Raw genomic sequence first — 142189 nt, forward strand, 5'->3', positions numbered from 1 at the left:
CCCCTCATCCAGGGCCAACAGGGTTCACCAGTGCTTAAACAAACCCAGGGTAAGGAGGACTGACGGGATGGGGACGTGTGGAGGGGGTGGGTGGGTGGGCACTGAACCACAGCCACTGCAGCGCCATCTTGGATGGCCTTCCTCCTCCACACCACCCTGGGCTCCGAGGTGGTAAAGGCACATTTGAAAGATGGCCTGCTGTTTTTGATGATGGAGGGGAATTTGTTTTTTGTTGGATTGCTGTATGTGCCTTAGCCCTGGCTGGCTGGCTGAGGGGCCCTTTCTGCTCTCTGTGACAGATCTTAGGGAGAGATTGAGATGGCGAGGCAGAGGGGGTCAGAGCAGGCCCTTGAAGCATTTAGTAATCAGGATAATTGTCACGTTGTGGCCGGGTGCTGCTTCTGGTTTCAGCCACCCAACCTGTGTCTCTATGCATTGAGAAACAGTAGCGTGTGTCTGTGGAGATGTTATGATGCACACTGGTCGCTCGCGTCAAAGCTCTTCTGCCTATCAATTAAGGTCTCTGGCCAGGATTCCAACAAACTAGACCAATATCATATTGTTTTTTTTACTGGTAAATTCAATTGGTCAATACTGCAGATGTCGGCTCAAGCGTAAATTACCTTCATAAGTCAAGTGCAGTGTGATGTCGTCACAGTGCAGTTTGCTTGAATCCTGGCCTAGGTCTCTATCTTATTGAAGGACAGTCTTCAGTGAGCGGTATTGAAAGGTTTCCACTTGTATGAAGCACAAAGGGTATGTTCATGTTTATCACTTGCCATTTGTTCCTGGAGGGGCAGAGGTTAGTGGATATATATAACAATCTCCCACTCCTTCACTACACAGAGAATGACCTCCATGTCTTTTGTGCTATCTTCCTGTGGCCAATGGCTGTATAGAGAAAAGTTATCCTCACAGAATGTCTATTAACGTATTCCTCCAGCTCTCAGGTATCTCAAGGGCACCATGACTCTGGGAAAGGGAAGATACTATGAGGCCAAGGGGAGAGAGGTGAAGAGGGATCGACTGTGATAGACTGGCTGTTAAGATATCTCAGTAAACAAAAAAAGGGCAGATACTCTCTCTGTAGAGCCTTGGCGCTGCCTCTATATACTGTACCTTGCACACACAGATGACACGGGTTGGGGGTGGTTCTCCCCCCTACTAGACACTGCTTTGCCCAGACCCAGAAGGCTGGCTGAGACATGTCCTCTGACTTCCCCTATCCCCTGAACCTCTCCTGTCCTTTTTCCACTGCCGACTGGAACATCATATCATCAACACAGTCCTCTCCATTTCGCTCTTCTACCTGTTAAAAGCAAAGCATTGTTTCTGTTGAGGATTCTGTTCTTCCTGAGGAGGCGTGTACAGGTGACCTAAGAATCTTATGGATGTTGCACATTATCTATACTGGGGATCGAATTGCCCACAGATTTGGAGCAGAGTGCTTACAATGACTCCTCGTTGGCACAGGTGACACAGTTGACAGACGGACGTGTGAATACCATTGTGTTTGAATGTAAAAGTACTGGTGATGTACTGTGGCGTCTTTATCTTTAAAAAAATAATAATACAACATCAATAAAATAATCTAAACAGTTAATTTATAGCACAGATTAAAGATCAAAGAAGTGTAATCAGTGGGATGCCCCTGTCCCTGAGGAAAAGCTTAGAATCCCTTCTCTGTCAACAAAGTCCAGCTGGGTACAATTTCAGGTGCCTGTGATGTTGCATTTTCCTCATTGTTATAACTGTATGTAAGGGAGACTGGTGGCAATTTGCACCCCTTGAATGGATCAAAACAAACACAAGCTAGAGTGATGAACCACCCACAGTGCATGCCCATTTAGGTTAACTTCCTGCTTGAAACGTTACAGCCAAATATCGCACTATTTGTTTTTTTATGGGTGAAAGTAGTTTCCACCAGCTATATTTTTCCTAAACTTCCCTGGGCATTAATATCCAGCAATTCAAACGAGCAACATTTTCATCACAATATGTTGGCTAAACATTGACATGAATGACGTGTCACTATTGTTATCTCTTGCTGGGCACATGAGGTTTTGTCATGGCTGCTGGGTTGGGGGCAATTGTAACAACCGTGTTAAAATGACCCTGAGCCAAGCAGTCAAATGAGGAAAACAAGTGGTTTTAACTTTAATATTATATCTGTAACTAGCCTTGGGGTCCTGTAGAGTGCCAAAAGAAGTTGTGAACAGATATGATCTGGGCACCTCCATCACTATTGGGCTCCTGAGTGGCGCCAGTGGTCTAAGGCACTGCATCTCAGTGCTAGAAGCATCACTACAGACCCTGGTTCGATTCCAGGCTGTATCACAACTGGCCGTGATTGGAAGTCCCATAGGGCGGAGCACAATTGGCCCAGCGTCGTCTGGTTTAGGGTTTGGCCGTCATTGTAAATAAGAATTTGTTCTTATTAACTGATCAGACTATTCAGATGTTTTGAGAGGAAGCGAATGCCCATGCAAAAACATGAGTGTTACTGTAATTATTGATTATGTACATATAAATGTTTCATTCAGAATCATTACATTTGTCTATGATAACATGATCATTCATAAACATGAATGTTTTTAGGTGATACATTTGACCCCAGCCACTTTTACAATAGCAGGGGAGAAGTACAATGTCCTGACTTTTCGGATTAACATCAATATTGTGATCCGACCGTCTTATGTGCCGACATAAATTATATGAGTGATTAGGAGACATATGCAAGTTAATTATATATAAAAAATGACTGGCCTAGTTCAATACAATACAAAAACTGTTACAATTGCCCCCCCCCCCCCGTCTCCCTCTTACAACACTAATTCTAGAAGGACCCCCAAATCTCTCATCTATTTCATGGGGTGTCAATATGGCTGTATCCAATCTAAAAGTCTGGGGATTTTTTTGGTTTGTTTTAGTTACTATTCATCGTTTGTTTGGCACACAGAATGTTCCTGTAGACAAACAGGACTGATTCTACAATGATCTCCAATGCGCCAATGCTGCCAAACGTATGAGGGTGCCGCAACCTTGAGAAAATAATATATATGGAAATAGGAAATCTATAAAGCATCTCTCTTATTGTTCTCCCTGCAGTGTTTGTATTTATGATTTTGCCTCCTCAGGATGAAAAATGTGTAAAGAATACCTTTTTGTTTTTTTTGTTCATTTTTTGGAAACAGTAATAATATTTATTGATCTTGGATTTCAAACGGATGGTTCGGAATTCAAAAAAGTGAAAAAGCTGTAAAATTCTTTAGCCTTGGGATTATCAACGTTGGAGTGTGCCTACAGCCAAGCATACCTGTGATTGCTTACCCCCCTATATCCCAGCCCACCTCTACAATCTCCCCATAATCGCCCCGACGTCCCCCCTCACCTCCCCTTCCCACCCCACCTCTACCACATCCAATCTTTTGTGACTGCCGCTGTATGCCCTCTCCCTCACCCCTAATTCCAACCCCCTCCAGCCTCCTTCCTCCAGCCCAGGTACCATAGTGGATCATCTAATGTAACTGCTTTTTTGGGGGGTCAATCTCAGGACTGAAATGTCTTTATTATGATGTAGATGGTTAATTTATTCTCTCTGTTCTGTAATATTGTTTGACATGAAGTAAATAAAGTGGATGATGACTTCTATGTCCATGACTGGTCGTTTTTCCCCTTTGTTATGATATAATAATCTGATTTCGCTGCAATCAACTAATTTGAATGAGTTGCAATCTCTCCTTATCTGTCCTCTCGCTCTCTTTTTTTCTCTCTCTCTCTCTCTCTCTCTCTCTCTCTCACTCTCCTTGCTTAACCTATTGTGTAAAGGACTTTCCCATCAGGTCCTAACTGATTACGGTAACCAAGGTAAGTTCATTAGTGGGAGGCCGAAGCTCTGTGAACGACACTATGAGCACATACTGTAGTACCATATGCTGCCCTCTGCAATCCGCTTTGGTCTTTTCATCTGTTAGTGTGCAACTACATCTGAGGGACAGAATGTTGCTCTGTTTACAGGCAGGCAGCCTTTGAGTGACTTTGGTACTCGCTACTGCTTCTCTTTCTGTTATGTCCATGGTTGACCTTTACTGTTGCATAATTAACCTTGGCGCCCCACATGAGGAGAAAAGCCTTGCAGTGCTTTAAGATGAAAAGGGGGAAGCGAGAAAGTAGTAGTATTATATAATAGTACTGCAGCGATGGAAAAAGGTACCCAATTGTCATACTTGCGTAAAAGTAAAGATACCATAATAGAAAATATTTAAAACCAAGTAAAAGTGAAAGTCGCCCAGTAGAATCCTACTTGAGTGAAAGTCAAAGTATTTGGTTTTAAATATACTTAAGTATCAAAAGTAAATGTAATTGCTAAAATATACTTAAGTGTCAAAAGTAGAAGTAAAAGTATAAATCATTTCAAATTCCTTGTATTAAGCAAACCATATGGCACCATTTTATTATTTTTTAAAGAAGAAAATGCCATGCTAATGCAGTCTTTTGGTCTCTAGAGAACTCCATGGCCAGGACATGGGTTTGGTTACAGTGGGTTTCAATTATACATCTATCCTAATATGATTTGGATTTAAAGGATAAGTCCCTAGACTGGTACAAGAAATATGGCGGAGGGAATCTCTCTTGTACTGACTCACCCAATGATGGGCAGCTCAGTGGCTGGTGATGGCCGATGCGCTGATTGTGCTCGTGCCAAAAGCCGACATCTATCTCTCTTGTTTTACTTTGTAAAACAATATACACTCAATAGGCCTATTTGGATGTTGAGCAAGTATTTTGGTCATCTACAGCAGAGAGATTAGTTGTCTCTTCTCAGCAGGAGCCATTTGCTTTGCAACCTGCATTTTCCCGATTGTATTTGCAACACTCCCTGATTAAATATTTTTTATATTTTTTTATATCCCTCTATATGCTACACACAATCCACAGCTAGACAATTTTTAAAAGAAGCTATTGATCCTTTGTGGCTAAAGTGTAGGCCTACTCATGGAGTAGTAAGTAGGCTATTCTGAATTATTAAATTTCTTCTGAACAAACAGCAGTAATTCTATAACTTCTGGGAAATATATTTCAGTTCATCAGGGATGCTGCAGCACCTCTGGCACGATGATTCTACAAGGAAATACATGACTAAGTGCTGCTGCACATATGCTATCGGCCAACCAGACCGAATATTGATGATGATGTAAATCAAGTGTTATCAAGTGTTAATCAAATGTTATTCTGATGTGGTCGTACTGTCAATATTTAAACGAGGTAGCTTGTTACACACACTCGACAGTAACCAATACAGGGCGGGTGCAATCTCTGTACAGGGCAGACTAGGAAAAGGCACAACCGGGCACATGTGAGCTATGTAGGCTACAGGGCAGACCAACAAATGGGGTAGGGGTAACGTAGCAGGGGTAAAAGAAACACATGAAACTAGATCCCCCCCACACCCCCTACATCCTGATCTTGATTTATTTTGATGTATTTTTTAATTGGGGGAGGTTCTCTTCTGCGCTGTTCAACCAATCCAATAAACGCAGCAAGTGGGATAGGGCAAAGAGGTAGCTGCTTGAGCACAGGTAGACCCTTATCTGTGCACGAGCAGGAGAGCAGCGCATTACACTTGACTTTATAGATGATGTACGCTTGAGCTGACGTGCAATGCTTACCGTGAAATACGATATCTGCAAATGTGGAGGAAAACGCCTTTAAAAGGCACATTGCGTTGTCAGCTGTCCAGTGCGCTGCTCTATAACACACCTTGGATTGAATCGCGGCCTCAAACTACAAGCACTCCGTTTAAATGTTTAATGACACTGTCACCTTTAACCCTAGAAAGTTGAGCTGTGGTTGTTTTGTTTTTTCCATTCCGTCCTCCCCACCACCACTACACTCCACTCCACCCACCTAAACCCTCTGATAAGCTCCCCAGGCTGATGAGGCAGCCGCCTTCACCAGAGCCTGTGGATATGGGAGACTCACTGCACACTGATTTCATGCACAATGATTTCATGCACGCTCACTCACACAGTAAAGAGGGGATCTGTAAAGCAGAAATGCTTCTCTTATTAGCTAAACTCATCCGCCAGCACGCCACATTGAGTCCCTGGCAATTTCACAAGAAATCAGGAGGACAGGTGCCCATAGAATGGGCCTCCAGTGGGTTGCTGTAGCTCTGCTGTCACCATAACATCAACCTGCTATTTAGGCTGGGTTTACACAGGCAACCCAATTCTGATAGTTTTTCACTAATTGGTCTTTTGAACAATCAGATCAGCTCTGAAAAATATCTGATGTGATTGCACAAAAGGCCAATTAATGGAAAAAATATCAGAATTGGGCTGGCTGTGTAAACGCAGCCATAGACACTCAATTCTAGTTCAGGGCCCGGTTTCTCAAAAGCATCTTTAAGGCTAAGTTCATTGTTAAAATAGTGGAGCAGGTTCAGAGCTTCAAGTTCCTTGGTGTCCACATCACTAATTCCTTATATTAAGCTAATCACACAGCACCATTTTCTAGTTTTTTAAATTTATTTACAGATAGCCAGGGGAACACCCCAACACTCACGGGGACAGATGCCCTTCGCATGGGCCTTCAGTGGATTGCTCAACTATTTTAACAACTTAGCCTTAAGATACTTTCGAGAAACCGGGCCCTGAACTAGAATTGAGTGTCTATGCCTGCGTTTACACAGGCAGACATAATTGACAAACTAAGCATTTGTGTTTAGTGAGTCCGCGAGATCAGAGGAAGTGGGGATGACAAAGGATGTGTGTGAATTGGACCATTTTCCTATCCTGCTAAGCATTCAAAATGTAACTAGTCCTTTTGGGTGTCAGGGAAAATGTATGAAGTAAAAAGTACATTACTTTATTTTGGAATGTAGTCAAGTAAAAGATTTCCAAAATATAAATAGTACAGATACCCCAAAAAACTACATATGTAGTACTTTAAAGTATTTTTACTTTAAGTACTTTACACCACTGGTAGTGAGCTGTTAGTAGCCCATAGCCCATGTGCTGTTAGTAGCCCATATGCCTTTTAGTAGCCCATAGCCCATGTGCTGTTAGTAGCCCAGGTCCCTTTTAGTAGCCCATAGCCCATGTGCTGTTAGTAGCCCATAGACCATGTGCTGTTAGTAGCCCAGGTCCCTTTTAGTAGCCCATAGCCCATGTGCTGTTAGTAGCCCAGGTCCCTTTTAGTAGCCCATAGCCCATGTGCTGTTAGTAGCCCAGGTCCCTTTTAGTAGCCCATAGCCCATGTGCTGTTAGTAGCCCAGGTCCCTTTTTGTAGCCCATAGCCCATGTGCTGTTAGTAGCCCAGGTCCCTTTTAGTAGCCCATAGCCCATGTGCTGTTAGTAGCCCATAGCCCATGTGCTGTTAGTAGCCCAGGTCCCTTTTAGTAGCCCATAGCCCATGTGCTGTTAGTAGCCCATGTGCTGTTAGTAGCCCAGGTCCCTTTTAGTAGCCCATAGCCCATGTGCTGTTAGTAGCCCAGGTCCCTTTTAGTAGCCCATAGCCCATGTGCTGTTAGTAGCCCAGGTCCCTTTTAGTAGCCCATGTGCTGTTAGCCCATGTGCTGTTAGTAGCCCCATAGCCCATGTGCTGTTAGTAGCCCAGGTCCCTTTTAGTAGCCCATAGCCCATGTGCTGTTAGTAGCCCATGTGCTGTTAGTAGCCCAGGTCCCTTTTAGTAGCCCATAGCCCATGTGCTGTTAGTAGCCCAGTTCCCTTTTTATAGCCCATGCCCATGTGCTGTTAGTAGCCCAGGTCCCTTTTTAGTAGCCCATAGCCCATGTGCTGTTAGTAGCCCAGTTCCCTTTTAGTAGCCCATAGCCCATGTGCTGTTAGTAGCCCATAGCCCATGTGCTGTTAGTAGCCCAGGTCCCTTTTAGTAGCCCATAGCCCATGTGCTGTTAGTAGCCCATAGCCCATGTGCTGTTAGTAGCCCAGGTCCTTTTAGTAGCCCATAGCCCATGTGCTGTTATGCCCAGGGTCCCTTTTAGTAGCCCATAGCCCATGTGCTGTTAGTAGCCCATATGCCTTTTAGTAGCCCATAGCCCATGTGCTGTTAGTAGCCCATATCCTTTTAGTAGCCCATAGCCCATGTGCTGTTAGTAGCCCAGGTCCTTTTAGCCCATAGCCCATGTGCTTTAGTAGCCCATAGCCCATGTGCTGTTAGTAGCCCAGGTCCCTTTAGTAGCCCATAGCCCATGTGCTGTTAGTAGCCCAGGTCCCTTTTAGTAGCCCATAGCCCATGTGCTGTTAGTAGCCCAGGTCCCTTTTAGTAGCCCATAGCCCATGTGCTGTTAGTAGCCCATGTGCTGTTAGTAGCCCATGTGCTGTTAGTAGCCCAGGTCCCTTTTAGTAGCCCATAGCCCATGTGCTGTTAGTAGCCCAGGTCCTTTTAGTAGCCCATAGCCCATGTGCTGTTAGTAGCCCAGGTCCTTTTTGTAGCCCATAGCCCATGTGCTGTTAGTAGCCCAGGTCCCTTTTTGTAGCCCATAGCCCATGTGCTGTTAGTAGCCCAGGTCCTTTTAGTAGCCCATAGCCCATGTGCTGTTAGTAGCCCAGCCCATGTGCCCCATGTGCTTTAGTAGCCCAGGTCCCATTGCTGTAGCCCATAGCCCATGTGCTGTTAGTAGCCCATGTGCTGTTAGTAGCCCATGGCCTGTTAGTAGCCCATAGCCCATGTGCTGTTAGTAGCCCAGGTCCCTTTTAGTAGCCCATAGCCCATGTGCTGTTAGTAGCCCAGGTCCTTTTAGTAGCCCATAGCCCATGTGCTGTTAGTAGCCCAGGTCCCTTTTAGTAGCCCATAGCCCATGTGCTGTTAGTAGCCCAGGTCCATGTGCTGTTAGTAGCCCATAGCCCATGTGCTGTTAGTAGCCCAGGTCCTTTTAGTAGCCCATAGCCCATGTGCTGTTAGTAGCCCATATGCCCATTTTAGTAGCCCATAGCCCATTAGTAGCCCATAGCCCATGTGCTGTTAGTAGCCCAGGTCCCTTTTAGTAGCCCATAGCCCATGTGCTGTTAGTAGCCCAGGTCCTTTTAGTAGCCCATAGCCCATGTGCTGTTAGTAGCCCAGGTCCCTTTAGCCCATAGCCCATGTGCTGTTAGTAGCCCAGGTCCCTTTTAGTAGCCCATAGCCCATGTGCTGTTAGTAGCCCAGGTCCTTTTTAGCCCAGCCCATGTGCTGTTAGTAGCCCAGGTCCTTTTAGTAGCCCATAGCCCATGTGCTGTTAGTAGCCCAGGTCCTTTTAGTAGCCCATAGCCCATGTGCTGTTAGTAGCCCAGGTCCCTTTTAGTAGCCCATAGCCCATGTGCTGTTAGTAGCCCAGGTCCTTTTAGTAGCCCATAGCCCATGTGCTGTTAGTAGCCCATAGCCCATGTGCTGTTAGTAGCCCAGGTCCTTTTAGTAGCCCATAGCCCATGTGCTGTTAGTAGCCCAGGTCCTTTTTAGCCCATAGCCCATGTGCTGTTAGTAGCCCAGGTCCCTTTTAGTAGCCCATAGCCCATGTGCTGTTAGTAGCCCAGGTCCATGTTTTAGTAGCCCATTTTGTAGCCCATGTGCTGTTAGTAGCCCAGGTCCCATAGCCCATAGCCCATGTGCTGTTAGTAGCCCAGGTCCCTTTTTAGTAGCCCATAGTAGCCCCCATGTGCTGTTAGTAGCCCAGGTCCCTTTTAGTAGCCCATAGCCCATGTGCTGTTAGTAGCCCAGGTCCTGTTAGTAGCCCAGGTCCCTTTAGTAGCCCATAGCCCATGTGCTGTTAGTAGCCCAGGTCCCTTTTAGTAGCCCATAGCCCATGTGCTGTTAGTAGCCCAGGTCCCTTTTAGTAGCCCATAGCCCATGTGCTGTTAGTAGCCCAGGTCCCTTTTAGTAGCCCATAGCCCATGTGCTGTTAGTAGCCCAGGTCCTTTTAGTGTGTGCTGTTAGTAGCCCAGGTCCCTTTTGTGCTGTAGCCCATAGCCCATGTGCTGTTAGTAGCCCAGGTCCCTTTTAGTAGCCCATAGCCCATGTGCTGTTAGTAGCCCAGGTCCCTTTTAGTAGCCCATAGCCCATGTGCTGTTAGTAGCCCAGGTCCCTTTTAGTAGCCCATAGCCCATGTGCTGTTAGTAGCCCAGGTCCCATTTTTAGTAGCCCAGTGCTGTTAGTAGCCCATAGCCCATGTGCTGTTAGTAGCCCAGCCCATGTGCTGTTAGTAGCCCAGGTCCCTTTTAGCCCATGTGCTGTTAGTAGCCCAGGTCCTTTTAGTAGCCCATAGCCCATGTGCTGTTAGTAGCCCAGGTCCCAGTAGCCCATCCCTGTTAGTAGCCCATAGCCCATGTGTGCTGTTAGTAGCCCAGGTCCTTTTAGTAGCCCATAGCCCATGTGCTGTTAGTAGCCCAGGTCCTTTTAGTAGCCCATAGCCCATGTGCTGTTAGTAGCCCAGGTCCCTTTTAGTAGCCCATAGCCCATGTGCTGTTAGTAGCCCAGGTCCCATTTTAGTAGCCCATAGCCCATGTGCTGTTAGTAGCCCAGGTCCATTTGTAGTAGCCCATAGCCCATGTGCTGTTAGTAGCCCAGGTCCCTTTTAGTAGCCCATAGCCCATGTGCTGTTAGTAGCCCAGGTCCTTTTAGCCCATAGCCCATGTGCTGTTAGTAGCCCAGGTCCTTTTAGTAGCCCATAGCCCATGTGCTGTTAGTAGCCCAGGTCCCTTTTTAGTAGCCCATAGCCCATGTGCTGTTAGTAGCCCATGTCCTTTTAGTAGCCCAGGTCCATGTGCTTTAGTAGCCCATAGCCCATGTGCTGTTAGTAGCCCAGGTCCCTTTTAGTAGCCCATAGCCCATGTGCTGTTAGTAGCCCAGGTCCCTTTTAGTAGCCCATAGCCCATGTGCTGTTAGTAGCCCAGGTCCTTTTAGCCCATAGCCCATGTGCTGTTAGTAGCCCAGGCCCATGTGCTGTTAGTAGCCCAGGTCCTTTTAGTAGCCCATAGCCCATGTGCTGTTAGTAGCCCAGGTCCATTTTAGTAGCCCATAGCCCATGTGCTGTTAGTAGCCCAGGTCCCTTTTAGTAGCCCATAGCCCATGTGCTGTTAGTAGCCCAGGTCCCTTTTAGTAGCCCATAGCCCATGTGCTGTTAGTAGCCCAGGTCCTTTTTGTAGCCCATAGCCCATGTGCTGTTAGTAGCCCAGGTCCCTTTTAGTAGCCCATAGCCCATGTGCTGTTAGTAGCCCAGGTCCATGTTGTTAGTAGCCCAGGTCCATTTTAGTTAGTAGCCCATGTGCTGTTAGTAGCCCAGGTCCTTTTAGTAGCCCATAGCCCATGTGCTGTTAGTAGCCCAGGTCCCTTTTAGTAGCCCATAGCCCATGTGCTGTTAGTAGCCCAGGTCCCTTTTTAGTAGCCCATAGCCCATGTGCTGTTAGTAGCCCAGGTCCTTTTAGTAGCCCATAGCCCATGTGCTGTTAGTAGCCCATAGCCCATGTGCTTTAGTAGCCCAGGTCCCATTTGTTAGTAGCCCATAGCCCATGTGCTGTTAGTAGCCCATAGCCCATGTGCTGTTAGTAGCCCAGGTCCTTTTAGTAGCCCATAGCCCATGTGCTGTTAGTAGCCCAGGTCCCTTTTAGTAGCCCATAGCCCATGTGCTGTTAGTAGCCCAGGTCCCTTTTAGTAGCCCATAGCCCATGTGCTGTTAGTAGCCCATAGCCCATGTGCTGTTAGTAGCCCAGGTCCCTTTTTAGTAGCCCATAGCCCATGTGCTGTTAGTGCCCAGGTCCTTTTAGTAGCCCATAGCCCATGTGCTGTTAGTAGCCCAGGTCCTTTTAGTAGCCCATAGCCCATGTGCTGTTAGTAGCCCAGGTCCCTTTTTAGTAGCCCATAGCCCATGTGCTGTTAGTAGCCCAGGTCCCTTTTAGTAGCCCATAGCCCATGTGCTGTTAGTAGCCCAGGTCCCATGTGCTGTTAGTAGCCCATGTGCTTTTAGTAGCCCATAGCCCATGTGCTGTTAGTAGCCCAGGTCCCTTTTAGTAGCCCATAGCCCATGTGCTGTTAGTAGCCCAGGTCCCTTTTAGTAGCCCATAGCCCATGTGCTGTTAGTAGCCCAGGTCCCTTTTTGTAGCCCATAGCCCATGTGCTGTTAGTAGCCCAGGTCCCTTTTAGTAGCCCATAGCCCATGTGCTGTTAGTAGCCCAGGTCCCTTTTAGTAGCCCATAGCCCATGTGCTGTTAGTAGCCCATAGCCCATGTGCTGTTAGTAGCCCAGGTCCCTTTTAGTAGCCCATAGCCCATGTGCTGTTAGTAGCCCAGGTCCCTTTTTAGTAGCCCATAGCCCATGTGCTGTTAGTAGCCCAGGTCCTTTTAGTAGCCCATAGCCCATGTGCTGTTAGTAGCCCATAGCATAGCTGTGCTGTTAGTAGCCCAGGTCCTTTTAGTAGCCCATAGCCCATGTGCTGTTAGTAGCCCAGGTCCCTTTTAGTAGCCCATAGCCCATGTGCTGTTAGTAGCCCAGCCCATGTGCTGTTAGTAGCCCATGTGCTTTTAGTAGCCCATAGCCCATGTGCTGTTAGTAGCCCAGGTCCCTTTTAGTAGCCCATAGCCCATGTGCTGTTAGTAGCCCAGGTCCCTTTTAGTAGCCCATAGCCCATGTGCTGTTAGTAGCCCAGGTCCTTTTAGTAGCCCATAGCCCATGTGCTGTTAGTAGCCCAGGTCCCTTTTAGTAGCCCATAGCCCATGTGCTGTTAGTAGCCCAGGTCCCTTTTAGTAGCCCATAGCCCATGTGCTGTTAGTAGCCCAGGTCCATGTGCTGTTAGCCCATAGCCCATGTGCTGTTAGTAGCCCAGGTAGCCCATGTGCTGTTAGTAGCCCCTTTTAGTAGCCCATGTGCTGTTAGTAGCCCAGGCCCATGTGCTGTTAGTAGCCCAGGTCCCTTTTAGTAGCCCATGCCCATGCTGTTAGTAGCCCATAGCCCATGTGCTGTTAGTAGCCCAGGTCCCTTTTAGTAGCCCATAGCCCATGTGCTGTTAGTAGCCCAGGTCCCTTTTAGTAGCCCATAGCCCATGTGCTGTTAGTAGCCCAGGTCCTTTTAGTAGCCCATAGCCCATGTGCTGTTAGTAGCCCATAGCCCATGTGCTGTTAGTAGCCCAGGTCCCTTTTAGTAGCCCATAGCCCATGTGCTGTTAGTAGCCCAGGTCCTTTTAGTAGCCCATAGCCCATGTGCTGTTAGTAGCCCAGGTCCCTTTTAGTAGCCCATAGCCCATGTGCTGTTAGTAGCCCAGGTCCCTTTTAGTAGCCCATAGCCCATGTGCTGTTAGTAGCCCAGGTCCCCTTTGCTGTAGCCCATAGCCCATGTGCTGTTAGTAGCCCATAGCCCATGTGCTGTTAGTAGCCCAGGTCCCTTTTAGTAGCCCATAGCCCATGTGCTGTTTAGTAGCCCATGTGCTGTTAGTAGCCCAGGTCCTTTTAGTAGCCCATAGCCCATGTGCTGTTAGTAGCCCAGGTCCCTTTTAGTAGCCCATAGCCCATGTGCTGTTAGTAGCCCAGGTCCTTTAGTAGCCCATAGCCCATGTGCTGTTAGTAGCCCAGGTCCCTTTTAGTAGCCCATAGCCCATGTGCTGTTAGTAGCCCAGGTCCTTTTAGTAGCCCATAGCCCATGTGCTGTTAGTAGCCCATAGCCCATGTGCTGTTAGTAGCCCAGGTCCCTTTTAGTAGCCCATAGCCCATGTGCTGTTAGTAGCCCAGGTCCCTTTTAGTAGCCCATAGCCCATGTGCTGTTAGTAGCCCAGGTCCCCTTTTAGTAGCCCATAGCCCATGTGCTGTTAGTAGCCCATAGCCCATGTGCTGTTAGTAGCCCAGGTCCCATTTTAGTAGCCCATAGCCCATGTGCTGTTAGTAGCCCAGGTCCCTTTTAGTAGCCCATAGCCCATGTGCTGTTAGTAGCCCATGTGCTGTTAGTAGCCCAGCCCATGTGCTGTTAGTAGCCCAGGTTTTTAGTAGCCCATAGCCCATGTGCTGTTAGTAGCCCAGGTCCTTTTAGTAGCCCATAGCCCATGTGCTGTTAGTAGCCCAGGTCCCTTTTAGTAGCCCATAGCCCATGTGCTGTTAGTAGCCCATAGCCCATGCTGTTAGTAGCCCAGGTCCTTTTAGTAGCCCATAGCCCATGTGCTGTTAGTAGCCCAGGTCCCTTTTAGTAGCCCATAGCCCATGTGCTGTTAGTAGCCCATCCCTTTAGTAGCCCATGTGCTGTTAGTAGCCCAGGTCCCTTTTAGTAGCCCATAGCCCATGTGCTGTCCCTTTTAGTAGCCCATAGCCCATGTGCTGTTAGTAGCCCAGGTCCCATAGCCCATGTGCTGTTAGTAGCCCAGGTCCCTTTTAGTAGCCCATAGCCCATGTGCTGTTAGTAGCCCAGGTCCTTTTAGTAGCCCATAGCCCATGTGCTGTTAGTAGCCCAGGTCCTTTTAGTAGCCCATAGCCCATGTGCTGTTAGTAGCCCAGGTCCCTTTTAGTAGCCCATAGCCCATGTGCTGTTAGTAGCCCAGGTCCTTTTAGTAGCCCATAGCCCATGTGCTGTTAGTAGCCCATAGCCCATGTGCTGTTAGTAGCCCAGGTCCCTTTTAGTAGCCCATAGCCCATGTGCTGTTAGTAGCCCATAGCCCATGTGCTGTTAGTAGCCCAGGTCCCTTTTAGTAGCCCATAGCCCATGTGCTGTTAGTAGCCCAGGTCCCTTTTAGTAGCCCATAGCCCATGTGCTGTTAGTAGCCCAGGTCCATTTTAGTAGCCCATAGCCCATGTGCTGTTAGTAGCCCAGGTCCTTTTAGTAGCCCATAGCCCATGTGCTGTTAGTAGCCCATAGCCCATGTGCTGTTAGTAGCCCAGGTCCCTTTTAGTAGCCCATAGCCCATGTGCTGTTAGTAGCCCAGGTCCCTTTTAGTAGCCCATAGCCCATGTGCTGTTAGTAGCCCAGGTCCCTTTTAGTAGCCCATAGCCCATGTGCTGTTAGTAGCCCAGGTCCCTTTTTGTAGCCCATAGCCCATGTGCTGTTAGTAGCCCATAGCCCATGTGCTGTTAGTAGCCCAGGTCCCTTTTAGTAGCCCATAGCCCATGTGCTGTTAGTAGCCCAGGTCCTTTTAGTAGCCCATAGCCCATGTGCTGTTAGTAGCCCAGGTCCCTTTTAGTAGCCCATAGCCCATGTGCTGTTAGTAGCCCAGGCCCATTTGTTAGTAGCCCAGGTCCCTTTTAGTAGCCCATAGCCCATGTGCTGTTAGTAGCCCAGGTCCCTTTTAGTAGCCCATAGCCCATGTGCTGTTAGTAGCCCAGGTCCCTTTTAGTAGCCCATAGCCCATGTGCTGTTAGTAGCCCATAGCCCATGTGCTGTTAGTAGCCCAGGTCCCATTTTTAGTAGCCCATAGCCCATGTGCTGTTAGTAGCCCAGGTCCCTTTTAGTAGCCCATAGCCCATGTGCTGTTAGTAGCCCAGGTCCCTTTTTAGTAGCCCATAGCCCATGTGCTGTTAGTAGCCCAGGTCCCTTTTAGTAGCCCATAGCCCATGTGCTGTTAGTAGCCCAGGTCCCTTTTAGTAGCCCATAGCCCATGTGCTGTTAGTAGCCCAGGTCCCTTTTAGTAGCCCATAGCCCATGTGCTGTTAGTAGCCCATAGCCCATGTGCTGTTAGTAGCCCAGGTCCCTTTTTAGTAGCCCATAGCCCATAGCCCATGTGCTGTTAGTAGCCCAGGTCCTTTTAGTAGCCCATAGCCCATGTGCTGTTAGTAGCCCAGGTCCCTTTTAGTAGCCCATAGCCCATGTGCTGTTAGTAGCCCAGGTCCTTTTAGTAGCCCATAGCCCATGTGCTGTTAGTAGCCCATAGCCCATGTGCTGTTAGTAGCCCAGGTCCTTTTAGTAGCCCATAGCCCATATGCTGTTAGTAGCCCAGGTCCATAGCCCATGTGCTGTTAGTAGCCCAGGTCCCTTTAGTAGCCCATAGCCCATGTGCTGTTAGTAGCCCAGGTCCCTTTTAGTAGCCCATAGCCCATGTGCTGTTAGTAGCCCAGGTCCCTTTTAGTAGCCCATAGCCCATGTGCTGTTAGTAGCCCAGGTCCCTTTTTGTAGCCCATAGCCCATGTGCTGTTAGTAGCCCATAGCCCATGTGCTGTTAGTAGCCCAGGTCCCTTTTAGTAGCCCATAGCCCATGTGCTGTTAGTAGCCCATGTGCTGTTAGTAGCCCAGGTCCCTTTTAGTAGCCCATAGCCCATGTGCTGTTAGTAGCCCAGGTCCCTTTTAGTAGCCCATAGCCCATGTGCTGTTAGTAGCCCAGGTCCCTTTTAGTAGCCCATGTGCTGTTAGTAGCCCATAGCCCATGTGCTGTTAGTAGCCCAGGTCCCTTTTAGTAGCCCATAGCCCATGTGCTGTTAGTAGCCCAGGTCCCTTTTAGTAGCCCATAGCCCATGTGCTGTTAGTAGCCCAGGTCCCTTTTAGTAGCCCATAGCCCATGTGCTGTTAGTAGCCCAGGTCCCTTTTAGTAGCCCATAGCCCATGTGCTGTTAGTAGCCCAGGTCCCTTTTTGTATAGCCCATGTGCTGTTAGTAGCCCAGGTCCCTTTTAGTAGCCCATAGCCCATGTGCTGTTAGTAGCCCATAGCCCATGTGCTGTTAGTAGCCCAGGTCCCTTTTAGTAGCCCATAGCCCATGTGCTGTTAGTAGCCCAGGTCCCTTTTAGTAGCCCATAGCCCATGTGCTGTTAGTAGCCCATAGCCCATGTGCTGTTAGTAGCCCAGGTCCCTTTTAGTAGCCCATAGCCCATGTGCTGTTAGTAGCCCAGGTCCTGTTTAGTAGCCCATAGCCCATGTGCTGTTAGTAGCCCAGGTCCCTTTTAGTAGCCCCTTTTAGTAGCCCATAGCCCATGTGCTGTTAGTAGCCCAGGTCCCATATTTTAGTAGCCCATAGCCCATGTGCTGTTAGTAGCCCAGGTCCCTTTTAGTAGCCCATAGCCCATGTGCTGTTAGTAGCCCAGGTCCCTTTTAGTAGCCCATAGCCCATGTGCTGTTAGTAGCCCAGTAGCCCATGTGCTGTTAGTAGCCCAGGTCCTTTTAGTAGCCCATAGCCCATGTGCTGTTAGTAGCCCAGGTCCCTTTTAGTAGCCCATAGCCCATGTGCTGTTAGTAGCCCAGGTCCCTTTTAGTAGCCCATAGCCCATGTGCTGTTAGTAGCCCAGGTCCCTTTTAGTAGCCCATAGCCCATGTGCTGTTAGTAGCCCAGGTCCCTTTTAGTAGCCCATAGCCCATGTGCTGTTAGTAGCCCATAGACCATGTGCTGTTAGTAGCCCAGGTCCCTTTTAGTAGCCCATAGCCCATGTGCTGTTAGTAGCCCAGGTCCCTTTTAGTAGCCCATAGCCCATGTGCTGTTAGTAGCCCAGGTCCCTTTTAGTAGCCCATAGCCCATGTGCTGTTAGTAGCCCAGGTCCCTTTTTTGTAGCCCATAGCCCATGTGCTGTTAGTAGCCCAGTTTTAGCCCATAGCCCATGTGCTGTTAGTAGCCCATGTGCTGTTAGTAGCCCAGGTCCCTTTTAGTAGCCCATAGCCCATATGTGCTTTTAGTAGCCCCATGTGCTGTTAGTAGCCCAGGTCCCTTTTAGTAGCCCATAGCCCATGTGCTGTTAGTAGCCCAGGTCCCTTTTTAGTAGCCCCCATAGCCCATGTGCTGTTAGTAGCCCATAGTCCCATTTTAGTAGCCCATAGCCCATGTGCTGTTAGTAGCCCAGGTCCCTTTTAGTAGCCCATAGCCCATGTGCTGTTAGTAGCCCAGGTGCCCTTTTAGTAGCCCATAGCCCATGTGCTGTTAGTAGCCCAGGTCCCTTTTAGTAGCCCATAGCCCATGTGCTGTTAGTAGCCCAGGTCCGTTTTAGTAGCCCATAGCCCATGTGCTGTTAGTAGCCCAGGTCCCTTTTAGTAGCCCATAGCCCATGTGCTGTTAGTAGCCCAGGTCCCTTTTTGTAGCCCATAGCCCATGTGCTTTTAGTAGCCCATAGCCCATGTGCTGTTAGTAGCCCATAGACCATGTGCTGTTAGTAGCCCAGGTCCCTTTTAGTAGCCCATAGCACATGTGCTGTTAGTAGCCCAGGTCCCTTTTAGTAGCCCATAGCCCATGTGCTGTTAGTAGCCCAGGTCCCTTTTAGTAGCCCATAGCCCATGTGCTGTTAGTAGCCCATAGCCCATGTGCTGTTAGTAGCCCAGGTCCCTTTTAGTAGCCCATAGCCCATGTGCTGTTAGTAGCCCAGGTCCCTTTTAGTAGCCCATAGCCCATGTGCTGTTAGTAGCCCAGGTCCCTTTTAGTAGCCCATAGCCCATGTGCTGTTAGTAGCCCATAGCCCATGTGCTGTTAGTAGCCCATAGCCCATGTGCTGTTAGTAGCCCAGGTCCCTTTTAGTAGCCCATAGCCCATGTGCTGTTAGTAGCCCAGGTCCATTTTAGTAGCCCATAGCCCATGTGCTGTTAGTAGCCCAGGTCCCTTTTAGTAGCCCATAGCCCATGTGCTGTTAGTAGCCCAGGTCCCTTTTAGTAGCCCATAGCCCATGTGCTGTTAGTAGCCCAGGTCCCTTTTTGTAGCCCATAGCCCATGTGCTGTTAGTAGCCCAGGTCCTTTTAGTAGCCCATAGCCCATGTGCTGTTAGTAGCCCATAGCCCATGTGCTGTTAGTAGCCCAGGTCCTTTTAGTAGCCCATAGCCCATGTGCTGTTAGTAGCCCATGTGCTGTTAGTAGCCCATAGGTCCCTTTAGTAGCCCATAGCCCATGTGCTGTTAGTAGCCCATAGCCCATGTGCTGTTAGTAGCCCAGGTCCAGCCCATAGCCCATGTGCTGTTAGTAGCCCAGGTCCCTTTTAGTAGCCCATAGCCCATGTGCTGTTAGTAGCCCAGGTCCCTTTTAGTAGCCCATAGCCCATGTGCTGTTAGTAGCCCAGGTCCCTTTTAGTAGCCCATAGCCCATGTGCTGTTAGTAGCCCAGGTCCCTTTTAGTAGCCCATAGCCCATGTGCTGTTAGTAGCCCATAGCCCATGTGCTGTTAGTAGCCCATGTCCTTTTAGTAGCCCAGGTCCCATGTTTTAGTAGCCCATAGCCCATGTGCTGTTAGTAGCCCAGGTCCTTTTAGTAGCCCATAGCCCATGTGCTGTTAGTAGCCCAGGTCCCTTTTAGTAGCCCATAGCCCATGTGCTGTTAGTAGCCCAGGTCCCTTTTAGTAGCCCATAGCCCATGTGCTGTTAGTAGCCCAGGTCCCTTTTTAGTAGCCCATAGCCCATGTGCTGTTAGTAGCCCAGGTCCCTTTTAGTAGCCCATAGCCCATGTGCTGTTAGTAGCCCAGGTCCCTTTAGTAGCCCATAGCCCATGTGCTGTTAGTAGCCCAGGTCCCTTTAGCCCATAGCCCATGTGCTGTTAGTAGCCCATGTGCTGTTAGTAGCCCAGGTCCCTTTTAGTAGCCCATAGCCCATGTGCTGTTAGTAGCCCAGGTCCCTTTTAGTAGCCCATAGCCCATGTGCTGTTAGTAGCCCATAGCCCATGTGCTGTTAGTAGCCCAGGTCCCTTTTAGTAGCCCATAGCCCATGTGCTGTTAGTTGCCCAGGTCCTGTTTAGTAGCCCATAGCCCATGTGCTGTTAGTAGCCCAGGTCCCTTTTAGTAGCCCATAGCCCATGTGCTGTTAGTAGCCCAGGTCCCTTTTAGTAGCCCATAGCCCATGTGCTGTTAGTAGCCCAGGTCCCTTTTAGTAGCCCATAGCCCATGTGCTGTTAGTAGCCCAGGTCCCTTTTAGTAGCCCATAGCCCATGTGCTGTTAGTAGCCCATAGACCATGTGCTGTTAGTAGCCCAGGTCCCTTTTAGTAGCCCATAGCACATGTGCTGTTAGTAGCCCAGGTCCCTTTTAGTAGCCCATAGCCCATGTGCTGTTAGTAGCCCAGGTCCCTTTTAGTAGCCCATGTGCTGTTAGTAGCCCATAGCCCATGTGCTGTTAGTAGCCCAGGTCCCTTTTAGTAGCCCATAGCCCATGTGCTGTTAGTAGCCCAGGTCCCTTTTAGTAGCCCATAGCCCATGTGCTGTTAGTAGCCCAGGTCCCTTTTAGTAGCCCATAGCCCATGTGCTGTTAGTAGCCCAGGCCCATGTTTTAGTAGCCCATAGCCCATGTGCTGTTAGTAGCCCAGGTCCCTTTTAGTAGCCCATAGCCCATGTGCTGTTAGTAGCCCATGTGCTGTTAGTAGCCCATGTGCTTTTAGTAGCCCATAGCCCATGTGCTGTTAGTAGCCCAGGTCCTTTTAGTAGCCCATAGCCCATGTGCTGTTAGTAGCCCAGGTCCTTTTAGTAGCCCATAGCCCATGTGCTGTTAGTAGCCCAGGTCCCTTTTAGTAGCCCATAGCCCATGTGCTGTTAGTAGCCCATAGCCCATGTGCTGTTAGTAGCCCAGGTCCCTTTTAGTAGCCCATAGCCCATGTGCTGTTAGTAGCCCATGTGCTGTTAGTAGCCCAGGTCCCTTTTAGTAGCCCATAGCCCATGTGCTGTTAGTAGCCCATAGCCCATGTGCTGTTAGTAGCCCAGGTCCATTTTAGTAGCCCATAGCCCATGTGCTGTTAGTAGCCCAGGTCCCTTTTAGTAGCCCATAGCCCATGTGCTGTTAGTAGCCCAGGTCCCTTTTAGTAGCCCATAGCCCATGTGCTGTTAGTAGCCCAGGTCCCTTTTTGTAGCCCATAGCCCATGTGCTGTTAGTAGCCCAGGTCCCTTTTAGTAGCCCATAGCCCATGTGCTGTTAGTAGCCCATAGCCCATGTGCTGTTAGTAGCCCAGGTCCCTTTTAGTAGCCCATAGCCCATGTGCTGTTAGTAGCCCATGTGCTGTTAGTAGCCCAGGTCCCTTTTAGTAGCCCATAGCCCATGTGCTGTTAGTAGCCCAGGTCCCTTTTAGTAGCCCATAGCCCATGTGCTGTTAGTAGCCCAGGTCCCTTTTAGTAGCCCATAGCCCATGTGCTGTTAGTAGCCCATAGCCCATGTGCTGTTAGTAGCCCAGGTCCCTTTTAGTAGCCCATAGCCCATATGCCTTTTAGTAGCCCATAGCCCATGTGCTGTTAGTAGCCCAGGTCCCTTTTAGTAGCCCATAGCCCATGTGCTGTTAGTAGCCCAGGTCCATTTTAGCCCATGTGCTGTTAGTAGCCCAGGTCCTTTTAGTAGCAAATAGCCCATGTGCTGTTAGTAGCCCAGTTCCCTTTTAGTAGCCCATAGCCCATGTGCTGTTAGTAGCCCATAGCCCATGTGCTGTTAGTAGCCCAGGTCCCTTTTAGTAGCCCATAGCCCATGTGCTGTTAGTTGCCCAGGTCCCGTTTAGTAGCCCATAGCCCATGTGCTGTTAGTAGCCCAGGTCCCTTTTAGTAGCCCATAGCCCATGTGCTGTTAGTAGCCCAGGTCCCTTTTAGCCCAGCCCATAGCCCATGTGCTGTTAGTAGCCCAGGTCCCTTTTAGTAGCCCATAGCCCATGTGCTGTTAGTAGCCCAGGTCCCTTTTAGTAGCCCATAGCCCATGTGCTGTTAGTAGCCCATAGCCCATGTGCTGTTAGTAGCCCAGGTCCCTTTTAGTAGCCCATAGCCCATGTGCTGTTAGTAGCCCAGGTCCTTTTAGTAGCCCATAGCCCATGTGCTGTTAGTAGCCCAGGTCCCCCATGTGCTGTTAGTAGCCCATAGCCCATGTGCTGTTAGTAGCCCAGGTCCCTTTTAGTAGCCCATAGCCCATGTGCTGTTAGTAGCCCAGGTCCCTTTTAGTAGCCCATAGCCCATGTGCTGTTAGTAGCCCAGGTCCCTTTTAGTAGCCCATAGCCCATGTGCTGTTAGTAGCCCATAGCCCATGTGCTGTTAGTAGCCCATAGCCCATGTGCTGTTAGTAGCCCAGGTCCCTTTTAGTAGCCCATAGCCCATGTGCTGTTAGTAGCCCAGGTCCCTTTTAGTAGCCCATAGCCCATGTGCTGTTAGTAGCCCAGGTCCTTTTAGTAGCCCATAGCCCATGTGCTGTTAGTAGCCCAGGTCCCTTTTAGTAGCCCATAGCCCATGTGCTGTTAGTAGCCCAGGTCCTTTTAGTAGCCCATAGCCCATGTGCTGTTAGTAGCCCAGGTCCCTTTTAGTAGCCCATAGCCCATGTGCTGTTAGTAGCCCATAGCCCATGTGCTGTTAGTAGCCCAGGTCCCTTTTAGTAGCCCATAGCCCATGTGCTGTTAGTAGCCCAGGTCCCTTTTAGTAGCCCATAGCCCATGTGCTGTTAGTAGCCCAGGTCCTTTTAGTAGCCCATAGCCCATGTGCTGTTAGTAGCCCAGGTCCTTTTAGTAGCCCATAGCCCATGTGCTGTTAGTAGCCCAGGTCCCTTTTAGTAGCCCATAGCCCATGTGCTGTTAGTAGCCCAGGTCCCTTTTAGTAGCCCATAGCCCATGTGCTGTTAGTAGCCCAGGTCCCTTTTAGTAGCCCATAGCCCATGTGCTGTTAGTAGCCCATAGCCCATGTGTGCTGTTAGTAGCCCAGGTCCTTTAGTAGCCCAGGTCCCTTTAGCCCATGTGCTGTTAGTAGCCCATAGCCCATGTGCTGTTAGTAGCCCAGGTCCCTTTTAGTAGCCCATAGCCCATGTGCTGTTAGTAGCCCAGGTCCTTTTAGTAGCCCATAGCCCATGTGCTGTTAGTAGCCCAGGTCCCTTTTAGTAGCCCATAGCCCATGTGCTGTTAGTAGCCCAGGTCCCTTTTTAGTAGCCCATGTGCTGTTAGTAGCCCAGGTCCCTTTTAGTAGCCCATAGCCCATGTGCTGTTAGTAGCCCAGGTCCTTTTAGCCCATGCCCATGCTGTTAGTAGCCCAGGTCCTTTTAGTAGCCCATAGCCCATGTGCTGTTAGTAGCCCAGGTCCTTTTAGTAGCCCATAGCCCATGTGCTGTTAGTAGCCCAGGTCCCTTTTAGTAGCCCATAGCCCATGTGCTGTTAGTAGCCCAGGTCCTTTTAGTAGCCCATAGCCCATGTGCTGTTAGCCCATAGCCCATGTGCTGTTAGTAGCCCATAGCTGTTTAGTAGCCCATGTGCCATGTTAGTAGCCCATAGCCCATGTGCTGTTAGTAGCCCAGGTCCCTTTTAGTAGCCCATAGCCCATGTGCTGTTAGTAGCCCAGGTCCCCCATTAGTAGCCCATAGCCCATGTGCTGTTAGTAGCCCAGGTCCTTTTAGTAGCCCATAGCCCATGTGCTTTTAGTAGCCCATAGCCCATGTGCTGTTAGTAGCCCATAGCCCCCATGTGCTGTTAGTAGCCCAGGTCCCTTTTAGTAGCCCATAGCCCATGTGCTGTTAGTAGCCCAGGTCCCTTTTAGTAGCCCATAGCCCATGTGCTGTTAGTAGCCCAGGTCCTTTTAGTAGCCCATAGCCCATGTGCTGTTAGTAGCCCAGGTCCTTTTAGTAGCCCATAGCCCATGTGCTGTTAGTAGCCCAGGTCCCTGCTTTAGTAGCCCATAGCCCAGTGCCCATAGCCCATGTGCTGTTAGTAGCCCAGGTCCTTTTAGTAGCCCATAGCCCATGTGCTGTTAGTAGCCCAGGTCCCTTTTTAGTAGCCCATAGCCCATGTGCTGTTAGTAGCCCAGGTCCTTTTAGTAGCCCATAGCCCATGTGCTGTTAGTAGCCCATAGCCCATGTGCTGTTAGTAGCCCAGGTCCCTTTTAGTAGCCCATAGCCCATGTGCTGTTAGTAGCCCAGGTCCATTTTAGTAGCCCATAGCCCATGTGCTGTTAGTAGCCCAGGTCCCTTTTAGTAGCCCATAGCCCATGTGCTGTTAGTAGCCCAGGTCCCTTTTAGTAGCCCATAGCCCATGTGCTGTTAGTAGCCCAGGTCCCTTTTAGTAGCCCATAGCCCATGTGCTGTTAGTAGCCCAGGTCCCTTTTAGTAGCCCATAGCCCATGTGCTGTTAGTAGCCCATAGCCCATGTGCTGTTAGTAGCCCAGGTCCCTAGCCCATTTGTGCTGTTGTAGCCCATAGCCCATGTGCTGTTAGTAGCCCAGTGCTTTTAGTAGCCCATAGCCCAGGTCCTGTTTGTAGCCCAGGTCCTTTTAGTAGCCCATAGCCCATGTGCTGTTAGTAGCCCAGGTCCCTTTTAGTAGCCCATAGCCCATGTGCTGTTAGTAGCCCAGGTCCTTTTTTGTAGCCCATAGCCCATGTGCTGTTAGTAGCCCATAGCCCATGTGCTGTTAGTAGCCCATCCCATGTGCTGTTAGTAGCCCAGTAGCCCATGTGCTGTTAGTAGCCCAGGTCCCTTTTAGTAGCCCATAGCCCATGTGCTGTTAGTAGCCCAGGTCCTTTTAGTAGCCCATAGCCCATGTGCTGTTAGTAGCCCAGGTCCCTTTTAGTAGCCCATAGCCCATGTGCTGTTAGTAGCCCAGGTCCTTTTAGTAGCCCATAGCCCATGTGCTGTTAGTAGCCCAGGTCCCTTTTAGTAGCCCATAGCCCATGTGCTGTTAGTAGCCCAGGTCCTTTTAGTAGCCCATAGCCCATGTGCTGTTAGTAGCCCAGGTCCCATGTGCTGTTAGTAGCCCATAGTCCCATGTGCTGTTAGTAGCCCAGGTCCCTTTTAGTAGCCCATAGCCCATGTGCTGTTAGTAGCCCAGGTCCTTTTAGTAGCCCATAGCCCATGTGCTGTTAGTAGCCCAGGTCCCTTTTAGTAGCCCATAGCCCATGTGCTGTTAGTAGCCCAGGTCCCTTTTAGTAGCCCCCATAGCCCATGTGCTGTTAGTAGCCCATAGCCCATGTGCTGTTAGTAGCCCAGGTCCTTTTAGTAGCCCATAGCCCATGTGCTGTTAGTAGCCCATGCCCATGTGCTGTTAGTAGCCCCAGGTCCCTTTTAGTAGCCCATAGCCCATGTGCTGTTAGTAGCCCAGGTCCCTTTTTAGTAGCCCATAGCCCATGTGCTGTTAGTAGCCCAGGTCCCTTTTAGTAGCCCATAGCCCATGTGCTGTTAGTAGCCCAGGTCCTTTTAGTAGCCCATAGCCCATGTGCTGTTAGTAGCCCATAGCCCATTGCTGTTAGTGCCCATGTGTTAGTAGCCCATGTGCTTTTAGTAGCCCATAGGTCCTTTTAGTAGCCATGTGCTGTTAGTAGCCCAGGTCCCTTTTAGTAGCCCATAGCCCATGTGCTGTTAGTAGCCCAGGTCCTTTTAGTAGCCCATAGCCCATGTGCTGTTAGTAGCCCAGGTCCCCATTTAGTGCCCATAGCCCATGTGCTGTTAGTAGCCCAGGTCCCTTTTTAGTAGCCCATAGCCCATGTGCTGTTAGTAGCCCAGGTCCCTTTTCCTTTTAGTAGCCTGTTAGTAGCCCATGTGCTGTTAGTAGCCCAGGTCCCTTTTAGTAGCCCATAGCCCATGTGCTGTTAGTAGCCCCTTTTAGTTAGTCCCTCCTTTTAGTAGCCCATAGCCCATGTGCTGTTAGTAGCCCAGGTCCCTTTTAGTAGCCCATAGCCCATGTGCTGTTAGTAGCCCATAGCCCATGTGCTGTTAGTAGCCCATAGCCCATGTGCTGTTAGTAGCCCAGGTCCCTTTTAGTAGCCCATAGCCCATGTGCTGTTAGTAGCCCAGGTCCCTTTTAGTAGCCCATAGCCCATGTGCTGTTAGTAGCCCAGGTCCCTTTTAGTAGCCCATAGCCCATGTGCTGTTAGTAGCCCAGGTCCTTTTAGTAGCCCATAGCCCATGTGCTGTTAGTAGCCCATAGCCCATGTGCTGTTAGTAGCCCAGGTCCCATTTTTAGTAGCCCATAGCCCATGTGCTGTTAGTAGCCCATGTCCTTTTAGTAGCCCATAGCCCATGTGCTGTTAGCCCATAGCCCATGTGCTGTTAGTAGCCCAGGTCCCATTTTTAGTAGCCCATAGCCCATGTGCTGTTAGTAGCCCAGGTCCTTTTAGTAGCCCATAGCCCATGTGCTGTTAGTAGCCCAGGTCCCTTTTAGTAGCCCATAGCCCATGTGCTGTTAGTAGCCCAGGTCCATTTTAGTAGCCCATAGCCCATGTGCTGTTAGTAGCCCAGGTCCTTTTAGTAGCCCATAGCCCATGTGCTGTTAGTAGCCCAGGTCCTTTTAGTAGCCCATAGCCCATGTGCTGTTAGTAGCCCAGGTCCTTTTTGTAGCCCATAGCCCATGTGCTGTTAGTAGCCCAGGTCCCATTAGTAGCCCATAGCCCATGTGCTGTTAGTAGCCCATAGCCCATGTGCTGTTAGTAGCCCAGGTCCCTTTTAGTAGCCCATAGCCCATGTGCTGTTAGTAGCCCATGTGCTGTTAGTAGCCCAGGTCCCTTTTAGTAGCCCATAGCCCATGTGCTGTTAGTAGCCCAGGTCCCTTTTAGTAGCCCATAGCCCATGTGCTGTTAGTAGCCCAGGTCCCTTTTTAGTAGCCCATAGCCCATGTGCTGTTAGTAGCCCAGGTCCCCCATGTGCTGTTAGTAGCCCAGTAGCCCATGTGCTGTTAGTAGCCCAGGTCCCATTTTAGTAGCCCATAGCCCATGTGCTGTTAGTAGCCCAGGTCCCTTTTAGTAGCCCATAGCCCATGTGCTGTTAGTAGCCCAGGTCCCTTTTAGTAGCCCATAGCCCATGTGCTGTTAGTAGCCCAGGTCCCTTTTAGTAGCCCATAGCCCATGTGCTGTTAGTAGCCCATAGCCCATGTGCTGTTAGTAGCCCAGGTCCCTTTTAGTAGCCCATAGCCCATGTGCTGTTAGTAGCCCATGTGCTGTTAGTAGCCCAGGTCCCTTTAGTAGCCCATAGCCCATGTGCTGTTAGTAGCCCAGGTCCCTTTTAGTAGCCCATAGCCCATGTGCTGTTAGTAGCCCAGGTCCCATTTGTAGTAGCCCATGTGCTGTTAGTAGCCCATAGCCCATGTGCTGTTAGTAGCCCAGGTCCCTTTATGTAGCCCATAGCCCATGTGCTGTTAGTAGCCCAGGTCCCTTTTAGTAGCCCATAGCCCATGTGCTGTTAGTAGCCCATAGCCCATGTGCTGTTAGTAGCCCATGTGCTGTTAGTAGCCCAGGTCCCTTTTAGTAGCCCATAGCCCATGTGCTGTTAGTAGCCCAGGTCCCTTTTAGTAGCCCATAGCCCATGTGCTGTTAGTAGCCCAGGTCCCTTTTAGTAGCCCATAGCCCATGTGCTGTTAGTAGCCCAGGTCCCTTTTAGTAGCCCATAGCCCATGTGCTGTTAGTAGCCCAGGTCCCTTTTAGTAGCCCATAGCCCATGTGCTGTTAGTAGCCCAGGTCCCTTTTAGTAGCCCATAGCCCATGTGCTGTTAGTAGCCCATAGCCCATGTGCTGTTAGTAGCCCAGGTCCCTTTTAGTAGCCCATAGCCCATATGCCTTTTAGTAGCCAATAGCCCATGTGCTGTTAGTAGCCCAGGTCCCTTTTAGTAGCCCATAGCCCATGTGCTGTTAGTAGCCCATAGCCCATGTGCTGTTAGTAGCCCAGGTCCCTTTTAGTAGCCCATAGCCCATGTGCTGTTAGTAGCCCAGGTCCCTTTTAGTAGCCCATAGCCCATGTGCTGTTAGTAGCCCAGGTCCCTTTTAGCCCCATGTGCTGTTAGTAGCCCAGGTCCTTTTAGTAGCCCAGGCCCATGTGCTGTTAGTAGCCCATAGCCCATGTGCTGTTAGTAGCCCAGGTCCCTTTTAGTAGCCCATAGCCCATGTGCTGTTAGTAGCCCAGGTCCCTTTTAGTAGCCCATAGCCCATGTGCTGTTAGTAGCCCAGGTCCCTTTTAGTAGCCCATAGCCCATGTGCTGTTAGTAGCCCAGGTCCCTTTTTGTAGCCCATAGCCCATGTGCTGTTAGTAGCCCAGGTCCCTTTAGTAGCCCATAGCCCATGTGCTGTTAGTAGCCCATGTGCTGTTAGTAGCCCAGGTCCCTTTTTAGTAGCCCATAGCCCATGTGCTGTTAGTAGCCCAGGTCCCTTTTAGTAGCCCATAGCCCATGTGCTGTTAGTAGCCCAGGTCCCTTTTAGTAGCCCATAGCCCATGTGCTGTTAGTAGCCCATAGCCCATGTGCTGTTAGTAGCCCATAGCCCATGTGCTGTTAGTAGCCCAGGTCCCTTTTAGTAGCCCATAGCCCATGTGCTGTTAGTAGCCCAGGTCCCTTTTAGTAGCCCATAGCCCATGTGCTGTTAGTAGCCCAGGTCCCTTTTAGTAGCCCATAGCCCATGTGCTGTTAGTAGCCCAGGTCCCTTTTAGTAGCCCATAGCCCATGTGCTGTTAGTAGCCCAGGTCCCTTTTAGTAGCCCATAGCCCATGTGCTGTTAGTAGCCCAGGTCCCTTTTAGTAGCCCATAGCCCATGTGCTGTTAGTAGCCCATAGCCCATGTGCTGTTAGTAGCCCAGGTCCCTTTTAGTAGCCCATAGCCCATGTGCTGTTAGTAGCCCATGTGCTGTTAGTAGCCCAGGTCCCTTTTAGTAGCCCATAGCCCATGTGCTGTTAGTAGCCCAGGTCCCTTTTAGTAGCCCATAGCCCATGTGCTGTTAGTAGCCCAGGTCCTTTTAGTAGCCCATAGCCCATGTGCTGTTAGTAGCCCATAGCCCATGTGCTGTTAGTAGCCCAGGTCCCTTTTAGTAGCCCATAGCCCATGTGCTGTTAGTAGCCCAGGTCCCTTTTAGTAGCCCATAGCCCATGTGCTGTTAGTAGCCCAGGTCCCATGTGCTGTTAGTAGCCCAGTAGCCCATAGCCCATTAGTAGCCCAGGTCCCTTTTAGTAGCCCATAGCCCATGTGCTGTTAGTAGCCCAGGTCCCTTTTAGTAGCCCATAGCCCATGTGCTGTTAGTAGCCCAGGTCCCTTTTTAGTAGCCCAGGTCCCATGTTAGTAGCCCAGCCCATGTGCTGTTAGTAGCCCATGTGCTGTTAGTAGCCCAGGTCCCTTTTAGTAGCCCATAGCCCATGTGCTGTTAGTAGCCCAGGTCCCTTTTTAGTAGCCCATAGCCCATGTGCTGTTAGTAGCCCAGGTCCCTTTTAGTAGCCCATAGCCCATGTGCTGTTAGTAGCCCAGGTCCCTTTAGTAGCATAGCCCATGTGCTGTTAGTAGCCCAGCCCTTTTAGTAGCCCATAGCCCATGTGCTGTTAGTAGCCCAGGTCCCATTTTAGTAGCCCATAGCCCATGTGCTGTTAGTAGCCCATGTGCTGTTAGTAGCCCAGGTCCTTTTAGTAGCCCATAGCCCATGTGCTGTTAGTAGCCCAGGTCCTTTTATAGCCCATGTGCTGTTAGTAGCCCAGGTCCCTTTAGTAGCCCATAGCCCATGTGCTGTTAGTAGCCCAGGTCCTTTTAGTAGCCCATAGCCCATGTGCTGTTAGTAGCCCAGGTCCCATAGCCCATGTGCTGTTAGTAGCCCATAGCCCATGTGCTGTTAGTAGCCCAGGTCCTTTTAGTAGCCCATAGCCCATGTGCTGTTAGTAGCCCAGGTCCCTGTTTAGTAGCCCATAGCCCATGTGCTGTTAGTAGCCCAGGTCCCTTTTAGTAGCCCATAGCCCATGTGCTGTTAGTAGCCCAGGTCCCATTTTTAGTAGCCCATAGCCCATGTGCTTTAGTAGCCCATAGCCCATGTGCTGTTAGTAGCCCAGGTCCCTTTAGTAGCCCATAGCCCATGTGCTGTTAGTAGCCAATAGCCCATGTGCTGTTAGTAGCCCAGGTCCCTTTTAGTAGCCCATAGCCCATGTGCTGTTAGTAGCCCAGGTCCTTTTAGTAGCCCATAGCCCATGTGCTGTTAGTAGCCCATAGCCCATCCCTTTTAGTAGCCCATGCCCATGTGCTGTTAGTAGCCCAGGTCCCTTTTAGTAGCCCATAGCCCATGTGCTGTTAGTAGCCCAGGTCCCTTTTAGTAGCCCATAGCCCATGTGCTGTTAGTAGCCCAGGTCCCTTTTAGTAGCCCATAGCCCATGTGCTGTTAGTAGCCCATAGCCCATGCCCATGCTGTTAGTAGCCCAGGTCCCTTTTAGTAGCCCATAGCCCATGTGCTGTTAGTAGCCCAGGTCCCTTTTAGTAGCCCATAGCCCATGTGCTGTTAGTAGCCCAGGTCCCTTTAGTAGCCCATAGCCCATGTGCTGTTAGTAGCCCAGGTCCTTTTAGTAGCCCATAGCCCATGTGCTGTTAGTAGCCCAGGTCCCTGTTAGTAGCCCATAGTCCCATGTGCTGTTAGTAGCCCATAGCCCATGTGCTGTTAGTAGCCCAGGTCCCTTTTTAGTAGCCCATAGCCCATGTGCTGTTAGTAGCCCATAGCCCATGTGCTGTTAGTAGCCCAGGTCCCTTTTAGTAGCCCATAGCCCATGTGCTGTTAGTAGCCCAGGTCCCCCATAGCCCATGTGCTGTTAGTAGCCCATAGCCCATGTGCTGTTAGTAGCCCATAGCCCATGTGCTGTTAGTAGCCCAGGTCCCTTTTAGTAGCCCATAGCCCATGTGCTGTTAGTAGCCCAGGTCCATTTTAGTAGCCCATAGCCCATGTGCTGTTAGTAGCCCAGGTCCCTTTTAGTAGCCCATAGCCCATGTGCTGTTAGTAGCCCAGGTCCCTTTTAGTAGCCCATAGCCCATGTGCTGTTAGTAGCCCAGGTCCCTTTTTGTAGCCCATAGCCCATGTGCTGTTAGTAGCCCAGGTCCCTTTTAGTAGCCCATAGCCCATGTGCTGTTAGTAGCCCATAGCCCATGTGCTGTTAGTAGCCCAGGTCCCTTTTAGTAGCCCATTTAGTAGCCCATAGCCCATGTGCTGTCCCTTTTAGTAGCCCATAGCCCATGTGCTGTTAGTAGCCCAGGTCCCTTTTAGTAGCCCATAGCCCATGTGCTGTTAGTAGCCCAGGTCCCTTTTAGTAGCCCATAGCCCATGTGCTGTTAGTAGCCCAGGTCCCTTTTAGTAGCCCATAGCCCATGTGCTGTTAGTAGCCCATAGCCCATGTGCTGTTAGTAGCCCAGGTCCCTTTTAGTAGCCCATAGCCCATGTGCTGTTAGTAGCCCATGTGCTGTTAGTAGCCCAGGTCCCTTTTAGTAGCCCATAGCCCATGTGCTGTTAGTAGCCCATAGCCCATGTGCTGTTAGTAGCCCAGGTCCCTTTTAGTAGCCCATAGCCCATGTGCTGTTAGTAGCCCAGGTCCCTTTTAGTAGCCCATAGCCCATGTGCTGTTAGTAGCCCATAGCCCATGCCCATGCTGTTAGTAGCCCAGGTCCCTTTTAGTAGCCCATAGCCCATGTGCTGTTAGTAGCCCAGGTCCCTTTTAGTAGCCCATAGCCCATGTGCTGTTAGTAGCCCAGGTCCCTTTTAGTAGCCCATAGCCCATGTGCTGTTAGTAGCCCAGGTTTAGTAGCCCATTGTGCTGTTAGTAGCCCAGGTCCCCATTTTAGTAGCCCATAGCCCATGTGCTGTTAGTAGCCCAGGTCCTTTTAGTAGCCCAGCCCATGTGCTGTTAGTAGCCCAGGTCCCTTTTAGTAGCCCATAGCCCATGTGCTGTTAGTAGCCCAGGTCCCTTTTAGTAGCCCATAGCCCATGTGCTGTTAGTAGCCCATAGCCCATGTGCTGTTAGTAGCCCAGGCCCATTTTAGTAGCCCAGCCCATATGCCTTTTAGTAGCCCATAGCCCATGTGCTGTTAGTAGCCCAGGTCCTTTTAGTAGCCCATAGCCCATGTGCTGTTAGTAGCCCATATGCCTTTTAGTAGCCCATAGCCCATGTGCTGTTAGTAGCCCATAGCCCAGGTCCCTTTTAGTAGCCCATAGCCCATGTGCTGTTAGTAGCCCAGGTCCGTTTTAGTAGCCCATAGCCCATGTGCTGTTAGTAGCCCAGGTCCCTTTTAGTAGCCCATAGCCCATGTGCTGTTAGTAGCCCAGGTCCCTTTTAGTAGCCCATAGCCCATGTGCTGTTAGTAGCCCATAGCCCATGTGCTGTTAGTAGCCCAGGTCCCTTTTAGTAGCCCATAGCCCATGTGCTGTTAGTAGCCCAGGTCCCTTTTTGTAGCCCATAGCCCATGTGCTGTTAGTAGCCCAGGTCCCTTTTAGTAGCCCATAGCCCATGTGCTGTTAGTAGCCCAGGTCCTTTTTGTAGCCCATAGCCCATGTGCTGTTAGTAGCCCAGGTCCCATTTTAGTAGCCCATAGCCCATGTGCTGTTAGTAGCCCATAGCCCATGTGCTGTTAGTAGCCCAGGTCCCTTTTAGTAGCCCATAGCCCATGTGCTGTTAGTAGCCCATGTGCTGTTAGTAGCCCAGGTCCCTTTTAGTAGCCCATAGCCCATGTGCTGTTAGTAGCCCAGGTCCCTTTTAGTAGCCCATAGCCCATGTGCTGTTAGTAGCCCATAGCCCATGTGCTGTTAGTAGCCCATAGCCCATGTGCTGTTAGTAGCCCAGGTCCCTTTTAGTAGCCCATAGCCCATGTGCTGTTAGTAGCCCAGGTCCATTTTAGTAGCCCATAGCCCATGTGCTGTTAGTAGCCCAGGTCCCTTTTAGTAGCCCATAGCCCATGTGCTGTTAGTAGCCCAGGTCCCTTTTAGTAGCCCATAGCCCATGTGCTGTTAGTAGCCCAGGTCCCTTTTTGTAGCCCATAGCCCATGTGCTGTTAGTAGCCCAGGTCCCTTTTAGTAGCCCATAGCCCATGTGCTGTTAGTAGCCCATAGCCCATGTGCTGTTAGTAGCCCAGGTCCCTTTTAGTAGCCCATAGCCCATGTGCTGTTAGTAGCCCATGTGCTGTTAGTAGCCCAGGTCCCTTTTAGTAGCCCATAGCCCATGTGCTGTTAGTAGCCCATCCTTTTAGCCCATAGCCCATGCTGTTAGTAGCCCAGGTCCCTTTTAGTAGCCCATAGCCCATGTGCTGTTAGTAGCCCAGGTCCCTTTTAGTAGCCCATAGCCCATGTGCTGTTAGTAGCCCATGTGCTGTTAGTAGCCCAGGTCCCTTTTAGTAGCCCATAGCCCATGTGCTGTTAGTAGCCCATAGCCCATGTGCTGTTAGTAGCCCAGGTCCCTTTTAGTAGCAAATAGCCCATGTGCTGTTAGTAGCCCAGTTCCCTTTTAGTAGCCCATAGCCCATGTGCTGTTAGTAGCCCATAGCCCATGTGCTGTTAGTAGCCCAGGTCCCTTTTAGTAGCCCATAGCCCATGTGCTGTTAGTAGCCCAGGTCCTGTTTAGTAGCCCATAGCCCATGTGCTGTTAGTAGCCCAGGTCCCTTTTAGTAGCCCATAGCCCATGTGCTGTTAGTAGCCCAGGTCCCTTTTAGTAGCCCATAGCCCATGTGCTGTTAGTAGCCCATAGCCCATGTGCTGTTAGTAGCCCAGGTCCCTTTTAGTAGCCCATAGCCCATGTGCTGTTAGTAGCCCAGGTCCTGTTTAGTAGCCCATAGCCCATGTGCTGTTAGTAGCCCAGGTCCCTTTTAGTAGCCCATAGCCCATGTGCTGTTAGTAGCCCAGGTCCCTTTTAGTAGCCCATAGCCCATGTGCTGTTAGTAGCCCAGGTCCCTTTTAGTAGCCCATAGCCCATGTGCTGTTAGTAGCCCAGGTCCTTTTAGTAGCCCATAGCCCATGTGCTGTTAGTAGCCCATAGCCCATGTGCTGTTAGTAGCCCAGGTCCCTTTTAGTAGCCCATAGCCCATGTGCTGTTAGTAGCCCAGGTCCCTTTTAGTAGCCCATAGCCCATGTGCTGTTAGTAGCCCAGGTCCTTTTAGTAGCCCATAGCCCATGTGCTGTTAGTAGCCCAGGTCCCTTTTTGTAGCCCATAGCCCATGTGCTGTTAGTAGCCCAGGTCCCCCATTTGTTAGTAGCCCATAGCCCATGTGCTGTTAGTAGCCCAGGTCCCTTTTAGTAGCCCATAGCCCATGTGCTGTTAGTAGCCCATAGCCCATGTGCTGTTAGTAGCCCAGGTCCCTTTTAGTAGCCCATAGCCCATGTGCTGTTAGTAGCCCATGTGCTGTTAGTAGCCCAGGTCCCTTTTAGTAGCCCATAGCCCATGTGCTGTTAGTAGCCCAGGTCCCTTTTAGTAGCCCATAGCCCATGTGCTGTTAGTAGCCCATAGCCCATGTGCTGTTAGTAGCCCAGGTCCCTTTTAGTAGCCCATAGCCCATGTGCTGTTAGTAGCCCAGGTCCCTTTTAGTAGCCCATAGCCCATGTGCTGTTAGTAGCCCAGGTCCCTTTTAGTAGCCCATGTGCTGTTAGTAGCCCATAGCCCATGTGCTGTTAGTAGCCCAGGTCCCTTTTAGTAGCCCATAGCCCATGTGCTGTTAGTAGCCCAGGTCCCTTTTAGTAGCCCATAGCCCATGTGCTGTTAGTAGCCCAGGTCCCTTTTTGTAGCCCATAGCCCATGTGCTGTTAGTAGCCCAGGTCCCTTTTAGTAGCCCATAGCCCATGTGCTGTTAGTAGCCCATAGCCCATGTGCTGTTAGTAGCCCAGGTCCTTTTAGTAGCCCATAGCCCATGTGCTGTTAGTAGCCCAGGTCCTTTTAGTAGCCCATAGCCCATGTGCTGTTAGTAGCCCAGGTCCTTTTAGTAGCCCATAGCCCATGTGCTGTTAGTAGCCCATAGCCCATGTGCTGTTAGTAGCCCAGGTCCCTTTAGTAGCCCATAGCCCATGTGCTGTTAGTAGCCCAGGTTTTTAGTAGCCCATAGCCCATGTGCTGTTAGTAGCCCAGGTCCCTTTTAGTAGCCCATAGCCCATGTGCTGTTAGTAGCCCAGGTCCTTTTAGTAGCCCATAGCCCATGTGCTGTTAGTAGCCCAGGTCCATGTGCTGTTAGTAGCCCAGGTCCCTTTTAGTAGCCCATAGCCCATGTGCTGTTAGTAGCCCAGGTCCCTTTTAGTAGCCCATAGCCCATGTGCTGTTAGTAGCCCAGGTCCTTTTAGTAGCCCATTGCTGTTAGTAGCCCATAGCCCATGTGCTGTTAGTAGCCCAGGTCCCTTTAGTAGCCCATAGCCCATGTGCTGTTAGTAGCCCAGGTCCCTTTTAGTAGCCCATAGCCCATGTGCTGTTAGTAGCCCAGGTCCCTTTTAGTAGCCCATAGCCCATGTGCTGTTAGTAGCCCATAGCCCATGTGCTGTTAGTAGCCCAGGTCCCTTTTAGTAGCCCATAGCCCATGTGCTGTTAGTAGCCCAGGTCCATTTTAGTAGCCCATAGCCCATGTGCTGTTAGTAGCCCAGGTCCCTTTAGTAGCCCATAGCCCATGTGCTGTTAGTAGCCCAGGTCCCTTTTAGCCCATAGCCCATAGCCCATGTGCTGTTAGTAGCCCAGGTCCTTTTAGTAGCCCATAGCCCATGTGCTGTTAGTAGCCCATGTGCTGTTAGTAGCCCAGGTCCCCTTTTAGTAGCCCATAGCCCATGTGCTGTTAGTAGCCCAGGTCCCTTTTAGTAGCCCATAGCCCATGTGCTGTTAGTAGCCCATGTGCTGTTAGTAGCCCAGGTCCCTTTTAGTAGCCCATAGCCCATGTGCTGTTAGTAGCCCAGGTCCCTTTTAGTAGCAAATAGCCCATGTGCTGTTAGTAGCCCAGTTCCCTTTTAGTAGCCCATAGCCCATGTGCTGTTAGTAGCCCATAGCCCATGTGCTGTTAGTAGCCCAGGTCCCTTTTAGTAGCCCATAGCCCATGTGCTGTTAGTAGCCCAGGTCCCTTTTAGTAGCCCATAGCCCATGTGCTGTTAGTAGCCCAGGTCCCTTTTAGTAGCCCATAGCCCATGTGCTGTTAGTAGCCCAGGTCCCTTTTAGTAGCCCATAGCCCATGTGCTGTTAGTAGCCCATAGCCCATGTGCTGTTAGTAGCCCAGGTCCCTTTTAGTAGCCCATAGCCCATATGCCTTTTAGTAGCCAATAGCCCATGTGCTGTTAGTAGCCCATATGCCTTTTAGTAGCCCATAGCCCATGTGCTGTTAGTAGCCCATATGCCTTTTAGTAGCCCATAGCCCATGTGTTGTTAGTAGCCCATAGCCCAGGTCCCTTTTAGTAGCCCATAGCCCATGTGCTGTTAGTAGCCCAGGTCCCTTTTAGTAGCCCATAGCCCATGTGCTGTTAGTAGCCCAGGTCCCTTTTAGTAGCCCATAGCCCATGTGCTGTTAGTAGCCCAGGTCCCTTTTTGTAGCCCATAGCCCATGTGCTGTTAGTAGCCCAGGTCCCTTTTAGTAGCCCATAGCCCATGTGCTGTTAGTAGCCCATAGCCCATGTGCTGTTAGTAGCCCAGGTCCCTTTTAGTAGCCCATGTGCTGTTAGCCCATGTGCTGTTAGTAGCCCAGGTCCTTTTAGTAGCCCATAGCCCATGTGCAGTTAGTAGCCCATAGCCCATGTGCTGTTAGTAGCCCAGGTCCCTTTTAGTAGCCCAGGTCCATTTAGTAGCCCATAGCCCATGTGCTGTTAGTAGCCCAGGTCCTTTTAGTAGCCCATAGCCCATGTGCTGTTAGTAGCCCAGGTCCCTTTTAGTAGCCCATAGCCCATGTGCTATTAGTAGCCCAGGTCCATTTTAGTAGCCCATAGCCCATATGCTGTTAGTAGCCCATAGCCCATGTGCTGTTAGTAGCCCAGGTCCCTTTTAGTAGCCCATAGCCCATGTGCTGTTAGTAGCCCAGGTCCCTTTTAGTAGCCCATAGCCCATGCGCAGTTAGTAGCCCATAGCCCATGTGCTGTTAGTAGCCCAGGTCCCTTTTAGTAGCCCAGGTCCCTTTTAGTAGCCCATAGCCCATATGCTGTTAGTAGCTCAGGTTCCTTTTCGTAGCCCATAGCCCATGTGCTGTTAGTAGCCCAGGTCCCTTTTAGTAGCCCATAGCCCATGTGCTATTAGTAGCCCAGGTCCATTTTAGTAGCCCATAGCCCATATGCTGTTAGTAGCCCATAGCCCATGTGCTGTTAGTAGCCCAGGTCCCTTTTAGTAGCCCATAGCCCATATGGCTTTTAGTAGCCAATAGCCCATGTGCTGTTAGTAGCCCATATGCCTTTTAGTAGCCCATAGCCCATGTGCTGTTAGTAGCCCAGTTCCCTTTTAGTAGCCCATAGCCCATGTGCTGTTAGTAGCCCATAGCCCATGTGCTGTTAGTAGCCCAGGTCCCTTTTAGTAGCCCATAGCCCATGTGCTGTTAGTAGCCCAGGTCCTGTTAGTAGCCCATAGCCCATGTGCTGTTAGTAGCCCAGGTCCTTTTTAGTAGCCCATAGCCCATGTGCTGTTAGTAGCCCAGGTCCTTTTAGTAGCCCATAGCCCATGTGCTGTTAGTAGCCCATAGCCCATGTGCTGTTAGTAGCCCAGGTCCTTTTAGTAGCCCATAGCCCATGTGCTGTTAGTAGCCCAGGTCCTTTTAGTAGCCCATAGCCTATGTGCTGTTAGTAGCCCAGGTCCTTTTAGTAGCCCATAGCCCATGTGCTGTTAGTAGCCCAGGTCCCGTTTAGTAGCCCATAGCCTATGTGCTGTTAGTAGCCCAGGTCCTTTTAGTAGCCCATAGCCCATGTGCTGTTAGTAGCCCAGGTCCCTTTTTGTAGCCCATAGCCCATGTGCTGTTAGTAGCCCAGGTCCCTTTTAGTAGCCCATAGCCCATGTGCTGTTAGTAGCCCAGGTCCCGTTTAGTAGCCCATAGCCTATGTGCTGTTAGTAGCCCAGGTCCCTTTTAGTAGCCCATAGCCCATGTGCTGTTAGTAGCCCAGGTCCCTTTTTGTAGCCCATAGCCCATGTGCTGTTAGTAGCCCAGGTCCCTTTTAGTAGCCCATAGCCCATGTGCTGTTAGTAGCCCATAGCCCATGTGCTGTTAGTAGCCCAGGTCCCTTTTAGTAGCCCATAGCCCATGTGCTGTTAGTAGCCCAGCTCCCTTTTAGTAGCCCATAGCCCATGTGCTGTTAGTAGCCCAGGTCCCTTTTAGTAGCCCATAGCCCATGCGCAGTTAGTAGCCCATAGCCCATGTGCTGTTAGTAGCCCATAGCCCAGGTCCCTTTTAGTAGCCCATAGCCCATGTGCTGTTAGTAGCCCAGGTCCCTTTTAGTAGCCCATAGCCCATGTGCTGTTAGTAGCCCAGGTCCCTTTTAGTAGCCCATAGCCCATGTGCTGTTAGTAGCCCATAGCCCATGTGCTGTTAGTAGCCCAGGTCCCTTTTAGTAGCCCATAGCCCATGTGCTGTTAGTAGCCCAGGTCCCGTTTAGTAGCCCATAGCCTATGTGCTGTTAGTAGCCCAGGTCCCTTTTAGTAGCCCATAGCCCATGTGCTGTTAGTAGCCCAGGTCCCTTTTTGTAGCCCATAGCCCATGTGCTGTTAGTAGCCCAGGTCCCTTTTAGTAGCCCATAGCCCATGTGCTGTTAGTAGCCCATAGCCCATGTGCTGTTAGTAGCCCAGGTCCCTTTTAGTAGCCCATAGCCCATGTGCTGTTAGTAGCCCAGGTCCCTTTTAGTAGCCCATAGCCCCTGCGCAGTTAGTAGCCCATAGCCCATGTGCTGTTAGTAGCCCAGGTCCCTTTTAGTAGCCCAGGTCCCTTTTAGTAGCCCATAGCCCATATGCTGTTAGTAGCCCAGGTTCCTTTTCGTAGCCCATAGCCCATGTGCTGTTAGTAGCCCAGGTCCCTTTTAGTAGCCCATAGCCCATGTGCTGTTAGTAGCCCAGGTCCCTTTTAGTAGCCCATAGCCCATATGCTGTTAGTAGCCCATAGCCCATGTGCTGTTAGTAGCCCAGGTCCCTTTTAGTAGCCCATAGCCCATATGGCTTTTAGTAGCCAATAGCCCATGTGCTGTTAGTAGCCCATATGCCTTTTAGTAGCCCATAGCCCATGTGCTGTTAGTAGCCCATATGCCTTTTAGTAGCCCATAGCCCATGTGCTGTTAGTAGCCCATGTCCCTTTTAGTAGCCCATAGCCCATGTGCTGTTAGTAGCCATGTGCTGTTAGTAGCCCAGGTCCCTTTTAGTAGCCCATAGCCCATGTGCTGTTAGTAGCCCATAGACCATGTGCTGTTAGTAGCCCAGGTCCCTTTTAGTAGCCCATAGCCCATGTGCTGTTAGTAGCCCAGGTCCCTTTTAGTAGCCCATAGCCCATGTGCTGTTAGTAGCCCAGGTCCCTTTTAGTAGCCCATAGCCCATGTGCTGTTAGTAGCCCAGGTCCCTTTTTGTAGCCCATAGCCCATGTGCTGTTAGTAGCCGAGGTCCCTTTTAGTAGCCCATAGCCCATGTGCTATTAGTAGCCCATATCCCATGTGCTGTTAGTAGCCCAGGTCCCTTTTAGTAGCCCAGGTCCCTTTTAGTAGCCCATAGCCCATATGCTGTTAGTAGCCCAGGTTCCTTTTCGTAGCCCATAGCCCATGTGCTGTTAGTAGCCCAGGTCCCTTTTAGTAGCCCATAGCCCATGTGCTATTAGTAGCCCAGGTCCATTTTAGTAGCCCATAGCCCATATGCTGTTAGTAGCCCATAGCCCATGTGCTGTTAGTAGCCCAGGTCCCTTTTAGTAGCCCATAGCCCATATGGCTTTTAGTAGCCAATAGCCCATGTGCTGTTAGTAGCCCATATGCCTTTTAGTAGCCCATAGCCCATGTGCTGTTAGTAGCCCATATGCCTTTTAGTAGCCCATAGCCCATGTGCTGTTAGTAGCCCATGTCCCTTTTAGTAGCCCATAGCCCATGTGCTGTTAGTAGCCCAGGTCCCTTTTAGTAGCCCATAGCCCATGTGCTGTTAGTAGCCCATAGACCATGTGCTGTTAGTAGCCCAGGTCCCTTTTAGTAGCCCATAGCCCATGTGCTGTTAGTAGCCCAGGTCCCTTTTAGTAGCCCATAGCCCATGTGCTGTTAGTAGCCCAGGTCCCTTTTAGTAGCCCATAGCCCATGTGCTGTTAGTAGCCCAGGTCCCTTTTTGTAGCCCATAGCCCATGTGCTGTTAGTAGCCGAGGTCCCTTTTAGTAGCCCATAGCCCATGTGCTATTAGTAGCCCATATCCCATGTGCTGTTAGTAGCCCAGGTCCCTTTTAGTAGCCCATAGCCCATGTGCTGTTAGTAGCCCAGGTCCCTTTTAGTAGCCCATAGCCCATGTGCTGTTAGTAGCCCAGGTCCCTTTTAGTAGCCCATAGCCCATGCGCTGTTAGTAGCCCATAGCCCATGTGCTGTTAGTAGCCCAGGTCCCTTTTAGTAGCCCAGGTCCCTTTTAGTAGCCCATAGCCCATGTGCTGTTAGTAGCCCAGGTCCCTTTTAGTAGCCCATAGCCCATAAGCTGTTAGTAGCCCAGGTTCCTTTTCGTAGCCCATAGCCCATGTGCTGTTAGTAGCCCAGGTCCCTTTTAGTAGCCCATAGCCCATGTGCTGTTAGTAGCCCATGTCCCTTTTAGTAGCCCATAGCCCATGTGCTATTAGTAGCCCATAGCCCATGTGCTGTTAGTAGCCCAGGTCCCTTTTAGTAGCCCATAGCCCATGTGCTGTTAGTAGCCCAGGTCCCGTTTAGTAGCCCATAGCCTATGTGCTGTTAGTAGCCCAGGTCCCTTTTAGTAGCCCATAGCCCATGTGCTGTTAGTAGCCCATGTCCCTTTTAGTAGCCCATAGCCCATGTGCTGTTAGTAGCCCATAGCCCATGTGCTGTTAGTAGCCCAGGTCCCTTTTAGTAGCCGATAGCCCATGTGCTGTTAGTAGCCCAGGTCCCGTTTAGTAGCCCATAGCCCATGTGCTGTTAGTAGCCCATATGCCTTTTAGTAGCCCATAGCCCATGTGCTGTTAGTAGCCCAGGTCCCTTTTAGTAGCCCATAGCCCATGTGCTGTTAGTAGCCCATAGCCCATGTGCTGTTAGTAGCCCATGTGCTGTTAGTAGCCCAGGTCCCTTTTAGTAGCCCATAGCCCATGTGCTGTTAGTAGCCCAGGTCCCTTTTAGTAGCCCATAGCCCATGTGCTGTTAGTAGCCCAGGTCCCTTTTAGTAGCCCATAGCCCATGTGCTGTTAGTAGCCCAGTTCCTTTTTAGTAGCCCATAGCCCATGTGCTGTTAGTAGCCCATAGCCCATGTGCTGTTAGTAGCCCAGGTCCCTTTTAGTAGCCCATAGCCCATGTGCTGTTAGTAGCCCAGGTCCCTTTTAGTAGCCCATAGCCCATGTGCTGTTAGTAGCCCAGGTCCCTTTTAGTAGCCCATAGCCCATGTGCTGTTAGTAGCCCATATGCCTTTTAGTAGCCCATAGCCCATGTGCTGTTAGTAGCCCATATGCCTTTTAGTAGCCCATAGCCCATGTGCTGTTAGTAGCCCAGGTCCCTTTTAGTAGCCCATAGCCCATGTGCTGTTAGTACCCCATAGCCCATGTGCTGTTAGTGCTGCCCATGGTAGCCCATAGCCCATGTTGTTAGTAGCCCAGGTCCCTTTTAGTAGCCCATAGCCCATGTGCTGTTAGTAGCCCTGTTAGGTCCCTTTTAGTAGCCCATAGCCCATGTGCTGTTAGTAGCCCATAGCCCATGTGCTGTTAGTAGCCCAGGTCCCTTTTAGTAGCCCATAGCCCATGTGCTGTTAGTAGCCCAGGTCCCTTTTAGTAGCCCATAGCCCATGTGCTGTTAGTAGCCCAGTTCCCTTTTAGTAGCCCATAGCCCATGTGCTGTTAGTAGCCCATAGCCCATGTGCTGTTAGTAGCCCAGGTCCCTTTTAGTAGCCCATAGCCCATGTGCTGTTAGTAGCCCAGGTCCTGTTTAGTAGCCCATAGCCCATGTGCTGTTAGTAGCCCAGGTCCCTTTTAGTAGCCCATAGCCCATGTGCTGTTAGTAGCCCAGGTCCCTTTTAGTAGCCCATAGCCCATGTGCTGTTAGTAGCCCATAGCCCATGTGCTGTTAGTAGCCCAGGTCCCTTTTAGTAGCCCATAGCCCATGTGCTGTTAGTAGCCCAGGTCCCGTTTAGTAGCCCATAGCCTATGTGCTGTTAGTAGCCCAGGTCCCTTTTAGTAGCCCATAGCCCATATGCCTTTTAGTAGCCAATAGCCCATGTGCTGTTAGTAGCCCATATGCCTTTTAGTAGCCCATAGCCCATGTGCTGTTAGTAGCCCATATGCCTTTTAGTAGCCCATAGCCCATGTGCTGTTAGTAGCCCATAGCCCAGGTCCCTTTTAGTAGCCCATAGCCCATGTGCTGTTAGTAGCCCAGGTCCGTTTTAGTAGCCCATAGCCCATGTGCTGTTAGTAGCCCAGGTCCCTTTTAGTAGCCCATAGCCCATGTGCTGTTAGTAGCCCAGGTCCCTTTTAGTAGCCCATAGCCCATGTGCTGTTAGTAGCCCATAGCCCATGTGCTGTTAGTAGCCCAGGTCCCTTTTAGTAGCCCATAGCCCATGTGCTGTTGTGCTGAACAAATAGTTATACTGACTATGTCCGTCTTAGCTCGCTCATTAATGTCTCAATTGAAATTACGGATTGCCTCTTATCCGCTCATCGTTCCCTTATGCCATAGTTTGTACATCTCAATTGTCAGTAGAAACCATATTTGTTTAAGCAAGTCAGCCATATCAGCTATGTTTTTTAAAAAGGCGGCAAATGAGGCTGAATTAACTATTTCGAGGACCAGACAAGGCTCTGCTGATAGCCAGGTTTAGCGGTGGTAAGGATTCACTCCATGGCGCTGAAAAGAAATCTCTGCTGTTGGGACAGCTTTATGTAGGTCCTAACAGTTTGCGGGCACCATTTGTCGTAGTTATAGTGCAATTAATTTATTGTTTAGTATTGTGTAGTGGCTTTGCTGGCATGCATTTAAAACGTTGTTATTTTTTTTCCCCCACCAAGATTTCTATGCTGAAATCGCCACTGTTATTGGGTAAGCACAATAAGCCTCCTCAATAGCCTATTTGCAGCCATAGGTTGTAACATGTCTCTTGGAGCTCATCCGTTGTCAGTATTGCAGGATATGTATAATGTTAAAGTAAGATTTGAATGGAGAAAGCTAATCCGAGAGCAGCGCTGATTTTCTTCCGATCCTATGAGCATCGACACACGGTCTAATGACGGAAGGTCAACCTTCACCCCAGTCTGAGGTCCTGAGCACTCTGGAGCAGGTTTTCATCAAGGATCACTCTGTACTTTGTTTCGTTCAGTTGTTTCGTAGGGATTGTGCCAGATTTCCTCCAAACGTGATATTTGGCATTCAGGCCAAAATGTTCAAACTTGGTTTCATCAGACCAGAGAATCTTGTTGCTCATGGTCTGAGAGTCTTTAGGTGCCTTTTGGCAAACTCCAAGCGGGCTGTCATGTGCCTTTTGCTGAGGAGTGGCTTCCATCTGGCCACTCTACCATAAAGGCCTGATTGGTGGAGTGCTGCAGAAATGGTTGTCCTTCTGGATCTCCACAGAGGAACTCTGGAGCTCTGTCAGAGTGACCATCGGGTTCTTGGTCACCTCCCTGACCAAGGCCCTTCTCCCCCGATTGCTCAGTTTGGCCAAGCGGCCAGCTCTAGTAAGAATCTTGGTTGTTCCAAACTTCCATTTAAGAATGATGGAGGCCACTGTGTTCTTGGGGACGTTCAATGCTGCAGAAATGTTTTTGGTACCCTTCTGGGGTACCCTTCCCCAGATCTTGTCTCTGAGCTCTACAGACAATTCCTCCAACCTCATGACTTGGTTTTTGCTCTGACATGCACTGTCAACTGTGGGACCTTATATAGACAGGTGTATGACTTTCCAAATCATGTCCAATCAATTGAATTTACCACAGGTGGACTCCAATCAAGTTGTCGAAACATCTCAAGGATGGTCAATGGAAATAGGATTCACCTGAGCTCAATTTCTAGTCTCATAGGGGTGGCAGGGTAGCCTAGTGGTTAGAGTGTTGGACTTGTAACCCGAGAGGTTGCAAGTTCAAATACCTGAGCTGACAAGGTACAAATCTGTCGTTCTGCCCCTGAGCAGGCAGTTAAACCACTATGCTGTTATTGAAAATAAGAATTTGTTCTTAACTGACTTGCCTAGATAAATAAAATAGGAAAGGGTCTGAATGTAAATAAGATATTTCTATTTTTAAATTTGCAAAAATGGCCAAAAAACTGTTTTCGCTATGTCCTCATTGGGTATTGTGTGTAGATTTCAAAAACAAAAGTTATTGAATCCATTTTAGAATAAGTCTAACATAACAAAATGTGGAAAAAGTTACAAGTTAGTGTAATAATGTGCACACTAATTAACCAGGTCACTGTTTGCCTGTCCTCATTTTTTTCCTATGACAACCGAGAAATGCAGGGCAGCAGCAACTAGGGAATCATTTGTAATATGAGCACCGAACATCCTGGGATTGAGGATGGACGGAATGAAAGATTTGGGACAAGGAAATCGGGAAATGTGAGCACGTCCAAGTAGTTAAGATTTTACAAGTCATGTAGTGTACGCCCAGCACTAAAAAGTTGTCACATAGATAACAATGCATCTTATATGATCATCGTAATGCTTAAATTACATTTCAACTGAAAAACGAGGCCCTGGTCCCTATTCCCAACTCCCCCAATGGCTATATTCATTCAGAAATGTCCCACCCGGGTGAGGTATTTCACAGGTGCATATGAAAAGCTTTTTAGGGAATTACTTCAAAGGAAAGCCTAATTACGTTTGGCAGAATAAAATGTCTGAGGGGCAATGAGTGATTCTGAGATAAACATGTGTCAGCATGGCTCTTATTCTCCTTTCTGTACTCTATAATCTATCTTCCCACTTCCCACTTCAAAGTTGTTTCCACTAAAATCAAAGTGCAAAACTGATTGGATTTGCAAAACGTCTTAAAGAAAATGTTTTTTTTTCCCACCAAACTTTTAACCTAAATCCTATGACAAAGTGGAAATGTTGGTTGATTTCACACTGAATTCACTTTATTTGACAACTCAACCAAACGTAAATCAAAACTAGACATTTAACTGACGTCTGTGCCCAGTGGGCTTCAATGATTTCTGGACTCTACCGTCTATCATCTTTTAATGGTTATGAGGAATGTGGTATATACGTTAGTTGTGGTTCCTTCCATTGATGAAAGACTTAGAGTTCCCGTCACCGCCACATTCTGATCCATTATGATCAGTATCTGTGGATATGTTGTTTTAAAGCTGAGAAGGTTCATGCGTTTAAAGTACAGCCAGAATGTCGATATCTTTCATTTACCATTGAGTGTCTTTTTAAAAGACAAAACAAAAGTGAATGTGTGGAAATATCTGACTGATATTCAATATTGTAAAAGTAATCAACAACCTTAGCGATCGGCTGGGCCAACCTGGTCTCAGAGGGGTTCGTATTATTCTGTACGTAAATCCGCACACTCCATTTTGTATAATAAGTTACATTTTGTATGGTATGTATTAATTAATAATGATATGTTACGAATTATAATTCTCTGGGATCCTGAGTTCCGCAGCGGTCTAAAGCACTGCATCTCAGTGCTAGAGGTGCCACTACAGACCTGGGTTTGATCCTGGGCTGTGTCACAACCGGCCGTGATTGGGAGTCCCATAGGGCGATATGGCCCAACGTCATCTGGATTAGGGTTTGGCTGGGGACGTCGGTCATTGTAAATAAGAATTTATTCTTAACTGACTTGCCTAGTTAAATAATATTTAATTTTATGAATTTGCAAAACATACAATATGTTACAAATTTTCTAAATGTATGATATGTCACGAATTCTGTCTAGGCTAGGGGTTAAGGTTAGGGTTAAAGTTAGGGTTAAGTTTAGGAGTTAGGTTAAAGGGTTCGGGTTAGGTTTAGGGGAAGGGTTAGCTAAAAGGATTACGGTTAGGCTTAGAGGAAGGGTTAGCTAACATGCTAAGTAGTTGCAAAGTAGCTCAAAAGTAGTAAGTAGTTGAAAAGTTGCTATTTAGCTAAAATGCTAATGTTGCCCGTGAAGAGAATCAAACTTGCTAGATGTTCACGTTATATGTTCACCCATCCACCCCAACCAACCACCCTACTTTCGTTTTTTTGCCTTTAGTAACCATCTGTCTTACGTAACCATACCAAACAAAACATATTGTACTAATTTGAGTGTCCCGGATTTTACAGAATAATACGAGATACTTGAGGCAGGACACTTGATCCAAGTTGGATGCTGCCTATATCATAATGTAGACACACTGCAATTAAAGAAAAGCAGCAGTGAGTGAGAAAAGTTAGCATGAATGGATTGAGCAAGACTGAAGTCCAAATACCATCAGACTCATCCGGCTCTACATCTAATGGCCTAATTGGCTGGGTGACAATATTTGGACAAGGTGTGCTGCCAAAGCTGCAGCTCACGCTACCCATTTCTGATATATTTTCCCGCCACTAATTGGTCTTTTGACCAATCACATCAGGTCTTTTCACATCAGATCTTAATTCAGATTGGTCATAAAGACTAATGTGTGGGAAAAAAAGTGGGGGAAAAATATTGAAATTGGGCTGCATGTGTAAACACAGCCTAAGAGGCTGCAGAGAGGAGGGCGGACCAAGTTGTCGGGTGCTCACACTACTTCGATAAACCTGAAGGATTAGTGGCATCGTTAAAGTTAGGGCAGAGAAGATTAGCCTTTCCTCTGTGATGTGGCAAGAGATTCCCGGTGTGCTTCAGTAAGGCTGGGAATGTAGGGAGGGAGGGGAGGAAGGTGGGGGAAGTGATGGGAAGGTGAGAGGTGAAGCTCTGGGCCGTATTCACAAAGTGCTATAGGGTCAGATTTCCCTTTTAGACCATAATGAATACAATTATATATCAGCACTCTGAAACTCTTTGTGAATACAGGCCCGGGCATCATGGTTGGAGGGTCGTGCAGCACTTAATGCCTACAACGTATCTGAAACACATGACTGCTGGGGAAGACAAAGGAGCAGGTTTGCTGGATGAAGGGGAAAATCTTGGAGGTGCTTTTGGAGGTAGTGGGGCTTTGCCTGATGTATGAGAATGTGTTTAGATTTTTTTAAAGTAATTGGTCAGGGTCGTATTCATTCGGGAAACACCGTAGTAAAACATTTCCAATGGAAAAAGAGGATTTCTTATTGGACAAGTTCAGGTCAGGTGGATCTTTTTTCTTCCTTTTGGTGCCTAATGAATACAACATTGGTGCTTTTGCGACGTGAGGGCACTGACTATATCATTGAGGAATTTAGACCTCTGCTTCCATCTGCTGGCCAACATAGGGATTGCAGTAGATTGCAGCTTCAGAACAGAAATAAATCATTGACCGTAGCCCAGAGTTCACCAATTTGCGGCCCCGCAGGCTAAATTGGTTACATTTAATAAAAATTCGCATTTTATTTTTTATTGTTGGACATAAAAGACTGTAAAAACACCAGGAAATCAGCTTCAAGTGATTTTAATTTTGGAAAACTGTTCCCAAGTATTCCCACGGACAATAGATCTTATACAAATGTAAGCAAGGCTTGAAATGATTATTTTAGTCAAATAATATATCTGTTTGGGTAGTCTACAAATGATTTGTAATTATGTTCCCGCTCAATAAAATAATCATCCCGCGGCTGAATCTATTTGATGATCCCTGCTGTAGCCTATACAATATAATAGTATATAATGTGATTTTTCTTCTTCAGAAAAGGCAAAAAGACCCGGAGTTAACGTTGTCGCAAAATTTATTAGGAATTGTATCAAATAAAATAAAAACATTTTGAAACACATAGGAAGCTAATGTCCATTATGAATCAAAAGGCCTCAACAAAACATGATGGAAAAACAGCTTACATCTTCAAAACCATTCTCTGGGTGATGTTGGATCAGTAGCAAATGTTTCGGTTTTAATTGAAGGCCTATTTTCATGTTGGTATAACACCCAAAGCTTAAAAAATCCACATAAATACTGTTAGGGAGAATATATCTTCCTCTCAACAAATCAATTCAGTGTTTGTTTGTTATGATCAAAGAAATCCTATCCAAGCATGAATAATAAAATTAGGACCCTGTGTGTCGGACAATCAACAGGACTAAACTGATGGAAATGAAAAACGGTGGGCCATATAAAGCTAGCTTTAGTTTTTTGTCATTTAGTGTATAGCTACATACATACAGTACATATTGTGCTTGAACATCCCATCCCAAAATGGTTTGTTTGAACTTGAATCAGTTCCTCTCAGTTCTTTTTCCAGATGCTAAAAACAACAAGGATACGCGTATGAATATAATAAATATTTTGGCCTCCTTGAACTCCCTGAGCAAGTTTTCCTAAATACAGGAGGTACAATATGCGTTCATCAGCAGTCTCCCAATAGATCACCTCGACATACGTCTCATCTATGATCGACTCTTGAAAACACACATTTGGATATGTTGAAAGTTGAAGCCGGGGCATTCTGTCAGGTAACAGCTTCCCGAGGGTCCTTCCTCCCGGGTTAAAACCGCCAAGGTAGAGGATACTTATAAATCAGGAGGTATGACCACCATTCACAACTAGTTGAATAAAAAAAGCATTTGATAAACAAATGGATGGTTTCCTTTGACCAAACACTACATTCCTATATTTTCTAAATCCTTTCTATCGTCTGTTAATACTTTGTACAGATCTTTGGTTCTAATCTCATGCCGACAGAGTTTTGTGCAAAGTGGCAAACTTTATGGCCCAACTCTTCTTTGTCAGTCTGAGTACCTCCGATCTGCAGGGTGTTCTTAAGGACCCGGGCTCCTGGAGGCCCCCAGAGCTGGGCTCTAGCCCTCTGCACAGGGTCAGTGTCTGGGGGTCAGTGGCTCCATCTCCAGTACTAGGTCTCGTGGTCGTGGCCCTTTATTCTGCTCCACAACCCGTGGCACCACCGTGGACCAGCGATCTACATGGGTTGGGGAAAGAAAGTAAAATGTTGGCTGATGTGATTTGGTTTGCCCTTATACGCGTGTATTTGCCTTGGTGAACCGTACGTATGCATCAGCGCATTTTGTTTAGAGAACGCAGTCAAAGAGTCTCACCTCTCCTCAGGCCACGGACGGTTTGATGCACTGTACCAGGGCATTGCTGGGTCTCTGTTATGTTCTTGCCCGGGTCTTCGTTGATTATGGCCAGGTTCTGATTCCAGTGGCACCAGTTGACCTCGTCCACCCTGAAATGACCACAGAAGATGTTTGCCTTTGCCTTACCAATCAGACACGTTTCTCTGACGCAGAGAGGGGTGAGAGTTCAGTGAAATTAGCATGTGTACCTGAAGCACCAGCGGCGGTCAGGGGTACCGTCCCAGTTCTTCCCCACTGTCACCATCTCCCCGGACCGGAAGGACTTCCGCAGACACACAGGGAAGGAGCGCTCGATGTCCAGGATTGTCGTAGCCCACTGTTGTTGAAGCATAACGTCAACCAACATGCAGTAATGTTTTTCATAACATACTAATGTGACCGTGAACTAGAGGATGCACTGTGCATAAGGCCATCACCAGGGGTTCCCAGGGTCATATTTACTAGGTACCAAACGTAAGGAAAATGACTGAAAGAGGAGGAACTTCCAATAATAAATGCATATTTTTGTTTTCCGTGACATTTGCTGCGTTGTGCTTTAATGAGTAGTGTTTACTGCATAGGGAACCTAGCTGTCCATCAGCTGTTCTCCTCACTCACCTGCAGCTTCCAGATCTTCTTGCTCTCCTTGGACACCTGGCTCACTGTCTCTCCCATCAGAGCGATCAACATGTTGAGCAGCAGCACGAAGGTGAGGATGATGTAGGTGACCAGCAGGATGAGGAAGACAGCTGGGTACTGGGCGCTGCTGACCATGTCCAGATCACCCATTCCGATGGTCAGCTTGAACAGGTCCAGCAGGAAGTTGCTGAAGGTGTCCGTGTCCCGGCACTGGGGGTAGGTGGGGCAGCCGCCTTCCTCCGGACACACCTCGTCAGGCCCGGGGCACACCGCCAGGAGGGACACCAGAGCTGGGGGGTGACATGGGAAACAGGAGGAGATGATAAGGTAGCTTTCTCCTCTGTTTCAACTGGCCGACAGACTGCTGAGAAGAAGTGTGCAGTAGGGGACACTGTACCTGACGAGTATCCAATCATGAAGAGCACGTAGACGAGCAGAAACCGGAACAGGTCTTTGAAGAGAATCTGAGAGCCAAGGAAGAAGGATAAATTGTGATCAGGTGTCTAGTGTCCAATTAGTCCATTTGGATTTCAAATTCAACGTGATGGATGAGAGAGTGAATGAGTCGATACCTTCTGTATCATGATGCTGTAGGTGCCGGTGAGCTTCAGGCCTCTAGTGAAGTATAAAGTGTTCATCCAGCCCAGGACCAGCGCAAACACCATCACAGACACATAGGCCTCGATACCCGACAGGTAGAGGGCCGCAGTCACTATCACCAGCAAAGAGTAGATGAAGCTAGAGATACAGGAGACTTGTCCAGTAAGAAACCCGTTTTCATTTTCCGATTCAAAATGTTTGGCAACAGTGTACCCTAATGGCCCTTGTGTTCAGATTCCAGGAAACAGCAATAATCCTCATCCTTTCCTACGTGTTAGACACAGAGAACCTTCCCAGTACACAGGAATGCCATTTGGGATTTACCGGACACCATGTTGGCTCTCGCAGATGCAGCACTAATGATGCAAATAAAACACCCTTCGGAGCGGCGCTCAGCATTCTCCGCTCTTTGTTGGGATCGTGAGTTTAATGAAAGAAGATGTAAACTAGAAAACGTGCCAGGGAAAGGGGGGCTTTAATGTGGAATTAAACCGAAGACTCAATTAAGAGAGGATGATAAATTAGCCTTCGGGTACAAGTCAGAGGGTGTTACAAAGGAGCTGAAGGTTAAGGAGGGGGAGCTGGAGTCTTACTAGAGCAGTTGAAAGGAGCCGTCGACAAATAGGGAGTTCACCCCGGGGCATTTCTTCAGGAAGAGGTCCTTAATCTACAAAGAGGGGACAGGGAGAGATAGATTTTGAGAGAGAGAGAGAGATTTTGAGAGATATACATTTTGAGAGAGAGAGAGAGAGATAGAGAGAGAGATTTTGAGAGAGAGAGAGAGAGAGAGAGAGAGAGAGAGAGAGAGAGAGAGAGAGAGAGATTTTGAGAGAGAGAGAGAGAGAGATTGAGAGAGATTGAGAGAGAGATTGAGAGAGAGAGAGAGTGAGAGAGAGAGGGAGATTTTGAGAGAGAGATTTTGAGAGAGAGAGAGAGAGAGAGAGAGAGAGAGAGAGAGAGAGAGAGAGAGAGATTTTGAGAGAGAGAGAGAGGGAGAGAGAGAGAGAGCGAGAGAGCGCGCGAGAGAGAGAGAGAGAGAGAGATCAATTTACAGGGGAGGTCGAAGATCTCTTATAGTGAAAGTGTGTGTTTGTGTACACATCTTGAGGCCTCTTCAAAAATAAGTTGTTAATTGTAGAGTCAACATTCAAAGCTGTAACTCTGATTGGATGGTTCAACCGGAGAGAAGGTGTAGTGGCTGCAGGCTGCAGACTTACGTTGGTGAGAAAGAAGAAGACTCCGGAGCCCAAGGTGATAACCTCCCCTCCCAGACGCAGATAGTCTGTGGAGTTGGTGTAAGGGTACGGAGGCTGGGCAGGGACAAACAGAGTTAAAGCTTTGCTGATCATGGCACCCATACTGTTTGCACAATACACATAATAATAATAATAATAATAATAATAATGCCCTTTGGCAAACACTTTCATCCAAACCGACATTGAATAAGTGCATATATTTGTTGCATTTGTATTTGAGTTGTTGGTCATGTACGTACCGTTCCCTGGGATGGGCGGTAGTAGGCCACCAGGGTGAAGATGATCATGGTCACCAGGTAGGAGACAACGCTGATGTAAAAGGTGACGGCAGCAAACTTCTGCCACTTGGCCCTCAACAGCTCGTTGATGGGCTCCACAGCCAGCATCTCATGGCGATTCTGCGGACAGTGCAGGAAAGCTCACAATAATGATAGGAAGGAGCGTATGGTGTTAAAGAGAAATCATACTCCATCTTTCCTACCTGCTGGCTCTCCCTTTATCTCAGGTAAACCAATCTATTACAGACAAAAAGGCAAAAATCCACACTTGGCCTCTGTCTGCCCCGTCCCACCTCACAATCTCAGCCACACAACAAAAGACACTGTAGACTTGCGTTCGCTCCCAGAGCTTTATCGAAGCAGGCTTTATCGAAGCAGGCTTTCACGCACCTCGATGCGGCTGTTGTAGACCAGGATCTCCAGCACGGACACCTCCTCTCCACAGGTGTCCAGCGAGGAGAGGTCGTACAGGGAGGAGTACACGGGGCCGTACGCCCAGTCCTTGAACTTCCGTGAGAGGTGACGCGCTTCCTCGTCCTTGATCTCCCTGCGAATGATGTGCTGGAAAACCTGGGAGAAATAATAACAACAAAAGCTGACCTTTAGTGTCCGTTTTACAATGCATGCGATTGTGTCTTCTGTCAATGATACGATACAGAATCCAACAAGGCACCACACGATAGCATTTCCATGGGTTTATACAAACTATCCCGTTAAGAGTATGACTCCTCATACACGTGACATACGAGTTCGTTCTCACCCCAATTTTTCCCAGCTTCGCTGCCATCATAAGGGGCGACATGCCATCGTTGTTGAGAATGTCCTCCAGGCTGCATTCTGGGTAGAGTTTGGCACACTTGGTCAGCAGCAGGTCGTACATCTTGGTGAGGAAACGGGTGTTGTCCCGGGTGTTGTCGGCGATGTGCACCAGGCCGTGTAGCACTGTGTTGCCGCGCGAGTCCTGCCGTCGAAGGTCAGCCTTCTTATGGGCGTTCTCGGTCAAGTAGTGCACCATGTTCGGCTGGTTGGTGCACGCTGCCAGCGACAGAGGCAGCTCGCCTGGCCAAAGAGATACAGTCAGATACACACAGCAAAAAGCACATCAATCAAGGGGATGCCCTTTTTTACAACGGAAGCAATAGAAAAAGACCCAAAAGTGCAAACCAACTGGCATTCAGGCAGTCTCTTTCCACTCTGGGAAGTGATGTAAATTCATATGGAACAGCACACCACTTTCAACATGTCTTTGAAGGCTCTTTGCCTGGCTACCCAGACTCCTTACTCAGGCCAAACGCTACACCGGGCCCTATGGACGTGGCAGACAAAAATATGTAGCGAACAACAGAGCGGGCGGAAGAATTTAGTGTGAGTCATCAGGCTAAGCCTACCTAGAAGTGGATCAAAAATTGGATTTAGAAACCTTGCAACGAAAAGGGCACAATTAGTACGACTTGTCTGAGGGAGGGGCCTGTGCATTGAAACCAGTGTGCCAAAAGCAGCTACTGAAAATGAGCCGTTGCCACGGGTAACAGATTACCCTGTCACCTCACATGGGAAATGCTCTTCTTCATGGATTTGCACGGGTGCTTGCGGAGTGTTGGAGTAAGCGCTAAATCACATTAGCCGTCGCCTCTCTGCCAGGTTTCCTGGTTCCCTTCGTGCAAAGCTCCATAGTGAATGACTTGCACTGTGCCACAGACACGCCAGGAGTTAGGAATGATTTGGGAATGATAGTCGCACTTAGTGCCACTGGATATAATCCCTCGTGTGATGGAACGTAACGCATTAATACAATAACAATGGCAGTAGTGAGTTTCTTGGGGGAAATAATTGCCTACTCAAATCTCCTGTCTTTTGCATGTATCTCCTTTATATGCCTTTCACATTCCTGAGCAGAGCTGTAGGTTTCTGCACTGGCCTGGTAAAGCATTCACCATAGTTGCAAACACAGTGCCAGAAAAGACCATGTCAAAATGAAATATCAGTCAGCACAGTCTAGTTCGGGTCAACAGGAAAGTGTGGAAAGGGTATTAGTTTGTTGAACTTGAGGCTGGAAGGGCTGTTGAGGTGAATGGGATGTAGGCTCGTCTACTCCGTAGGATCTTCATTTGTGCCAGTTTGCTACAACAGGAAAATAATCCTGCAACAACAGAAAATGTGGATTGTTATGTGGATTATAATTAATGGCAATTTTTGTACGGGTTGATACATTTTTCGTAAAGGGAAAATCAAGTCTGACATTTCAAAGTGGACATTTTTAAACCTCAAATACACTACAAGTTTGACATTTCCTGCATTGCAGGAAAGTTCTCCTGCAACAGGGTGATCAATTAAGATCCTACACCTGTAGTGGGATGTTGGGTTCAGGGATGAGAGTTGCAGGGATACTCTCCAATTAGCAGAGGGCAATATGGAGTGGCACGTTTCATTTGGAGGCTGTAAGTCAATGGACCAGCACCTCGGTGAGGTCAGCAAAACAGAGGCAGCCCACCCATTTGAATGGAGTATGTTGGGCTTTTTTCTGTAGCAAGACACAGACACCTTTCATTAAACTGTTTGGAAATACTTGTTGAACTTGTGACATAATTGTTTTCCTTTTCTTTTTTGGAGAAGCCTACTACTAATAATGACATTTCTGATGATGTGACATCAGACTAGTTTTGGGTGGTTATATGAGTTTATCATAAGCCTGGCGACTGTGTTTTCCCAGCCCAAACCTGCCATGTAAAAAGGGAAGGGTGAGCTCTAATGTCACTTAATTTTACCATCAGTGGTGTAAGGTACTTAAGTAAAAAATACTATAAAGTACTACTTAAGTCTTTTTTGGGGGCATCTGTACTTTACTATTTGTTTTATACATTTGCATGTACTTTTACTTTTGATACTTAAGTATATTTAGAACCAAATACTTTTAGACTTTTACTCAAGTAGTATTTTAATGGGTGACTAACTTTTACTTGAGTAACTTTCAATTAAAAAGGTATCTATACTTTTATTCAAGTATCACAATTGGGTCATTTTCCCACCGCTGTTTACCATGGCAACTGAGAGCATTTTCCAAAAGATGCTTTAACACTACCTTAGTAGTGTAATAGTACTCCAAGTTATCCAACTGCGCAGCGATGCAGTCTCTGTAGCCCAAACCTCTGGGCATGTCAAATAAAAGGCACACTGAGGTAGCTAGAAAACCACTTTTCAAGTGCACTGCTTTTAGACACACTGACATGACCTCACAGTTTCGGGAAACCAGACGCCTGTCATGGAAAACTACAGACGTGTCATTAAAAAACCAAGAGGAATAGAATATGACTTTAACAGTATCAAAATACTGCCAAAGTTCAATAATACAATGCTAGGGCATGAATGTTACCATAAATCGAACATGTATGAAGTCTCATCATGTGCTTAACTCTTAAATGTAACTACATGTAATCTAAAATGTAAACTACGTGATCCCCGAAAGTAATTATTTATCATGAGAGGACCATAAACAATAACTAGCAACGCTGCATACTCCAAGAAAGGCTAAAACCTCACCTTTCTGGTAATAAAAAGGTAGAAATTGCTGAGGTGTTGTCACTTTTAAGGACACAAGCTCAAGTAAAGAGTGCAAATATGATACAAATATGAAAACATGAAATATTTCATATGACGTATTTCCTATTCAACAAAACTGTTTGAATAAGGCTTGAAATGATTTTATGCTTTCTAAATATAGTATCATCAAATTATAAAATCACTAACTATAAGATTTCACCTTATAACTGTAAAATACACTACCGGTCAAAAGTTTTAGAACACCTACTCATTCAAGGGTTTTCTTCATTTTTACTATTTTCTCAATTGTAGAATAATAGTGATGACATTAAAAACTATGAAATAACATATATCGAATCATGTATTAACCAAAAAAGTGTTAAACAAATCGAAATATATTTTATATATGAGATTCTGCAAATAGCCACCCTTTACAACCATTTTGACCATGACAGTTTACAATCGAAGGTAACAGCAAGTAATATAGTCTCTTCAACTTGTCAACAGCCACACCAATCATTACAGGATTCAGCTGAGGTCTAGAGCTTAGGGAATTATTTGTAACAAATACAATGCTCTTAGTTTTAGAGAGGTTCAGGACCAGTTTATTACAAGCCATCCATTCCAAAACTGACGACAACTCCTTGTTAAGGGTTTCAGTGACTTCATTAGCTGTGGATGCTAACACGTATGTGGTTGAATCATCAGCATACATGGACACACTGGATTGTTTAATGCCAGTGGCATGTCATTGGTAAAAAAATAGAAAAAGTAGAGGGCCTAGAGAGCTTCCCGGTGGTGCACCACACCCTACATGTTTGACATTAGACAAGATCCCATTAAAGAAACTCTCTGAGTTATCTTAGACAGATTGCTCTGAATCCACGATATGGCAGAGGTTGAAAAGCAATGAAATATTCACTACCGTTCAAAAGGTTGGGGTCATTTACAAATGTCCTTGTTTTTGAAAGAAAAGCACATTTTGTCCATTAAAATATCATCAAATTGATCAGAAATACAGTGTAGACATTGTTAATGTTGTAAATGACTACTGTAGCTGGAAACAGCTGATTTTAGGGAATATCTAGGCGTACCCATTATCAGCAACCATCACTCCTGTGTTCCAATGGCACGTTGTATTAGCTAATCTAAGTTTAGCATTTTAAAAGGCTAATTGATCATTAGAAAACCCTTTTGCGATTATGTTAGCACAGCTGAAAACTGTTGTACTGATTAAAGAAGCAATAAAAAACTGGCCTTCTTTAGACTAGTTGAGTATCTGAGCATCAGCATTTGTGGGTTCAATTACATGCTCAAAATGGCCAGAAACAAAGACCTTTCTTCTGAAACTCGTCAGGCTATTCTTGTTCTGAGTAATGAAGGCTATTCCAGGCGAGAAATTGCCAAGAAACTGAAGATCTCATACAAAGCTGTGTACTACTCCCTTCACAGAACAGCGCAAACTGGCCCTAACCAGAACAGAAATGGGAGTGGGAGGCCCCGGTACACAACTAAGCTAGAGGACAAGTACATTAGAGTGTCTAGTTTGAGAAACAGACGACTCACAAGTCCTCAACTGGCAGCTTCATTAAATAATACCCGCAAAACACCAGTCTCAACGTTAACAGTGAAGAGGCGACTCCGGGATAGAAGGCCAGCATCCCGTAGTCGCCTCTTCACTGTTGACATTGAGACTGGTGTTTTGCGGGTACTATTTAATGAAGGTGCCAGTCAGTTTGAAGCTGCCAGTCAGTTAACAGGTGCATGTTTATCATCAATTAGAAAAAGACATTTCATAAATTCCTCAAGTGCAGCGTCTGGATGCTCCTTGTTAATCAAATCCGACCAACAAATATTTTTTACATCATCCACATTAGTCACAGCAAAAGAAATTGCAAGATCTCTTATACACTATTCTTGGCCCTTCTTTTGGAACCTTGGTTCTCCTAGATATAGCCACTATATTGTGATCACTGCATCCAATGGGTACAGATACAGCTTTAGTTCAGAGTTGTACAGTATTAGTAAAAATGTGATCAAAACCTGAATGATCTTGTTCCTGTAGTGTTAGTAAACACACTGGTAGGTTGATTAATAACCGGAACCAGATTACAGGCATTGTTAACAGTGAGAAACTTCCTCGAGCGGAGAGCTTGATGAAAACCAGTCAATATTCAGGTCCCCAAGAAAGTAGACCTCTCTGTTAACATCATAAACCCTATCTAGAATTTCATACATATTATTTAGATACTGACTGTTAGCACTTGTTGGCCAATAGCAACAACCCAAAATAATAGGCTTTAGATGACTGTAAAATATATATACGTTCCCCTCAAGTTCTTGCCTTTTTCCAGAACCGCTACCTTGTCCTTGAACCTCAGGATGTCACACCCTGATCTGTTTCACCTGTCTTGTGCTCGTCTCCACCCCTCTCCAGGTGTCTCCCATTTTTACCATTATCCCCTGTGCTTTTATACCTGCGTTTCTGATTGTCTGTTGCCAGTTCGTCTTGTCCCGTCATGTCCCACCAGCATGTTGCTGTGTTTCCTGTGCTCTAGTTTTTGTTTTTCCTACTCTTCCCCTGACCTTTCTGCCTGTCCTGACCCTGATCCTGCCTGCCGTCCTGTACCTGCTTGACTCTGATTTGGAATATGACTCTTTGCCTGTGTCGTGATGTTGGTACCATTAATGCGATGACGATTATTTTATCAAATGAATGAACTATGTTTAATTATTACGATGATTACATTCATTTGTAAAAATTAACTCACACGCAATCTTGAGGCACCACGGAAAAAGTTTGTTTAATGAGTTACCGTTTTCCAGAAGTAACTTAAGAATATCAGAGTATATCGTTATCATCTTAGCCATCCATTCATTATTATTACCTCATATCAGTCTCATTCTGAACGTCGCATAATCCGTTAAATCTGCACGAACCCTAGTCTAAATGATGACTCAGCGATACACAAATTTGCCTAATTATTTACTTACTAAATAATCACACAGAATTACATAAACACACACACAGGATCGATTATACGTTGATTACTAACAATGCAATGAAAGGTCCCTGGTAGACTAAGCCGATATAACGGCTTGGAAAGAGCGGGGAGAAGGAGAGACAAAGGAATTCAACTATCGTACATACAGTTGAATAGTACGCTCATCATAAATATGGGTATTTAGCACCTAAACAACCGCTCATTCGGATTTAGAAACGCAATGTACATATTTATGTTTGTATGTCTTTGTCGTCTCTCTCTGTTGAAATCACCCAATCAGTATGGGGCGGCCGGGTAGCCTAGTGGTTAGAGCGTTGGACTAGTAACCGGAAGGTTGCGAGTTCAAACCCCCGAGCTGACAAGGTACAAATCTGTCGTTCTGCCCCTGAACAGGCAGTTAACCCACTGTTCCCAGGCCGTCATTGAAAATAAGAATGTGTTCTTAACTGACTTGCCTGGTTAAATAAAGGTAAAATAAATAAATAAATAAAAATGTGACTAATAGTTCGAAAGAAAGTCTCTGGTTGTCCACCAGAGGTCACCATGCCCTTAGTAGTAGCTTTCTTTGCTGGAAGTGTTCGTTAGACTGGATACAACACATTTTGATAAGGAAATGTTCTTTTCTCATCTTTGGTTGAGTTTCCTAGACTACATTACACGCAGAGCTGCATGTCTAGTCTTCGTTGAGTTACCCTTTTCTGGTCTGGTAGAGTCTAACCATTGTACCATCGAACCATAGTTCTACACTTTCTGGTCTAGGAGTTTTAAACCATTTGTGACGTCTGGCTTACCGTCCGTACAGTTGTACAACTGAAATGTGTCTTCTGCATTTAACCCAACCCCTCTGAATCAGGGAGGTGTGGCGGGCTGCCATAATCGACATCCATGCCTTCATTGCCCAGGGAACAGTGCCTTGCTCAGGCAGTTCGACAGATTTTTACCTTGTCAGCTCGGGGATTTGTTCCAGCAACCTTTCGGTTACTGGCCCTACGCTCTAACCACTAGGCTACCTGCCGCCCCTGGGCTGTATTTAAATTGCAACCATTTCCATGTGTAGCCACCACTCCACGTTTTCTGGTCTAATGTAAATTTCGTTAGGAGTCGTTTTATAAGCACTCTGGAATAAGGGGCGTTCCATCCTTTTGGCATAATGTCTGTGCTCACGTGGGCGTGGTTACTAACTGGATAAAACTTTACATGAAAAACAATTATCTAATTTAGAAGGATAAAATCACATTTAATCTTCTCATAAATAGTTTCATATTTAAGTTTTACAACATTTAGACTACAACAACAAAGCTCTTAAAGTTACAACGTTTCTGTTACAACATCTTTAATGATACCACAAAATCACAAATGATACGACATCATCATTGTTTTTCATCCCCACCGACCATTTCCCACATTCTTTATGTTAGGAATATTGTTTCATTATCCCCTTTTGGATGTTGAAGTTCTTTGGGCAAGAATCTCTTTATACCACTCAGACATTCCATTCGTGGATACAGAGAGGCAGAGAGTTAGAAACCATTTACGACTGGTCGTTAAGTCATAAAACCGCCCCCTGCCCCCCTTCCTCTCTGGTGGGAGAGAAAGAGAGAGGGGCGGGCTCTTTTTGATCCTCACCCAGGAGTGAAAGTCATGACACCATCCTTGACCTACCGATTGCCTACCATCCTGTACCTGCCGGACTCGGATTTGGACTACCACCCTTTGCCTGCCTTGACTTACCTTTTGCATGCCCCTTGTACTATAATAAACTCTGAGACTTGTACTATCCACCTTGACAACTCTCCAGTCCTGTGGGCGCATTCTAACTCAATCTTCATGTGGTCCGTCTTCAGTTTCTCCGAGATAATGTTCCTCACTATGTCCTCAAACTCCGTCCAGATCTCATGTGGAGCTTCTACAATTCCATCTACAACAATGTTGTTCCATTTTGATTGTCCCTAGAGATAATCGGATTTCTCTGGCATTGTTATCATGGATTCACATATAGAACGGATGTCCTCTCTCAATGATTTATAGATTTTTGCCATCTTGCCGTTTTCCTGTTTAAACTCTTCTAGCTGACCCTGTGAGAACTGCAAACTGTTCTTCAGGTCCTGGACTTCTCTGCTCCATTATTCTATTAGTTGACTGCACTAGTATTTGAACACAATACTTGAAGCTATTTTCTTGTTGTTGTAACAACTGCTTGTAGAACTCTTTCTGTTTGTTTAAAAGATCCTTCACCTGTGATCGAGAGACACCACTGTCCTCAACGGTACTCCCACCAGATTTGGTCTTTGTCATGGTAGCAACGTAGGCTATGCTGTTACTCCCTGCAATTCCAGGCAGGGCAGGTCACAGGGAAGATGGAAACAGCAACAAAATAGGGATCTAGACAACCACAAGACCAGGATAATCCGCGGTCCTAGCCACAAGGGAAAACCACGTTGTGGGCTGCGTTCAAGTTCTCAAGGAAACCCCTCTAGCTTGATCGGCAGCTAACAGTGGCAGCTAGGTTAACTGCTACGCCAAGCAGCTCATCATCAGACCCTTGGTCGTCAGGATCCCTGGACAGATAGCAGCGGTCCCAGCAACTGACGCCAACCGCGTCGCGGGATCCAAAATCAAAAAGGTACCGTAGCTAGCTAATAACCAAGCTTTTCCAATCAAACACTTTTTCAGCCACTTTGTCAGTGGCTTTGACGTGGGTTTCAGCCAGGAGTTGGCCAGTTGGAAGAGAGAATGAAATGGTAGGCGAGACATCCCAGCTTCAAATTGTTTTTGATTTCACATCCCAAGTCACACAGGCACAAAAAACATACTACTGTGTTCGTGGGATGATTTATATGCACAAATGTTAGTCGGAAGCGGTACCAGCACCTCGCAGGTCCCCTAAACAGGGGACTTTAAATCTAAGAGGTTTTAAACTATACTCCTACACTTAATGTACTGCCACTTTAAGCCCCTGCTGACTGAAGACTTAACAATATTGAAAATATTGAATCTCGAATCTGAATCTTGTGGTTTCTGTAGACAGAAGAATGGATCAGATCTGATCCTAACGTTATGCTGTCTTACCAAAGTAGAAGTAGCCCCCCTCGTCCCTGGGTTGAAAGAAGCGTCCGCGGGCCTGGGCGTGAACATCTGCCCCTTTCTCCACCAGCAGCTCCACGTACTGCTTACAGCGCCTCTCAATGGCGATGTGGAGCGCCGTCTGCCCTGTCAAACCACACAACAGTCAGTCAACACATTGGGTAAAGGGACAAGTGGTTAAATTGGGATTCTTAGATCATTCATATATTCTCTATTCCAGCCTTGCCTGAGAGGGACTGAACTCTACAGTCAATTTATTACATTGTTTGGAGTCTCACTGCCACCTTCAGCAGTGCGGAAAGGTGCATTGACTAGAGGTCTCGGACAAAGACGCAAAAATGACTGGGTCGAAGGTCAACCGCTTTCCTCTCCTATCCACATTTCAACAATGGTATTGTTGAAACTAAGGCGATACCACATTCACTAAGTCCCTGTATCTCATCAATAAATGTGTTTTTTTTAATGCTCAACAAAGGTGGCTTGGTTCTGCTGCAGTGTCAAATCTGTGAACAGTCATGGCACACAGGCATACAGACATAAACACATTCCTTCTGGCTTGTATGTTCATTAAAGGGGACCTGTACCAACAGTAAGTAGACCATATGGCTGCCATGGGCTCCTCAGCAATCACCATCTGTCTACTACTTCCTTACTGTGTGGAGGTGGACTATGGTTGTGTCTGAAATGGCATCCTATTCCCTATATAGTGCACTACCTTTGACCAGAGCCCTATGGAAAAAAAGTGCTCTACATAGGGAGTCATTTCAGACACACAGAATGTGAGATATCCTGGCAAAAGTGTGAAATCCCATTCTAACAGCAAATCTTGAAGTGGCTGACATAGTGTGTGATGAGTGAAGTGTTTTTTAGACAAGGAGTTTATTGTGCTTAGACCTAAGACAGTGGATGGAAGAAATAGGTGTGCTGCACTGCGGTTTCCAAGCTGTAAAGGCAAATCTTGTAGGTGTAACAGCCACATCATCCAGCCTTCCTCTGGAAATAGAAGCCCCATAGAGCAGCCCTGTGTTGGCCCGGAGACTAGGATGTGTGGTCTCTTTGTGCAGAAGGGGCAGTGGAGGACTCGTTGTAGGTAAGTGCGTCTCTATTAAGCCTGCCTTCGTGGAAGTAGTACTGGGCTACGTGTGCATAGTTGGCACTACATTACAGGTAGGTACTTTTATCTGTGATAATATCAAATTATTGACACAGTCCAAGTTTGAAATAATCTACTTCAATCCTAGTCAAATGACTGGTTAATACAGGGTCGTGTTCATTCGGGCACACAATTAATCATTATAAAGGTTCACAACAGAAACCAAAAGTGAGCATTTCAGTCAATGAAGTACCTATTGAACAAGACCCTGGTGTTTTTAGGGGCTAAAATGTGAAGAGAGTTTACCTCTGTAGTAGACGTCTCTGAAGGGCGTGTTGATGAACTCATGGAGGTTGACTGTCTGCTCTGCGATGTCCATCAGCATAGGAATGGTGTCATTCTGACCACTGTACAGGTTCAGAAGGGCTTTAGGCAGGCATGTCTTCCCTGTAGAAGGTTCTGGGAGAAAATAAAACCAAATTGATGGGGGGAGGGGTACTCCGAATCGACATGTACATGCATAGTTCTGGACATAAAAAAATGACTTTTAAAATATCCTTAGGCAGCAAGGTACATTGTTCATGTGACAAACGGTCTTGCAGCCACGGCGACACCAAGTGCCAAGTTCATAAGCAATCACCTAATAAACGATGTAATGAAATGCATTTCTGAAATATACCCTGCACCTCTCTGATTCAGAGGGGTGGGGTTAAATGCGGAAGACACATTTCAGTTGAATGCATTCAGTTGTACAACTGACTAGGTATCCCCTTTCCCTTTCCCCAGACAGAGCAGGACCCTCCAATTTGAAGCAAATGCTTTTTCACTGTGCTGCAGTACAGGTGAACTTTATGATACACAGAACTGTGCTTAGAGTGGAACTTCCAACAAATCACCTGAAACCCAGTTGCCAGTTGAGAGAAGAGAAAGAGGTTAGGGACACAGAAAACATTTTTATGTTGGTTGAAAAAGTAAAAACTGGTGATAACTCGTTAGTGATCAAATAAGAAAGGAAAGGGAAGCAAGCAAGACATTTCATGCCTCAAAACCAGGAGAAACAACAGCCAAACTAAATGTGGTGGTCAAGTAAGTTGTCTGCTTCTATTGTTTACTTTTAGTCTGAGTTTTTCATGTAGTCTGTCAAGCCACTTGAGTCATTTTCTTCCCAGAAGGAGACAGTTTGCTGTGATTTCTCTCTGCTCTCTGTTATAAAGCACACACACAAACACACACAAACACACACACACTGGCAACAGGATGCTGTCCTTGGACCCACCTTTGACAGGACAAAATCTCTGACATCCCAGTAGCTTCCTTCTCATTACTCTATGGCAGGGGTGTCAGTCATTCAATGGAGGGCCTAGTGTTTGCAGGTTTTGTGGTTTTCAATTAAGGCCTAGACAACCAGTTAAGAGGAGTTCTTTACTAATTAGTGACCTTAATTCATCAATCAAGTACAAGAAAGGAGTGAAAACCCAGACACTCGTCGCTCCGTGGAACGAGTGCTCTATGGAGCCAAGAACAACGGGGAAGAGAGGACGGTGGAAAAATTAGAATTCAGAGACAGATAACCAAGTCACAGGACATGCCAAAGAGTTGAAGCCCTAAGAAAAAGGTCTGTTTAGACATCGATACCTATTATCAATACATAAAGTCATGACAAAACTCCAGGATGACACATTAACTGAAGGTGTTAGTAACAGGGCTAAGTGGACTAAAAAGTAAGGCTTCTCCTTTAGTAAGGCAACTGTAACAGATGTTTTGTTGTTTCATGACACCCAATTGGTAGTTACAGTCTTGTCCCATCGCTGCAACTTCTGTACGGACTCGGGAGGTGGCGAAGAACACAACCCTGCCAAGCCGCACTGCCGCACTGCTTCTTGACACAGTGCTCGCTTAACCCTGAAGCCAGCCGCACCAATGTGTTGGAGGAAACACTGTACAACTGGCGACCGAAGTCAGCGTGCATGCACCCAACCCACCACAAGGACTCGCTAGAGTGCGATGGAACAAGGACATTCCGGCAGGCCAAACCCTCCCCTAACAACGCTGGGCCAATTGTGGGCCGCTTCATAGGTCTCCCAGTCGCGGCTGGCTGCGACACAGCCTGGGATGGAACCCGAGTCTGTAGTGACGCCTCTAGCACTGCGATGCAGTGCCTTAGACCTCTGTGCCACTCGGGAGGCCAGATGTGGCATGTTTGAGATAAAGTTCTGATGCTATCTTAGTCGTACCCCTTAAGCCCCACCCCTTGGGGCGGCAGGTAGCCTAGTGTTTAGAGCGTTGGGCCAGTAACCGAAAGATTGCTAGATCGAATCCCCGAGCTGACAAGGTAAAAATCTGTTGTTCTGCCCCTGAACAAGGCAGTTAACCCACTGTTCCTAGGCCGTCATTGTAAATAAAAGTTTGTTCTTTACTGAATTGCCTAGTTAAATAAAATCTAATTCAACAAACACACACTTTCTCTCTTTTCCTCCGACCTTTCTACGTTTGGCTGTGAAAGCTGAGACAAGAGATATTTGGCACCACAGGGCTCCACCCACCACACCACCAATGGGGTCGTCTCACCTTTGAACTCCTCGTCGGTGAGCCTCTTTTCGTGACTCTGTAGGTACTCCAGCAGGCCGGAGAGGGCCTCTGGGTCGGCCCGTGACACGCCATCGAAGAGCAGCACGCGGTTAAACACCTTCAACACCTTGGGTGGGTCCAAGCCCGGAGGGTCCAGACTTTCATTGCAGGACGTCTCAGTCTTACTATGTAGGGACCATTGACATACATATACTCACATACACTGAGTGTACATTAGGAACACCTGTCTTTCCATGATATAGACTAACCAGGTGAATACAGGTGAAAGCTATGATGTCACTTGTTAAATCCACTTCAATCCGTATAGATAAAGGGGAGGAGACAGGTTAAAGAAGGATTTTTAAGCCTTGAGACAATTGAGACATGGATTGTGTATGTGTGCCATTCAGAAGGTGAATAGGCTAGCGAAAATATTTAAGTGCCTTTGAACGGGGTATGGTAGTAGGTGCCAGGCGCACCGGTTTGAGTGTGTCAAGAACTGCAACTGGGTTTTTCACCCTCAACAGTTTCACTGAGTGTACAAAACAGTAGGCACATCTTTCTAATATTGAGTTGCTCTGCCTTTTGCCCTCAGAATTCGTCGGGGCATGGACTCTACAGTACAAGGTGTTGAAAGCATTCCACAGGGATGCTAGCCCATGTTGACAGTTGTGTCAAGTTGGCTGGATGTCCTTTGGGCGGTGGACCATTCTTGATAGAGTCCATGCCCCGACGAATTGAGGCTATTCTGAGGGCAAAAGGAGGAGCGCCTCAGTATTAGGAAGGTGTTCCTAATGTTTTGTACACTCAGTGTATAACACATACTCTAAGTGTTTATAGACATCATTGGTAGGGACACAGAAATCCCTCAGTGTTACATTACTGATCCGAAATGAAAGATGGCGGCTGTTTACTGGACGATTTTTTAAATGGTGATCTCTGGCGTCTATAGGCCTACAGGTGGTGGGACTAAACAGTGGGGGTCAAGAATGGCAGTTGGGCCACCACTTTATTTAAAGCCAACAGTAAAATAATGCTTTATCACTTGTTATAAGCATATATGAGCCTTTTAAATATCTTATTATGAGTCTTATATGTTTTGTCTCTCTAGCAAATGTTCAATACACTCAAAATGGCTGGTATTTAGTCAGGATCATAATGCGATGATAAAAGTATATTATATGGGGGTCATATATGCTTATGACAAGTCTAACAATGCATTATAACTCCATCACAATTCATCATACCTGTGGACTATATAAAGCGTTACCAGTGGTTGTAGCCTAGAAAAAAAGTTGAAAGTTAAACCATATAAAGTGAACCGCTGTCCAAATTCTACTACTGAACTACTCAATAAATAGACCTCACTGTGAAACAGGTAGCCAGGAACAAGCTCCAGCCTAAATATTACCTCAACGGCTGCGAGGAGGGAAACAACAACACACTCTCTGTTAGATGCCTGAATGTCCCTCTGACTAGCCCTTCTGTTTACGAAGTTCCACATGAGAGGGACACACCTCTGTGACTAAACAGTGGCAGCTGAAGGAGTTTCTATATTTTTCCAATGAGCCATTTTTTCCAAGCCAAGCCTTTGATTAATAACGAAAACTGCAATGTATTGTAAAATAGAATATTAATACAACTCTCAGCTCAGAAACCAAGCCAATTTGATCAACATTTTTAGGGGAAATCTCTTATATGGTAGAAATATATAGCCACAATCATAGAGGCAGTTTTTGTGTATCTATAAACCAGACCATCTCTTACGGGAATTTGTCCTTTATATTATATGGTGAGGTGTTAAACATGGCGAACAACCTTCGGTTCCAAGTACAAACCCTGTGGTGTGGTCTGTGTAACAGAGACAGTTAGGTGAATCACAATTGTGTGATAAACAACCTTGCCTGACACCGGAAGACTTGCGTTCACTCTCCAAGCCGATGCCTAGGCTTTAAGCTCAGGGGGTTAACACAGTCTTGTGGCATGCAGGAGAAACCGAGTTCGAACCCAGTCGGTCACATTTAAACCCCAGAAGTGATCGACTATGCTGCTTCTAACTCCACACGTTGTTCAACAATCTATGCCTCTGCATGCCTCTGCTCCTAGACTCCTGAAAGCCACCATAACGAATGAGTCACGTGTCTACTTCAAAACAGTGGGCCCTCCTCACCCTCGCGGGAGCTTCTTCCTGCGTGGCTTCTTGTTGTTGGTGTGCCTGTAGGTACCATAGTCAAAGAGAGAGTCCATGGGGGCTTTCTTGGGGCCGGGCGCCACGGGTGACTCGTAGATGGTCGACTCCAGCAGGTCCATGGGGTTAGAGATGCCCTTCTTAAAGGCACCGTGGAACTTCATGCGGAGGTTTTGTCGGCCGTCCCCTGGCTGCAGCTGGCCTGGCCGGTCGACGTCCGGAGCCGGGTCCTGAGGTGACTGGGAGCCCTCCTCACTCTCAAACAGGTCGGCCAGTGCCGACAGATCAGGACAGGTACCATCGGCATCAGGCTGTCCCTCGCCACTTCCTCCTCCCTCCCCTGAGCCCGAGAACAGGGCAGTCTTGTTTGCAGCCGAGGGAGGCGTGTCCGTCTCTGTCATGGCGATGCGGCACCTTCTCAGTAGAGTGGCAGGGGAGCGGTTCTAAAAAACACCATAGCAAAATACACAGGTTATAACTCCATCTGGGTCATAGGTCAAAGGCACGGGAGAGAAACTTAGCAGTCCAATCATAAACCTTGTATTTGGTCTCACTCAACTGTGAATGACCTGTGTCGTGTTCATTTGGGCACACAAGCAGAAAATATTTTTGCCACAGAAAACAAATAAAAAGGTTCCTGTTTCAGTCTGTTTTCTGTGCTTAATGAACAGGACCCTGAACAAGTATCACTGATTGCACGACAAACAGTTACTTGAATCGAATGAGCCTTTGGGTGATTGGACTGTGTATTTCAAGAAACAGAAAATGTATGTCTAAAAGTGATTCTCCTGTATGTAGCCTTGATCCAGAAGTAGCCAGGGCTGAAATGGTACCCTATTTCCTTTCTAGTGCACTACGGGGGCCCCCTATGGGCCCTGGTCAAATGTAGTGCACTGCAACCCAGATGTGTGTGGGCAGAGCTCTGGCATCCTGCTCATCTTGTGGGCCACGTTGATGGCACAGAATGGCCACCAGTCAGCCATTTGCAGCCGCTGGCAGCCTGGGAACGTCATCTGTAAATATTGAGCAATGCATTGCCTGACCATTACTGGCCCAAGATCAGTGCATGGTAGTGGTGCCCAGATTTTTCCATTTGGGGTCGGAGAACAGAGTGGGATGCCTCTGAATTTCCAACCAGTTTACTGACCAGACGGAGAGCACAACAGAGGATGACTTCAAATCCACTTTTCCCATGACTGAATATTTTCTCTAAAGTATTTTCTCTTCTTTCCAACAGACACTGGGAGACGAATTCACCTTTCAGCAGGACAATAACCTAAAAGGCCAAATCTACACTGGATTTTCTTACCGAGACCACAATATTTCTGAGTGACCTAGTTTTGAATTAAATCATCTTGAAAATGTATGGCAAGACATGAAAATGTTTTTTAAAATGTTTTAGCAATGATCAACAACCAACTTGACAGAGCTTGAAGAATTTAAATAAGCATAATGGGCAAATATTGTATGATCTAGGTGTGCAAATATCTCAAGAGACGTACCCAAAAAGACTCCCAGCTGTAATCGCTGCCAAAGGTGATTCTACCATGTATTGTCTCAGGGGGTTGAATACTTATCTGATCAAGATATATTAGTGTTGGTCGTTGCCGATCTACACAAGATGTTAAACAACAAAATCTGGAAAAAGTAAAGCGGTGTGAATACTTCCTGAAGTCACTGTACACAAGTAACCCATTACTACATTATAGTAACGCTGTGTCTCCCTTTCTTTTGCCGATGCTAAACTGACTAAAACAGAGAGGGAACTACCTGGTTCAAGTAAGAAAGAAAACTATGTTGTGCTGCAAAACATGTATCTAATGGCCACGGCCCGGAAGCCTTTTCAAGTGGGGAAACATGCAACCACCACCTGACAAATTCTGAATGGCTACACTGCTAAATGGTGCATTTCCTACTTGGGGATGACAGAAACAGAAAGCTGGTAAAGACCTATGACCCCTGCGAATGGAAAGGGCAAATCCCACGTGTGTTCTCCTGGGGTCCTGGGTTCTATTCAGATGGTCCCTTAATCCCTCCGTACCTCATTCATCCCTTATGTCACGCTGAGGTGCTGAGTTCTTCTTCAGGGGAAACTGGAAGTGACGCTGGAGCATGGGGGGAGGGGTCCTGTTAAAGCGAAAAACAAAAAGTGTGGTATTTATTAACAGCATTAATACAGACTGGTTGACTGGCAGGAGAGCTTGATAAACTGATGAAAGAGAAGGGTGTCAGAGTAAGTAGAGGTTAGTCCACAGTCACTCCATGGGAAGCTCAATTTGTCACTATGGGCAAAATGTGTGTTCTGGTTGATCTTTTGGTTACTAAACATACACTACATGACCAAAGGTATGTGGACACCTGCTCGTCGAACATCTCATTCCAAAATCATGGGCATTAATTTGGAGTTGGTCCGCCCTTTGCTGCTATTACAGCCTCCATTCTTCTGGGAAGGCTTTCCATTCGGTGATGCTGCGGGGACATGCTTCCATTCAGCCACAAGAGCATTAGTGAGGTTGGGCACTGATGTTGGAGCGATTAGGCCTGGCTTGCAGTCTGCGTTCCAATTCATCCCAAAGGTGTTCAATGGGGTTGAGGTCAGGGCTTTGTGCAGGCCAGTCAAGTTCTTCCACACCGATCTCGACAAACCATTTCTGTATGGACCTCGCTTTGTGCACGAGGGCATTGTGATGTTGAAACAGGAAAGGGCCTTCCCTAAACTGTTGTCACAATGTTGGAAGCACAGAATCGCCTAAAATGCCGTTGTATGCTGTAGCGTTAAGATTTCCCTTCACAGGAACTAAGGGTCCTAGCCCGAACCATGAAAAACAGCTCCAGACCATTAATCCTCCTCCACCAAACTTTACAGTTAGCACTATGCATTCGGGCAGGTATAGTTATCCTGGCATCCACTAAATGCAGATTTATCCGTCAGACTGTCAGATGGTGAAGCGTGATTTATCACTCCAGAGAATGCATTTCCACTGCTCCAGAGTCCAATGGAAACCCATTTCATGAAACTCCAGAAGACCAGTTCTTGTGCTGACGTTGCTTCCAGAGGCAGTTTGGAACTCGGTAGTGAGTGTTGCAACCGAGGACAAACTATTTTTATGCTACGTGCTTCAGCACTCGGTGATCCCGTTCTGTGAGCTTGTGTGGCCTACCACTTTGCGGCTGAGCCGTTGTTGCTCCTAGACGTTTCCACTTCACAATAACAGCACTCACCGTTGACCGGGGAAGCTCTAGCAGGACAAACATTTTACGAACTGACTTGTTGGAAAGGTGGTATTCTATGACCGTGCCATGTTGAAAGTCACTGAGCTCTGGGTATGGGCATTCTACTGCCAATGTTTGTCTATGGAGATTGCATGGCGGTGTGCTTGATTTTATACACCTGTCAGCAAAGGGTGTGGCTGAAATAGCCGAATCCACTAATTTGAAGGGGTGTCCACATACTTTTGTATATATAGTGTTGCTTTGTACAAAACAAGCTGTATCCTGTTGGGGAATCATTGGAAACCCAAGTTAAGGTCTCCTGTCAGAATCAACCATACAGTTGCGGGCTGTGTCTGGCCTTTACTATGATATATCCAGCAACATCTTTTTGTTTCAGAGATACATATGCATGCACTTGCACACACACACACACACACACACACACACACACACACACACACACACACACACACACACACACACACACACAGAGAGAGAGAGACAGCAATGCTGTGTCATCATTCTGGATTCCCCAGGATGTAGTCACCTTGTCTAGGCATTCCTTTAACAGTGAGTTATACAGTGCATCCTTGGTATCAACTACAAACATCATAAACTGTAGCATGTCCTTGGCTGTAGAATGTTCTCACTCTCTCTGACAGCACATGGGGTTGACATGTAAACTTCCTCCAAGAGCAGCAACACAAATAGAGAGACTGCAATCCAGTCAGGGAAAAGAGAGTGCCTCTAGTACACTCCAACAAATAGGATTATCAGACTTTACTGTGGAGGGTGAAAAGATGAAAGGATGAAGAGCGGCTTTCTTTGATAAACTCTCCAAACAGAGGGGTGACAAATGAATAAGTGTTTGAGACTACTCTGTTGAGTTCAAACAAAGAATGAGTCCAGAACCAGGAGCTAATACTATTGTGTGTTCACACCAGTGGAAGCTGGCTTCAATTTAATGGTTCAATGCAGCCGTTTTTATCTCAATATCAAAGCATTTCTGGGTAACAATGAAGTACCCTTAAGGTGATCGTTTGAATTAAAATGGTTAAAAAAATAACAAAAATGGCTTCTTAGCAGCTTCTTCAAGCAAGAATTATGCTAGGACCGTCTGGGAGTGGTCTGAGTGGGGATGGGAAAACTAAAAGTGTGCTGTTATTGGCAAAGAAGTTTAACTCTCTTCTTATTGGTCTATTAACTAATTTACCGCATGGTGATGTCACCATGGAAGGCTAAGATTCCATCCAACGAAAACAGGCTGAACCTTCAGGCAGTCTTTTCAAACAGCTCTTACACTAAAAGGGGATCATTATAAATTGCACATATTCATATTATTATTCCAACCTCATAGTATGGAAATGTATATAAAATATAGGCAAATCAAGTTTTTGACTGCACTGGGCCTTTAAATCAGAGGACAGGCTCATTAATGCAATGGAACTGTGTCAAATACAAAATGTGTACCGTTCCATTAATTCAATTCCAGCCACTACTATGAGCTGTCCTCCCTTCATCAGTCTCCACACATTCACACACTCCTCCAACATATTGGCAGTAGTAATGATTTATGATGACATGTCAGCTGGGTCAGACTGAGGATAACTATCCCCTTAGAGACACAGTGTGACTTCCTTAATCCTCCTCATGGATTTAATGGATATGATCCAGACCACTGGGGAATGTCTGGGTGCAAATATGGTCGTGGGAAAATGGGGGTTAGCAAAAAAAAGTTCCACCATTGTTTCAACCACAGCCCCCAACTCTACAATAGGTTTCACATTCATGTGGATGCATGCCTGACAGCAGAGGATATGTTCATAACCCCAATGTCTTAAAGCTACAATATGTCACTTTTGGGGCAATCTGAGCAAATTCACATGGAAATGTGAGTTGCAGATCTTTCATTCCCGTTGAAAGCAAGCCTAAGAAGCGGTAGATCTGTTCTATGTGTGCAATTTCTATGCTTCCCATTCTGAAGTTTCGTTTTTGTGTCTCTTACTTTCGGTTTTGAACAGCAGCTTTAAACAGCTGAATATACAAATATGTTTGGTTATGGAAATATATTTCACATCGGGTTAGATGGTACAATGATTCTCTACACAATGACTGAAATTAGGCAAACTATTAGAATTTTAGCAACTAGGAAATGGCGGAGCGATTTCAGCATTTAATTGTATATTTTGGCCTTTTTACCCAAATCTGAATAGAAAATTTAAAATAAAAAGCAATTAAAGATGCACTATGCAGAAATTGCTCTGCCATTTCCTGGTTGTAAAAATCCTAATAATTCGCCTAATTTCAGTTTATGTGACAAAACAAACAGTCATTGTGAAGAGAATCATTGTAGGCCTACCATCTAAACCACTATGACATATTTTTTCCATAACCAGAAATATTGTATATTCAGCTGTTTGAAGATGGTGTACAAAACCGATTTTAAAAGACACAAAAACTTCAGAACGGAAATAGCACACATAGAATGGGCACAATATGGTATATACCTTCATAAAGTGTTCTTCAAATGCAGTTCTAAAAATATGAAATACATAGATCAACACAAAATACTCTGTTGAGAACCCTTAATGGGGCTAAACGTGTTCGTGCTTACCTTGTCCTGTAATCAATAGACCTTTTGTGCAGCGCAGTTTTTCTTTCTTAACGATAGGAAAAGTTCTGAAAAGTTTGTGGACAAAACATTTGGATCGACTTCCTCCCGATTTTAGTACCTTAGTTACTTCTTTCTTCAACTATTTTGAAGAAATTGGTGATCTGATTTCGGGTGTAGCCTAGTCTAGTCATTATTCTGCTCTCCAGGCAGTGTTCCCAGTTAAATTTACACACTGCTACAGCTGCATACCTCAGTCCTTTGCTTTCCATGTTCACGCATCCAACTCAACGCCCACCTAAACAAGGGGCGCTTTATTAAAAGTGTTTGTGTGGGGACTAACGGTACAGTGACTACTCTTAACGTCAGTCCCACAGGAGGGCTTTTTTGTTTGTAAAACTAACCAAATCTTTCTAGTGGAGTTTTTCCTAATTCCATTAATTGTCTATAATCACATGCCGTCTAAATAAGATAGGATACTGTAATAACTCAGTCTGAAAACCACCAGAAAGTAACCCCGACGCACCCCAAGTGGATTATGAAACAACTTGACCTGTTTATTTTACCCATAAATGTATCTAACTGAACAAAAATATAAACGCAACATACAACAACTTCAAAGATTTCACTGAGTTACAGTCAATGTAATAAATTCATTTGCCAGCAGCATACTTCCTTGCATCCCACTTCCAGCTTGCTTTTGAAGCTAAACAGGGTTGGTCTCTGGATTGGAGACCAGAAACTGCTGGAGTGGTGTTGGAGGGCCAGTAGGAGGCACCCTTTCCTCTGGTCGAAAGAAAATATTGCAATGCCCTGTGTAGGGTGCTGTCTTTCGGATGGGATGTTAAACGGGTGTCCTGACTATCTGTGGTCTCTAAAGATCCCATGGCACTTATTGTAAGAGTATGGGTGTTAACCCCGGTGTCCTGGCTAAAGTCAGAATCTGGCCCTCATACCATCATGGTCACCTAATCATCCCCAGCTTACAATTGGCTCATTCATCCCACCTCCTCTCCCTTGTAACTATTCCCCAGGTTGTTGCTTAAATGAGAATGTGTTCTCAGTCCTTACCTGGTAAGATAAGGGTTAAATAAATAGAAAATAGAACCTTATCTATTGATTTCACATGACAGCGCAAGGGTGCAGCCATGGGAAGCCATGCCCACCCACTGGGGAGCCAGTCCCAGCCAATCAGAATATTTTTGCCCACAAAAGGGCTTTATTACAGACATAAATACTCCTCAGCACCCCCCCAGAAGATCCCACAGGTGAAGAAGCCGGATGTGGAGGTCCTGGGCTGACGTGGCTACACGTGGTCTGCAGTTGTGAGGTCGGTTGGACATGCTGCCAAATTCTGTAAAACAACGTTGGAGGTGGCTTATTGTAGAGAAATGAACATTCAATTCTCTGGCAACAGCTCTGGTGGACATTCCTAGTCAGCATGCCAATTGCATGCTCCCTCAAAACATCAGCGGTATTGTGTTGAGTGGCATTTTGTCTCCAGCACAAGGTGCACCTGTGTAATGATCATGTTGTTCAATCATCTTTTTGCCACACCTGTCAGGTGGATGGATTATCTTGGCAAAGGAGAAATGCTCCCTAACAGGGATGTAAACAAACTTGTGCACAACATTTGATAGAAATAAGCTTTTTGTGCAGATTGAAAATTTCTGGGATCTTTTATTTCAACTCATGAAAGCAACACTTTACATGTTGCGCTTATAATATACTTTAAACCTAGGCTGCTGTAACTGAAGTGTGTGGCCATGCACCATTGAATTTCACAAAATACGCACACACAGTCATAACAATGCACGATTCAATATGAAATGACAAACAATTGGTCATGGTTTATTGTGAAAATTAGTTTACAATATCAGTTGAAAATAATGTAAATTATCTTGCAGCATTAATGTACTGCAATTAAATGCTTTTCATCACACAAATGTTTCCAGAGATAAATACATTTTCATAGCCAGAAAAGGAAAAACGGTTCAAATAAGCAATCAATTTTCAGTGTATTTAATGGTTAATTGAAATTTGCTTTAATTCCACAAAGTCTTATGACATTGTTTGAAGTCCAGGCAACCACACTAATTCCTATTGCATGGAAAGGGAAACATCTCACCTAAACATTCTTCATTTTAGAAGATTACACTAGTTTCTTCAGCAATGACAGAATATGTCAATGTACAAACTTACACAAAGACTATCTTGAGGCACATGAGATGGTATTAGAAAGAAATTCAGAATTGAAACCGAGGCATCTCAAGCTAAGCTACATGACATGGCGCATGATGGAGCAAGACAAACTGTCTACAAGTGTTGTGTTCATTATAAACACACAGTAATAAAACAATTTTGGAACCGTAATGGAAAACATGCATTTCTTCCGTTTGGTGCGTAATGAACATGACCCAACTCAAGAGGCAGCCATTCAGTAAACTTGCACTGTTGGATGAAGACACAGACAGTGAGTTCACCATCTCCCCTGTGTCACTAGCAGAAGGCACAGTTAGATTAACAATATTAGAGGGCAGTAGTCTATGGCTTGAATCACCCACTCCAATTACAAAGCACACTTCAAATAAACCTGGTTTACTATTCATATTGAACACGGCATCATGATTTTATTTCACAATTAATCACATTTATTAAAACAGCCTAAAATGAAATGTTCCCATGGATTGATTTCAATGTCACTCATCAAGTAATGGTTATACAATATTTCCTTTCTAACAAAATGGCTTTATTTTTACACAACACTTTAAAAGTCTCACTTATTTGAATCTGAAACTTATAAAACAAATCACCACTTTGACTTGACTGTTTACTTTTGTAGGTTTATTGACTATATGAAAACCAGAGAGATTTAGTTGAGTTCAAAGATGCGATTACATAAAATTACATTTGTATGATTATAAGACACTAATCAATAACAATATATTTAATAACACACAATTCCATTAATGTGCCAATGGAATCAGCTCTTAGGATGGAGAATTAACAAAGAATAAATAACAAAAATAATGTATATTTACTGTCCTAGTGATACAGAGTTGCAATTATCAAAGTCAGAAAATTCTAACATGTAAACAAATAAGAAATAGATGACATTTTCAAGTAGATAGAATCAATAAATCACATACCAGCAGAGTTAAAGGTTCATTAATATAAAATACAAATATTTTTATATAATTATTCAAATATCATGAGAAAATACATAATTATGAATTAAATATATTTTTGGTTTTGATATTCATTTACCACAATCCTCTAAACATTCTCAAAGTGCATAGGTTACTCATGTGATTGCAAACAATTACCAAATAGCAATTACTAATACAATGATTTCCTCTATCTCTACTGTTAGTAGTTTTAAAAGAGTACTATGAAACTGCCCGCTATGCGGTTGTGTATAATAAAATGAAACGTACCTACACAAAGTAATAATACCCAAGTAACTTGTGTAAGATGAATTTATAATTACGGAAATAATTTTTTAAAAATGTATTTCAGAGAAAATAAACTACAGTTGACTGAAATGTTTATCCATAAACTATACTTTCGACAGTCCAGATGCATCTGCAGTTTTGGTCTATGAAACTGGGTCATGTTCATTGGGGCAAGAAATGGCAAATGGTTTAAAACGGTTTGCAGTGGAAAACAAAAATGATCATTTCTTATTGGACAAGTCCAGGAAGTTCCTCCCCATTTAAGTATGTTTTCTTTCATTTTGTGCCTAGTGAACCTGATAATGATCAAACACAAATCGCCAGGTAAAGACTCGGGTCATATTGAAAGCTATTCCCTGTAAGAAAGTTTGAGGCTTTGAAAATAAGCCACAAAACAGTTGACAGATAAATTAAGAGCAGCAAGCAAATGCACTCAAAGGAGATCTTAGAAAGAGCACAGACTGGATGTGTGACACAACACCGGATCTAACACACACAGACACCCACACACACAAACCTGTAGGAAAGCATAGCAACTCTCACTGCTTGTAATTGTCCCAATGGGAGGGGCAGATCATTGGTTAGCTTGCGTGGTCACGCGGTGTACTCTAGCTCGGCATTCATCTTGGTGTACATCTCATAGATGGCATCATTAGCAGCAGTAAAGTTGACTAGAAACTGTCGGATTTTGTCCAGGCAGTCCTCTTCCTTGACCTTCCGCCCCTTGGACAGCGCCTTCAGGAAATCTGCCTTGTAGGGAGCTGCGAACACGGCTGCCTTCAGTGGAAGACATTCAAGTAAAGTCAGTTCAAAATGCAGACTCGTCAGAACAATAAACAAAGGTTGCCTTTTAGATCTCAGTGAAGGTCACTTTAATAATGGCCACTACTAGCACATCTACCTACCATTCGATTTATTTTAAAAAATCTATCTATATATCTATCTATATAGATAAAAATAAAATGTAGATAAATAAACAAACTATCAGCTACACTTGCACAGTTTAAAATGGCAATGGAGAAGCTGCGTAATCAAGCAATAATCCAAAGCAATCATGCTATGGGTGAGACGCTTACCTTGAAGAGCGTCTGCACCAGCAAGCCATGGTACTTCTTCAGGGCCAACTCATAAGCTTTGGTGCAATTTACACGGATGAGGTCGGGGTTGTTTTCATCCTTCTCCCCATCCACCAGACTCTGTAGCAGGACCTGGATGAATCGGAGTCCCCTGGGCAATGAAGAACAAGGAAACAAACAAATCACAGAATCAGACAGACAACACAAAAACGTGGACCAACATACAGTACATCTAAGTAGACAGACTCAAGGGTAACACAGAAATGTTTGGGAAAGCGCTTTATAATAAAGCGATGAGGTACATCCCTTTATTATTATGAGCAGATATGAGGCTTTATAATGTCTTATAATAAGGATGATACAAATATCCCTCAATTGAAGTTTACTGAATCAAAACGGCTGGCACTTAGAATCATTATGAGATGACGCAGAGATCGTACGCTCATGACAAGTCTTATAATGCATTATATCTGCATCATAATGCATTACAGCTGTAGGCATTAAGAACCGACTCAAGATCCAAAAGTAAAAAGTTGTCTGACCTCTTTAGCCACATAAGTGCCAGGGTGGCTCCCACTTTGGGCCAGTCTGCTCCATGCAGCTCCTTCTCTGCCTCCAGGATTTTTTGGAGGGTCTTGAACCTGCTAGGGTTGCTGTCAAAAACTGCTTTGATTGTCTAAACAGGGATAGTACAGTAATATAGTTTGTTTCCATATGGATCTAAGGTTACCAGTTTGAACTTTGACCATATTAAAATGTTGCTGTAGGCTACTTACTGTGATGTTCCCTACAATGTCTGCTTTAATTGGAGCAAAAACAGTAGAGCCAAGGCAGTCTGTCGAAAGATAAAAAAATACCATGTTTGCCCATACTGGAGAAATAACATCCTCCACAATTCACATGTCAGCTTTGTCTACATTCCCAAGAGCTAGGATAATACAGGAGAGAGGGATACAATTAGCATTACTGCAAAACTATTTTGCTGAAACTTCTTTGTAACTATGAGTAAGACATGAATCCATTTTCTTTGGTCAAAAAGGCATCCATGGACATCCCACGCCAATCCCAACAACAGGCTGCAGTATCTCCATGTCTGATGAGTAGTATGGAGCTGCGGCTCAAGGTATTGTTTCTTCATCCTATGTCATGTATTCAGTGATGGTCCCCCCCCCTACTGTTCAGAGAAATTAGTTATTGAAGTTGTTAGGTTCATGTCCCATCCTGCATCCTGATATTACCAGGTTCTGACAACTGCAAGTAACATCGTGGAGTTAAACAATCCAATTTTTGGGCCTCCCGAGTGGCGCAGCAGTCTAAGGCGTTACTACAGACCCGGGTTCATTCCTGGGCTGTGGTACAACCGGCCGTGTCCGGGTGTCCCATAGGATGGCGCACAATTGGCCCAGCGTCGTCCGGGTTAGCGGAGGGTTTGACCTGTGGAGGAGGGCTTTACTTGGCTCATCGCGCTCTAGCGACTCCTTGTGGCAGGCCGGGTGCTTGTTCGATAAAGTTCATCATTTATGTCCAAACACCTCCTTTTGTTAGCGCGTTTGGTAAACAAATCCAAACTCACCGACGCGCGTGCAAGTCCAGCGGAAAGGTCGGACGAAAGGCCAAAACGTTACGTTACAGTCCGTAGAAACATGTCAAACAATGTATAGAATCAATCTTTAGGATGTTTTTATCATAAATCTTCAATAATGTTCCAACCGGAGAATTCCTTTGTCTGTAGAAAAGCAATGGAACGAGAGGTAACTCTCACATGAACGTGCGTCACGAGCCCATGGCACTCTGCCAGGCACCTGGCTCAATCCCCTCTCATTCAGCCCCCCTTCACAGTAGAAGCCTGAAACAAGGTTCTAAAGACTGTTGACATCTAGTGGAAGCCTTAGGAAGTGCAAAATGACCCTACAGACACTGTATATTGGAATGACAATGAGTTGAAAAATTACAAACCTCAGATTTCCCACTTCCTGGTTGGATTTTTCTCGGGTTTTCGTCTGCCATACGAGTTATGTTATACTCACAGACATCATTCAAACAGTTTTAGAAACTTCAGAGTGTTTTCTATCCAAATATACCAATTATATGCATCTTCTAGCTATTATGGCTGAGTAGCAGGCAGTTTACTCTGGGCATCTTATTCATCCAATCTACTCAATACTGCCCCCGTCACCAAGAAGTTAAGGAGCGCGGTTGGTGGGTCATGCTTCAGAGGATGCATGACTCCGCCTTCACCTCTCCTGAGCACGTTGGGGAGTCGCAGCGATGAGACAAGATCAAAAATTGGGGAGAAAAAGGTGGGTGAAAATACCAAAAAAAATTATACAATTTAGGACACTTAAACATGGTGTGAAAATGCTAATATAGGTACAATTTATTTGCATTGGATTTGTGCCACAATTGCTTAAAAGTTAGCAGTTGAAACAGTGACCAACAAAACCAAAGCACGGGTGGCTGTCATACATTGTCAATTTAAGAAAACTAATGTAATTTGGGTGAACTATCCCTTTAACATTGAAGGGGGGCTTCAAACTTGTGGTCAGAACTTGGTAATATCAAGATGTAGGATGAAACATGAGCCTAACAACTTCAATAACATTTCTCTGAAATATGGAAAATAAACCACCAAATTCACTGGGAATACATTACATAGGATGAAGGAACAAAGAATACTCTGAGGGGCAGCTCCATACTATATACTTGTTTTTGGGGTGGGATTGGTGTGGGGTGTGTGAGGGGTCCGTGGGTAGCTTTTGACCACTCCTCTGGATTCCCCGTGTCAAATTTTTTTAAATTTAAGTTTGGTCCAATTGAGATGTTTGTTACTATATTTGAATATTATATGAATATTATATGAATCCTATACATAAAAATTGTCAATTTGGATGCAATCATTTAGATCAAATTATATTTCAACAAAATGATCTTCTGTTTCTAATAACGTACATCATTTCAGAACAATCGGAGATGGTGGGTGTGCTTTTTGAGGTGGAACGAGAGCGAGAGAGAACGAGAGAGAGAAAGAGAGACAAGACTACCTGTAGCCTCAATGGCTCACGTCCCTTGAAGATTAACAAAGCAGCCTAATAAACCCCTACGCTCTGTCAAATACTTTTGAGAGGCATACGTTGGAAAAACAAAGCCTTTTCATTAGAACTAGAAAAACACAGGGTTGAGACAAACAGAGAACAGCATTCTGAGCTGCATCCTGATCATGTACTTGAATGCTTTTGATACAAAATGGTAGGTCGACAGCAAACTCTTATTGAACTTGAAAATCAACAAAATGCTAAATAATTCACTCTGCTCAGAGCACCTGACAGATTTCTGAAAGCACCAGAGAGACTCATAAAACTTTAAGTAGGTCCTAGTATCGTGCCAAATCCAAATGGGTCTAATCCAATGCATCCCATCATTGGCCCTAGGCCCATCTATGCAACCGGAAAAGGAAATATATCCTCACATCGGTCTCTTTGAACCTTGGCGAGACCTCGAACAGGACCAACATTTTGCCCCAAATTTTCAAACAGTTTTTTCTTCTTCATAGCAAGGTATAGGCTAGTTCTGTATAGTAACCTAGAGATGTGCATTCAGTTTAAAAGAACTCCAACAGTTTGTAACAATACATTTCTTCACTTGGCCAAATCTCCCAATAGAGAAGGCTAAGCAACTTTCCCCAGGCCATTGACATAACTACATAAAAGGGGGCCTGGCTGTTCATTTGGGGTAGCCCAGTGGAAGACTTACATTCCGACAACACACGGCTTAAAGTAGAGTACAACTGACAACCGTTAGCCCTCAATTCCAGAAGGCTACCCATTGTGCAAGTGGTACAAGTATCTTCTCTAGTTACAGAGAAGCCCCACCTTTGTCCTTATCATTTAGAGAGAGACATGAATCCATCGATCCTGAATGTTATTCATTCATCTACCACCAAAGATGCCCATCTCTCATTTTCCACCCCATACAAACAAAACCATTTTTCTCTCTCTCAATTGCTTCCACATAATGCTTTTGTGCGGTTGCTTTGGGAGGTCCAGGCTACGTGATGAAAGCAGAGGTCCTCAATTGTATTGTCGATGAATCCTAACACCGGGTATAAACATACAACTGAGTTAAAGGTTGGTGGAAAAACAAAAAGATCCTATCCTAGGCATATCCTCCAAAGAGATTTGAAATTCCAACATTATATACCCTAGTCACAAATCAATGTAGCAGTTATGTATAATTGAGTTGTGACTGATTATATCATGACACAAAATGAATTACAGCATTTTTTTTTTAAAACACAAAATAAACCATACAAACACTTTCTTGAGTTGATCAAATGGAAAGTTGCCTTTGGTGTTTTCAGAGGTTTCACCTGCCTAATTCAATAGCGTATCTTTGGCATACAGGATGAAGCCACACAATGATGCCCGGTGGGCTACACAGTCAGTGAATGGCCAAGGGGAACTCAACACCGTGCTAATCAATTTTAACAACTTCAAATCGAGGCCAATGAAATAAATTATTAATGCAAAAGGTTTGTTGACTGCTTGATAAAGAGACATACGATCCCAAAAAAAGTTTGTCCCTTATGACATTTAATTGCTTGGGATTGACAGAGGTGTTTTGACAGATTGCTTCTCACATTCTGAAATCCCAAAAGCAAACTATCCCACAGGCAAATCAGACTATGAAGTTAATTTAAGTCCGTTTTCTTACACATATGAATACTTCTCTTCACTCCTGGCATTGTCAGGTCAATCAAATGTTGATAACTCTACCCTTGCAGGCATATAACATATTCAGAGAAAAGCAATTTGCCTATGACAAGCTGATGGCTAGCCACAAGAGTATGATCATAACATTGTCTTTATCCATAATGGGCTGTATTAAATTGTGTGGCTTAACTGACAATATGTTGTTTGTTGCAACAAAATAGCGAGCAATTTGGGTGGTAGTCTATGCACATACTGTGGCTAGAATTCATGTAGCAAGCTCAAATCATAGTTTGCATGCTACTTACCAAAGAATGGCGGAAGATACGACACCGACTCCAAGAAGGATCTAGTTTCCACTTGTTTATCGGCTGGAAGCTGTTTAAATTGGTGCTCCATAAGAAGAGCCATCGTGAACACTACACACAATATCTCTGACAATAACCGCGACCAGTGAAGTGATTTGTAAAACCCGGAACTGCCACCGAAGTGAGTTTGTGAGCCTCTCCAACAGTGCACGCCCCTTTCTAGTCTGAAAGCTGCCTGGAAAGAGCAGAACCTGACTCAGAATGCTCATTTAAATAGATGGGAAGCAGTGCATCGATCAAGTGAAAAATGAGGGTTAAAACCCTACATGGAATTTAGCATAGGTTTCTATCTGACAGCAGAACGTCTCAACATGTAGGACATTATGTAATTAGTAGCCTATGCAACTTGTAAAAGCTGCCTTTTTAAATGCTGAATTGGTCAGGGAGCTGGGTACTTTTTAGTGAGGGACATCATTATATGGTCAAGTGGATTATATCCCGTGGTGTAATCATTAGCCAAACATTTGCAACTAAAACAAGAGTTTCTATTGGACACATTCATATAGTTTCCTCCCAGTTTCGTTCCGTTTAAGAAACGTTTTGCATCAGAATCGGCGTAATGAATATGCCCCTGTTGTTTGCTGCTTTGGTGTCAGTAGATGGATGATGCTCACTCATGTGGTCATTGAAAAGGACTTGTGAAAGTGATGTAGGTATTCCTGCAACTGTCTAGTGATCAACAATACAATTAGAATAAAACGATCATACTATATTCAAATTTAACTAATTGTGCACTGCTAGAAGTTTCGCAGAGAAAGGAAGATAAAACCTTGTAATTCTGGTCTAATTCCTTGATATAGCAGATGACAAAGGCCTAGAATCATCTGTTCTCCATTAAATATTTAGCTATATATAAATAATTAATCAGACAATTATGTCTCCACTTTAGGCCTACTCCTAGTGTGCTTCTTTATGCAATGTGGAATCACAACTAGGTGACAGTGGGCCAAGAACGGATTTGCATACAATTACTGCAGGAAATGTACTCCCGCAAATTCTGACGGTTACCTCTACCCAGGTCACTGCGACTGTCAGTCCAACACATTACCTGCTATGCAAAGACCTCTTGACAAGGTCGCTAGGTGTTGTACTTATAGGTGTATACACATAACCCCTGTCTTCAGAAAGCTCGTCCCGTCCCACATTTCACTCTAACAAGTCCCTTGATCTTGCTCCTACGTTGGGATTATGCTGTCGAAGACTACCCATGTACGTTTCTCACACTGGGCGCTTAGAAGACATCGATGTCTGTTGGGTCATCCCTCTTCTAACACCAATGTAGCGAAGTCAGAGGGCACATTGAACCACATACATAATAGAACTGTCACCCAATTGTTAGCCGTTACGGAGAGATCTGAACACTCATGGTGAGGTCGCTAGTAGCATACAGTATGTTGCACTGGCCAATATGAAGGCATGCGCTGTTCCCTTCGCTGATTTGTCCCAATCAGGGAAACCACCTACCCATCACCTCACCAATCAATCAATCAGAAAATTCACTAGTTTCAGTTGTTGGCAAAATTCAATACCACCAGCTGGTCTAATGATAAAAAGCTGAATTAAAATCATGGATTTGGGTTGAAGTGCTGCGTGTATGCTTGGGCATACATTCATCAATTGCCAATAATTTACAACGCCATTCTCGTTGCGCTGTTTGACCCTTGTGATGCGCCATAGTGTAACTAGGAAGAGAATTGGTTACTAAGTGAAACGGGAAGAGAAAGAAATGCAAGGATGTTCTCCAGTTGCAATCCAACATAGCTAGCTAATTTATATGAAATTATATTTTGGAGAAGGAACGTAGACCGGTAAGCAATGTTATTCAACAGTATCTCTGTAAATACAAAATGCGAATTTAACGCTAGCTAACGTTTGCTACGACTTGATAATGTTTTGATAATGTTTTGCTAGTGTCATGATACGTCACGTATTTTGAATCTACGTTAGCTAAATTAGCAAACCTAAAGCGTTAATAACCTAGCCAGTAACGGCTTTGTCCATTGCGATTGTCTTTAACAGCAGCAGTTTTGTCTGTTTCTAAATAGCTGCGTTTTTCAATTGGGATCAATGCCTCTACCAACCCTCTCTGCCCACATTGGCCGAGTCGAGTTCGTTCTCTGGAAAACCAGATGGTGCGACAGGGGGAACAGGAGGCACGTTGGCGGCAACACTGGGAGCTGCACTCAATGCACTAAAGACAACAACAGAACATTGTAAGCAGGCACACTGGAGTTCTCGTCAATCATACCAGCCGAGGTTGGCTAGTTAACGGAACTGCATTTTCTGGCCACTGTTTGGTTGATACTCTTGAAACGGATCATTGCCCGAGACACTATGATGGGAACTAGTCTGTTATTGCTAGTGTGTGTATTATAAATGTATATGTACAGTTGAAGTCGGAAGTTTACATACACTTAGGTTGGAGTCATTAAAACTCGTTTTTCAACCACTCCACAAATTTTGCTGATTTTCTTTTTGCTTGACATCATGGGGAAATCAAAATAAATCAGCAATTTGTTTAGTGGTTGAAAAACGAGTTTTAATGACTACAACCTAAGTGTATGTAAACTTCCGACATCAACTGTGTGTGTATGTATGTATATATATATACACACACAGTTGATGTCAGAAGTTTATATATATATATATATATATATGTTTTACATTGTCAGCTCCAGGATTCGATGTTGCAACCTTTCGTTACTAGTCCGATGCTCTAAACACTAGGCTAACTGCCACCCCATATATATGTATATATGTATATATAACCCATGGTTGATAAATTTGATTTCCATTGATCAGTTTTGTGATTTTGTTGTCAGCACATTCAACTATTTAAAGAAAAACGTATTTAATAGGAATATTTCATTCATTCAGATCTAGGATGTGTTATTTTAGTGTTCCCTTTATTCTTTTGAGAAGTGTGTGTGTGTATATATATATATATATATCACACATATGTTGGAAGTTTACATACACCTTAGTCAAATACATTTAAACTCAGTTAAGAAGCGAAGGAGTCCACACTTTGGCAGCTATTTATTAAATAACTAACAAAGTATAAAACTACAAAGGATACTAATAGCTGCAGTTGGAGAGGCGGTGGTAGGCTGTTTGCTGTCCTGTACAGGTTAGTAGTATCACCACTTATGACTCCCACTGCCAGTCTAGGTCTTACTTGGGGGTGGAGATCTGCATTTGTGTTGCAAAGTTAATTGAATGTCTTGTCCTGTCAGGGAGAAGTCCCAGTGTGTTTGGGAGAAGTGGGAGGCAGAGTAGGAGAGGAGAGCCAGGGAGAGGCTCATTCAGGAGGTGAGTGGACTTGAGGGGAGGGCATGTGCAACACACCAAGAAGTGCCAAGCTTGTGTCTTTGTAGTGACAGCAGACGAGAGAATCCCAGCTCTCTCCCTTTGCTCCCTGAAAGGCTCTTGCAGATGGAGCTCAAGATGCAGGAGAACCGTCAGGCTCAGGATGAGTCTCTGAGGAGGCGGGGGGAGGGCTGATCCAGGAGCTGGCGAGGCAGACCAGACGCCGAGAGGGTGGAGGAAGAGGGCCAAAGGACGCGAACAGGAACAGCCTGTGTTGACTGGGGTCAGTTGTTGGCCTGGGTTAGATTGATTGATTGGAGGGAGGCCCAATGATGTGGCTCATTGTTCTCTCCCCTGCAGGTGTCGCAGGTGAAGGAGAGGGATGCCCTAAGGCTGCAGGAGGATGAGCAGAGGCTGGAGACTCATAGGATGGCCCAGCAGAGCTACCAGGACAAGGTACTGATCCAGGGTCCAGTTCATTAGGGCAAGCAAAGCCAACGTTTTTACCTGGTAGCTAAACAGATGACAATCAATTTGGCAAATATACACACCCATTTTTTTTGTTAATTGCTAAAGCAATTGATTAGTTTTGTCCCCTGTATATACTCTTGCCTTCCTCCGCTCATAGATTTGTAGCAGACCTTGATCAGCCTGGACGTGAGGCCAAAAGACACTCCACAATCATGTTTTTATACAAATAATTATTCTTAATGGGTTTAAAATGTGTCAAGTATTCCTACACCATGCTTATATCAGCTGCTGCATGTGGTGGTTGTAAAGTGTTACGTATTTAGCAAACTGGTTTAAGGGTGTTGTAATCTTGGTGTGGGTTTATGTTTGTAGGTTTTTCTGACGGAATTGTTTTTTCATTAACTAAAATCATATTTTCCTTTCTTTGCACATCACAATAGTTGATTGTACAGGTTGTACAGTACGTGGCCAAATACGACATTGCATGAGGTTACAATTATAAATTAAGTTTATTTAAAAAAATAAGGCTTCCCCTCCAACTGTAGCTATGATTACCGCACAACTGACACCTGTTTGAAGTCCATTCAGAACAAGAGTCAAACACAGAGGGACATTTCCTTGATTACATTTCAAGTACAACACAGCTCTGAACCATCTGCTGACGGCAACCATGCACTTGCAGAATTGTAGTGGAGCTATCTACAATCCTATCCAATTAGTTGCACATGTCAAAGCTAGCAGCATTACAGAACGGAGCACAAGAACACATGGAAGAGGGCAAATGATTATTTGCGCTGCAAATCTATCCACTGTCACAGCACTAACACTGTTCTAGCATCTTAGCTTATAAATAAAACATTCACTAGAACTCAATACAAGTACAACATATTGCTGGTGAAGAGCATAATTTGCCCCCCTGAACAAGCGTTGAAATGCAATAATAGGCATAGATGGTTCTAGTAGATGCAATGAAAGCAATTACACTTGGATGGGGGAGACATGGACATTGCAGGGATACAAAAATGTGCACAGATGAGTGATGGTTCATCAGATCCAAATCTCCCAACATTCCTCCCTACGCTTGCTGGAATTGTATTAAATGGTACATTAGAATTCCATAGTTATTTATGTAGCTCCAAGGTGTGTAAAGTTTATACACTTTATGGCTTATTCATAGCTTTCACAACATCCTTAACCATGTGGAATACTATGCTGGATCGCATTAAATCTGCTTACAGGAAGCATTTGGCCTGGGGGCTGCCAGTTTGAGACCCCTGGTTCCGACAAGGAGCATTAAAGTGGATGAAAGGCCTTCCTAAGGAGGGTATAGGTGTTGGGGAGCTAAAAAAAATACCAAAAATATGGCTTCATTGGTGTGAGAAATACTGTGTCGAAGTATGTAGAACCACAAAACTAAGAAGTGTGGTTAGGAAACTGCATATTAGCGACAAAGGATCTCCTGGGAACGCCCAATCATCTTGTCAGTATTTGGCTGTACTGTAGATTCCTGTTGTAGCTCACGACAAAAACAGCTTCTCCCTTCCAGTTAGTAGAGCTATGGATGATTTCCCATAGCTGTTCAGTCTTTTTGTCCCAATATTTATACTCTCATTTTGTACATTTTGTAAATAAATAAATTACATGCAAATAACAACACTGATTTTAAAAAACGACCACAGTAAAACAATGCTTTTTTTTCTAACCAGAAGTTAAAGGATGAGAACAATACATTAACAAAACGGAGACGTTACAGGGGATCTGAAAGCCCTGCGACGGTGGTCATGATGGTCAGTTGCTGTTCTCCTTGGTGGTGATGGTGACAAGCTGCTTGGCAGCTTTGGCAATGTCATAGGCACACTGGATAACCTGCTGGGTGACCAGCTGCATGTCGGGCCCTGGGCCTTCCTCGGGGGGCGCTGCCTTCCGACACTCACCCTGGAGCCGGAAGGAGCTAGACGTCAACAGGCGCAGGGGGCCTCTCACCATCTCCGAATGGGGTCTCTGGAAAGCACAAGGTAAGGTGAGATGAGGTTAAACACATCATCCGACTATGAGCTGGGTTGTGTTCATTAGGCATCAAACAGAAGAGAAAGTTTCTTTACGTTGCAAAACATTTTTAAATACCTTTGCATGTGAGTGATGGAACCATGGAGCATTTGTAAGCTTACCTTGGGAAAGAGGGCAGCCATCTCGGTTACAGCCACATATATTCTTTCGGAGCAGGGTATAAAGCTGTAAAAGAAAAAGGCATCAGGAGAGTGGTTAATAAGACAGCCTCTTAACGGAATTATTTCATGGAGGAAATCCAAAACTTGGGATTAAAAAGTTACCTTTTTGCGATCCCAAAACAACACTATTCAAAACAAGTCACAAGTTAACTTTTTAGTCTGGGTGAGGAGGGGAGGCAAAACACAACACTGGCAGAGCTACATGCTGGAAAACAAACCCGCAGTCCCAGGTTAGTGCTTGGTTAATCTATTTTACTATTCCAAATATTATAGTCAGACAGCAGCTACCATAATTCATGTAGCCTGGATGCCAATCTGTTTCTGCACTATGGAGTAGGCAAGAGAGCAGAGGTAGTGGCAACCAAGCTACTGTATAATTCACAGTTAAACGATGGGAGTGAGGGATTAGAGCTGATCATGTGATAAACTATCAGCTACACCAAAACGAGAAAATATATTTTTTAATTGCTCATTTGGATATTAGACAACAGGGCATAATTCCTGAACCTAAACGCATACATAAATTATCTAGAATTGATAAGACTGCTTGTAAATCATTATGCACTTGGTGATGGACTACTATGGATGCAACTAGCACCAGCTCTACTCTAAAACACACGGAATACCACACATGGGTACCTTGAATATCAAAAGCCCTTTGATGGGTTGTCGGAGTTTAGTTGAGGTAGTGGTGTTTGCGCCGATGTTTTGCAACGGAAGAAATTAAGAGAGTAGGTGAGTGAGAGTTCATTAAGATCAGTCTTTCACTCTGCCTAGCAGACGACAACACCATAGCAAAGGAGGAAATCATCGGAATTGGGCAACAGAGCAGGGGCAGGAGAGAGAGAGAAAAGACACTGTGCCTGGGAGGCAGGGACAGAGGCTAGTAGAGTACCGGGAGGCAGGATCGGGGGAGCACAGGCTGAGGGGCTGCACGGGAGAGGGGGCCTTCTCAGCCCAGGGCACCAGGGTGCTGAAACAGCCCAGACTGTGCCTGATCCGGCGCACACCCTCACAAGGTCTGCTTACAGGAATGGGAAAGGCACGGGGAGACACCCCCGAAATAACGAAATGCCAGCACGAGGAGGGAGGGGAGAACACAGAAAGTGAAAGAGGTGAAATCATAGGGAAGATTATATATTTTTTTTATTTAAAAAACTGAACCGAGAAGAATGCAGAACTTTAATAAACAGTAACAGTGGGGGAACTCGAGAAGAATCTAGAAAGTGGAAGTACTATGAATACAAAAAAGGGAAAAGGCGACACTGCAATAATGAATTTGGTTAAGCAAAAGTGGGGGGTAGCTATCTGGAACTTTTCAGGAAACACAGAAAAAGCCTTGTTTTATCTCCATTGAACTCTGTTGTAACTATCTCTGTTAAATTCGGCTTAATTGTTTGAGCTTGTGGCCTGTCACTTCTTCCTCACCTGTCGTGCTTGTTCTCCTGCGCGGCACGGAGCAGCTCCTGGATGTTCTTGGTGATCTGCTCCGTCTTACGGATGACATCCTCAGTGCTGGGGAGCGCTGGGTCCGGTTCTGCCCCCAGGTCATCCAGCTCAGGGATGGAGCTGCCCTCCCCCAGCCAGCCACTGCTCCTCAGCCTCCCACGTCTACTAGATGGTAGACAGGATCATCCAGGATGTTACTACAATCTCTGCACCCTACATCCAGCCCTAACTGTCCACCTGATGTGCAACACAGAAAGCAGTGGCAACTTCAAAGTGACAGTGTGTGTGTGTGTTCCTACCCAGAGTCCTTCATCTCATAGTCATTGGTTGTGTTGTCATAGTCACTGTCTGGCATGCTGCTCTGCTTGTCCAGCTTGGAGGCCTAACATGAGGGAGAGAAAACGAGAGTAACAAAAATGTGTCACAGTGACAAATGCCACTGATAATGCAAGCAGAAAGAGGATATAGAATTATAGATACAATCAATTTCAATGTATCATACTCACAACATACAAAATAGTTTCTAGCAGTGTAGCGCAAACCATAGCATTGTATTCTAGGCCTAAAATGTAACTAGTAGCTGACATAAATTTGACTTTGAAACAGTTTTACTAACAACTTACATCGTTGTATGGCAGTGGCAAATTAAATTAACTAAAACCATGGGAAAGCAACATGGAGAACGACAATGCATTAAACAAGTCAACAAACAAAAGCATGTAAGCACGACAGAAAATCATAGTAAAGCCTTTTCAATTTCATTGCCAGGGTTAGTAAAAAGAGGTTATCCGGGGGTTCAAAACATGTTTGTTTTTTACCCTCACACAATTGGAAAAAATTGCAAGTTCAATGTCTATAAGCTATTGTGACAGAAACCACACTGGACAAATGGAATGGCTGATTGATTGGTACCATGCCAAGTGGAGATGCTAGGCTGGTTCAATGTCTATAAAAACCTTTGAACTCCTGCGTGTAAAAGATGGGAGACTTATAGACGATATTAATTAAACCATGGCGATGAATCAAGGGCCAAATGCATAGTCCAGGAAAAGCTTCAAACACTGCCTCGCTGGCTGCACCCCCTTTTTAAAGGCATATGCCAAGACAGATGAGGTCAGGGATGTTTGAGGAGAGAGAAATCACTGGATAGCTATCACACAGAAAGAAACAACCGCTACGGAATTACATCAGAACCATGATCCATTCCAGATCTCTGATCCAAGACTTTCATTAAGAGTCATAATAACTTTCATGATATGGAATCAAGGTTCCGATCAATTCGGGTCAAAAGTCAAGAGGGGAAAAAAGCACTGTGACCATCTAAAGTTGGCTGTACTCAATACGCAATACTGTGTGGTGCTCCACCCAGCCTGTAAGCGCTTGTGCTGCGTCACGAGACTGGTGGACAATATCGCTTGAGCTGTACTCTAATATCAGATAGGAAGCTTTGGGTGCACAGCACTGACCCCGCACTGTCACATCCGCGCAGATCCCGCCCTCTTTCTGCACAGAAGAGAAACTATGTAGAGGAGGTGCGTTTTCAAAGAAAGGAGCAGAGACAAACACCAAGAGGGACACAGGCCACATACCGTACAGTTACATACCCTTTCCAGCCTAGCCCAAAAGACCCGCTCAAACAACATCCTCATCCTGTCTGCAGGGCAAGATGCCAAGACCCGCACAAACACACACTACAGCAAACTGCCGAAAGTGGGATTAGCTCATACAGGTTGTTTTGTTGATTTCTCTCCCACTGGGCTTGCAGTTCTGCGCATGTCAGTCAAAGGCCCAGTCCAGAAACAACCTCTAGCCCCTACCCCCTAGACACTTGTGGAGATCTGAGGAGATTTGATAGGTTTCAGCAATATGGTGATAGCTCCACCTTGCCCTCTGATAGGTTCGGTGGAATTGTTTTCATATTGCTTTAAATCTACTAAATCCTCTCAGATCTTCGACAAGATCTCAGCAAGTGCCTAGGGGGTAGGGGCTGTTTGCTTCTGGAAAGGTCCACATTCTCAGTGAGGAACAGACTCTTGGATAACCGGAGAGTTTGGGTGTTACTAGAAGGGAGGGAGGGAGTGTGTGCTGGATGAAGCTCACTGGGCGACAGCCGTGTGCTGATTAGAGATGGAGAAAAGAGGTCATCAATTTTTTGGAAATATAGCAAAATGTTGGCTCTGGAGGTGGAAGGAGCCCAAGGCTTTTTTTTTTGTTAAAATTAACATCATGAGGAATGTAAGAAAGAAAAATCTTAATAGGCTGAGCGCTTATCCTGGCAGCTGGTCTCAAAGAGGGTTGGCAAACCTTCACATTGAGATGGGTGTGTGATCTTGACGCATAGTGCTGCTACATTGAAAACCTTCTAGCTGATTGTAACAGGCGTGAGGATGAGGACAGTGATGGTGATGAAGGGAAGGCAGCCCATGGGGTGGTGGTTTGGCTCATGCAGCAGGACAGGTAGGGAGGGAGGACAGGGGCTCCCCCAGTAGATTTGCTGCGTCCCCGAGAGGCACGGGCCAAGCGATTTTTGTCCCGAGACCAGGACAGGGTGGATGGGAAGGAGGGGAGGGATGAAGAGGTCACAAAAGCACCCCTTCCTGTCTAGAAAGGGGTTCAAATTATGTTTGTTTTTTTAAACTAGTTAGTGCTCTCAGGAACAAAGTCTTGTTTCAACCACATCATGCAAATAACAGGGTTTGGGAGCACTAAAATAAAAATAATTATTCAAGAAAACAAAACCATAGTAAGAATGAAGAACACCATAAATTGTGATTATGACAAGGAATTACACTTAAATAACTGCATTTCGATTCCTTGCTGGATCTGAGCATACTGTACCTCAAATCCCATACCTTGAACATTATAAAACATCTAGACAATGAACATGTTTTATTATTTGATATCGCAGAGTACACGTTTGTTTCCTGGACATTGAAAGGGGCAATCCGGGATTCGAACAGCAACAAAGCGTCACCCACCACCGGTTTTGGTGAACAGCTGAGGGAATGGGTCTGGAGAAATGCAAACCCTCAAATTCACAGAGCTTCAGATGAAAGGACAGACCATCCATGAGATTGCAGGGTAAAGCTAACTTTTTTTTTTTTTTAAGTTATAGACTATTGTTAACAATGGCGTGAAACAAACTTGCACTTTGAGTTCTGGCGGTGTAGAACGAATAGATGTGCCAATCCCGAATTGCTCCTCTTAAATACTGTACCAGAACTAAGAGATTCGTGACAATTAGAAAAACACTCAATTCCCGTACATGTTTAATTAAAAGAGAAATGACAATGCACCTGATTAGAACCACAAATGATAAACACTGAACAAATTTTGAATGGGATGTTTAATTCTTATTTGAAGTTACATGAAAACCTTCAAAATATTTCAGATTCAACCTTGAAATAAACAAAAATGGGATCATGACATCTTTCCTACTGTCTACCTGAGAAAATGTCTGAACAGAGTACCTTCGAATGCACCCAGACTTTTCTTTGAGGAAATCGCTGATCTAAACAACATTGGTGAAAGCAATAAGAGTGGAAATGTTCGCACACGTCCATCCACTTAAAGATCAGTGGTTATCTCAAGGAAGAGAGAGGAAGGATGCGTGTTCAAAGGTATTAAAACAGGGCACAGGTAAACATTGTGGAAACCAACAGCCTTGAGAAGAATCCTATGAGCCTGCAGCCATTCAGAGCAGACACCGAGTTGAGAGTGGCTGTGTGTGACCTGTGCGCTTGGCATTTTATTGGCTGATTATCACCATCAGGTTCCAAATAACAGCTACAGGCAAACACTACCGGTACACCAAAGAACAACAGATTTGAGTAAAAGTAGAAAGGAAAGGGAACAATCAGAGAGAGAAAAAAGGACTGCAGAAACGGACACAATGAGATAAAAAGGAGGAGGCAGAGGAGAAGATGCCTAAAAGATAGAAATGGGAGAGGAAATAGCAAAGGCTGGATGCGTGATTTTTACTTACATGAGGTGGGAAGAAGGGTTGCAGGGTGGGGGCACCCTCCTCTAGGTAGGGGTTGTCCCCCTTAGGGAGGTAGGGCTTCAGACCTGAGCCAGTCTCATAAATAGACATGGACATGGGCCGGCTGGCCCGCGCCGACTGCCGGCGCTTCATGGCCAAGGGACTGGAGGAAGAAGGGTCAGTGTACTCTGACCCGCTGCTGATGGGGACCTGATAGATATGGGTGGTTGGGCCCTGCCGCCTGAGAGACGTGTTCTCGCTTTGCAGAGAATGCAGCTGGAAGAGACGAGTCAGCAAATAACACTAAGAGGGCGCTTTTCTTATCAGCGAGCAGGGTGACTTGTTTCGGTCTAGCTTCAACGCATGCTTTATTCTCTACAGGGCGAAATCCTAACTTTCACCTAAGTTGAATTTCACTTGGTCATGAATTGACGTCAATAGGAGACGAAGTGAAAACGTAACTCAAGCGGATGTTAGGATTTGTCCCCATTTCCCTACCTCTAAATGTTCAGGTGTTGGGAACTGTCAGCATCCATCTGTACGAAGCGAAGGCCAACGCCAACACTCATGTCTTTATAACGTCTTTATAAACATACTCTTGTTAAGCATTTCCCCGCTTGTGTTACTCATGCTAGGCATCTGAAAACTCCACTCAAAAAGCAAGGGCTGAGAGCAAGTAGAAAGTGTTGAAGGCAAGCCAAACAGTTCAGATAGATTAGACAGAGACAAGCTATGTGCCAGAGACAGGAGCTATCTGAACTAGATAGGACAGACGGGATAGATATATAGATAGATAGGAAGGAAGGACAGATGGAAAGCCCTCAATGGCGCCCTCTAGGAAACCCTGTGGTCCTTGCTATTTATTCAAAGAGGGCAACAGGGAAGTTCTCTGACGGCTAAGACAATCGAATGTGCCATCAGTTCAGTAAATGCCAGCCCACACAGCCAAATCACATACTGCCAGTTTGACTCCTACTGTCTGTTCCATAGAATATTACTGAGATAATTTATTTTTTATTTTAAAGGATGCACGACCCAGGATAAAGAAGGGGTTCAAATGCACGATCCGGAGCCTACATGTCTGCAACAACAGCTGTTCAGCCCACGACAAGAGCATCTCACCACCGTGTAGAGTCATACCCTGTATTTCTATGGTTACTCAATAGTTCTCGTAAAAGGCCGTTTGTCACCATTTATGCCTTTTTAGGTTGAACAGAGGCTGTTGATTGGGGCAACGACAGTTTGGTCTATTGCCAAATCAAGTGGTGGACCTGCTGTCGGGCTGAAACACACACTCCGGATTGTGACTTTAAAATCATGAAGGATTTTGTATGATAAATCATAGGGGTCATGTGGATAAGGAAGACTCCAATTTTAGAGTCAAACGATAGTGTAACAGCGACTGTGGAGGAGAACTCTGAAAGTGACAGTACTCCTGGGCATTTAAGATCAATACGAATGGACACAGGGGCCCTGATCCTAGATCAGCACTCCTACTCTGAGACGCTTCAGAAATACAGCGTTGGTAGGAAACAATCCGATGTAAAGAGTCCTACTAAAACCACAGCAGAGGACCATTAGAATGTTTTTCGAATGGCAAAGGCTGCACCTGTGTAACAACAAGAGCTGTGTTATCCAACACCTTCGAGAGGAGTATTCTGATGAGGGAACATTAAGGTTAAGAAGAAAATCCTGTATAATTGATGAGCTTGCTGAAATCACAATGCAGGGTCACACAGATAGAACACAAAATAACAACAACAATGCTATGCTTACTATGTTAAGTCACCAGAGAAATGACTAGAGGGGGGAAATTCACAGTGCAAGTGATGTCATGCTGTTTACTTGAGCATGCCTGTTAGTCGTACCATAAGAAAGAACACCACTTTTAGTGTATGATACACTGTATCCAGGGGGAGGGAGACAGTTTCCCACAATAGAGTGGAGCAAGAATACATCTCTTTAATACAAGTAAAAAAATAAAAATGCTAAGAATTTGTCAAGCTATAGAAGCCATTGTCTGAACATGGACTGGCCCAAATAGTGGAGCTAGATGGAGAGCAGTCTTGCCTTGCAGGATAACCTTCCCAGCAGCCTGGTGGTTACCGGTTAGCATCCTCACTCGAACCAGTGTGTGAAGGGAGGTTACCGTGAGGGGAGGGACCAGAGCTCGGCTGACCAACCGCTGTGCCCCCCTCAGTCCAGCCCTCCGTCTCATTGGTCGAGTGGCAGACGGACCGAACGGTGTTAGTGATCTGATTGGTGGATCTCTGCAGTGGGCGGTACCTTTTTCTGCATCAGCCGCAGCTCGTCGCTCAGGTTGCTGTTGACCTTCATCAGCTGCTGGATCTTAGCCTCAGAGGCCGACAGGGCGTTCTTCACCTCCAGGAACTCCTGCACCGTGACAGGCCCGTCTGACAGGTCTGAGTCCAGACTCTGTAGGGGGAAAAGTCAGAGAGGTTGGGATTTAGGACTTGTCTGAGTCCAGACTCGGGGCGCTCATTTTCAGGATAAGTAAGTACTACTTGAAACCCTTTACTTGGTTTGCGTGCCAAGAGATCACATTAGTTACCTTGGTCCGGTCCTTGCCCGAGGGTGGCTCCTTATCCGTGTCCTCGTCAGAGGCCACGCTGTCGTAGTCCGGTTGGTCGTTGTCCAGACCCTCGCCACCACTCCGGCTTTTTAGGATAAGTTCAACGTTTTCTGTAACCACAAAGCAAGTGACCCCTTTCTCATTTCATAGAAAGACATGCGATTTTAATTATGACCATAAGCCATGTGTGTCTGAGATAGTAGGTTCATTATCTTCCAGTACTTTACCTTTGGGACTTATCATAGAGTTCCCCAGCTGTCGACGTTTCGAGTCACTTAATATGTCGATGACAAGAGTTGCAAATTCATGTGCGTTAAATCTCGCAAGCTTTTGCCGTCCCTGGAGAAAAAAGAAAAAAGCCTAGCAAAATGCATCCTCTCCTACTGCATCTGTTGAAACTTCACTGAGGGAACCGAGAATCAGTCATATTTAAAGGGAGAGAGAAAACCAGCAAGGGGGAATGTATTTAACTAAAGCAATCAGTGTCAAAGTGTTAACTAGGGAAGGAGTTGTGCAGCAGGCTTGCCTGGTTTCGTGTTGATGAGTACTCTGGGTTCACAGGAAGGAAAGGCACCACTGTGGTCTCTGTCACCAGGGTGCTGTGGTTCTGTGTCGCCAGCCATACTGTGCAGAACATAGAAGTGTTGCATCAGGGCCATATTCATTAGGAAACGCAAAACGTTTCGCAACGGACAACAAAAATGTGTATTTCTTATTGAATAAGTCTAGGTAGCCCCTCCCTGTTTGCGTCCGTTTGGTGCCAAATGAACACCACCCAGATGTTTGACTGGACATGGTCGACTGAATGCTTAAAAAACATGCACCGGCCGTTACGCCACTACTTCGCATCACCGTCTGTCGGTCTTACCAGCATCGGTCTCCCTTCGGTCCACTTCGTCAAACACGTCCATCGCCAGCTCCTCAAATAAATGATTACTGAGCTGAAATGAAATGTGCGATTTGTGGAAAAAAAATCAACCCAGAACTAGTTGTATGAATATGTTTTGATCACATATGTCTCTAGATTGTAATATCATACATCTAATCCATTCGAATCTTAAAGTGAACACTTACAGACTGGAGTTTCTTCTTTGCCGCCTTTGCCAGTTCTGATAAATCTAAACTGCTATACATGGGGGGGGGGGGGGAGATAAATCTGCTTAGCCTCATGTTGAATGGGAGGGGAAATGGTCAAACCTCATTATGATAAAATACTTACATGTTCCTTATCCATCAAGACAGCAATAAAAAAAAGACAACATGTTTTGTTTGAGTTCAAATATCAGAACTATGCTAAAATAAGTTAATAATATGCTATAATAAGACCAGCCCAACTGTAGCAATTTAGCTCAGATATGTATTATTATGGTGCAATAACAATACTGGGTAGTCACACTATTCAGATTAATAAATAGTTTGACTAAAATGTTTACATGCTTTGCAAGAAGAACAATTTCCCTAATAATCCGGTTTACATGGACACATCTGAAATCAGGCTACCTGAAGGGACTGAAGGGACAAATGCCAAAAATTGTCAATCAAAATAAATGTTCTACCACAGCGACCATGTTATTTTTTGGAAGCCATTTTGATTGAGTTCGGCCTACTGCCATAATCTAATTATTAGTGTGCATGTAAACGTACACAACGATTTAAGGGGAAGATTATGCTCTTGACAACATGTAACAATTGCTTCAGCCTGTTTCATCTCATGCCTGTTACAAAAAGCCACAAAATATGTCCTGGCAGGCTCTAGAGTTGGATTGCACTGTCAAACAGCTCACGTTTTCTTTGCCCTCCCCCCAAAAAAACACATTTAAAACTTCACCCACTCTACTTTTCCTAGAAAGAGCCCCCCCCAAAGTGCTATTTCATTAGTCTGGTCGCAGAATGGTTTAAGCCGTCTCGCCAACTCCTACGGTCATTGTCATTTAGCAATGACAACGACGAAAGGGTTTGGCTATACAGCACAAAGTCTGGGACCAGGCTACTATTTTATACATTGAGCCACACAATGCTTCCTTACCTGTCAGCCATCTGTGGGACGATGAAGTGTTGGCCATTTTTATGATCTGAAAGCAAGCACAGATGGGTTGTGGCGATAAGAAACCTCATGGGAGACACTGTATGCGATCAGTTGAGTAACCCCTGAAACTAGGCTGCAAGCGTTGCGTGTACATTGTTTCTTGCCTGCTATACCAGAACCGTAGAGGCAAACATCTAAAACGCATGCCACTTCTGTGTGTGCTTCAGAGAGGCATGTCTCTGCCCTAGACGTGAAGCTGAAAAAATGACATTTTTAGCGACCAACACTTTGCTTCACTGACGTGCTGCTTCTGTGGCTGGTGTAGCATTTCTCACTGATTACTGTGGGTTTGTTTCAGCTGTGGCTGATGGACGCTAGGATAAGCGGACACGCTACACTTGCAGTCTAATTTGAGGAGGCGAAAGCCTCTCCTCACTTACTAGGCTTTCTCCCACAGAGATAGAAAGCCAGTCTGTCAGTAAGTTCATACTGGATCTCTACCAGCCTATCAGCCAGGTCATGGTAGCCAGCTTGCCTGAGAAAGAGACACACAATAGAAATCAGTTATGCCTCTTTTCTTGCCCATAAAGCCTGCCTGGTCACACAGCCACTAAGACATGAAAAAAAATGACTTTGATAAAATAAGTTTACATCCTAAATGTTAAACTATGAATGTTGCAGTACCTTGCATAGTTGATGGGGGTCTTGGCGTTGGAGTCGGGGGCGCCGGGGTCAGCCCCGTAGACGGTCAGCAGCTCTGCCTGAGACACCTGCCCTGCCTTGGCAGCCACATGCAGCGGCGTATTCCCTTTTTCCTGGAGAGAAGGTAAGACACCACCCATACGTGAACAATTAAAACTGGGGGGGGAAATGTACTAAAACACATAGATAGGGTATGAGAAAGGGTAAGGGTCGGTTCACACTGCTTGCGGACATTTAACTGGTTGTAGCGCAAGGTTGCAATTAATCCAATGAAAAGGTTTCCTTTTTGGCATAGTTTCTTTTCCACAAACAGTGTGAACGGTCCTTCCCTCTTTCTATTAAGTTGCTCTCGTACCTGTGTGGCAAAGCAGTATTTATGGAAGTAACACTGTTGTATTAACATGTTGTTAAGGATATGTTTAGAAGCTGGATTGGGGGAGAAATTAGATCTCTTACTGGGTCAAAGAAATTGGCCTGGGCTCCAAGAGAGAGTAACCTCAGACACGTCTCCAAGTTACCAGTGCGGACGCTGGAGTGAAGTTGCTGAGGGAAAAATAAAATCAACATTTATTAGTAAAATATTGCTCATTCAAGCTTGATACACCTTCATTTAGGGAGTTGTGTGAGCACAGAGTGGCAGATGTCTCACCTTGCTTAAGTCCTTGGCTGTGAAGCTGTCGTCATCTCGACAAGGCATCCGGTGGACAAAAGCCAGCATTTGGTATTTGGCCTTTATGAACTCTGTTTTGTTTGGGCTTCGGGAATAACATAAAACAGAGGGGGTTAAACAGAACAGCAGAGCATTATAGGAGGATTTCAATTGAAGCACTCCCAATTTCAAGCAACAATCACTTTTAGGTTCAGGTGAATTAAGTTAACTGAAGCAATTCAGGTTTCTCCAGCATTGTGTGTTCCTGCTGAAACCCATACACTTTTCATGCTATCATGCTGAACCAAACCAGTACTTTGGCTGATGTGTATCCAGGCCAGTGCAGTTCACCCAGTTCATTTCTCATTTGGGTCTCGAGCTGAAAAAGCTTAAGAACCAATGTACTAGTGAAACTGGGCCAATTGCCTCTCCTTCACTAGTGATCAAACTGCACTCCTGGCTCACTCGGCAGCCATCAAAAATACATGACTCACTGCACTTTGTCCTGAGGGTTGGCCTTGCGTTTACCACTCATCATCGGGTCCAGTAGACAGTGCTCCCATATCGAATTTGCACCGTTGTTGTATAACGTCTGAACCATCTGATTAAAAAACAAAGAGATATTATCCATTAAATGAAATATACAGACCGCCTATTCTATCACAAAAGCAGAAAAAGGGGATACCTTTGACCAAGGTAAATAATAGTGTGTGTGTGTGGAGATCTTACTTGTAGCTGTGTAGGAGCCCATGGTGTGTGAGTCAGGTGACGCACTTGTGAGCTGTGTCTGCCCAGACTCCGATGAACACCACAGCACTCGTCGCAGATCAACACGCCCCTGTTCACAGAGGCCCAGCGAGGCTCTAAGCATAAAGGAAACAAATACGTGTACTAAATAAACACAAAGACAATAATCTGAATATTTCATCACCTCAATTGCAAAGCCTTATTTAGCTTTAGTTCATTCATTCGTAATGCCACGTAGTAAATATACTGTGAAGGACACGTGGGAGTAAATACACTGACACAGTGCTTGTAACCTATTCTTAAAAACCTATTGCTTAATAGTCACTCATTTTAATAACTGGGCAATTCCACAGTAACAGAATTGCAAAAATCGAAAAATATATATTTCACTTCAAATATATTCCAAACAAAAAAAACATTTGATTTCAAAGTTTAACTCTATGCACAAGGAGTACTTTTAACCATTTACACTGAACATTTAACAAAACCACATTTACTGGAACAACTGTGCAGATCGTCGTGGCTGAATCAGAATTAGTTAGGTGACGCAGATAAGATGTATTATCTTATTTTTGTCATTAGAATGTCTTCTTTTGGACTATACAGTGGGGCAAAAAATTATTTAGTCAGCCACCAATTGTGCAAGTTCTCCCACTTAAAAAGATGAGAGGCCTGTAATTTTCATCATAGGTGCACTTCGACTATGACAGACAAAATGAGAAGAAAAAAATCCAGAAAATCACATTGTAGGATTTTTAATTAATTAATTTGCAAATTATGGTGGAAAATAAGTATTTGGTCACCTACAAACAAGCAAGATTTCTGGCTCTCACAGACCTGTAACTTCTTCTTTAAGAGGCTCCTCTGTCCTCCACTCGTTACCTGTATTAATGGCACCTGTTTGAACTTGTTATCAGTATAAAAGACACTTGTCCACAACCTCAAACAGTCACACTCCAAACTCCACTATGGCCAAGACCAAAGAGCTGTCAAAGGACACCAGAAACTAAATTGTAGACCTGCACCAGGCTGGGAAGACTGAATCTGCAATAGGTAAGCAGCTTGGTTTGAAGAAATCAACTGTGGGAGCAATTATTAGGAAATGGAAGACATACAAGACCACTGATAATCTCCCTCGATCTGGGGCTCCACACAAGATCTCACCCCGTGGGGTCAAAATGATCACAAGAACGGTGAGCAAAAATCCCAGAACCACACGGGGGGACCTAGTGAATGACCTGCAGAGAGCTGGGACCAAAGTAACAAAGCCTACCATCAGTAACACACTACGCCGCCAGGGACTCAAATCCTGCAGTGACAGACGTGTCCCCCTGCTTAAGCCAGTACATGTCCAGGCCCGTCTGAAGTTTGCTAGAGAGTATTTGGATGATCCAGAAGAAGATTGGGAGAATGTCATATGGTCAGATGAAACCAAAATATAACTTATTGGTAAAAACTCAACTCGTCATGTTTGGAGGACAAAGAATGCAGAGTTGCATCAAAAGAACACCATACCTACTGTGAAGCATGGGGGTGGAAACATCATGCTTTGGGTCTGTTTTTCTGCAAAAGGGACCAAGACGACTGATCCGTGTAAAGGAAAGAATGAATGGGGCCATGTATCGTGAGATTTTGAGTGAAAACCTCTTTCCATCAGCAAGGGCATTGAAGATGAAACGTGGCTGGGTCTTTCAGCATGACAATGATCCCAAACACACCGCCCGGGCAACGAAGGAGTGGCTTCGTAAGAAGTATTTCAAGGTCCTGGAGTGGCCTAGCCAGTCTCCAGATCTCAACCCCATAGAAAATCTTTGGAGGGAGTTGAAAGTCCGTGTTGCCCAGCAACAGCCCCAAAACATCACTGCTCTAGAGGAGATCTGCATGGAGGAATAGGCCAAAATACCAGCAACAGTGTGTGAAAACCTTGTGAAGACTCACAGAAAACGTTTGACCTCTGTCATTGTCAACAAAGGGTATATAATTCAATTATTAATCAATTATTTCTGTGTGTTGTTATAATACTATTATTCAACCATGCTGGTCATTTATGAACATTTGAACATCTTGGCCACGTTCTGTTATAATCTCCACCCGGCACAGCCAGAAGAGGACTGGCCACCCCACATATGCTCTCTCTAATTCTCTCTTTCTTTCTCTCTCTCGGAGGACCTGAGCCCTAGGACCGTGCCCCAGGACTACCTGACATGATGACTCCTTGCTGTCCCCAGTCCACCTGACTGTGCTGCTGCTCCAGTTTCAACTGTTCTGCCCTACTATTATTCGACCATGCTGGTCATTTATGAACATTTGAACATCTTGGTCATGTTCTGTTATAATCTCTACCCGGCACAGCCAGAAGAGGACTGGCCACCCCACATAGCCTGGTTCCTCTCTAGGTTTCTTCCTAGGTTTTGGCCTTTCTAGGGAGTTTTTCCTAGCCACCGTGCTTTTACACCTGCATTGTTTGCTGTTTGGGGTTTTAGGCTGGGTTTCTGTACAGCACTTTGAGATATCAGCTGATGTACAAAGGGCTATAAAAATAAATTTGATAACAAAGTATTGAGAAACTTTTGTTATTGACCAAATACTTATTTTCCACCATAATTTGCAAATTAATTAATTAAAAATCCTACAATGTGATTTTCTGGATTTTTTTTCTATAATTTTGTCTGTCGTAGTTGAAGTGTACCTATGATGAAAATTACAGGCCTCTCTCATCGTTTTAAGTGGGAGAACTTGCACAATTGGTGGCTGACTAAATACTTTTTTGCCCCACTGTATATGCAGCAGTTTGGGACACCTGGCTCGTTGCGAACTGTGTGAAGACCATTTCTTCCTGACAAAGACCGTAATGAATTTGCCAGAATTGTACATAATTATGACATAACATTGAAGGTTGTGCAATGTAACAGTAATATTTAGACTTAGGGATGCCACCCGTTAGATAAAATACGGAACGGTTCCGTATTTCACTGAAAGAATAAACGTTTTGTTTTTGAAATGATAGTTTCCGGATTAGACCATATCAATGACCTAATGCTCATATTTCTGTGTGTTGTTATATTATAACTAAGTCTATGATTTGATATTTGATAGAGCAGCCAGACTGAGCGGTGGTAGACAGCAGCAGGCTCGTAAGCATTCATTCAAACAGCACTTTCCGGCATTTGCCAGCAGCTCTTCGCTGTGCTTCAAGTATTGCGCTGTTTATGCCTCTCAACTCCCGAGATTAGGCTGGCAATACTATAGTGCCTATAAGAACATCCGATAGTCAAAGGTATATGAAATACAAATAAGATAGAAATAGTCCTACAAACCCCATAATAACTACAACCTAAAACTTCTTACCTGGGAATATTGAAGACTCATGTTAAAAGGAACTACCAGCTTTCATATGTTCTCATGTTCTGAGCAAGGAACTTAAACGTTAGCTTTTACATAGCACATATTGCACTTGTACTTTCTTCGCCAACACTTTGTTTTTGCATTATTTAAACCAAATTCAACATCTTTCATTTTTTATTTGAGACTAAATAGATGATGTATTATATTAAGTTAAAATAAAGGTGTTCATTCAGTATTGTTGTAATCGTCATTATTACAAATATATATATATTTTTTTAATCGGTTGACCTCTAATACAGACAATGCCTTCATCAAACAACACTGTTTCACCACACATCAATGACATGGCAGGAGAAGTTTTGAAACAATTACTGCTTTGCATACAAGCCAGTGAACTCTATGCATTACAGCTGGATGAGTCTGGCACAGCTCCTGGTATATGTCCGTTACGTTTATGGGGGGTTTATTAAGGAAGACATCCTCTTCTGCAAACCACTGGAAACCAGGACAACAGGAGAGGATATTTTTTACGTACTGGACAGGTTTGTGAGATCAAATGGACTTTGGTGGTCAAGATGTGTTGGTATCAGTTCTGATGGCTCAAAAGCCATGACATGAAGACATTGTGGAGTGGTAACGAGCATACAAGCAGTTGCTCCCGACGCCACTTGGGTACACCGCAGCATCCACCGAGAGGCTCTTGCTGCCAAGGGAATGCCTGACAGCTTGAAAGACGTTTTGGAAACTACAGCGAAAATGGTTAACTTTGTTAAAGCAAGGTCTTGAACTCTCGTGTATTTTCTGCATTATGAAATGATATGAGCAGCGACCATGTAACACTTTTACAACACACAGAAATGGGCTGGTTATCAAGGAGCAAAGTATTGACATGTTTTTTTTAAATTGAGAGACGAGCTTAAAGTTCTTTACGGACCATCATTTTCACTTGTCTGACCGCTTGCATGATGACAAGTTTCTCACACCACTGGTCTACCTGGGTGATGTTTTTTCTCACCTGAATGATCTGAATCTAGGATTACAGGGACTCTCCGCAGCTACATTTACATTTTACATTTAAGTAATTTAGCAGACGCTCTTATCCAGAGCGACTTACAAATTGGTGCGTTCACCTTATGACATCCAGTGGAACAGCCACTTTACAATAGTGCATCTAAATCTTTTAAGGGGGGGGGGGGGGTACATATATTCAATGTGTGGACCAAAATTGAGGCTATGATTAAGAAGTTGGAGCTCTTCTCTATCTGCATTAACAAGGACAACACACAGGTCTTTCCATCATTGTATGAATTTGTGTGCAAATGAACTCAAGCTTACGGACAATGTCAAATGTCATATAGAGCAGCACCTGAGTGAGTTTGGTACGCAATTACGCAGGTACTTTCCCGAAACGGATGACACAAACAACTGGATTCGTTATCCTTTTCATGCCCTGCCTCCAGTCCACTTACCGATATCTGAACAAGAGAGTCTCATCGACATTACAACAAGCAGTTCTGTGAAAATGTAATTTAAATCAGAAGCTACTGCCAGATTTCTGGATTGGGCTGCGCTCAGAGTATCATGCCTTGGAAAATCACGCTGTTAAGACACTGATGCCCTTTGCAACCACATACCTATGTGAGAGTGGATTCTCGGCCCTCACTAGCATGAAAACTAAATACAGGCACAGACTGTGTGTGGAAAATTATTTAAGATGGAGACTCTCTCCAATACAACCCAACATTGCAGAGTTATGTGCATCCTTTCAAGCACACCCTTCTCATTAACCTGTGGTGAGTTACTCACAATTTTCAATGAAAAAAATAAGGTTTTAAATGTAAGATGGTTAAATAAAAAGAGCAAAATTATTGATTATTATTTGTTCCCTGGTCCTATAAGAGCTCTTTGTCAATTCCCACAAGCCAGGTTGTGACAAAAACTCACTCATTTTTATGTTTAATAAATGTATCGTATAGTGTGTGTGTGTGGCAGGCTTACAATGATGGCAAAAAAACAACATTTGAGAGTGCGCTGACCCTGGTGCTAGAGGGGGTACGCAGCTGGAGGTTGAATGTTTGAAGGGGTACGGGACTATAAAAAGTTAGGGAACCACTGCCTTAGACCTATCAATTAGTTAGTGTTCATCTTTACTTGTTACTTCTGTGAACTTTCATTATTCTCCCTCACGAGGGAGAGAAATGAGAAAATATCTTAAAGATGTGGGTTTTGGTAACGGAATTTCATGTTTCTTAAAACTTACAGAAGGCAGAAACATTTCTCCAAAAACAAATTCTTGATATTAATTGGCAGGGGTCTATTTACATCAACATTGTGTTTTGCCTTATTTGGAAAACTTTTAAAGACTTAGTCCTGGTAGTTGTTTACCAAGACTCATTTTCCATCTATTTGACCAGAAATCTAAGCATTTGCTTACTCCACATTTTGAGGATGGAAAATGGTTCTGAACTCATGGATACCATTTGTATGTCTCTGCGTGAAGTTTGAAAGAAGTTGCTAACCAGCGCTAGCGCCATTGCTAACTTGCGCTAGCACAAAGTCTATGAGTATCTGTGAAAATGCTACCAGACACCAATATACTTCCAGTCATTGTGCTAATGCTCAATAGCATTGGCTTACAAAACTACTTCTAATTTCATACTGGACACAAACATAGAAATGGTTCTGACTCTAGGGAAGTACAATTAGGGCCCCATTGCCAAAATCCCAAAGTGTCCTTTTTATGTCCAGAGAAGTTTCTGAAATCCATCTTCAAGCTAACACTTAAGGCGTCCACATGCTTCCCAGCCGAAACAGTTTGGAAGTTTGTGCATATAGCATGAAAACATTTTGTGTCGTTCTCATTCGTTTAAAAAAAAACTTCGGTAAGGGTTTTTCCGGGGTTGTTCAGGCACAAAACATTTGAGGCAAGCCGGAGTCGGTATCCGAAGTCTACACCCCTTCGTCAGTGATTGGTCAGCAGTAAGGATTTTTCAGTAAAGTCTTTGTCATTCAACGAGAGACGACTCGTTTTCATGCACGTTTTTTCATTGAGAAATACTGCACCAATCAAACATCTTAGATGTAAAATTGCATGACTAAGCTCTCCTCAGCAAAAACGTTATAATTAGTGACAGATTTCTTGAATTAGATTATTTCTGACTATTTTGAGGAAGTGGATACTGTCTACAGCGTCTCAAAATGAACAAACAGTGCAATTGACACGTAAAAAATATATATATATAGTTTTTCAACAAAAGGTCTTTTAAGAAAGTATCCAAGCACACTCGTTTGGTTCGCCTAGCCGCCTTCGGCTAGCTGAACTGAAGCATGCTGATGTCTTTAAACAATCACAGCTTATCTTGGTTTCTTACACGTTCCTTATGATTGGGTTTTTCCACTGCTCCTCACATTCATTATTCAAATATCTGGCATGCCGCCTTTGGCCTCTAGGCCACTTCACGTCTCACTCAGCTGCGAACTTACTTTGGCCCCAGCCTCTCCATTCTTGTGGCATCCCAGTTAGGCTACATTGACGGGACAGCCGATCCAGACACACCTTTGGAACCTATACGCCGGAGGTCGAACTGGTCCTGTTTAGATGCCTTTGTTGATTAAGGAAACCCTATTTAGGCTCATGTAACCTGGAGACAACCTCGGGGCACACTATTCTGATAGCAGATAAGAGTGAGGCATCTAGTCTGGTCAGTTAACTTATTGTGAGTTTTTTTCATAGCTGGCATATGCAGTGCATTCGGAAAGTATTACGACCCCTTGACTTTGTCCACATTTTGTTACATTACAGCCTTATTCTAAAATGCTTTTTTTTATTTTTTATTGTCATCAATCTACACACAATACCCCATAATGACAAAGAAAAGTTATTGTGCAAATGCATAAAAAATTGTTTTATTTACATAAGTATTCAGAGCCTTTGCTCAGGACTTTGTTGAAGCACCTTTAGCAGCGATTACAGCCTCGCGTCGTCTTGGGTATGACGCTACAAGCTTGGCACACCTGTATTTGGGGAGTTTCTCCCATTCCTCTCTGCAGATCCTCTCATGCTCTGTCAGGTTGGATGGTGAGTGTCGCTGCACAGCTATTTTCAATTCTCTCCAGAGATGTTCAATCGGGTTCAAGCCCGGGTTCTGGCTGGGCCACTCAAGGATATTCAGAGACTTGCCCCAAAGCCACTCCCGCATTGTCTTGGCTGTGTGCTTAAGGTCGTTGTCCTGTTGGAAGGTGAACCTTCACCCCAGTCTGAGGTCCTGAGCAGGTTTTCATCAAGGATCTCTATACTTTGCCCCGTTTATCTTTCTCTCAATCCTGACTAGTCTCCCAGTCTCTGTCGCTGAAAAACATCCCCACAGCACGATGCTGCCACCACCATAGGTATGGTGCCAGGTTTCCTCCAGATGTGACGCTTGGCATTTAGTCCAGAGTTCAATCTTGGTTTCATCAGACCAGAGAATCTTGTTTCTCATGGTCTGAGTCCTTTAGGTGCCTTTTGGCAAACTCCAAGCAGGCTGTCATGTGCCTTTTACTGAGGAATAGCTTCCATCTGGCCACTCTAACATAAAGGCCTAATTGGTGGTGTGCTGCAGAGATGGTTATCCTTCTTGAAGGTTCTCCCATCTCTACAGAGAAACTCTTGAGCTCTGTCAAAGTGACCATCAGGTCCTTGGTCAGCTCTAGGAAGAGTCTTGGTTGTTCCAAACTTCTTCCATTTAAGAATTATGGAAGCCACTGTGTTCTTGGGGACCTTCAATGCTGCAGAAATGTTTTGGTACCCTTCCCCAGATTTGTGTCTTGACACAATCCTGTCTTCGAGTGCTTCGATCCCATGGCTTGGTTTTTTGCTCTGACATGCACTGTCAACTGTGGGACCTTATATAGACAGGTGTGTGCCTTTCCAAACCATGTCCAATCAATTGAATTTACCACAGGTGGACTCCAATCAAGTTGTAGAAACATCAAGTATGATCAATGGAAACAAGATACACCTGAGCTCAATTTTGAGTCTCATAGCAAAGGGTCTGAATACTTATGTAAATAAGGCATCTGTTTTTAATTTTGTATAAATTAGAAAAAAAATGTTTTTAAACTGTTTTTGCTTTGTCATTATTGGGTAGTGTGTGTAGATTGATAAGGAAAAACATTTATTGAATTAATTTTAGAATAAGGGTGTAACATAACAAAATGTGGAAAGGGGGAAGAGGTCTGAATACTATCCAAATGCACTGTAATTACAATGCTAGTAATAAGAAATAGCAAATAGCTCCCATATACACTCAGTGTCCAGTTTATTAGGTATACCATCCCGTTCACAAAAATGGTTTGCTCCTACAGACTGAGTCACGTGGCAGTGGTTTGCTATATAAAGCAGCCATACAGGCATCCAGTTACTTTTCAATTGGCTGTTAGAATGGGCAAAAAGAGGCTGGTGGCAGTGGTGTAACTGTGTGTGGAATGTTTTCCTGGCACACGTTAAGTTCCTTGATACCAATTGAGCAATGTTTCCATGCCCCAGAGAATTCAGGCTGTTCTGGAGGCAAAGGGGGGTCTAACCCAGTACTAGATGGGTTGACCTAATAAACTGGCCATTGAGTGTAATTGGCCTATAGCGATAGATATATATCTATCTATAACCCTAAACTGTGCAACCCCCAGTTCACTACATTTAGGTAGTGACGTCATGCAGAATGCAAAGGGGAAGTTAAACCACACACTTCCATATATGGACAGTGTCAAAGAGACTGCACCAACATCTCGTCCTCTTGTGTTTTGTAGCTGAGAGAGCAAAAGAGACATTTCCTCTTTCACCTACTTCCGTACAACCAGCCACAAAATATATGCACTTCACAGGCATGTGCACTCCACTAACCAATACATGGGGATGGTAGTCTCATTCTAGACTCATGATGTATTGCAGGGGTCTGAGTGGATATAATGACAAAAGGACTGTGCAAGAGACATTCAGCGTAGATCACACAAAGCTTCAAAGAGGATCGCTAACTGCAGAGAGAAATGAAACTTGTTTGAACTTGTGCATACCGTGCTGCTGGTAAAGTAACAGCAAACACAGAGAGAGGGAGGGATAGGCCTTCTGAGACAGACACAGTCTCTACAAAATAAAAAAAAGTCTGTATTAAAAGGCTTGCCATTAGATTTCTCTGACTTCCTACTTGAAGCAACAGTCATTCCCCTAATTTAATTTCTTTGAAGGTGTGGCGTAAAGGCATCCAAAACATGTTAATCTATTCTAATCTTTATTTGTCAATTGAAACCAATAGAAGGCAAGCTTCCTTTGAGGTAGGGGGCAACAGAAGTAACATGAGGACTGCCTCAATGCCCCAGGCATGCATTCTCCTCACGTGACCCCATAAGCCCAAGGAGAGAAGTGATCAACAGAGCTGCATCTCCATTTAGAGAACTCTCTGTATTCTCTACAACTGAGCCCTAGAGTCAAAACTAAATAGGGTAGGCTGTGGTTTCCCTTCTACACCAGTTTATAAAAATACTGAACAAAAATATGAACGCAACATGTAAAGTGTTGGTCCCATGTTTCTTGAGCTGAAATAACATCCCAGAAATGTTCCTTACGCACAAAATGCGTATATCCACCTGACAGGTGTGGCATATCAAGAAGCTGCTTAAACGGCATTATCAATAAAAGGCCACTCTAAAATGTGCAGTTTTGTCAAACACAACAATGCCACAGATGTCTCAAGTTGAGAGCTGACTGCAGGAATGTCCACCAGAGATGTTGCCGGAGAATTTAATGTTAATTTCTCTACCATAAGCCGCCTCTAAGATCGTTTTAGAGAATTTGGCAGTACGTACAACCGACCTCATAACCGCAGACCACGTGTAACCACACCAGCCCAGGAGTCTGGATCGCTGCATCCGGCTTCTTCGCCTGCAGGATCGTATGAGACCAGCCACCCGGACAACCAAGGAAGGTGTGGGTTTGCACAACCAAATCATGTTCTGCACAAACAAACTGTCTCAGGAAAGCTCATCTGGGTGCTCGTACTGGGTGCTCGTACTCGTACTGCTCGTCGTACTCTCCAAGGTCTTAAGCTGACTGCAGATTGGCATTGTAACCGACTCCAGTGGGGTAATTCTCACCTTTGATGGCCACTGGCATGCTGGAGAAGTGTGCTCTTCACAAATTAATTCCGGTTTCAGATGTACCGGGCAGATGGCAGACAACGTGTATAGCGTTGTGTGGGCGAGGGGTTTGCTGATGTCAACAGAGTAACCAATGGCTGCGGTGGGGTTATGGTATGGGCAGGCATAAGCTATGGACAATGAACACAATTGCATTTTATCGATGGCAATTTGAATGAACACATATAACGTGACGAGATCCTGAGTCCCATTATCGTACCATTCATCCGCCGCCATCACCTCATGTTTCAGCATGATAATCTACAGCCCCATGTCACAAAGATCGGTACACAATTCTTGGAAGCTGAAAATGTCCCAGTTCTTCCATGGCCTGCATATTCTCCAGATATGTCACCCATTGAGCATGTTTGGGATGCTCTGGATGTATGTGTACGACAGCCTGTTCCAGTTCCCGCCAATATCCAGCAACTTCGCACAGCCATTGAAGAGGAGTGAGACAAGATTCCACAAGCCACAATCAACAGCCTGATGAACTCTATGCGAAGGGGATGTGTCGTGCTGCATGAGGCAAATGGTGGTCACACCAGACACTGACTGGTTTACTGATCCACTCCCATACTTTTTTTTAAGGTATCAGTGACTAACAGATGCATATCTGTATCCCAGTCATGTGAAATCCATAGATTAGGGCCTAATAAATGTATTTCAATTGACTGATTTCCTTATACGAACTGTAACTCAGTAAAATCTTCGAAATTGTTGCACGTTGTGTTTATATTTTTGTTCAGTGTATGTTTTGAGATTAGACGTTCACCTTCCTTCCCTGGGTGACTTGCTCTTTCACTTCCTTATGGTTCAATATAGACATGTAGAACCTTCAGTCAAGAATTTTGGCGAGTACTGCAATGAATATCTAAATATAATATTGGTGGCAGTGTGTTAGCTTAAAATATTGTTTATGTGGCATTCTATTGAGCTGAATGTTGCTAGCTCAAGTTACACTGACCAATTTATAGGCTATTGACATAACGGGAGCAATCATAACATCTAAAATGACTGAGTTTCACTGACAAACTTACCAACATATACGGTTGGTTGGCTGCCAGATTGACCGACAAACAAACAAACAAAATTGCAACTCATAAACAGACAAGCAAAAATTGCAAATGAGTGGCAGTGGGGTTGTCACATCTCCCTGGCGACAGCTGAAGTGTGTGTGTGTTAGGGGAGGGGGAGAGGAGGGGGACATGGGCTGTGGACCAGGCTCTGACACCTGGTCCACCGTTCTTTTTATATTTAACTAGGCAAGTCAGTTAAGAACAAAATCTTATTTTGGGATACAGCCCTGGATCGAACCAGGGTGTGTACTGACGCCTACTAGCACTGCGATGCAGTGCCTTAGACCACTGCGCCACTTGGGAGCCGGAGTTCTGTTTGTCTCTTCGTCTTCCTATCCAGTGAGAGATGGGTGTTATCAAGCCTAGTCAACAACTGGTAACAGACCCACAGAGGGGCAGTCCAGGCCAACTGGTGTTGGGAGGGAGGGACCTTGACAAATTCATTGCAATGGTCAGAGAATTGGATATTCGGGGCAGCAGGGTAGCCTAGTGGCTAGAGCGTTGGACTAGTAATCGAAAGGTTTCATGTTCAAATCCCAGAGCTGACAAGGTAAAAATCGATCGTTCTGCCCGTGAACAGGCAGTTAACCCACTGTTCCTAGGCCGTAATTGAAAATAAGAATTTGTTCTTTAACTGACTTGCCTAGTTAAATAAAAGGTAAATATAGAAATATGCTGAAATGGATGTAATGAACTGCAGTGAGTGGTAACCCTATCTGTTGGTAAATACATTAGAAACCTTTTTTACAGCATTTATTTTCTATTTTTTTGCCCATGGAAGAAATGGTCAGAATGTGACTTTTTGGAAGATATGTGTTCAAAGTTGACCTATTTTGCATATGAGAGATCCATGTCTTCATCACTGGAGAAGAAACACTGATGACATTGATATCATTTAAAAGCTTACCAACAGGGTATGCAAAATGGGTCAACTTCGAGCATTTTTATCTCTTTAATGGTTTTGCCATTCAGGTCCAAAAAGTAACTTTCTGAGCACTTTGGAGTTGTGGCTGAACAAAGACATGAATATTATACATCTAGTTGTTTTTTCTATGCATAGTGAAGACTGAACAGCAGCTTCGGGTAAGGTTAAGGGGGAGGTGTGTGTGTCTCTTTGTTAACAACAGCTGGTGCGCAATCTCTAATGTTAAGGAAGACTAAAGGTTTTGCTTGCCTGTTTTAGAATACCTCGTGATAAGCTGCAAACCATACTATTTATTAAGAGAGTTTATCTATATTTTTCATAGCCATCCATTTACCACCTCAAACCAATGCTGCCACTAAGACCACATCAACGAGCTATATAGGCCCATAAGCAAACAAGAAAATGCACATCCAGAGGCGGCGCTCCTAGTGGCCGGTGATTTTAATGCAGGGAAACTGAACTCCATCTTACCTCATTTTTACCAGCATGTCACCTGTGCAACTAGAGTTGAAATAACTCTAGATCATCTTTACTTTACACACAGAAATGCATACAAATCTCTCCCTCGACCTCCATTTGGCAAAGCTGACCTTAACGCTATCCTCCTGATTCCTGCTTACAAGAAAAACTCAAAATAGGAAGCACCAGTGACGTGCTCAATACGTAAGTGGTACGATGAAGCGGATGCTAAGCTACTAGACTGTTTCGCAAGCGCAGACAGGAGTATGTTCCGGGATTCATCCGATATTTGAAGAATTTACCACATCAGTCACCGGCGTCATTATTAAAATGCATCAACGACGTCATCCCCACAGTGACCATACGTACATATCCCAACCAGAAGCCATGGATAACAGGCACCATCCTCACGGAGCTAAAGGTTAGAGCTTCCGCTTTCAAGGAGCGGGACACTAATCCGGACGCGTATCAGAAATCCCGCTACGACTAAGGTCAAATCCTACCACACCGCCTCTGACGTGCGTCAGATGTGGCAGGGATGGCAAACTATCATAGATTATAAAGGGAAACCCAGCAGAGAGCTGCCCAATGACGCATGCTTACCAGACAATCTAAATTTATTCTATGCTCATTGAGGCAAGCAAGACAACCATGTATGAGAGCACCAGCTGTTCCAGACAACAGTGCGATCTCGCTCTCCATAGCTGATGTGAGTAAGACCTTTAAACTAGGGCGGAATACCGGTATTGATGCACGGACTGGTTTGGGTTTTTAAATTGGCCTTATATAACGGTATTTTAATTTTTGGTTTGTTAAATGTGAGATACCGTATGTAACATCCAATTTTACAGTTTACTCCACTACTTGAGTCATCTCTCTCCACGCCGCTTTCCACGCAGACCTAGCCCCAAACCCTGCCCTTCCTCGACCATGAGACATTTGTGTTCAGTCTGCATGGTCAATGCAGCACATGCAACAATGTTGATGACAACGATGCTGTTTTCACTTTGCTTCTTAATATAAATCCACTAGCATTCTAAAATTACACTATTAGTTTTTTTCTACATTCTACATCGTGTCAGCAGCTAATGCTAATTGCTAGTTAGCTAGCTAGCTAATAAATGTACTGAGTCAGAGCAAACGTAACTAGCTATACTGCCTGATAACACCAGTGATATTGCAGACTAGAGGTCGACCGATTATGATTTTTCAACGCCGATACCGATACCGATTATTGGAGGACCAAAAAGGCCAATAACGATTAAATCGGCCGATTTTTTTGAAATATTTTTTTAATGTATTTGTAATAATGACAATTACAACAATACTGAATAAACACTTATTTTAACTTAATATAATACATCAATAAAATCAATTTAGCCTCAAGTAAATAATGAAACATGTTCGATTTGGTTTAAATAATGCAAAAACAAAGTGTTGGAGAAGAAAGTAAAAGTGCTATATGTGCTATGTAAGAAAGCTAACGTTTCAGTTCCTTGCTCAGAACATGAGAACATATGAAAGCTGGTGGTTCCTTTTAACATGAGCCTTCAATATTCCCAGGTAAGAAGTTTTAGGTTGTAGTTATTATAGGAATTATAGGACTATTCCTCTCTATACCATTTGTATTTAATTCACCGTTGACTATTGGATGTTCTTATAGTCACTTTAGTATTGCCAGTGTAACAGTATAGCTTCCGTCCCTCTCCTCGCTCCTCCCTGGGCTCGAACCAGCAACACAACGACAACAGCCACCACGTCGAAGCTGCGTTACCCATGCAGAGCAAGGGAAACAACCACCCCAAAGCTCAGAGCGAGTAGCGCGCGCTAACTAGCCAGCCATTTCACTTCGGTTACACCAGCCACATCTCGGGAGTTGATAGGCTTGAAGTCATAAACAGCGCAAAGCTTGACGCAGTCTCCTTGTGAAGTGCAACGAGAGAGAGGCAGGTCGTTATTGCGTTGGACTCGTTAACTGTAAGGTTGCAAGATTGGATCCCCCGAGCTGACACGGTGAAAATCTGTTGTTCTGCCCCTGAACGAGGCAGTTAACCCACCGTTTCTAGGCCGTCATTGACAATAAGAATGTGTTCCTAACTGACTTTCCAATTTAAATAAAGATTCAATAAAGGTCTGTAATCTGCAAATCGGCACCCAAAAATACAGATTTCCGATTGTTATGAAAACTTGAAAATCAGCCCTAATTAAATCGGCCATTCCGATTAATAGGTCGACCTCTACTGCAGACCTAAATCAACATGCTGTTTGTGCAACAGTATCTTCAAAATCAAAGAGGAATACGCAAAGCATGAATATGTTAGCTACATGAAGTAGCTAAGACAAAAAAATGTAATGTAGCCAAAGATTATAGTGCCCCCTAGGAAACATTCCTACCCTGTCACAATAACTCCTCTCTGGCAGTTCCATTCATTGTCATGTCAAACAACACTAAGTGCCCACAATTATATTCTAACTATTTCCATGATTTCTACAGTCCACCCAAGAGTTTGGCTCTAAATCACAATACATATATATCTTTTTTAAGTCCTAAATTGTTTGCCCATATCGTGCATGGCAGTGTGGAAATGATCTCAAATGAGCACAGGAAATGCAGAAATTGATAAATTATTTTTGGTTGAAGTTGAATTGAACAGTATAAAACAATCAGAATGTAGAAAGACCCATCGAAATCACAGAATGTATGTGTTGCCACCCTAGGGTCACGTACTACTCATAGAAAATGTATAACTTTTATTATTCAAAAACATAAATACAGTCATACTGTCATTTTATTTTTAAATACCGTGATAAAATATTTTGGCCATGTCGCCCAGCCCTACTTTAAAACAGGTTAAGATTGCCAGATTACTAGGATGCATACTCAGAGCAAGCACTGACCAGCTGGCAAGACCCTTCACTGACATTTTCAACCTCTCCCTGACCCCGTCTGTAACACCTACATGTTTCAAGCAGACCACCATAGTACCGGTGTCCAAAAACGCCAAGGTAATCTGTCTAAATGACTATCACTCACATCTGTAGCCATGTAATGCTTTGAAAGGCTGGTCATTGCTCACAACAACACTATCAAAGACCCACTCTAATTCGCATACCGGCCCAACAGATAAAAAATTATGCAATCTCTATTGCGCTCCACACTGCCCACTTCCACCTGGACAAGAGGAACACCTACGTGAGAATGCTGTTAATTGACTATAGCTCCGCGTTCAAAACCAGAATGCCCTCCAAGCTCAGGACCCTGGGACAGAACACCTCCTCTGCAACTGGATCATGAACTTCCTGACGGGCCGCCCCAGGTGGTGAGGGTAGGCAACAACACATTCGCCAACGCTGATCCTCAACACGGGGGCCCCTCAGGGGTGCGTGCTCAGTCCCCTCCTGTACTACCTGTTCACTCATGACTGCATGACCAGGCACGACTCCAACACCATCATTAAGTTTGCAGATGACACAACAGTGGTAGGCCTCTATAGGGAGGAGGTCAGTGACCTGGTAGCATGGTGCCAAGACAACAACCTCTCACTCAACGTCAGAAAGACAGGAGATGATCGTGGACTACAGGAAATGGAGGGCTGGGCACACCCCAATCCTCATTGAAGGGGCTGTAGTGGAGCGGATCAAGAGCTTCAAGTTCCTCAGTGTCCACATCACTAAGAAATTATCATGGTCCACACACACTTCCCCTCAAAAGGCTGAAAAGATTTGGCATCCAACCACAAAGCGCTACAGAGAGTAGTGCGTACAGCCCAGTACATCACTCGGGCTGAGCTCCCTACCATCCAGGACCTATATTTTATTTAACTAGGCAAGATAGTTTAAAAAAAATGTAAATAAGAATTTGTTCTTATTTTTTTAAATTGGACCTTTATTTAACCAGGCAAGTCAGTTAAGAACAAATTCTTATTTTCAGTGACGGCCTAGGAACAGTGGGTTAACTGCCTGTTCAGGGGCAGAACGACCTTGTCAGCTCGGGGGTTTGAACTCGCAACCTTCCGGTTACTAGTCCAACGCTCTAACCACTAGGCTACCCTGCCAAACCCTAACCCAAATGACACTGGGCCAATTGTGCGCCGCCCTATGGGACTCCCAATCATGGCTGGTTGTGATACAGCCTGGAATCGAACCAGGGTCTGTAGTGATGCCTCTAGCACTGATATGCAGTGCTTTAGACCGCTGCGTCACTCAGGAGCTCTCTACCAGGTGGTGTCAGAAGAAGGCTCTAAGAATTGTCAAAGACTCCAGCTACCCAAGTCATAGACTGTTCTCTATACTACTGCACGGCAAGCGGTACCATTCTAAGTCTGGAACCAACAAGACCCTGAACAGCTTCTACCCCCAAGCCATAAGACTGTTAAACGGTTAACCAGACTATTTATATTTATCCTTTTTTTAATCAAAATTGGTGCTGTCAAAAAGTGACTGAATTGAAGTGTGGGGAATTCCATTGGGAACAGGTTGGTATGGGCTAGCCTACTTCAAATTGACCCTAGGCTAATGTATACAGCTTAACCTTTTCCCCGGGTTCAATTGAGAGAGAACCAGCTATAAGACAAGAGTACATACAGCTAGGCCTACTTATTGTCACAATAATTAGGTTAGGCCTATTTCCCAATAAGGATATCCAATATTCTAACCAAGCAGTGTTCCTCGTTTAACTAATAACATCAACCACTGACAAATTAATAAATCTAACCTCCATGTTTAAAAATAAAAAATGTAGACAAATATTTTACAAAAACGAAAAGTGCAGATGCTTGTTCAATAGGCTTAAACTGATTTAAAACTCCCTATGATAGAAGAACCTACTGAGAGCCGTGGAAGAAAAGTACAAAAATAGGTGAGACACATTTTATTCTAAGTCAAATACAATAGCCACAATTCTCACTGCATCCTCAGCATCCAGTCAATTCACTCAACATCCTGTTTTTCTTCCTGTGCTCATTGGACATCACGTCATTCCTGTACAAAATAGTCTAAACATTATGCAAAACAACCCTCATAACACTTATACACAGCGAAGCAGGACGTGACACGATTTCTACACATTTTGGATGAGCTCTAAATTGTTAGGAAATGTTCATTATTCTATCAGATAAACAATGTATGGTATTTTGTAGTGGATTTTGTTTACTAACCACTGATTAAGAGCCTCTTAGTGGAGTGACAACATCAAATTGGACGGCACACCATCATCATTCTTAAATCGCAGGTTGACAGTTGGTTCATTTCCCCAAAATGAACAGCAGTGTGAGGTTGTAACTAGGGAACCCATCCAAAGTTCAGATGTGGAAGCAGTGTGTACCTGGTCAGCTGTTCTCCTACTCTTGTCAAAACTCATACCAGAAGGCAATTGAAAGGAAGCAACTCTAGGTAGTAGAATCTAAAACCATGACCACGGGGCAAATTCTTCTCCCCTCTGTCATGACTCTTCAGAAGCATGCAGCCAGACAGACACAGGAAGACAACCAACAACACTAAAGCGCCACAATCAGGTGTGCAAAAGGGCAAACAACACTGAACTACACCACATTGTAACCATCTTCTGATATTTTATAGCAGAAAGAGACTTGATTGTTGTCTGTGTCCCATGTCATACACATTTTACCTTGGCAGATGAGAAAGGAGATTTGCATGCCATAACTTAAACTGAGACTAAGAGACAATGGCCTGTCTGAAACTGAACATATTACTTCACTTGCCAACCCGATTAAATACATTGTGGCATCCATTTGACAGGAAATCGTATTTGAAATGGTTATTCCTGCAAAATCAAAACACCACTACATTGGAATAACCGCACCATGATCACATCACGCAAAGACTTGCATGACTCACGCAAGGACTCAGGAGATAGCTTGATGGTTTATTTTAAAACCAATGACCCAACAGTAATTACATTTTACACTGTAGTTGATCATGTTGCCTTCATAGAGAGAAGACACGGCGTGTAAAACTGTCATAACTAGCTAGTTTGGTTAACCTAATCGCATGCTTACGTTTGAGCTCAGTGCTAGCTTCAAAAACCAACACATCAACTATTTTACTGATCAACATTGGGTAGCTAGAAGCTAGCCAAACCATACAAATATATATATCAGCTATTACTTGCTAGCTAGCACGTACGCAAACAAGTAATAGCTGATAGATAGATCTATTAGCCGTGTTAATATAAGTATTCTGCCTGAATGATGTATGGCTTGGCTAGCTACCCACCTTTGATCAGTAAGTGACTTACCTGGGACACTGCAATCCGCGCAAACCTCACTATTCCTTAATCGTTTAGACATCCTTTGCAGAGGGAAAAAAAAGGCCTTCCAAAAAAAAGTCAAGGGAATTGATGTGCTTCTTTTCTCATTTGATAACCGGGAAGAATTTATCTAAGCGAATTACGTATGACCAGTTGTTTAAAAAAAACAGTTGATTGGCGAGGAGCAAAATAGCTTCCTCTTCAATCTTAGTTTCTTGCCCCAACCAAGCTACCGCTAGCTAGCTTGCGCACAACAAACAGCTGCGATTGTCAGGAAGGAAACTCTTGCCGCAAGTGGTCTGTAGCCGGATTGTGTGTCTTGTTTTACTATATATATACACACACACTGCTAACCTTATACCCAACCTTATACCCAACCCTAACCTCGATTGAAGACCCAAAAGCAAATGTTGTTTTCATGAATTTTTACGATATAGCCAATTTTGTTGGCTGTGGTAACTAGTTAAAACCATGTAGCAAGTGGTTACGAATTATCCGTGGACAGCAGTAACACTACATAAAACATACTTTGTACATTGTGGTCAATCGGCAGTCGCCCAATGTTAAACGACTAGTCAACTACTGACATTCGTTTAATTTAAAATAAATTGATGTAAACCGGTAGAGTGTGCCAAAGATTTGCGCAAACTAGTACCAAAGATGATGGATAAATTAAGATAGTTCACTCAGGCAGTTAACCATTGACAAAAATGGTCAATTCCGGGCTACTTAACTCGGCGTGTCCATATACACCAATGTAATAGCAACTGGGTCTAGTCTACTTAGTTCATTGACTTGCATCGAACCAGGAAAAGAAAAACAGCGAGTGGGGTGTCTCGCTTCCTCTTCCCTCTCTGCCAGTACTAGCTGTGGTACAAGTAGTCGGAAGAGGAAGCGAGACATCTTACTCCCTCATTTGTTTCAGTGGAAGTCAATGAACTAAATAGACCAGTCCCAGCTGCTATCACATTGGTGTCTTTGGGAGAGCCACCCCTTTTAAGTACGCCGGCATTTATATTTTGTTCAATGGTAAACGGCCGGAGTAAACTATTTTCATTTATCCACCATCTTTGCTATTAGCTAGTTGTTCAGTGGTCATGGCTTGAAGGCTTCCAACTTTTGTCAAATTCATTTCAGATTTGACGTTATGTAGCAGGTTAGGATAATTAGGTGAAGGTTGGGAAAAAAAGTTGGGGTTTGCTATACTGAACAAAAAAATATAAACGCAACATGCAAAGTGTTTGTCACATGTTTCATGAGCTGAAATAAAACATCCCAGTAACTTTCCATATGAACAAAAAACATATTTCTCAGAAATGTGCACACATTTGTTTACATCCCTGTTTGTGAGTATTTCTCCTTTGCCAAGATAATCCATCCACTGGACAGGTGTGGCATATCAAGAAACTGATTACAGCATGATCATTACACACATGCACCTTTTGTTGGGGACAGTAAAAATATATATATATAAAAAATAATAATTAAAGTGCAGTTTTGTCACAGAACACAATGCCACACATCTCAACAAGTTCAGGGAGCATGCCATTGGCATTCTGACTTCAGGAATGTCCATCCGAGCTGTTGCCAGATAATTGAATGTTTTAATTTCTCTACCATAAGCCAACATTGTTTTAGAGAATATGGCAGTACATCCAACTGGCCTTACAACCGAAGACCACTTGTAACCACACCAGCCAAGGAAATACACATCCAGTTTCTTCACCTCCTGGATAGTCTGAGACCAGCCACTCAGACAGTGATGAAAGTATTTGTCTGTAGTAAGCTGTGCTCTGGACACCATATGTAAACTGATTGCCCCCCATCTATCTTCAGAGCTCGTGCTGCTAGGCGACCTAAACTGGAACATGCTTAACACCCCAGCCATCCTACAATCTAAGCTTGATGCCCTCAATCTCACACAAATTATCAATGAACCTACCAGGTACCTCCCCAAAGCCTTAAACACGGGCACCCTCATAGATATCATCCTAAACAACTTGCCCTCTAAATACACCTCTGCTGTCTTCAACCAAGATCTCAGCGATCACTGTCTCATTGCCTGCATCCGTAATGGGTCAGCGGTCAAACGACCTCCACTCATCACTGTCAAACGCTCCCTGAAACACTTCAGCGAGCAGGCCTTTCTAATCGACCTGGCCGGGGTATCCTGGAAGGATATTGATCTCATCCCGTCAGTAGAGGATGCCTGGATATTTTTTTTAAATGCCTTCCTAACCATCTTAAATAAGCATGCCCCATTCAAGAAATTTAGAACCAGGAACAGATATAGCCCTTGGTTCTCCCCAGACCTGACTGCCCTTAACCAACACAAAAACATCCTATGGCGTTCTGCATTAGTATCGAACAGCCCCCGTGATATGCATCTGTTCAGGGAAGCTAGAAACCATTATACACAGGCAGTTAGAAAAGCCAAGCCTTTTTCAAGCAGAAATTTGCTTCCTGCAACACTAACTCAAAAAAGTTCTGGGACACTGTAAAGTCCATGGAGAATAAGAACACCTCCTCCCAGCTGCCCACTGCATTGAAGATAGGAAACACTGTCACCACTGATAAATCCACCATAATTGAGAATGTCAATAAGCATTTTTCTACGGCTGGTCATGCTTTCAACCTGGCTACTCCTACCCCGGTCAACAGCACTGCACCCCCCACAGCAACTCGCCCAAGCCTTCCCCATTTCTCCTTCTCCCAAATCCAGTCAGCTGATGTTCTGAAAGAGCTGCAAAATCTGGACCCCTACAAATCAGCCGGGCTAGACAATCTGGACCCTTTCTTTCTAAAATTATCTGCCGAAATTGTTGCCACCCCTATTACTAGCCTGTTCAACCTCTCTTTCGTGTCGTCTGAGATTCCCAAAGATTGGAAAGCAGCTGCGGTCATCCCCCTCTTCAAAGGGGGGGACACTCTTGACCCAAACTGCTACAGACCTATATCTATCCTACCCTGCCTTTCTAAGGTCTTTCGAAAGCCAAGTCAACAAACAGATTACCGACCATTTCGAATCTCACCATACCTTCTCTGCTATGCAATCTGGCTTCAGAGCTGGTCATGGGTGCACCTCAGCCACGCTCAAGGTCCTAAACGATATCTTAACCGCCATCGATAAGAAACATTACTGTGCAGCCGTATTCATTGATCTGGCCAAGGCTTTCAACTCTGTCAATCACCACATCCTCATCGGCAGACTCGACAGCCTTGCTTTCTCAAATGATTGCCTCGCCTGGTTCACCAACTACTTCTCTGATAGAGTTCAGTGTGTCAAATCGGAGGGTCTGCTGTCCGGACCTCTGGCAGTCTCTATGGGGGTGCCACAGGGTTCAATTATTGGAACGACTCTCTTCTCTGTATACATCAATGATGTCGCTCTTGCTGCTGGTGAGTCTCTGATCCACCTTTACGCAGACGACACCATTCTGTATACTTCTGGCCCTTCTTTGGACACTGTGTTAACAACCCTCCAGGCAAGCTTCAATGCCATACAACTCTCCTTCCATGGCCTCCAATTGCTCTTAAATACAAGTAAAACTAAATGCATGCTCTTCAACCGATCGCTGCCTGCACCTGCCCGCCTGTCCAACATCACTACTCTGGACGGCTCTGACTTAGAATACGTGGACAACTACAAATACTTAGGTGTCTGGTTAGACTGTAAACTCTCCTTCCAGACCCATATCAAACATCTCCAATCCAAAGTTAAATCTAGAATTGGCTTCCTATTTCGCAACAAGGCATCCTTCACTCATGCTGACAAACATACCCTTGTAAAACTGACCATCCTACCAATCCTCGACTTCGGCGATGTCATTTACAAAATAGCCTCCAATACCCTACTCAACAAATTGGATGCAGTCTATCACAGTGCCATCCGCTTTGTCGCCAAAGCTCCATATACTACCCACCATTGCGACCTGTACGCTCTCGTTAGCTGGCCCTCGCTTCATACTCATCGCCAAACCCACTGGCTCCATGTCATCTACAAGACCCTGCTAGGTAAAGTACCCCCTTATCTCAGCTCGCTGGTCACCATAGCATCTCCCACCTGTAGCACACGCTCCAGCAGGTATATCTCTCTAGTCACCCCCAAAACCAATTCTTTCTTTGGCCGCCTCTCCTTCCAGTTCTCTGCTGCCAATGACTGGAACGAACTACAAAAATCTCTGAAACTGGAAACACTTATCTCCCTCACTAGCTTTAAGCACCAACTGTCAGAGCAGCTCACAGATTACTGCACCTGTACATAGCCCACCTATAATTTAGCCCAAACAACTACCTCTTTCCCTACTGTATTTATTTTATTTATTTTGCTCCTTTGCACCCCATTATTTTTATTTCTACTTTGCACATTCTTCCACTGCAAATCTACCATTCCAGTGTTTTACTTGCTATATTGTATTTACTTTGCCACCATGGCCTTTTTTTGCCTTTACCTCCCTTATCTCACCTCATTTACTCACATCGTATATAGAGTTGTTTATATTGTATTATTGACTGTATTTTAGTTTTACTCCATGTGTAACTCTGTGTCGTTGTATGTGTCGAACTGCTTTGCTTTATCTTGGCCAGGTCGCAATTGTAAATGAGAACTTGTTCTCAACTTGCCTACCTGGTTAAATAAAGGCGAAATAAATAAAATAAAAAGTAAAGACCTTTTCTGTGGTGAAAAACTCATTCTGATTGGCTGGGCCTGGCTCCCGAGTGGGTGAGCCTTTGCCTTCACAGACCAACCGATGGCTGCGCCCATGCTAAACCATGTAGATCCATAGATTAGGGCCTAATTTATTTATTTAAATAGACTGATTTCCTTATATTAACCGTAACAGTAGAATAGTTGAAATTGTTGCGTTTATATGTTTGTTCAGTATAAAAAAGCAAAGAAATAAAACACTTTTGACGTCCATTTGACAAAAGCTGGATCCCTTCTAGCCATGACCTTCGTAAGTGCTTGTTGTTGCGGTTAAGGGATGTGACGTCGATGGTAAAAAGGATCACATTAATTGTTGTAATTGATTTGCAGTTTAATTGCGCAAATATGCACTACTTGAAGTGGCTTTCTATATTTACAATACTAAAATTATATGTACGAAAAAGAATTTGTATTTGGCTCAAATTAGTAAAGCCCCGCTTTCCCCGGCCATAGTGTAACATGGTCACGTGCTTTCTTGAAAAAAAAATATATTTTCGCGAGGATTATTATTATTATTATTTTTAGCAAATATTGAACTTAAAAACGTGTCTTTATTTAATAAATATATACATGTAATAATATGTATTCATAAATATAGTCTTATATTAGTCTTTATCCTCAAATAGTTTTTACCCCTACCACAAGTCTCAACGTGACACTTCCTTGTTTTTCGAAAAGTTTTATTTGGTAGTAGTTGGCTATCTATGGCTAGCACAATTTGACATGGATCCTGTTGGAATATGAGATGAGGTGCATTGATTAACATTTCTTAAACTTTAAGGTTTAGCTTAGGTTGTCCATGGCTGTAAATATAGGCTAGATACATTGAGAAGTGTAAACTAGCAGGGGAAGATGTTATCCGCGGCCAACGAAGATTTCAGGGTGAAGTTTCCACTACATTCCTTAGTCTGGGAAAATGATTACAGGAAATTGGAAAACGACTCAACAAAGGTAGCTATGTCAAAATATGGACAATGAGCTAGCTATAGGTACTTTTCTGTTTCGCTGCCTTTAGCTAACTAACTACAGATTTATTTGCTTCAAAGTGTCTGAAGCTAGCTAGCACGTTACTAACTTGGCTACCTTGATAGCTAACGTTAGCTACTTGGCCTGACATGGATAACCATATACTTTGATTGGCGTAATTCCTAGGCTATGTATGCTCTGCCAGTTTAAGGGTTCATGGAATGCCATGTTGCATTATTGATCATATTAACTACAGTACACATTTCATTCAGCATAGCTAGCCGCCTTGTTTACATTACTACTGGCTACTTTGTTCGACATCTGGCACAGGCTGGCCACTGATTCTTGAAACGCCTTAAGAGCTTAGAAACGGTATTTTCCTACTATAATAACCTAGCTGAGAATTGATGTGGATAATTATCAGCAAATCATAACCCAAAGATATGGTTGTTTTTCTCCATTCTAAATGTTTTTGTGGTCAGTTGAGTATTTGTTATTAACAGGAAATGAGGGAGTTCTTTTAACCTGAGCCGCGGTGAACCGGTTTATGGCCCGTGAAGTGCAAAAGTGGTGAGGGAGGAGCGCCCATCACAAATTAACAGTAATCTGAGCTGCTCGGTCAATGCAGCATTTAGCCTCTTTTATAATAGGAGAGTGAAATACACTCTCGTCTCTAACATGTAGGTTCAGCATTCCGGAACAGTCCCATTACAAGTCAGAATGTTGAACAAACTCCATTTCAACTTACTTCACCTGTTGTCTTCTGATTTTGCCACTATGTCTGAGGTAATCTGATACAAAATATCCACAGGGAAGCGTTATCAATCAGACCTTCAGTATGCTGGTCTGTATATTGATTTGTGTTTTTATTTTCAATACTGACACAATTCGCACAAACACTTGCACAATATGGCTGAGCCAAACCGAACCATAGAGTGCATGTTGTCCCGCACAATCAGCTGGCAAATTTTACTAACACTTCCAGATTGAGGAAATGTGATTCGGATGATATGTTTGGTTACATTTGGCTATTGTTTACATATTGTGCAATGCGTCAGGAGATTGAAAATACAAGCGGCAGAACCTACCGGTGCTGCAAAAAGTTGGGTAAACAACACTTTCCTGTGTATAACCTATCTCCACCTCCTAACTTCAAAAGGACCAACAGCATGTACAACCGGTAAAGTAAGTGTAAATATAATTGTATTCAACATTCTGGCTTGTAGGGAACTGTTTGTAAGCAGATTTCTTTCAGACTGAATATCCATCACTTTTCACCCTGTGCAAACTCCTCCCACCTGGGTAACCTGGGCCAGATGATTGAATCTCCTCAGTGTAGCTATAACTCCCAGTGTGTATGATGTCGATCTCATGGAGATCTCGAGAGATTCTCTTTAGGTAGCTAGGCTATTTGTTTTTGAAGCCATTGCGATGCTTGTTTGTTTGTTTCTCTCAGAACGACGTAGAGGCTGTGGATCCCAGGGGAAGGACACCGCTCCACCTGGCTGTGTCGCTGGGCCACCTGGAGTCGGTGAGAGTGCTTCTGAGAAATGGTGCTGAAGTTACCAAAGAGAATGCCAAGAATTGGACAGGTTAGGCCGGCTTTCCTCCATGACATACTGCAATCCAGACCTCTGTGCTTTGCCTTGATTAGCCCTATAAATAGTATGCCAAATTCATGATATTTATAATAAACATTTACGTTTGGATATTGTCTTTTTTATTTGTAATGAATAAAATAAACGTATATCCAAATGTAAATGTTTATTAATACCATTACTTTGGCAAACTATTTATATGGCTATGGCTTCATCTGACACGCCTTGGTATAGGTCTATTTGTTGGTTGTTAAATTGTGTGATCAAAGTCACTTCCACAAATTGACCTTGGGGGTTTCCGTAACAATTTCACACATTATGTACACTTGAATCAGTAGGTGTCTATTCCAGTCGTAGTGGGACACTCTATTTCTTTCTACTGCTTCACACAATACCTCTTGTTACTACACACACAGCTTACTGGCTGATGCTGGCCATAACAAATGTTTACAAAAGTAAGAATTGTTATCACAGAAGTATGTTATATGTTAAAAATATCTTCTTGTCGTAAGCATGTGTTTGTGTGTAGTGCTGCAGGAGGCAGTCAGCACCGGCGACCCAGAGATGGTTCAGCTAGTGCTCCAGCGGCGAGACTACCTCAAAGCCTCTACAGCTCTGGGAGGAGTGCCTGAGCTTCTGAGCAAGATCCGTGAGGTGTTTTCTCTCTCTCTGTTTGCTCCCCTCTCTGAAATGTTTTCACTCATCACACTCATTACAAAAAACTAAGAACTGCAAACTCAAGCCTCTTTTCTACCTCCCCCCCAGTCCCAAGATTTCTACATGGAAATGAAATGGGAGTTCACAAGTTGGAGTAAGTTCTACTTGAAAATCCCCCTTTACAATTGTCCGTGTGTGGATGTTTGCAACGTTGTAGTTTACATTGCTTTCCCATCCTTTCCCAGTCCCTCTCGTTTCCCGGGTTTGTCCCAGTGACGTGTGTCGGATCTGGAAGAGTGGGGCCAGTCTGCGCGTGGACGCCACTCTGCTAGGCTTCGAGAACATGACCTGGATCAGAGGTCGTCGGAGCTACATTTTCAGGGGAGATGGTGAGTCCCTTTTTCCCTGAGTGAGGCTTACACACAACTGTGTCCTCCTAACCTGTGTTTTAGCAGGCCGTCTCATCTTTTATCTCGCCTTCTGCTCTGTTGGCTTCTGTTTCATAGTGTGTGTTTGTGCTCATTGGCAGATGCCTGCACAGAGTTGATGGAGGTGAACCATGACGAACAGGTGGTGGACACGGAACGCTTTGACATCTCCAGGGAGATAGAAGACGTAACGCTGGACTCCATGCAACCTGCAGAACAGGAAGTGGCCAAGCGGCTGACCACACCCATTGTCAATACCTTTCTGGACACCAGGGACATTGCTTTTGAGAGGCGAGACCCAAACCGTACTTTATCGTGTTTCTCTATTGTGTAGTATAATGTGTCGGTTGAAGGATGTGCACATTAGTATAGGGATTTATAGTAACATGACATTTAAATTGTTTTTCACAGAAATAAATCTGGGATTTGGGGTTGGAGGAGTGACAAAACGGAAGTTGTCAATGGTTTCGAGGCAAAGGTTTGTGCATTTATTAAAACATTCTTGTTTAATTATTTTGTTGCTTGTCTAGGTTTGCTGACCTTACGCAAGTCCCTTTCTTTATTTTGACCAGATCTACAGTAGATTGCCAGCTTTTTTTTTTTTTTTTTAAAAATAGTTAGTTATTTTTCTTTTAGTACCAGTAAACGGAAGAATAGTATGCGGTATACTGCACGAGTTGTTTTTCTTTTCATTGCAGGTTTTCACTGTGAACAATGTAAACGTGGTGATCCGGACGAGGACAGAGCATCTCACCGATGAGGAGAAGGCTAGAATAAAAAGTATACACTCTATGATCCCTCAGGGAGGTGGTAGAGGGACATACCAGTTAGTCTGTATCTGAAATGGTTCCCCGTTCCCTGCGTAGTGCACTACTTCTGGCCTAAGAGACATGGTCCTTATCTCAATGTTTAATAAGCAGAGTTTCAGTTGCAGTGTAATGCTAGGAGACTCGTGCACAGCTATAATAACCCAGAGAGACCTGTCTCGGTTTAGAAGGGGACTTGTTGGAGACCAGCGCTCTGTCAGACACAATAACACTTTTTGTGGATTGTCTCTTTTTTTTGGCTTCTAGGTGAGAGGAATGTTCTGGAGTCTCTTCTGGGCACAGTGGAGCAGCAGATAAGTGCTCAAGGGGTAAGGGATCAGCAGACCTGAATTTGAGGTTATTGTGGGATTATCCCATCGAATTTCAGTATTGCCTACATAGACAGACTCTCACTTGCCTATTTGGTTTATAATGGCTTCAATAAGAATGCTTCGTCTTGGTTCATATTGACTTCAATAAGAACGGTGAACTTGGTTTATAACGGCTTCAATAAGAATGCTTCGTCTTGGTTCATATTGACTTCAATAAGAACGGTGAACTTGGTTTATAACGGCTTCGATAAGAATGCTTCGTCTTGGTTCATATTGATTTCAATAAGAACGGTGAACTTGGTTTATAACGGCTTCAATAAGAATGCTCTACTCTGGTCATATTGTGGATAGGACCTCACTCTGGAGTACGCGACAGCCAACAACCCCACCGCCATCACACCAGAGGAGTACTTTGACCCTGCGTTTGACCTTGAAGACCGAGACATTGGCCGGCCCATTGAACTTACCATCCGAACCCAGAAGTAAGAAAATTATGTTGCAAAACCCAAGAGAGAGCGAGACTTTCTGATCAGTATTCATGTCATCAGAAGTCTTGATTGTTTTTCTAACAGGTTCCCTCTCAGTTCATATGAAGGTATTGGTGTTTAGGTTTTAGCGTAGGGGTGATTGTATTGAGATGGGACTACTTTGCAGTGAGCATAATCTACAAATCGCCATATCTACAAATCATGATGGGATCAAGATTAGCGATTCTGCGCTTCCTCAAACTGATCCCTCAAACACGATATGAGAGTTTTCTGGTTCGTATTCATTAGGCACCAAACAGAAGAAAATGGGACTGAAACAGGAGGGACTGCCGTAACTTGTCCAATAAGAAATTCTTATTTTCATTTTCCGTTGCAAAATGTTTTTCTACGGTGTACAATAATGAATACAACCCTGATGTGTTCAGGTTCAAGGGTACATTGTGGATGAGCGAGGAACACCCCCTCTCCCTGGTGGAGCAGGTCACCCCCATCATCGATCTCATGGCCCGGACCAGCACACACTTCGCCCGGCTGCGGGATTTTGTCACCCTCAAGTTCCCTCCAGGGTTCCCTGTAAAAATAGGTACAGTCACACCTTTGGAACAGTGTGACGAAATGAGAATGTTTACACAAAATGCTTGTGCCAATCAGCTCATTCAAGCACAACTGTATCACGTGTCTCAGAGGAGGTCTGCTGAGCAAGGTTCAGTCCACCCTGTCCATATAACCTTATTCCTTGTGAACTAAAAGGCAAAACGGACCCCAAATCAGCCCTCCTACTCTGAGACACTTCATACATACAGGGCCTGATTGAGGAAAACCTTGTATGTGTATGTGCAGTTATCACAATGAAAAGCCCACCATTGAGGCGTTTGCTTATAGATAATGGGATCCGTGGAGTGACCCGTCTTTGTTTCCTCTCACACAGAGATTCCCCTATTCCATGTGCTCAACGCCCGCATTTCATTTGGCAGTGTCAACAAATGCACTACGGGCGAACCCTTGGAGACACCCCCCTCCGCTGCCACACCCGAGGAGGAGGAGGAGGTGGTGGAGGAGATGAGGGAGGAGGGAGGCTGCGGCGAAGCTGCAGGTAGGCAAAGCATGCCCATGCCGCTGACCAGGGTGACTCCGGTATTCGTCCCCATGGGGTCTGAACAAAACAAATCGCACATTTAGTCATTTCTCAAATGTAACAGATGAACAACCAATATTAATGTTTCTATCCATATCGCTTTTGATCGAAATGTCAATATTAACAGCCACCACTAGTAACATCATTCTGTATGACTGTTCCCTCCACCCAGTTCCCCCTCTATTCCAGGTGTGCCCGTCGGTGTTTGAGGTGCCCTCACACTACCGCCACCGAGGAGGGGGTGGCAGCCGCCACACGCCGGTGTCAAATCATGACGAGGAGCTACTGCAGTATGCCATCCACCAGAGTCTGCTGGAGTCCGGTGGGGGAGCCCCGGGACAGGTCCTAGATCACACACACACACACCCCTCCTACTCATCTGTTTGACTCCCTATCTGGTCCTCTTGCGCTCACGGCCATCCGCCTTCGTGTTCGACCAGTGGTCGGTCTGTTCAGGAAGCTGCAATGTTGTAAAACTTCCAGATAGAATGGATTGCGTGGAAACGATAGTATTGTCTGACATAAGGAATAGGGAACTCTGTCCGTTACATTTATGCAAGTTTTATCTGCGACGTGCCAGGAGTTTCACCTCGCTAACTCCACCTTTTTGTTTTGTCCTCTAGGAAGTGACCTGGGAGGATGCCAATGGTGACCTCACAGACCCCATACTCAGTAGCCAGAGTGACGGGTACACCAAGTATTCATGCATATCATTATCTACACTTTTCACTTTTGTCCAAAGTGACTTCCAGTTAGCACATACAGTATATTCAGACTATATCCATATCCCTCTGTTGTTCCAGAAGCATCCCAGGGGGGGTGCTGGTGGACTTGGGAGACACCACGTCGAGTCTGGCGAGCTCGGGCACCTCTGCCTCCAGCCCCGACACTGACCTCCGCATGGCCATGGAGCTGTCGGCCCGGGCCCAGGCTGAGGAGGAGAGGAGGAGGAAGGAGGAAGAGGAGGAGCTGGAGAGGATATTGCAGCTCTCGCTCACAGAGAAGTAAAAAAAGGAAAATAGGAGGGAAAGAATAATAATTAAGGCCACGCCTTGCCATAACTGCATTAACTTTTCGTTGATCAAGAAGCGGCCACCACCACACCCCCAATCCAGCCCCACCCCACCCTCCTTCACTACAATCTGCCATGACACCGGAAAAACATCCATGTAACATATGTCAAATAAAACCATCTGTATTTAATACTTTAATACCTATTTTTGGTTTTAAAAAAAAAAAAAAAAAAACAGATGTTTTGCTAGATTTGTATTTCTATATAACACTTAGGCTCTGTCTTAAAAGTGTAGAAGCTGTCAAATCCTTGATTCCTCCCGTCCTTTTTAAAACAGAGCCAAAGCCACTCCGCTCTCCCAAAGAGGTATCCAGGTATTCTTTGATATTATTTTGGGAAGGATTTCCATTGGAGTGTAAGGGTTCCAACAAGTGATTGTGTTTGTTGGGTGTTGTGAAGATCAGGTTAAACTTGGGACCGGTAGCTGCTTTAGTTGTGACTCTGGAAGGTTGTTGTTTTTAGAGCCCTGGGTCAATTTCATTAGGCACCAAATGGACGGGAGCAGAATGAAACCGGGAGGGGCTACCTGCACATTTTCAGTTTCCTGTTGCAAAAAGTTTTTAAAACATGTTTTATTTTTTTATTAAGATGACCCTGGAAATGGCATTCCAGTCACACAGCCATTCGAAAGATTGAATATCTCAGGGTTCCATTGTTCTACAGTCCCTCTGAAACTAGTGAAAGTGCAGTATGTTAGTTTATTGTAGACACATCGAACATGGTTTTCTGGTCATCAATATGGATTTTTTTTTTCTACTTTGAACAGAATATCATCAAACAATATGACTTGCTGGTGCTTCCAACCCTTTTCCTTCTCGTGCTGCAAGAATTCATGTTTTGTATTCGTGTTGTCATTGACACAATGTTAAAATGAAAGTGAACTACATGATCATTCAAACAGGTTTTGACTTGCCTCAGAAACCAGGTTTTATTCAATTGGGCTAAGGGCTTGTTATGCAAGAGGGTTTGATCTTGTTGGCCATGGTCACTGGGCACCATCAAGCATCAGAGCCTCAACAAAGCAATAGCAGAAGCCGCTGTGCCTACCTGTGGATGGCAAAGGAGCATACACACGGTTCAGTGGTGCTCGCAAACAAACAAGGTCGAAAACATTGATTATCGTAGGCATTGTCTAACACTTTCCTTTCTTAAATGTCAAAGAATCTGTCCATTAGACTTCAAACTCAACAGGGTTCTAAGGACTCCTGTTAGGGCTGTCTTTAAAAAAAAATGTATCTTGAAACTACAGAGACCTGTGAACTGAGTGACGTGTCAGATCTGCTCCATGTAGCATCATTTTGTACTGAAGGAAGCGATCCCCTCTAACGTTCCCAATCCCAAATGGAGCTTACCTACTACAGTGCCTTTGGGAAGTATTCACACCCCTTGACTTTTTCCACATTTTTAGTTACAGCCTTATTCTAAAATGGATTCAATTGTTTTTTTCCCCTCATCAATCTACACACAATAACACAATGACAAAGCAAAAACAGTTATTTATAAATAAAGTATTCAGACCCTTTACTCAGTACTTTGTTGAAGCACCTTTGGCAGCGATTACAGCCTCGTGTCTTCTTGGGTATGACGCTACAAGCTTGGCACACCTGTATTTGGGAAGTTTCTCCCATTCTTCTCTGCAGATCCTCTCAAGATTTGTCAGGTTGAATGGGGAGCATTGTTGCACAGCTATTTTCAGGTCTCTCCAGAGATGTTCGATCGGGCTCTGGCTGGGCCACTCAAGGACATTGAGACTTGCCCCAAAACCACCCCTGTGTTTTCTTGGCTATGCTTAGGGTCGTTGTCCTGTTGGAAGGTGAACCTTCGCCCCAGTCTGAAGTCCTGAGCACTCTGGAGCAGGTTTTCATCAAGGATTTCTCTGTGCTTTGTTTCGTTCATCTTTGCCTCGATCCTGACGAGTCTCCCAGTCCCTGAAAAACATCCCCACCGCATGATGCTGTTACCACCATGCTTCACCCTAGGTATGGTGCCACGTTTCCTCCAGACGTGATGCTTGGCATTCAGGCCAAAGAGTTCAATCTTGGTTTCATCAGACCAGAGAATCTTGTTGCTCATGGTCTGAGAGTCTTTAGGTGCCATTTAGCAAACTCCAGGCAGACTGTCATGTGCCTTTTATTGAGGAGTGACTGATTGGTGGAGTGCTGCAGAGATGGTTATCCCATCTCCACAGAGGAACTCGAGAGCTCTGTCAGAGTGACCATCGGGTTCTTGGTCGCCTCCCTGACCAAGGCCCTTCTCCCCCGATTGCTCACCTTGGCCGGGCGGCCTGCTCTAGGGAGTGTCTTGGTGGTTCCAAAAATGTTCCATTTAAGAATGATGGAGGCCACTGTGTTCTTGGTGACCTTCAATGCTGCAGACATTTTTTGGTTCCGTTCCCGGATCTGTGCCTCGACACAATACTGTCTCGGAGCTCTACGGACAATTCCTTCGACCTCATTGTTTGGTTTTTGCTCTGACATGCACGGTCAACTGTGGGACCTTTATATAGACAGGTGTGTGCCTTTCCGAATAATGTCCAATCAATTGAATTTACCACGGGTGGACTCCAATCAAGTTGTAGAAACATCTCAAAGATGATCAATGGAAACAGGATGCACCTGAGCTCAATTTCGAGTCTCATACCAAAGGGTCTGAATACTTATGTAAATAAGGTATTTCTAAAAACCTGTTCACTTTGTCATTATAGAGTATTGTGTGTAGATTGCTGAGAATTTTTTTTTGTATTTATCCATAAGGCTGTAACGTAATAAAATTAGGAAAAAGTCAAGGGGTCTGAATACTTTCCAAAGGCACTGTATGCTCTTGTGCAGACCTGAGAAGATTTGATAGGTGTACTCGATATGGTAATAAATTGAACTTGCCCTCTGATGGGCTAGGGAATTTTTTTTTTAATCGTATTGCCAATTATATCTCCACAAGTGCATAGTAGGGTCTTGATTCCATTTGGGCTTGGGCCACAGACATGATTTGGTTGGGAGGATCAGTGTTCTACTGCTACTAAGGCCAGACCTACTAAAGACAGCAGAGAATATTTGAAATGTCTCATCTTTAAAGCTGTGATCAAGGGGCTTAAAAAAAAGTTTCCCGTCCAGTGGTGTTGCTGGACATAAAATGAATTAACCAATGTAGTTAATTACACTGATAACCAACAGCACTTTGGACATGTTACTGATGTGTCCTTTCGTCTGTTTTCTGGGGACTAGAGCTCAAAACAGCTAATGATCAAGTTGCCAAACAGCAGAACATTCTCTAAAGTACCTGAGTTCACTTTGATTAGATTTCTGGGGAACAGTCTTCGTACTGCTTAATTTGCTAGCAGGTAAGCTTATTTTTTCTAACAGAATTCAAGAAAGCATTTGTTAACTGTGATGTTGGTTTCAAATTGTTTTCTTTCTTAAATAAATGCACTTTATTTCAATTTTGGTGAACTATGGCTTATTCTTTTACAAGTAGCCTGCTTCTTGCTAAGAATAACAGCAGATGGTGCAAAACCATTCTTTTTTTCTGATCATAAAAACATAATCCTTAATTCGTTTTTCCAGACACAAATCTGCCCTGATCATTGACCGTTGAATGACCCCTGAATTGCTGTAAATTTCAGATTTTACCATTTTACAGGACTGGATTAATTGGTCACAGCAATGCCCTTTGCATTGTTTCATGAATAATCATTGGTATATATGGTTAGATTATCACATAGATCTATGAATGGATGGTATGTTTTGTTAGGCTAAATATAGTCACCGCCTTCATTCAAATCCTGACATCTGCTCTGTGCGTACCACACTGACCAATTAGAGCATCTGAACTGTTTACCGTAATCCAATTGGACACTATAAGATTATTATGGTGGATATACACGGGCACCATATTGTGTAAGAGGAATCAACTCTGAAAATGGAATCGAAAATTCTATTAGCCCTCTTCATGAACTGAGAGCGATTATTCATAATCAAACAGCTGTCATCTTTCCAAATCTCACATTTAAAAAAAAACAAAATTAGACACAAAATGAGCAACAGGGAAATGGTTTTGGTGTCTTCAACTATTTCTATTCATTATTGATTTTATTACAATTTGTCATTTTAGTCGAGGGATCTGGTTTGAGGTAGATTTTCATTGTAGATGCTTGTAGTAATGCTGACCTTTTCTAAACTTGACAGCATGTGAGTGAGTACCAATTGTGAATCTCTTTGAAAGTGACAGCTACATCATGGTGTCATATATGTTTTAAGCACCATGCAACCAGTCTCACTTCAATGTCTCCTGTAATACTTAAAAAGGGAAAAACAGGCAACAACAAAATATTTAGGCATTTGAACACTAAGAAGGTGATTACACACTGATGTAGCTTCCAAATGGTGAAAAGGTACTGTGGAAAATTGCACTGTTTACCTTTTTTGGCAGCTATGAGAAGTCTCTTCTTTTTTTTTTTTTCAATTATCCATTTAAGTGTATTTTCTAGCCAACTGTTACCTGATAAAGGTATGCTTGCTAACTTGTCTAACTAACAATGACGATCAATAAGAAGCGGTCCCATTTTGTAAGATACCTTAATGCTCTGTCACAGCTTGGTGTTTTTGGGGTTCTTTTTCACATGCGTTAATTCTTTAACTCTCAAGCCACCAGATGGCCCATCTCTAATATGCTTCTCTACTGTTCCAAATGATCTTTTTTTTCTCCCTATTGGGAAATTTGTTGTGCAGTCGGGGTTCAAAACTTTTTAAAATCAAATACATTTAAAACAGTGACAACCATCGATAAGACACACATTTACATTTAAGTCATTTAGCAGACGCTCTTATCCAGAGCGACTTACAAACACAACATGAAACAATGAGATGGATAAAAAGGAGTAATAATTGTGCAAAAGTGCAGCAATAGGGAGACATTTCATGTGCACATTCAGAAAGTTAATGGCCTGTTGCGATACAATAACTATTTTATCTGTTGCTATTGAGTTTGGGAAGTCTATGATGACCTGAGGGGAGGAGTGCAAAATGGTCAAGGAGGGAGTGACAAAGACCGTCTGATACCGTTAAGTTCTCTTCACCAGTTGCTTTCTGAATGTCACTGAGCTTTGCCTGTTGCCTCACGTTGATCTCGCTGGCCACCTTAACCACCCCGTACAACCTGTTTATGTTGCAAACAGTAAGATTGCCAAACCAGGCCACCTTTGAGAACATCAATACTTATTCAATATAACTCCTGTAAAACTGTGTCATCATAGTCTTGCTGACATTAAGAGTTTATCTTTCAATTTAAATAAAAAAGCCACTGGTGTACTTTTTACAGATGGCATCGGTGTTCTCCTCAAACATCAACTTGTTGTCCAGCACTGTTCCCAGGTACTTGTAGATACTGACCAGCTCAATGTCATGTCCCATGACCACAGTGGGTATGGGGTTCTGTGGCAGCCTTCTAAAGTCAATGGCCATATATTTAGTTTGGGAGACATTCAGTTGGAGGAAGTGTAGCCGATGTGAAATGGCTAGCTAGTTAGCGGTGGTGCGCACTAGTGGCGTTTCAATCGGTGACGTCACCTGCTCTGAGACCTTGAAGTAGTGGTTCCCCTTGCTCTGCAAGAGCCGCGGCTTTTGTGGAGCGATGGGTAAAGATGCTTCGAGGGTGACTGTTGACGTGTGCAGAGCGTCCCTGGTTCGCGCCCAGGTCGTGGCGAGGGGACGGACGTAAGTCTATACTGTTACAGAAGCAGTTCTCACACTATGTAACACAAAGTCATCTACCACAGGCTCATGCTCAGACTCTCCATCCTGTAGTAGACTGACGATGACAGAGTCATCAGCAAACTTGATGATGTGCCTGTTTTCATATTTGCTACGACAGACGCACAATTGGTATGTATAGGAGAGGTGAGAAGACACAACCTTGGGGCCTCCCGGGTGGCGCAGTGGTTAAGGGCGCTGTACTGCAGCGCCAGCTGTGCCATCAGAGTCCCTGGGTTCGCGCCCAGGCTCTGTCGTAACCGGCCGCGACCGGGAGGTCCGTGGGGCGACGCACAATTGGCCTAGCGTCGTCCGGGTTAGGGTCGGTAGGGATGTCCTTGTCTCATCGCTCACCAGCGACTCCTGTGGCGGGCCGGGCGCAGTGAGCGCTAACCAAGGTTGCCCGGTGCATGACACATTGGTGCGGCTGGCTTCCGGGTTGGATGCGCGCTGTGTTAAGAAGCAGTACGGCTGGTTGGGTTGTGTATCGGAGGACAGTTGTAGCGATGAGACAAGATAGTAGCTACTACAACAATTGGATAGCATGAAATTGGGGAGAGAAAAGGGGTATAAAAAAAAAATCAAGAAAAAAAGAGAAGACACAACCTTACCAACCGGTGGATTTTACTCACACTGGTCGGTAAGGAAGTCCACTATCCAGCCCACAAGGCTCACATCCAGCTTGATGTGGGAGGAGCTTCTCTGCTAGTATGTGAAGCTGGATAGTATTGAAGGGAGACGAGAAGTCCATGAACAGAAGCCTCAATTGGGGTTTTTCGGCCCTCCAGGTGCTTGTAGAGTTGGAGTGGGGTCCTCCATCCCTCGCAAACTGCAGGGGGTCCAGGGAATTACTCAACCTGACGCAGTACATCCTTCTTGATTAACTTCTCAAAATGATTTAATCTCCAAGGATGTCAGTGCCACTAAAGTCATTTAGCACCTTGGGGAATTTGCTTTTTGCCACAGGAACAACAGTAGCATGCTTCCAGAGTTTAGGCACCTTCTGCAGCTCAAGTGAAAATGTGATGAAAAATTCCACGGAATTGTTTGGTACCTGTCCACCAATGTTGTCTGGTCCTGCGCTCTTTTTAACTTTGGTCTGTCTGAATAGGCTCATGACACTGGATGCTAAATTCCATTTTGGGAGTAGCAATTGTCCTCATACGCATCTCAGTAATTCCTCCACTAAAGTTCTGATTGTCAAATCTGAGATAAAACCATTTAGCTCATCAGCCAGTCCTTTGTTTGAGTTAAAACCATCAACGTGTATCATCTTGTTTCCCTTGTCTTGTAGCCCAACCACAGTTCTCATTCCGTCCCAGGCAGCCCTCAGATTGTTGCTACTGAGTTCATCCTCAATCTTCTCATATTTCAGTCTAGATTCCCTTTTAGCAATCACATAGCCCTCATAGAAAGCGATATTTATTTTATACAATAAGTCCTTCAAGGGATAAATAGTCAAACTTTTGCTAGGATTGCTGTATTTTCACAGAAGGAGACGTAACTGCACACCACATCAGCGAGTTCATCTATATTGGCCCTATAGAGACTCAAGAGTCTGGGATTAAAACGGTTTAACCCAGAATATGCTAAATACAATTATAAAGATGACCTAATGTAGAGGAATAAAGTTCAAACAACTTTTAGATTTCTAAATGTATAGCCCTGGGAAGGTTAGTATTTGACTCAAACCCAATCCCCATCTGGTGGTTTGAATAGAGAGCCAACAATGGGGGCATGTGTTGATCCCTCCCTTGGGCTCTCGGCACATGCCCAGATTGCATGGGACATGATCAGAACTCCTACTCTGAGAAGCTTTATGAATATGGGCCTGGGTCCTGTTTTCCACCACTTTAACATGAAAGAAGGGACCAGATCCAAAAGAGCATGTGAAAAGAGGCTTTGTTGAGTGGCATGCCCCCAAAAATGACTGTTTGTCTGTTGCCCTCTCATTCACATTTACACTGATGCTTCAGTCCATGTCTCAAACCTGAATTCGAATTATGTTTTTATTTTTTTATTTTAAGTAACTCGCTTTGGACTCAATAATGCCTAACTCTTTATTATAACTTTAATGAATAAACATGAATAGACTATTTCTAAACTATGAATAAGTAACTTTAATAATCTGTTGAAATGTTTAAACAAGTATAAGCAGTTAATAAGCATTTCAAATATGTAAAACCATTTAGAATGGATTATTCATGAGTTATATTATACTGAACAAAAATATTAACGCAGCATGTAAAGTGTTGGTCCCATGTTTCATGACCTGAAATAAAAGATCCCAGAAAGGTTCCATATGCACAAAAAGCTTATTTCTCTCACATTTTGTGCACAAATTTGTTTAAATCCCTGTTAGTGAGCATTTCTCATTTGCCAAGATAATCCATCCACCAGATAGGTGCGGCATATCACGAAGCTGATTAAACTGCATGATCAGTACACAGGTGCACCTTCTGCTCTAAAATGTGCATTGCTGTCACTCAACACAATGTCACAGATGTCTAAAGTTTTAATGTAGCATGCAATAGACATGCTGACTGCAGGAATGTCCACCAGAGCTGTTGCCAGAGGATGGAATGTACATTTTTCTACCATCAGCCGTCTCCAACGTTGTTTAAAATAATTTGGCAGTATGTCCAACAGGCCTCACAACCGCAGGCCACTTATAACCATGCCAGCCCAGGACCTCCACATCTGGCTTCTTCACCTGCGGGATCGTATGAGACCAGCCACCTGGACAGCTGATGAAATTGTGGGTTTGAACAACCAAAGAATTTCTGCACAAACTGTTAGAAACCGTCTCAGGGAAGATCATCTGCGTGCTCGTTGTCCTCACCAGGGTCTTGACCTGACTGCAGTTCTGCGTTGTAACCGACTTCAGTGGGAAAATGCTCACCTTCAATGGCCACTGGGACGCTGGAGAAATGTGCTCTTCATAGATGAATCCCAGTTTCAACTGTACTGGGCAGATGGCAAACAGCGTGTATGGTGTTGTGTGGGCGTGAAACAACTGACGCCGGAGACAAGAAGCAGGTACGGAGAGTTGACATTTAATTAGGAGCAGACAAAGAGCAAAACAGAAACAGCGTCAGCCCACGGATACACAATGACAAATTATAATCAATGCAGCAGTGGGGAACTGAACAAAATATAGGTGAGGTAATAAACAGGTGATTGAGTACAGGTGAGTCCAATAATCGCTGATGCGCAATGATGGTCAGGAGTGTGCAATGCTGGGGAGCCTGGTGCCCTCGAGGGCCAGGTGGGAAGAGCGGGAGCAGGCGTGACAGTGCCCCCCCCCCCTCTAGGGGCGCCACCCGGCGTCCCACCTGGACAAAAACCTGACGATCCGGCTGAGGCTTGGCGTGGGATGGGCGCCTTCCGAGCCAACCGGGGCACAAAGCCTCTCAAGCAAGCTAGGGCATGTCAGCCCGATAGGCTAGCTTAGGCACCCCCGGTTCAATCAGTGTTGTGCCCCGGACCCGACGTCACCACCATCCGGAACGTCAGCACTCCCGATGCTTCGTATGATGGCTGCTGCATTCTGTAATGAAGGACTGAAATCCTGCAGCACTCGCGTGGTCCCCCTGCTCAAGAAAGCACATATATATATGCCCGTCTGAAGTTTGCCAATGAACATCTGAATGATTCAGAGGACAACTGGGTGAAAGTGTTGTGGTCAGATGAGAGACCAAAATGGAGCTCTTTGGCATCAACTCAACTCGTCGTCTTTGGAGGAGGAGGAATGCTGCCTATGACCCCAAGAACATCCCCCCCACCATCAAACATGGAGGTGGAAACACTGCTTTGGGGATATTTTTCTGCTAAGGGCACAGGACAACTTCACCGCATGAAAGGGACGATGGACAGAGCCATGTACCGTCAAATATTGGGTGAGAACCTCCTTTCCTCAGCCAGGGCATTGAAAATGGGTCGTGGATGGGTATTCCAGCATGACAATGACCCAAAACACACGGCCAAGGCAACAAAGGAGTGGCTCAAGAAGAAGCACATTAAGGTCCTGGAGTGGCCTAGCCAGTCTCCAGACCTTAATCCCATAGGAAATCTGTGGAGGGAGCTGAAGGTTCGAGTTGCCAAACGTCAGCCTCGAAACCTTAATGACTTGAAGAAGATCTGCAAAGAGGAGTGGGACAAAATCCCTCCTGAAATGTGTGCAAACCTGGTGTCCAACTACAAGAAACGTCTGACCTCTGATTGCCAACAAGGGTTTTGCCACCAAGTACTAAGTCATGTTTTGCAGAGGGATCAACTACTTATTTCCCTCATTAAAATGCAAATCAATTAATAACATTTTTGACATGCGTTTTTCTGGATTTTTTTGTTGTTATTCTCTCTCACTGTTCAAATAAACCTACCATTAAAATTATAGACTGATCATTTCTTTGTCAGTGAGCAACAGTAC

At 44.9% G+C, this 142189-nt stretch overlaps 4 protein-coding genes and 1 long non-coding RNA gene across 11 annotated transcripts; 2 read left to right on the plus strand and 3 right to left on the minus strand.

The window, feature by feature from the left end:
• Positions 1-47387: 47387 nt before the first annotated feature.
• On the minus strand, positions 47388-73134 carry trpv4 (transient receptor potential cation channel, subfamily V, member 4). The gene is made up of 17 exons (XM_029677522.2): positions 72823-73134; positions 69037-69122; positions 66978-67438; positions 64808-64992; positions 62546-62698; positions 61132-61272; positions 52281-52579; positions 51911-52090; positions 51482-51640; positions 51204-51296; positions 50580-50653; positions 49959-50124; positions 49784-49850; positions 49366-49676; positions 48957-49084; positions 48727-48857; positions 47388-48590 (listed from the first exon to the last, which is right to left on the minus strand). The coding sequence occupies exons 2-17, from the start codon at positions 69043-69045 to the stop codon at positions 48490-48492; spliced, it is 2658 nt and encodes an 885-aa protein (XP_029533382.2). The 5' UTR covers positions 69046-69122; positions 72823-73134; the 3' UTR covers positions 47388-48489.
• Positions 73135-74637: 1503 nt separating this feature from the next.
• On the minus strand, positions 74638-82585 carry gltpa (glycolipid transfer protein a). Its single transcript, XM_029677523.2, has 5 exons — positions 82365-82585; positions 78127-78185; positions 77893-78026; positions 77351-77501; positions 74638-77051 (listed from the first exon to the last, which is right to left on the minus strand). Exons 1-5 carry the CDS (start codon positions 82465-82467, stop codon positions 76869-76871), a joined length of 630 nt encoding a protein of 209 aa, XP_029533383.1. The 5' UTR covers positions 82468-82585; the 3' UTR covers positions 74638-76868.
• A 1556-nt stretch (positions 82586-84141) lies between these two features.
• On the plus strand, positions 84142-87719 carry LOC115139773 (uncharacterized). Of its 2 annotated transcripts, XR_003865157.2 has the most exons (6): positions 84142-84232; positions 84470-84637; positions 85661-85736; positions 85850-86016; positions 86094-86189; positions 86362-87719. It is a non-coding gene; the product is annotated as an uncharacterized LOC115139773 (long non-coding RNA). The 2 variants fall into 2 exon arrangements; XR_003865156.2 differs by having other exon boundaries at positions 86094-87719.
• Positions 86695-120469, minus strand: LOC115139772 (ARF GTPase-activating protein GIT2-like). 4 transcript variants are annotated; one of them, XM_029677528.2, is made up of 20 exons: positions 119815-120469; positions 100563-100696; positions 100328-100434; positions 99834-99939; positions 99641-99727; positions 99167-99297; positions 98923-99017; positions 98483-98528; positions 97531-97582; positions 97325-97397; positions 96983-97080; positions 96684-96795; positions 96436-96566; positions 96150-96299; positions 93867-94139; positions 92393-92482; positions 90181-90263; positions 89861-90046; positions 88373-88436; positions 86695-88205 (listed from the first exon to the last, which is right to left on the minus strand). In XM_029677528.2, the coding sequence occupies exons 1-20, from the start codon at positions 119864-119866 to the stop codon at positions 87993-87995; spliced, it is 2283 nt and encodes a 760-aa protein (XP_029533388.2). In that variant the 5' UTR covers positions 119867-120469; the 3' UTR covers positions 86695-87992. The 4 variants fall into 4 exon arrangements, with proteins under 4 accessions (XP_029533388.2, XP_029533387.1, XP_029533386.1 ...); XM_029677527.2 differs by lacking the exons at positions 92393-92482; positions 93867-94139 and having other exon boundaries at positions 89861-90043; XM_029677526.2 differs by lacking the exons at positions 92393-92482; positions 93867-94139 and having other exon boundaries at positions 97531-97579; positions 119815-120467.
• A 4639-nt stretch (positions 120470-125108) lies between these two features.
• Positions 125109-135452, plus strand: LOC115139774 (ankyrin repeat domain-containing protein 13A-like). 3 transcript variants are annotated; one of them, XM_029677529.2, is made up of 15 exons: positions 125109-125485; positions 126957-127092; positions 127628-127752; positions 127864-127909; positions 128001-128144; positions 128285-128474; positions 128595-128661; positions 128882-128963; positions 129257-129318; positions 129673-129803; positions 130235-130392; positions 130738-130902; positions 131117-131286; positions 131568-131641; positions 131748-135452. In XM_029677529.2, the coding sequence occupies exons 1-15, from the start codon at positions 125387-125389 to the stop codon at positions 131950-131952; spliced, it is 1854 nt and encodes a 617-aa protein (XP_029533389.2). In that variant the 5' UTR covers positions 125109-125386; the 3' UTR covers positions 131953-135452. The 3 variants fall into 3 exon arrangements, with proteins under 3 accessions (XP_029533389.2, XP_029533391.2, XP_029533390.2); XM_029677531.2 differs by having other exon boundaries at positions 125111-125284; XM_029677530.2 differs by having other exon boundaries at positions 125113-125485; positions 131568-131632.
• The last annotated feature ends 6737 nt before the right edge of the window (positions 135453-142189 follow it).

This window comes from Oncorhynchus nerka, linkage group LG13 (assembly GCF_034236695.1).
Source record: "Oncorhynchus nerka isolate Pitt River linkage group LG13, Oner_Uvic_2.0, whole genome shotgun sequence".
NCBI classification, from domain to species: Eukaryota; Metazoa; Chordata; class Actinopteri; order Salmoniformes; family Salmonidae; genus Oncorhynchus; species Oncorhynchus nerka.

Excerpts from the sequence above, each read along its gene's own strand:
- trpv4 (XM_029677522.2), bottom strand. Across the intron at positions 64,993-66,977 it reads AGGAAGAAGCTCCCGCGAGG|TAAGACTGAGACGTCCTGCA; the intron begins GTGAGGAGGGCC and ends GTCCCTACATAG. Across the intron at positions 52,580-61,131 it reads GGGGGGCTACTTCTACTTTG|GCGAGCTGCCTCTGTCGCTG; the intron begins GTAAGACAGCAT and ends CTCTTTGGCCAG.
- gltpa (XM_029677523.2), bottom strand. The coding sequence starts at position 82,467 with ATGGCTCTTCTTATGGAGCACCAATTTAAACAGCTTCCAGCCGATAAA. Across the intron at positions 77,502-77,892 it reads GCACTTATGTGGCTAAAGAG|GGGACTCCGATTCATCCAGG; the intron begins GTCAGACAACTT and ends TTCATTGCCCAG. Across the intron at positions 77,052-77,350 it reads TGGTGCAGACGCTCTTCAAG|GCAGCCGTGTTCGCAGCTCC; the intron begins GTAAGCGTCTCA and ends CTTCCACTGAAG.
- LOC115139772 (XM_029677528.2), bottom strand. The coding sequence starts at position 119,866 with ATGTCTAAACGATTAAGGAATAGTGAGGTTTGCGCGGATTGCAGTGTC. Across the intron at positions 96,567-96,683 it reads CTCTATGATAAGTCCCAAAG|AAAACGTTGAACTTATCCTA; the intron begins GTAAAGTACTGG and ends TTGTGGTTACAG. Across the intron at positions 88,206-88,372 it reads TGGCTGCCCTCTTTCCCAAG|AGACCCCATTCGGAGATGGT; the intron begins GTAAGCTTACAA and ends TGTGCTTTCCAG.
- LOC115139774 (XM_029677529.2), top strand. The coding sequence starts at position 125,387 with ATGTTATCCGCGGCCAACGAAGATTTCAGGGTGAAGTTTCCACTACAT. Across the intron at positions 127,093-127,627 it reads GAATGCCAAGAATTGGACAG|TGCTGCAGGAGGCAGTCAGC; the intron begins GTTAGGCCGGCT and ends GTTTGTGTGTAG. Across the intron at positions 131,642-131,747 it reads CAGAGTGACGGGTACACCAA|AAGCATCCCAGGGGGGGTGC; the intron begins GTATTCATGCAT and ends CTGTTGTTCCAG.